The sequence below is a fragment of the Thamnophis elegans genome, chromosome 3 (genome assembly GCF_009769535.1).
Source record: "Thamnophis elegans isolate rThaEle1 chromosome 3, rThaEle1.pri, whole genome shotgun sequence".
NCBI lineage: Eukaryota > Metazoa > Chordata > Lepidosauria > Squamata > Colubridae > Thamnophis > Thamnophis elegans.
In genome coordinates, this window is record NC_045543.1 from 129,396,085 (window position 1) to 129,517,980 (window position 121,896).

General features: G+C 40.9%; 1 protein-coding gene across 1 annotated transcript; it reads left to right on the forward strand.

Moving 5' to 3' along the window:
* The first annotated feature begins 56,390 nt into the window (after nucleotides 1-56,390).
* Nucleotides 56,391-117,556, forward strand: RANBP3L (RAN binding protein 3 like). The gene is made up of 15 exons (XM_032213894.1): nucleotides 56,391-56,542; nucleotides 85,673-85,728; nucleotides 87,393-87,429; nucleotides 87,844-87,918; nucleotides 89,020-89,094; nucleotides 89,816-89,971; nucleotides 93,454-93,722; nucleotides 94,039-94,121; nucleotides 94,861-94,945; nucleotides 97,670-97,763; nucleotides 99,244-99,377; nucleotides 101,294-101,414; nucleotides 102,573-102,715; nucleotides 105,544-105,730; nucleotides 115,902-117,556. The coding sequence occupies exons 1-15, from the start codon at nucleotides 56,422-56,424 to the stop codon at nucleotides 115,943-115,945; spliced, it is 1,680 nt and encodes a 559-aa protein (XP_032069785.1). The 5' UTR covers nucleotides 56,391-56,421; the 3' UTR covers nucleotides 115,946-117,556.
* Nucleotides 117,557-121,896: the final 4,340 nt, after the last annotated feature.

The window sequence follows — 121,896 nt, forward strand, 5'->3', positions numbered from 1 at the left end:
CAGAGAGACAAAACAGCATTTGGAAGTGACTCAGACAGATGTTTAGTGGGTTTGCTGGAGTAAAAGAAGAAAGAATTGAGGCACAATCAGATTTGAAAATTATGTTATTGTAACACATTTCAATAAGTACTTTTAGCCTTCCTGTGGAGCTGATTTCCTGGCCTGGCCTACCTGGTGCGGTTGACAATTACATACTGTGTACATTCCTAAGTTACCAGGATTGCATTAATATATCTCCCAACCAGTGATGGGATTCAGCCAGTTCGCACCTATTCGGGAGAACCGGTTGTTAAATTTCTAAGCAGTTCGGAGAACCAGTTGATGGAAGAAATCTCCTTTTGTTTTTTTTCCACTTTACAGGGCTGATCCCTGTAAAGGAAGGCAGGAAGGAAACATTCTGGTGTTGTTTCTAGCCTAATCTTTATTGCCCTGATTACAGAAACTGCCTCCGGTTAACCCTTATTACATTGTAACAGTTGATGCGAAGCGCCCATTGACATAAGTGACGTTGAGTTGGCCACACCCACCCAGTCACATGACCACCGAGCCATGCCTACCCAAATGGTCATTAGGGCAGAGAACCGGTTGTTAAATTGTTTGAATCCCACCCCTGCTCCCAACCTAAACAACAAAAGCTTTCCTGGACAGCTCTCTATCAGGCCTGGGAGCCATGTTTTGCATTGGGCCTTCAGGCCTGCCACATTTTCTACTGTGGGAAAATGGGAGAGGGGATTATATGGAGTATGGGAGATATATAGTCTAAATAACATTCCTTTCTCAGAGAGTCAAGGACACTTTGCCCTGCAGCTGCGATGGTGTGACTGGGAGGCCTCTCCAGTTGGGACAGTGCCTGATTGGGCCATGTGATGAACTTTCATTTGGGAGGGGAAAACTTGGAAACTTTCAGATTCGGGTTTTCCCAGATGTGCCAATAGGACATCTCTAATAAAATGGAACTTTGAGGAAACTCAACCCTCGGAGTTTTCTTTACTTGGGGATGTTACCTGGAACTCTCTTTTCCCCATCTTCTTAAATAATAATGGGGAGAGGGGCACACTGTATGCATTTCTAGAATGATGTGATCTCAAATGTTGGGTACTAAGAAGGACCTCTCCCTGTACATTTCATGGGAAACTTCAGCTTTTTTCACCTGGGATGTGTGAACGGGATGGTTAGGTTGTATACATTAGCCACATTTTATAGAAATGCTCGTGACAGGCATTTTACTCACACTCAAAGCTTATATCTACTTTTCAAAACGAAAGCCATAACTGTGTAGGATTGACAACAATGGTTTTGTCTTCCAACCCTCAGTAGCCAGAAGATGTCAGCACTTACCTTCAGAGTCTACAAAATTTGTTAAAAGTCTTAATTGGTAGCACAGAATTGTTATACAATAAACAAACAGATTTTGCTTCATTAAAAATTTAATCATGTCCTTTGAGTAAAAGCACTGCATTCCTCTCTCTCCCCGCTCCCTCTCCCTCTCTCCCTTTCTCTCTTTCTCCTTTCAAATTCAGCTTGGCAATTCACCAGTCTGGCAAGTATTTAAACAGTTGTATGTGTGCACTACATTTTCATATCCATCAGTTTCTGCAGCTAAAGCACTAGAAATTTTGACAGTTTAAGATCATAAGCATAATAAAGTCGAGACAGGAGAGGATTACTAATAATTAAATTTAGCATTTGTATTTGTTTATGCGCATTTGACACAAGCGCATTCTGGGCTATTCTGTAATATAAATACAGCTTATAATAACACCTAAAAAGAAAGTCTATTTAGGTACAAATAGAGCATGAAATTGTAACATACCAAGTAGTAGGTGGGTGGGAAAAGGAAACCCCAAAAAAGGCCTCAGGTGAGAACTCAAGAGGGTCAAATGCTGTGGTTTTTACCAGTGCTGGGAATGGAGCCCATGATAAAAATAGCCTCTATAACCCAGAAATAAAGTATTTTTGTTTTTAAAAAAGATATTTAAGAAACAGGGAAGGATTAAGAGGGGGGAAAAAACGGCCAGTTTACATTCTCTTACTGTATTTGACTCTTTGATTTCTGGAAGGAAAAGAGAAGGGAAAAGTAAGACAGGTGAGAAACAAACATGTTTTGGAGATTATTATAACCACACCCATTTGCAGATCACAGCCGTTCAGCTGAATCTTGTTGGGCAACTCATTGTTGAAGGGAAACATTCTGTTCCAATTTCTACCTAGTAGAGAAGACCGCTGTGCATGTTAAAGACACAGCACAGAAAGGGGGAGGGAAGTGTGATGGGGAGAAAGAAATAAAAAAAAACTCTTTGAAAAAAAGTGAAACACCATTGTAAACATGCATAATATGAAATGATCCCAAAAGAAAGCTATGTTCACAGGTTGATAAACCAAATTATCATAAGGAATAGAAAACGACAAGAAACTGGGTGGCTTGCCCAAAATTTCAATTCGCCAGGTGGAACTTTACTCTCCACGAACCTTGTGTGTCCTCTTTCACCCAATTGAATCTTCTCCAGAAACTCTTCAACTTTCTAGACCAGGGGTGTCACACTCAAGGCCCACAGGCCAGATTCGGCCCACAGGGTTTTTAGATCTGGTCCACAGGGCCACCTTGAAAACAATGAAGGACCGGCCCATAATGCCACTGCCAGCGAAAACGGAGCTCGGGAGGGCTGCGTACATCTCTCCCAGACTCCATTTTCACCTGCAATGGTCTTCTGCAGCTCTCTGCCAGAGAAAACAGAGCTCAGGGGAGCACTCTCCCCCCAGCTCCATTTTCACTGGCGGAGGGCTACAGGAGGCCATCGTGGCGTAAAACACAGCTCAGGAACCCATTTTCACTGACAGACCACTCGGACCACCACAGGTGCCCTCCAACACGAGTGATGTCAAGCTGGCCATGCCCCCATGCCCTCCCGAGGTCAAACACAGTCCTGATGCAGCTCTCAATGAAATTGAATTTGACATCCCTATTCTAAACAGATTTGAGGGAAGACACATGGCTCCAGACAGTACAGGCCTCCTGTACTGATGTCCTCCTTTTCAGGGAAAAGAGAAAATGAATATTTCTCATGGTTGGTTGAGAACTCTGGGACTGTATGAACCAATAGATAAGAAAGCAACCGCATGGGAAAAGCTGGGTGTATTAATGGAGTATATTGACTTTCTATTTCAATTATAGGGATCAAATCTCAATGTATTGGCATCTAACTAGGAATCCATCTGTAAGCCCTCAGGAAGAAATTTCTGGGTTCAACTTCTTGATTGTTTGCCACAATACTATTGTGAAATACGACCCTGTGTCCAGCTCCATTTTGCATGGATCCCCTTCAATGGTCACGATATTGTGTGATATTTCTCCTGCTCATATGCATCTGTGTGTCCCATGGTTGTGTGATGGATTTCTCTGGGAGCTTGGTATTGGTCCTCTCTTTGTCTGCTCCGTTGTTGGCCGGCTCTTGGGTTCCCTGGTCTTCCTGATGGGGCTATAGGCTTTGGCTGAAAAGAAATGGGTTGGGGCGCTTTGAAGGCTTCGGCAATGTGGCCCTTTTTCTGGCATTGGCGGCATGTTGCATCCCGGAAATGGCAAGCCGCTCTTGTGTGGAAGCCCATGCAGCCCGGGGCAACGTGGCTGCCTGCTCTCCACCTCCCTAGGGTTCTGCTGCCTTATTGGGTACACGCGGTGGATGGTGTGGTCTGCATCGTCCCAGTCATCATCGTACTCAGGGACTTCGGTTGACCAGTCGGGCTTCCGGTATGTGTGGTGCACCCTGCTGGTCTTCCTCATGTTTGTCGCTGAGTTGTCTGATAATTCCGCAGCCCTGGTCTCCTTGACAATGTCCTTGAATGAGACCCCTCTCCATATCAACAGTTTATTTTGTAAAGAGAGGTCTTTCATCCCTAGGATGATCCGGTCCTTCATCATTTCTTCTGGATTTATAAACTGGTAGCAATCTCCCAGAGGCTGGCCACAAAATCATTGATGGTTTCTCCCTCTCGTTGGCGCCAGTGGTAAAATTCATTCTGGCTGACCATGGGGCGGCGGATGGTGCATAGAGGTCTTCCAGGGCGCTTTGCAGGGTGGCCCAGGTGTTGGTCTCCACATCTGCTGGGGCGATCAGCTTCTGTGCCATTTTGTAAATCTTGGTGCTGCAGTAGATCAGGAACAATGCTCGCTTCCTGTTGTCCGGCCTGTCTTGGTAATTGTTGGCCTCCAGGAACATTCTGAAATGGCCCATGTATGTGTGCCAGTCTTCCATCTGCAGGTCGAAGATCACTGGAGCAGGCGATACTTGCGATACCATTCGTGCAGGTGGTCAGAGGTCCTTGTTGCAAGTTAGCTGTGTGGTTCACGAGGAGGTTCTCAGGTCCCTTTGTCCTTCGTCTCTGGTGTTAGATCGGTGTGATTGCAGCAGGCGAGAGTCGCTAGTGATTTCAGCACTTTTTTATTTCCAGCAAAATGTGATTGCGCTCTACTGGATGGGCTGCCGGAGCTCGCCCTTTAAGGAGCTCCAGGCAGACCAGCCAGCCAATGACAGCAGTTTAAATTCCCTGCAGTTGGGACAGCCAATCCGTGGCGAGAATGACAACTTATGTAGAGTCTAACCAATCTGCGGTGAGCATGAAAACTTATGTAGATTCTAGCCAATCTGTGGCGAGCATGAAAACTGATGTAGATTTCTGACGTACGTCTATATGTAACATACATAATGAGTCTGGTTAATCTGGAGAGTCCTAACCATTGTTGAAACCATAGCTTATGTAGTGAATTATGGCTCTGTGTGTCATCAGAATGCAAACAAGTGATTAATATTTCCAGCCAATCTTTGCAGACAGAGCTACATGGAAGACTGGTTGCATAGCAGCATCACAGTTGTGTTTTGAACACTAGGATGTGGGGAATTTGATTTTGATTTGATTTTATTGACATTTGTAGGCCGCCCTTTTCCCTGAGGGGACTCAGGGCGGCTCACAGAAAATCAGGGAGGGGGAAATGTAAACAATAACATAGACACATATAATAAAAACAGTAGGCAACATGCATTCATCATTCGGGAGGGGCAACTATCTCTGTCCCCAGGCCTGACGGGCTAGCCAGTTCTTCAAGGCTGTGCGGAAGGCCTGGACGGTGGTGAGGGTACGGATCTCCACGGGGAGTTCGTTCCAAAGGGTCGGGGCTACTACTGAGTAGGCCCTCCTCCTTGTGGTTGCCAGCCGACACTGGCTGGCCGATGGAATACGGAGGAGGCCCAATCTGTGTGATCTAATTGGTCGCAGGGAAGGATTTCTGAATGAACAAAGACACATGGATAACATTTAACTTTTCAACTTTGTTTAAAGTCACAACCAGACCACTGTGAATCTTTGTTGTTTAAAAAAGATTGATGTGAAACTACTTTGATTTGGGGAAGAGGTTAAAAGAAAAAGAGTTAAGGACTGCCTTACTCTTTTCTTACAATTGTTAAAGAGATATTTTAGGTAGAATTGAAGGGGGAAAAGAAACACATTTCTCTCTTACATTCCAGGATTCTTTGCTTATGATAATTGGAATGCATTATAAATGGAGGTCACGAGAGGTGGGTTTCTGGTGGTTCAACCCGGATGGGGTGAACTGGGAGTGGCTGTTGACAGGCTCCGCCCACCTGCCCAGACATTTCTGTGCATGCGCAGAAGCGTCACGCGTGCACGAACCAGTAGTAAAAAACTGGAATCCCACTACTGGAGGACACCTGCTTTGTCGTGTGTTCTGTGGAGATGCAGGGAGAAATTGAGGATGCAGATAGCCCTTCTCAAGGTTGAAAGCTTGTAATTCAGCCCTCCTGTGATATTATAATCAAAGTATGGACCAATCCAGTAATTCAAAACCAATAAATGCTACACTAGATACAAGAAGAGTCTGGTAAGTCAAGTGTGATCCAGACAGAGGTTAATATATCTAGGGAACAGGTCACTTTCTCAAAGTACAGTATAACTTTCAATAATTTCTCAGGCTCATCTAAAAGACTCTGATAAATACGTTTAGTCTAGGGAATTTGGGAGCCTAACCCTGCAATCTGAGTCCCCTTCACCATTCAGCTCTTTATGTCCATAGTTGGCATCAACAGGACTGCTTAGGGCTCAAGGAAAGCCGATTTGAGTTTGTGGCCGAAGAAGTTAGAAGAACTAGCTCTGTTTCAACTTCTACCTCCACCTCCTGATCTGAGGTCAGGATTATAATGGGATTCCCCTCGATCCTCATTCTCATTCGTTTGCATTTTTATTTTCTAAGAAAGAACTTAGGGAAAACGTGATAGTTATGAAGTCTGAATCAGAGGAGAAATTCTTCTAATCCATATTCTGCTACCCAACAGCACAACATTAGTGCCAAAGGTCATTTTTGTAGTGGCAACTTAGAGCATATTCTAGAGTCATCCAACCATCCTAATGTCAATTTAACAGTAGGGCAAACAAGCTTTACATCCCTGTTGGGATGTAGGGATGAAGTACTGTACAAGTGGAATCAATTCAATAGCTCCCTTTCCATTGGGAAAGAAGAGCAACAAAGATAATGAAGGTACTAGAGAATAAAACAGATGAAAAATGGTTGCAGGAATTAAGTATATCTAATGAAAACAAGGACTAGGGGTGACATGATACCAGTATTCCAATATTTGAGGGGCTGCCACAGTGAAGAGGATGGGGGTCAACCTATTCTCCAAAGCGCTGGAAGGCAGGACAAGAATCAATGGATGAAAATTAATCAAGAAGAGATCCAACTTAGAATCAAGAACAAAACTTCCTGACAGTTGGAACAATTAATCAGTGGAATGACTTGCCTCCAGAGGTTGCGAGTGCTCCAACACTGGAGGTTTTAAGAAGAGATTTATCTGAAATGGTATGGAGCAGACATATCAAACACACAGCTCACGAGCCTGATCCGGGCTACAATAGGCCCAGAGTTTCCCATAGGGCCATCCCAGAGATGGCAAGGGACTACCCCGTGCCACCCCGGCCCCAGTCACCCAGGCTCCACCCACTCTGGCAAACAAAATCCTAATACAGCCTGCAATGGGATCTAATTTGATACCCCTGGTATAGAGTTTCCTGCTTGAGTGGGGGGTTAGATTAGAAGACCTCTAAGGTTCCTTCCAACTCAGTTATTCTGTTATTCTTTCCCATCACGTAGTAATCTATAGCATATTGCCTCTGAATATAAAGCTTTTTACAGTTTTTGATCAGTCTTACTAAGTCTTATATGTACTATTCATATAAAATCCCACTTTGTCCTATTTAAAAAAATACAGTAATTGTATTGTAACATCTGTGAATAATACAGCAGCATTCTTGTTTAGGAGGCAACCTTACTAAGGTTTTTGCTGCATTTATTCCAACCAGCCTTTCCTGGGGGGCAAGATTTAGATAAAGTATCCTTCAGTGGGTGTGAAAACCACAAAACAGCAACGACAGAAATGCAAAAAGTAGATAAACTGGTTCCGATTTTTGCAGCTGAGCCCATTTCAGTTTTTAAAAGTTGTGGAAAAGATTATCTTATGATTAGCCATCTGCAGGAAACAAATGAAGCCCATTGTAAGTCATTATCATTATTGAAGAGAATACATTTTGCGGTGCAACAAAGAATCACAGAAGCTTGGGATATTTAGGGTTAAAAGCTAGAGTTGGCTAGAGAGTAACAGTGGAAATTTCCACTGTATGCTTTATTGTAAATGGAACAAGCCATACTCATCAAGAAAAGGTGTATAGCATACCGTATGCATATGTGATTGCTTTGTAAATACCCTGGAATGGGGGTAACACATTATTTTCTCCAACTTTTTCATAACTTTTGTATTATGTCCTTTCCTGTATTTTTATGAGACTCAGCAAATAACCTTCAGGCTGTGCCCATCAAATCACCCCTTTCACTCTTGTTTATTCTGAGCATTGCCTTCCATCCTATAACCTTTTTGAAAGAATCGCCCTCTTGAACCATTGAGGAAGTTATCATCGGCCCCTCCCCCAACATAACCTCGCAATCACAACACAGGGAAATAATTCTTCTTTTTTTAAAAAGAAACACATGGAAATAATTCTTCAATTTATGCAAACCCATTTTTGGTTTTCTTTAAAATTGTCATCAGGACATATCGATGCAAATAATTTATTTCAAGTCTTTTCCCCATATCTCAACTGTGTGAAAAATTCTGATGCTTTACTCTGATCACTTTACTCCCAAACTTTGTGATACACGTATTTCATTATTATCTTATTTATTCAAGACACTTAAATGCAATGACCATTGAAAACAAAATTCAATTGCAAGAAAATGAAATGGCCAAAAAAAATGGTCTTCGAAATGAAAGGCACTAATTAAATTTTCGACTGCTCTGGAACCCTATAAAACACACGTGGACGTCGATAAACCAAGTTGCAACAGTTACGTTGACATAACAGCTGACATCACAGGGGGTAGACATTCAGCATGCAATGTTTCAAAAGAAGCGCTCACCCCTCCATCACTGGCCATTCTGGCCAATGGCGCGCCACTGTATGGGTAGAGTGATAGAGGCTGCTGTGCAACGCGCATGAAGATGAGCGATGCGTATTCACATATGTACGACGTTCTGTACTGAAGCTAGCTGGAGGAATATTTTAAAACACAGTTCAATCCACTAATAGTGAGCGATCTGATGTTTTTGTACAACAGATATACAGCGGTTCACTGTACGAAAAAATCTCAAAAGTGTCCCCAAAACTTCTCGCTCCATCGCCTCCATATTGCCCCCCCTTCTGTTCCTTCACCCCTGCGTCGTCCCTTTTTGTTCCATCGCCCCCCTGAAAATTGAAATCACCCCCTGGGGGGCGATGTCGCCCAGGTTAAGAACCACTGCTATAAACTGTGAAATATCTTTCTTATATAGATATTCTAATCCTGTAGTTTGCTGCTGAACATGAAGGACTGCCTCATCAATGGGAGAGACTCCAATGAACTTGGAATGGAGTCGATAGAGTTGAATGTGCAGGTCCTAGAAACCACTTTCTATCTGAGGATGGAATGATTACAAAATAGATCTGGGAGGGACTCACCCAGGGCTGGACTGCTGGGGGTTCACAGGGGTTCGGGAAAACCTCTAGCTAAGATTCTGTGCAGTTCAGAGAACCTCCAAATTCCATTTCCACTTTCCACTTCCCTGCCCACCCCTCCCCAGGAGTCCCCACGCAGCCCATTTTGGATGCAGGTAAGTGCAGTGCATGCGTGGAGGCTCGGGGAGGGTGAAAAACGGGCCTACCGGAAGTTCGGAAAGGCCAGAAGTGGCCCCGTTTCCAGCCTCCAGAGGGCCTCTGGAACCTGGGGAGGCCGTTTTTATCCTCCTGGAGGCTCAGAAAAAGCCTCTGGAGCCCAGGGAGGGCAAAAAAGCCCATCCGCCATGGTGCAGAAGGCCAACTAGCCCAACTAGGCCATGCCCACCATGGCCATGCCCACTCAGCAACCAAGCAGAGAACCCCTTGCTAAAAAAATTTGAAGCCCTCCCCTGGGCCCACCCACTTTGAAGTCGCAGAGAAGGTAAAAAATAGCATGTATCAAGTTATGGACCTACACTAAATTTGGAGCACCCTGGCTTTTCTGCACATGTCCTGAATAGGCAGTGACTCATTGCTCCCTACAAGTAGTCCTTGGTTTCTTTCCATTCGTTTAGCAACTGTTCAAAGTTACAAGGGTGCTGAGAAACGGCATTTATGCCTGGTTCTCACACTTATGACCGTTCCACCATTTCCATAGTCATGTGATCAAAATCCAGGCACTTGGCAATCATTATGTATGTATGATGTTTGCCGCATCCCAGGGTCCTTTGGTCATCATTTGCAGCCAGCTTACAACAAGTGAAATCAATCGGGGGACGCCGCATTCACTTCCCAACTGCATGATTCACTAAACAACTGCAGTGGTTTGCTTAACATCCATGGAGAAAAAGTTGTAAACTTTGAAGTGACTTACTCAATGTGCTTTGCTTAGCAATGGAAATTCTGACCCCATTGTGGTCATAATGTGAAGACTACCTGTATTATTATTTAGCCATTTTTCTTTCTTTCTGATGAATAACATGGACACAGAGAGCCGAGGTGGCACAGTGGTTAAATGCAGCACTGCAAGCTACTTCAGCTGACTGCAGTTCTGCAGTTCGGCTGTTCAAATCTCACCGGCTCAGGGTTGACTCAGCCTTCCATCCTTCCGAGGTGGGTAAAATGAGGACCCGGATTGTTGTTGGGGGCAATATGCTGACTCTGTAAACTGCTTAGAGAGGGCTGAAAGCCCTATGAAGCGGTATATAAGTCTAACTGCTATTGCTATTGCTACATGAATGAAGGCAAGAACTTACATTCTCTCTGACAGGAGTTCATCTAAGCATTGGGTATATCTTGACTATCGGTGTTTTGTTAAGTTATCCTTGAGAAATGCCCCTAAATTTCCATTACTGCTAAATACGGCAGTAAAATTAACTAATGTGGCTTATCAGGATGTCACACAATGTCTGTATCATCTGCCAATTTGAGGAGTGGGAGGGTCTTGCGGCTCAGACCCTGAATTGCTTAAGATTGGATTGTCACTTTGCCAGACCATCAAGATTTGCAGAAGATGCTCTAGTCTATCATGCTAAGTGTTGATGAAAATTCATCCATTCTTAGGTATCCTTTTGCAGCATTGTCCTAGAGCAGGGGTGTCAAACTCAATTTCATTAAGGGCCACAGCAGAGTTGTGTTTGACCTTATGGGGGAGTGTGGCCAGGGAAACATGGCCAGCTCGATGTCTCTCATGTCAGGGGCCCCTGTGGCAGCCCGTGTGCTCTGCCAGCGAAAACGGATTGCTGAACTCCATTTTTGGCTGCGACAGCCTCCTGCAATCATCTGCCAGGGAAAACGGAGCTCCATTTTCCCTAGCAGGGGCTAGTCCTTCACTGTTTCCAGATGTAAGCCAGATCTAAGCATCCCGCAGGCCGGATCCAGCCAGTGGACCTTGAGTTTGACACCCCCGTCCTAGAGAATATCATTTGAACCACTGTCCCTGTGCTTTTCATAGATAATCATGTTAACCCTGACTACAGATACTTACAGAAGAAGGAATACAGCTGTTGCCTCTCTGACTCTTTTGCTCCTCAGGGTAAGATAGGATTTACACTGAACAAATAAATAAATTGGTGCTTTATAACTATATACATGAGATCATGAAGCCAAATAAAAACAAGGGCAATGCTTTTATTGCCCAGTCAGTTTTGGAAAAGAAAAGATGTTCAGTAAGAATAGGGAATACAGTGGCCACCATAATGATAAACTCATGCGCCATGGTGGCACACTGGTTAGAATGCAGCACTGTGGGCTACCTCGCTGCTTACTGCCAGGAGTTCGATTCTGACCATCTCAAGGTTGACTCAGCTTTCTATCCTTCTGAGGTTGGTAAAATGAGAACTCAGATTGTTAGGGGAAATAGACTGATTCTGTAAACCACTTAGAGAGGGCAGTAAAGGATTGTGAAGTGATGTATAAGTCTCAGTGCTATTGATATCGCTATAAACAGTAATCAAGCATGATAAAAATGGAAAAGGGAACAGTTTTCAAAGAACTTTTCACTTTAGACTTACTTTTTATGCCTCTTCATGTGTAGATTAATACAAGTAAAGGTAAAGGTTCCCCTCGCACATATGTGCTAGTCGTTCCCGACCCTAGAGGGTGGTGGTCATCTCATTTCAAAGCCGAAGAGCCAGCGCTGTCTGAAGACATCTCCATGGTCATGTGGCTGGCATGACTAAACTCCGAAGGCACACGGAACACTGTTACCTTCCCACCAAAGGTGGTTCCTATTTTTCGTGCTTTTTTTACATGCTTTCAAACTGCTAGATTGGCAGAAGCTGGAACAAGTAATGGGAGCTCACTCCATTATGCGGTGCTAGGGATTTGAACTGCCAAACTGCTGACCTTTCTGATCGACAAGCTGAGCGTCTTAGCCACTGAGCCACCTTGTCCCTATGTAGATTAATATACATTATACATAATCTAGTTTATACCTTAAATATTCTATGCCATTGCCTTGCATGGCTTTTATTCGTATTACTTGTTATACAGAAGTAGCTTATCTACAAATACAAGAGCTCTGGATGAGTACCAGCATGGGGTTCTCTGAACAGCACATCTAAATGTTCTTTTCTGCATTGATTCCATTTACATGCCATCTTTTCTCCCAAGGGTTTTATTACAGCATACAAGTGTTTCCCATCCCTCACTGAATCTTTGCAATTCTGTGTGATAGGTTACGTGGCAAGCAGATAAACAACCTCTATCTAGTTAAAAATCAGAAAAAGAATGCAGCACCTTTTCAAGACTAACAACTTTTATTATACGCCAAAGCTCACAAAAGCTTATGCCATATAATAAAATTGTTAGCCTTAGACTTTTCCTGACTTTTGGCTACCATAAAACTAGTACGGCTCTCTTGCAATGCTTATCTAGTGAGTTGTCCTAAGTTCATTGAGTTAAGCGTCATTGAGTTAAGGGACTTGTTTCTCAGTAGAAACTGCATTGGATTGTGCTGTTAATATCTTTATGCAGATTTTTAAATTTATTTATTTTGTGGGTGCCTTTGCCGTAGCCTGTTTCCTGAGAGAGAGTGACCGGCCCAAGGTCAGCTACTGCCTAAAGCAGCATTAGAACTCACAATCTCTCCAGTTTCTCTGCCTTAACTACTACACCACACTGCCTCTTTTTGTATTTGTAGCACTTATATGGTAACTCTTCAGCCAAATGGGCATTTGATTTCTGTTCTGCTGGCAATGGGTCGGGCTTATCTGTTGCATTGACTTAATCCAGCCAGGGCTCCCCATTTTAGTCTAGTAGTAGAATGGGACACAATATTGGCTGACCCCCCCCCCCATACATGCAATTTATTCTCCTGCCATCTGGTAAAAGGTACAGAACAGAGGTGGGTTCCTACCAGTTCGCACCTATTCGGTAGAACCGGTTTGTCAAATCTACCGAACCGGTTAGAAGAGGTTCCACCAGTGGACCCGGAAAGCAGGCCACACCTACAGAAGAGGTTCCAAACATTTTTGAAACCCACCACTGGTCCTTGGATATGATTATTCTACACTATCATGCTCATATTTATAAAACTCAGTGCCTCTGTGAAAGGTAAGGATGACTACTGCGTTTGTGGTGCAATCAGAACATTGCATGTGTTGAAGTTGTTTTAACACAAACTAAAGACGCCTTTTAAAAAACAAGTTTACATCATATTCTTATGCATGCCAGTGCTGTGTGTGAGGTAATTTAAGGTGGTTCTGACAAGTGTCGTCGGCATCTTCATATCCGGTCACATGGGCGGCAAGCCACTCCCATCCGGTCACATGGGTGGCAAGCCACTCCCACAAATGAGGCCACACCCACAGAGTAGGTTCGAACAATTTTTGAAACCCACCACTGGTACAGAAGCATTCAGGCCCACATAAACAGGCTGTGTAACAGTTTCTTTCCACAAGCCATCAGACTCCTCAACGCTCTCTACGTTCTTAGATTCGGAGCTATATGTAGTTATGTAGTTATTTATGTTGTCTGATGTAGCACCTTGGTCCCGGGGAAACGTTTCATTTCACTCTGTACTTACTGTATATTGTTGAAATGACAATAAAACCTACTTGACTTGACTATTAGAAACACACATTCTCCTTCTACAGAGGCTGACTTTCTCTCAAATATGCCTAGGACTGCAGTATTGATACCTTTTTAGACCTAAAAGCATGTCCTGAGTTTTGTAAGTTCTCCACTGGCATTATCGCTGAGGAATAAGATAGGAATAGGAGTTTTCCACTTGACCCATTAAATTAAAGTTACTGGATACCTTTATGTGATATTAATTTTCCCTTAAGTATGGTAATTGCAGATGCAATTTACTTTAGCTGGATTCCTGTTGTAAAGTGGAAAGTTACAGGTATGCCGAACTCTGTAAACCACGCAAGTGAGGTCAGAGAAATTGAATGCATAACTCTTCTTATAAACTAGAACAAACAAAGCTTTAGCTTATAAATCTTTAGAAGTGATTTAAAGTTTTCAACAGGCCAGCAGCAGAGTGGTTTTTCCACTCCCTCTCTCGTGTGTTGTTCACTAAGAATTTTAAAAAAATAAATCGGATAAACAACTCAAACCACTCCAAAAATTTGGAACGTTTTCCAAATAAAAACTTTTAATACAGCCAGAGTTAACTCAAACCTACAGAAAAGAAGCAAACCTTTCTAAAAATAAGTCTTTGTTTCCACTGAAATTCCACCTGCAGATAGAGGATCCTCTCCTGTCTTAATTCTTTCAGTGAAACAATTTCAGCTTGTACTCTCCCCTACCTTGTAATCGACAGATCTTTTAAGAGACCAACAAGAAAAGAATCTTGTGTGAGCCTTTGAATAAGTCTTGGTTCCTGGTGTCAAGTCCCCGCAGTTTCCTTGGCAAGATTTTCAGAAGTAGTTTGGCATTGCAGTTTCTTGCAGCTGTTTGAGAATAACATCCTCAAAATCATCCAGCTGGATGTTGGCAAGACGGAAACTTACATCTCCCTAATCGTATGTATAGAAGCATAGTAGCAAGCAATATTTTAATCAGGGAAACTCTAAATCTATTAGGTGAATGTATCAAGTGATAGACAATTAACATTTCCCTCCCTCCCTCCCTTCCATAATGTTTTCTTTTACTCTACAGCAGGGGTGTCAAACTCAATTTCATTGAGGGCCGCATCAGGGTTGTGTTTGACCTCAGGGGCCGGGGTAGGCTTGGCTAGGGTGGGCATAGCCAGCTCGATGCCACTCGTGTCGGGGGCACCTGTGATGACTCTGCCAGCAAAAACAGGCTCCCAAGCTCTGTTTTTGGCTGTGGCGGCTTCCACGTGTGGCCCTCCTGAGCTCTGTTTTTGCTGGCAGAGGCACCATGGGCTGGTCCTTTGTTGTTTCCAAGGTGGCCCCACGGGCCTTGAGTTTGACACCCCTGCTCTACAGGAAGAACAAAAGGGATTAAGTTCCCAGTTCCTGGCTCTCAAGTGTTACAAATGTGGTTATGGCACAGTTCATTTCTTTCACAATAAAGATAACTCCCAATTGTCAAAGGAGAGCTGTGTTAATTCATCACATTTCCTTAATTTATTAAATCCTATATCAGTCTAGCCAGCGGATGTGTGCATATGATGAAGTGGGCTGCAGCTCATGAAAGCTTATCCCTTCAATAAGCTAAGTATAGAATTAATAAAAAGTGTTCATCAGAAGAAGTGCTTTAATAAAATATTTTGTTGGAACATAAAGGGCATCTTTTCATACAGCGCATTCCTCTCGGCTTTCTGGCAGAGAAAATATTTGGATGCAACTCCAAAACTCTTTAAAGCCCATTGTGCCTAAATATTATTGTCAAACTGTGTTTGAAGGACATGAATTTCTCCCCAAAATAAACCCCCCCATGTGAGTTCCAGTCTTCTGCATGGGAGAAACCCCAGCATCCAAAATACATCACATTATTCCAATCTCATCTTTTCGTGACATGGACCTATTACTTTTCTTTCTTTTCTTGTAAACATTTTATAGAATGTTGGTTAAGAAGAAGAAGGTTGCAAAAACAATTTTGTTTATAAAGAGCGGTCTGATATTAGAGATAGATGTTTGTCTTGTCTAGGTTTGTAAATGTACATTTCAGGTGCATTATTTGCATCTTCCTATTTCTACCCCTCCTCCCCACAAAAGGACCTCACAAGAACAGTCCTGGAGATATGCTACAGTAGTCGGAGGAGAGGCAAGGGTGTATCCACTCTACTTCTCAGCACATTTCTTATTCTTTGTCTGCTTTTCAACTCAGGAAGTTTCTTCCCCTGCTTGGGCCCCTTTGCCATACCCCATTTCTCCTCAGATGTACTCTCCCAAGATTTTACTCCCATGCCTTAGGCTTCCTGCAGGCTTCCTTCATTGTCCAATTAGCTGCTGTGAAACATTCCCATCCAAGATTTCCATCCTCCCTTCTAGAACGTGGAAATTAATCTTGGGCATGGAAGCAACTGCAGAGAAGCAAATACAGACCAGACAGAGAAGGGTGAGTCAGATGGTGGTGGCAGTGGTGGATCGGTGGCATTTGGTCTGATCTTCAAGATCAAAGGGAGCCTCAAATTTAGACACTGGATATTCTTTAGACCTCAAAATATTCAAATGATGTCTCACTTTGAGATACATGATCTTGTTTAAATATTTCTTCATTCTTATAGCTCAGGGCCTTCAAAACAGACATAATAACAGAGTAACAGAGTCGGAAGGGACCTTAGAAGTCTTCTAGTCCAGTGTTTCTCAACCTTGGCAACTTGAAGATGTCCGGACTTCAACTCCCAGAATTCCCCAGCCAGCATTCGCTGGCTGGGGAGTTCTGGGAGTTGAAGTCCGGACATCTTCAAGTTGCCAAGGTTGAAAAACACTGTTCTAGTCTAACCCCTTGAAGCAGGAAACCCTACACCATTTCTGATAAATGGTTGTCCACTCTCTTCCTTTTTTCTTTTTTTTTATAATTTTATTTTTTATTACATAGACAACATCACATAACAATAGAAAAAAAAACAATGGGAAAAGGAGAAGAAAAAAAAGGGGGGGGGAAACATCACATACAATATGTCATTTGATCACAGGTGCATCCCTACTACGTTTATACATCCCATATCTCTCTGTTGTATATTTAATAAACACCACAATAAGCTAGGGTTTAAAAAAAGGGGGGGAGGGGGAAGACAAAAAAGACAAAAAAGAAAAAGAAAAAGAAAAAACCATCATCACATGCAGCATGTCGTTTGGTTACAGTTGTTTTAACCTCTGCATCTTCAAATAATATTTACCGTCTCAGATATTTCATCTAATATAACTAAAGGCCTTATTTTCATTCTACAATATATACAATGTCTACTGCATATAGAGAAAACTTGTATAAGATGTTTTATAGGTGGCACCTACCCCCGACCAGAATCGCAAGAATGTTCAAGAATAAATCAGAAAAATGTTGGAAATGTCACCAGATACCTGGCTCATACTACCACATGTGGTGGACTTGCACTGAAGCTAAAAGATACTGGACTAAAATCCACATGTGGTTGGAGAAAATGACACACAAACAAATAGACTTTAAACCAGAGGTCTTTTTATTGGGGATCATACCAGAAACCTATAACAAAGACTTAAAATATCTGATTGTAAATGTGTTAACAGCAGCCAGAATTGTATTTGCAAAAAACTGGAAAAACGAAACAATACCAAAACAGGAAGAAGTTATCCGAAAAATAATGGACTGTGCTGAAATGAGTAAATTGACATTTGAAATTAGAGAGCAAGAGGATGAACAATTTTATAAGATATGGGATTTGTTTTATCAGTGGCTAGGGGAAAAAAAAACCTTTGGAAATGAAAAATGATATACTTATGCCTTAATTGAAAAAAGTAAATGATGATATAATTATGCTGTGAAATAATCTAATAATGACACAATGAAGTATTAACATAAGGTCTGGGGATATAATGTATAAGGTTAAGAACTTATTATAATGATATGTCGCTGCTGATAAAGCAATTCTAATAGGGGAACAAATGAAAACTGGTATATATAGGCAGCGATGCTTTGTTGAACAATGAAGGAATAAGATCTCTGTTTGAAGGTATGAAATGCAAGATTAACAATAAATAGAAGTATACTCTCTGGGGGAAAATAAGGTTGTCCACTCTCTTCCTAAAAACCTTCAAGGTTGGAGCATTTTGGAAGCAAGTAGTCCCACTGATTAATTGTTCTAACTGTCAGGAAATTTCTCCTTAGTTCTAAGCTGCTTCTCTCCTTGATTAGTTTAGTTTCTGGCTTTACAAGCCGTTGCTGGAGCCCCCCTTCTTCCAGCCATACAAAAACGTGAACCATTTCACGTTTGCATAAACCAGTTCAGGGCCATCCTGGGGGACTTGAAGCTGTGTGAGAAGATGGCGCAATTTGACGGTCAGGAAATTCACCCCTGATTCTCTTTTAAATGGCCATTCTGTCTTTTTAAGGTTGGAAAAGGACAACGGAAGGTGGGATGCGTTGCAAGCAGCTTACATCACCCCTGGACTTAATGTAGTTTTAATCCTTCCCATTAATTCCAAACAAAAAAGAGAGCAAGAACCTCATTAGGAGTGACATGACCAGTATTCAGAGAGTATTCCAGTATTTGAGGGGCTGCCCCAAAGAAGAGGGTGTCAAATTATTTCCCAAATCACCAGAGGACAGGACAAGAAACAATGGTTGGAAACTAATCAAGGAGAGAAGCAACCTAGAATTAAGGAGAAACTTCCTAACAGTGAGGATGATTAACCAGTGGAACAGCTTGCCGCAGAAATTGTGGGTGTTCCATCACTGGAGGTTTTCAAGAAGAGACTAGACCTGTGATGGCGAATCTATGGCACATGTGCCACAGGTGGCATGCGGAACCATATTTGCTGGCACGCGAGCCATCAGCTGATTTTTCACCAGCTGATTTTCGGCCTTCTGGAGGGCCAGAGGAGGCCATTTCCGCCCTCCCGGGGTTTCAGGAAAGCCTTTGGAGGCTGGGGAGGGTGAAAAACAGGTCCAACGGGCCAACCAGAAGTTCGTTCCCAAACTTCCGGTTGGCCGTTGGGCCATTTTTCGCCTTTCCCAGGCTTCAGGAAAGCCCCCGGAGCCTGGGGAGGTTGAAAAATGGGCCCAACGGGCCAACTGAAAGTTTGGAAATGATCCGTTTCTGCCTTCTGGAGGGCCTCTGGGAGGCCGGGGGAGGCCGTTTTTGCCATCCCCAGGCTTCAGGAAAGCCTCCAGAGCCTGGGGAGCGTGAAACCTCCCCCCCTGCATGGGGTGCGTGGAATGTGTGGGGAGGGGGAGGCTCACACACGCATGTGCAGCTGGGTGGGGCACATTCCATTGTGGGTGTGGGCACGTGTACGCATGCACAATTTGGGCACAGCTTTACAAAAAGGTTTACCATCATTGGACTAGACAGTCACTTGTCTGAAATAGTACAGGTCTGTGATAGCGAACCTATGGGACACATTCCACAGGTGGCTCATAGAGCCATATTTAGCAATAGCAATAGCAGTTAGACTTATATACCGCTTCATAGGGCTTTCAGCCCTCTCTAAGCGGTTTACAGAGTCAGCATATTGCCCCCACAGTCTTGGTCCTCATTTCACCCACCTTGGAAGGATGGAAGGCTGAGTCAACCTTGAGCCGGTGAGATTTGAACCACTGAACTGCAGATAACAGTCAGCTGAAGTGACCTGCAGTACTGCACCCTAACCACTGCGCCACCTCGGCTCGGCATGTTTACTGGCATGGCATCCCTCAGTTCCCATATTTGCTTGCACAGCAACCCTCAGCTGATTTTCGGCCTTCCAAAGGGCCGGGGGGGGGCTGTTTTTGCCCTCCCCAGGCTTCAGGAAAACCTCCGGAGCCCAGAGAGAGCAAAAAACCAGGCCCAATGGTTCAACCGGAACTTCATTTCCGAACTTCTGGTTGGCCGGTTGGACCTGTTTTTCGCCCTCCCCGTGTGTGTGTGTGGGGGGTGTCACATGTGGGGCACCCCTGCCCGGGCACAATTATGGTACGCCTTTAGAAAAAGATTAGCCATCACTGGTATAGGTTCTCTTGTTTGAGCAGGGGGACTAGACTAGAAGACCTCCAAGGTCCCTTCCAGCTTATTCTATTCTATTCTCATTTCCATCCCTTGCTTCTTGCTCTGCCTTCAAGTGTTTTGAAGACTAGGTTGATACCCCGTTCCCTTCTTTAGATATCTTGCCACTCCTAGTTCTTTTAATTAAACTAGACATACCCAATTCAGGACCTCAGAGAGAGCTTGTAACTATCATTTATCATTCTGCCCAAGGCAGAAAATTTGTGACATCCCTAAAGTTACAGTGGATGACATGATCAACAACAAACCAGAAGTTCTGTCTTTTATCATAGGAACAACATTCCTGAAAGCATGATAAAAGTTATTTTCTCCATTCTTGGCTTGGGATTTACCGTATTTTTCGGAGTATAAGATGCACATTTCCCCCTCAAATAAGAGGGTGAAAATCTGGGTGCGTCTTATACACTGAGTACAGCATTTTTGGCTCCCGAAACCCAGCCCTCTTTGCAAAAATGGCCGTGCCTAGCCTTTAGGAGACTTCCAGAGTGCTCCTGGGGGCTGGGGAGGGCAAAAATTAGTGAAAAATGGGGCATTTTTTGCTTATTTTTGTCCCGCAGCTTCCACTCTATAAGCCTTCTAAAGGCTATGCCTGCCCCTCCTTTTTTTTTTTTTTTTTTTACAAAAAATGGGCCTGTTTTTTGCAAAAAAAATGGGCCTGTTTTTTGCAAAAAAACCAGGCCATTTTTGGGAGGTCTGCAGAGTACAAAAACTTTTTTAAAAAATCTTGGTGCATCTTATACTCTGAAAAATATGGTAATTAGCCAGAATGGAACAGAGAGAGTAGTAATTTTTAAAAAAACTAATGTAAGGCTTTTAAAGAATGAAGAAATTAATAGACATATTATTATTATTAGATTTTTTTTAAATGTAAGAGTCGCATTCTTTGGAAATATTACTCACACAAACCTTACGCAAGTGGAGGTTTGAAGTCCTGCATTATCTCCTTGGATTCTATACTCTTGCTGTAATCAGGAGCCCCGGTTGACTGACCACAGTGACCTTTTCCATGTGATTATTCTCAAAATAGCGATGCAAAGAGAGAAACTTTCAATCCATTGCCAGACCCTTATATATGCACTATTACATCATAGGTATAGAACCTGAATTCATAATAGGAACATATTATTCTGTCCCGAGTCAGGATTAACAATGGTAAATGTGCATTACACAGATTGAGGTCAAATTCCCACAAAGGTTACTGATGGCCACAGAGCACACAGAAAAAAAAAGGCAGTAAATCAGTCCAGAAATCAAAAGCCAAAGCACCGGGAATCAAGGCTGCAAATGTCCAAGATAGCAAGGACAAAACCTGGGCCTAGGCAATGAAGGATTAGAATCTCAGGTTGGCCTAAAGGATAGCTGTAGTTCAAAGGAAAAGAGAACCCATGATGGCAATAAACATTCCTTCTGGGAATGACCAATTCCCAAACAGAACTTTATACTACAAGATATAACTACTTCTCCTTTAATCTGCTGCTCATTAAGCTTGATCCACCAGGTTTCCCACTGTGTACAGAGACTGAACAGTCAAAGTCATGAAGATAACCAAGTATGCTTTGTTCTGTATTTCTAAGGCAACGTCCATTTGACATATGCACATAGAGCCAGTATCAGTCGTGATATTCAGCAGGTTCTGACCAGTTCTGGAGAACGAGTAGCAGAAATTTTGAGTAGTTCGGAGAACTAGTAAATACCACCTCTGACTGCCCCCCACCCCCATCTATTCTCTGCCTCCCGAGTCCCAGCTGATCGGGAGGGATTTTGCAGTAACCTTCCCCTGGAGTGGGGAGGAAATGGAGATTTTACAGTATCCTTCCCCTGCCACGCCCAACAAGCCACACCCATCAAGACATGCCATGCCCACCAAGCCATGTCCATAGAACCGGTAGTAAATAAATTTGAATCCCACCATTGGCCAGAACCCTTAGGGTTTCTAGGTTTTAGGAATAGTTTTAGAGGTTCTACGCAAGTGTATATTCTGCTAAGATCATTCTACTTAAGGGTTTTTGTGTATTCCCTTCCTCAAAAATGCATAACATCAATCTTCTGCAATTAAGGTTCGAGGGAAACTTCAAAATATGTGCCCATATTCATGTGTGTAAAAAAAAACACATGCATGCCTATTCATTCAGGAGCAGCATGTAACTCTGGAGTATCAGCCTGCTCAGCCTATGGGAAATTCAGGTTGTCAGATTAGGTAGTTAAGAAAAAAATTGTGAGACTCTACAGAGGTCAGGGCAGCAATGGGTTTGTTTGAGAGCTAAGGTTCATGTGGTGTTGGTTTTTACTCTAATCACTTTTCTCTATCTGGTTTGAAAAATTACAGGAAAGAAAGAATAACCTGCCCTTTTCCAAATTTTCTTCTCCCCGTCATATAACTAGGCCACACTGATTTTGGCTGAAGATAGTAGCAACAGGAAAGGTCTGGAGAACTGTGTGCACCAGTAGCTTGAGATTGAAGACCCCATTAATCAGTTGCCTACGTAGGTCCTAGGACAGAGGGACACCTGTTTTGCTGGATTCAGTTTTTATCAAGAAACACACGGGGGAGGAAATGAATTGGCAAACAAACCAAGCGAGTTCACCTGCATGAAATTATGAAAAGAAAAGGAAAAGAAAATGATATTGAAATTAAAAAAGAAAGGTTCTGTATTAACGTACAATGAAGCCATTAAAAAGCATATTATTTACACATCTGTGAGTGAGATGGGCAGTATCTAAATTTGTCAAATAAATGGAATCATATAATCATGGAAGGGACTAGATGACCTTCAAAGTCCCTTCCAACTCTGTTAATCTGTTACCTTGAAGGCCTTCTAGTCCAATCCTCTGCCCAAGACAGGAGACCTTATTCCATCCCATACAAATGGCTGTCCAAATTTTTCTTGAAAACATCCGGTGATGGAGCATTCACAACTCTGGGAGACAAGTTGCTCCATAGATTAATTGTTCTCATAGTCAGAAAAGCTATCCTTAGTTGCAGGTTAGATCTCTTCTTTAACAAGTTTTCATCCATTGCTTCTTGTCCTGTCCTCAAGCTGCTTGAGAGAATAAGTCAACCCCTTCTCTCCTCCACTACTAGAAGACAGCTATCATGTCACCTCTAATTCTAGACTAGACATAGCTAGTTCCCTTAATTGTTTATTGTGCTGTTTAGCCTATCATAGAGCTGGGCATTTTACGGCCCATGGGTCACATCTGGCCCTTCAGCTATCCTTGTCTTACCTTCATTGGCAGCATTGGGTTGTTGTGGCAGTTGGTGGGATGGCAGCAGGCAATGTAGCAATGGTGGGATTCAGCCAGTCCGCACCTAGTCGAAAGAACCGGTTGTTAATTTTCTAAGCAGTTCGGAGAACCGGTTGTTGGAAGAAATCTGATTTCGTTTTTTTCCACTTTACAGGGCTAATCCTGTAAGGAAAGCAGGAAGGAAACATTCTGGTGTTGCTTCTAGACTAATCTTTATTGCCCTGCTTACAGAAACTGCCTCTCTGGTTAACCCTTATTACATTGTAACAACTGAGCAAAAGCGCCGATTGACCTGAGTGACATTGAGTTGGCCACAGCCACATGGTAACTTGCCCACCGAGCCCTATCTACCCAGCTGGTCATTAGGGCAGAGAACCAGTTGTTAAATTATTTTAATCCCAACACTGCAGTGTAGTGACAGAGTGTCAGAGGAGAGTAGGATGGCGGCAGTGGCAGGAGGTGGGGTGGCAGGAGGTGGCCCGGGAGCGGCAGCCCTCCACCACAGTTCCAGTTTCTCATGAGACATCTTGGGAAAATTGCCCACCCCATATCAAAATGAATGTTTTGCCTAGAATAATGTTTTTGTTCCAGAAATACCGCTTTTGACAACTGGTGTACTGTACCATGACAGAAAGATACATCTAAATTTGAATGGCAGGGGAAAAACATGAATTAAATATAAGCTGTTACAAGATGCAAAGAAAGAGGAGGATTGGGTTTGATTTGAAATTGTATTCTGCAGCTTATGTGTTTGGTTTGGTTGAAAAAGTGGATGCTGCTGGAAACCTGAAGACTTTTGGAGTTAGAAGGACACAAAATAAGATTTGGTGGCATGGATATTTGTGGGAAAACAACATCAAAGTTAATGCGATTTTCAACAATCATTATGTTGAACGTGCCTTAGTGAGAATATGGAATATATCAGAGGTGGGTTCCTACTGGCGTTGGTACCAATTTGCTTCACATGCACTTCACAGTTTACTGTAAATTGTTCTGTGCATGCGCGAAGACCATGAAAAATGAATAAAAACCATGCTGGAAACAGCAGTAGAGACCAGGGAACTGGTTTGAGGGTGTGGCCAGCTGGTCGCTGCCGGTTCTGCAACCCAGGCCAAATTACCACTACCGCTTCGCATGAACCAATATGAACCAGTAGAAACCCATCTCTGATATATATTAACACAAGTTGTGTTTGAAAACACCTTTGTGGCAGTCAGCACAACAAGCATTTTATAGGGGGAAATCTGTGAGTCCCTTGGACTATAAAGCAATCAAACAGGTCAGTCCTAGGGGAGATCAACTCTGACTGCTCTTTAGAAGGCCAGATCCTGAAGATGAAACTCAAGAACTTTAGCCACTTAATGAGGAGGAAGGATTCCCTAGAGAAGAGCCTAATACTGGGAAAGTTTGAGGGCAAAAGAAGAAGGGGACAACAGAGAATGAGGTGGCTGGATGAAGTCATTGAAGCAGTAGGCAGGAGCTTAAATGGACTCCTGGACTGGGTGGGTTCCGGCAGAGACTACTGCCAGTTTGCTCAAGGGCATGCCATGCGCGCATGCACAGTAAAACTAAAATTGCTCTGCACATACACAGAAGCAAAAAACAAGATGGCAGCACTTACAGCACCGCCAGGAGAACCAGTTTGGGGGCATGGCAGGCCTGGGTTGTTGCCAGTTCCAGTGACCCAGGCTGCCAAGTTACAACTGGTTCAGCCAAACCAGTCCGAACTAGTTCAAACCGGTCTGAACTGGTAGGAACCCACCACTGACTCTGGGGGACGGTAGAGGACAGGAAGGCCTGGAAGAACACTGTACATCGGGTTGCGATGGGTCAGACACAACTTCGCAACTGACAACAAGAGGGGAAATAATAGACAAATAGAAATGGCTAAGTTACCATGAGAGTTTAGAATTTTGTCAAAGAGAATGTAAAATAAAATCAAGAGAAGAATCAGTTGTAGAGGGATATAGTTATCAATGGTTCTCTTATTTACACTTATTAGAAAGATTTAAAGTAAGCAAAAGAATTTATAGTTTTGAACGTTGTAAGACTTAAGTTTGAAACAGAATTGTGTACAAATGATGAACATGTAAGGAAATTTGTATAAACTTTTATTGTAATGTGAAACAGAAGAACAAGTGAAAGAATCTGATACAGCAAGCTAAAATTTTTGGTTTTAACATACAAATGGATTAATGGGAAAATAGGTGGTTGAAAAGACTGAAATTTACACTAAATTATAATCTTAAAGAGAATTTTAATGCAATGATATACCATTGGTATGTGTTACCAGAGGAATTGTCTAGAGTCCATAAAGGCACTTGAAATTTATACTGAAAATGGGACATGTTATTGTGTTGGATGCACATATAAAAAGCTAGGAAAAATGGATATTAATACCCACAATGATTTATAGGATTTTAAAGATTAATATACAATTGAGACCAGACAAGATTAATATACAATTGGGACTGATAAATGGACAGTTGGGGGAAAAAGTCATGGAACTTGTTTTTATACATGATAGCTGCAGCGAAATTAGTTTATGCACAAAGTTGGAAAGATTTGTCATTACGCACAATGGTGGAATTGTTGGTGAAGATGATTGAACTTTCTGAGATAGCTAAATTGATTTCTTGGATCAAAGAAAATACAGTATCTATGTTTATTGTTAACTGGAAACCCAGCATGGACTTTGTGCATGAAACATTTAAAAGTGAACTTATGGTCCATGTTTTGATGATTAGCCGGCATAGATGGAATGTTATCTTGCAACCATAGAGTAAGAGGTAAATTTATATTTAAAAATTGCTGTAAAGAAGATCAGAAGCCACTTGTTTGTATCTTTTCCTTTTCTATTTTTCTTTCCTTTTTTTCTTTCTTGAACTTTGAGTTTTCTCTTTGATGTTTTTTTCTTTGCTGACTTTACATTGCAGTTTTTAGTTTTTAGTATTAGTTTTTCATCTTCCTTTTTAAACATGTTTTAATAAAATCATATATAAAACATTGCTATTTCTGCATGCTTTAATGAACAACTATTCCATCAATCTGTCAATTTTAATTTTTAATAGAGTAAATATTGATAAATATAACCCATAAAAAACAAATGCACTTCTGGACTCTTATTATTAAATTATAATTTTTAAAAGTGAGAAGGGGTCTTGTCAGGAAACCAACAACTGTGCTGTAGCTGCAGATGCTATTTTGCAGTCCCAGGAAAAGACATAGCTGCTTTAAAGAGATGCAGACAGGCGATCCATGTGAGCTGTCAAACACACTGATTTTTTTAAACCTTCAAATCTGAAATGCTGCACATTTAATTGTTTAAAATGTATAGTTTGGTGTCCTCTTTTGTGTGGACTTTGGGGGAATGTGCAACTTGAATATTTTTTTCATTTTTTATACTGTAATAAACCGAATTTACTGAAATGTTTTCTTTTCATTGTTAAGGAGATACCTCTATGATATTTTTTTTTGCTATCTACAGTTTTCAGTGATGGTTCCACCACAAAACCGCGTTCGACTAAAGGGTGCTCGACGAAACCGCGTAGCTGACGTCATCACAGCGCGACAACAGCGCAGAGAAAAAAGCACGCTGTAAATGCTAAACCTGAAATTAACCCCTAAACCTAAACCTAACCCCCCTAAACCTAATCCTAAACCTAACCCTAAACCTAATCCTTAACCTAACCCTAACCCTAACCCTTAACCTAACCCTTAACCTAACGCTAAACCTAATCCTAACCCTTAACGTAACCCTTAACCTAACCCTAAACCTAACCCTTACCTTAACTTGAATCGGCTTGCTTTCAAAGCGCTATTTAAAGCACCCTTCTTTCTCCGCGCTCGCTGTTGTCGCCCTGTTGATGACGTCAGCAACGTGGTTTCGTCGAGCGCGCTTTAGTCGAGCGCGGTTTTGTCGTGCCACGTTCAGTGATAACTAAGGCTGCCCTTTTTTCCTACTTTAGTAACTATATTGCTATTAAAACATTTTTAAAAACTACATAGCTTTAAAAAAACTACATTGCTATAAAACAAGCATGACTTAACAAAATATTTTAAAACAATCATTGGGATAAAATTGGGGTGCTTTACTGAAAAAGCTATAACTTGAGATTATACATATGGGCTATAAGAAAATAATAAATGAAGTTTTCTCCTTATGGCATGCTATAATTTTAACATTTGCGTTTAGGAATTCTGTTTGATGACTTATAAGGGTGAAATTACTTTCAATTAAGCAGAGTAGTTAACCTTAAAATTGGTTGAACAGAGTAAGAATAAGAATATTTAAGTACAAAATATATATTTATGCTAAAATATAGTAGAGATATTATTATTAAAGGGTCACTGGTCCTCATTGAGACAGTCTATTCATCCAAACATCGTGGTTGTATTGCTCTCATTATTAAAAAAAAAAAAACCAAACCCAAACTGTTCTCATCACTTCTGTATTTGGCTGAAAAACACCTTGTCGGATTATTCTGAACAAGTCTGGAAAAAGCTTCCATCTGTTGAAAGGCAGCCAAAATATCCATCCAGAGAGAAGCAAATCTACAGTTAAGCTTTTGCCAGAAGCCTCCTTAGTCCTTAGAGCTAATCAAGCGCCACTATTATCAGCTCTAGAATCAGTCCGCTGGAGATTCTGCTACGCTTTGAAAACAAATTTCCCTAAGCTATGACACTGTGGTGGAAAATCCCCAGAACTCTTAGATGGATTGAGAAGAGAAGTAATAATTTACCTGTTGCTGAGTGTTTGCACGGAAGACTTTCAACGCTGACTTCCCAGGTATGTGAGCTTTCTATAGGACAGAGCAGGGGAAAAGTCATTGCCTGTCAAAAGATACCCACGGGCAAATGTACCCCTTGCTCATGCTCAGGGGTTCAATAATTGCATTATTTGGTTAAAGGACAAGATGGAATTGTCTCTAGGATATCACTACATCCTAGCTTTTGAGGCTGTATAAGGTAAAGGTAAAGGTTCCCTTCGCACTTATGTGCTAGCCGTTCCTGACTCTAGGGGGTGGTGCTCATCTCCTCATCTCGTTTCAAAGCCAAAAAGCCAGCACTGTCCGAAGATGTCTCCATAGTCATGTGGCCGGCATGACTAAATCCCGAAGGCGCACGGAACACTGTTACCATCCCACCAAAGGTGGTCCCTATTTTTCTACTCGCATTTTTACATGCTTTCGACCTGCTGGGTTGGCAGAAGCTGGGACAAGTAATGGGAGCTCACTCCATTACGCAGCGCTAGGGATTTGAACTGCTGAACTGCCAACCTTTCTGATTGACAAGCTCAGCATCTTAGCCACTGAGCCACCTTTGGGGCTGCATACTGATTGCATATGCCTTCTCAGTAAATAAAAATGGGTACTCACAGTCTGATACTTGGTTGGCCTACTTGCTGAGCTGATAAACTGAGGATTCTTTCAAATACAGGTAATCCTCAATGTACAACAGTTCATTTAGTGACCGTTCAAAGTTACAACGGCACTGAAAAATATGGCTTACGGCCACTTTTCACAGTTTCAACCTTTGCAGCATCCCGGTGATTGCATGATCAAAATTCATTCATTCAATGCTTGGCAAGTGGTTCATATTTATGACCGTTACTGTCTCCCAAGGTCATATGATTCCCTTTTGCGACCTTCTGACATGAAAAGTCAAAGGGGAAGCCAGGTCCATGTAACAACCAGGTTACCAAGTTATCCACTGCGGGGATTCACTTAACAACTGTGGCAAGAAAGATGGTAAAATGGGACAAAACTCACTGAACAAATGTCTCAGTTAATAACAGAAAATTTGTGCCAGAGTTGTGATCGCAAGTTGAGGACTACCTGTAAAGTATATTCCATACCAGTTTGCTTTCCTAACATCTTGAAATTAGACAACCTCCTGTCTTGGCAACTGTTTTGCTAGCATCCATATAACAGACTCTCTTAACTGCAAATGTTCTTCTTAGTCTTAAAACAAAAATGGAGTTGGGGGAGAGCGTGCAGAGCTTGAGAGCCTGTTTTTGCTGGCAGAAGCACCACAGGTCGGTCCTTGGCTGTTTCCAAGATGGCCTCGTGGGCCAGATCTAAGTACTCCGCAGGCCGGATCTGGGCCCCGGGTTTTGAGTTTGACACCCCTACCCCAAAGAAACTTAAGATCAGATTTCAATGTTCTCCTGTTGGGGCCTCCCCATGGTCAAGTGACTACATTTTGACATCATAGCAACTGGTCTGCTTTTACAGCCATTCGCAGCATCCCATGGTCACATTACACACCATGGTTTTGCCACAGACTTGCTTTTACTTCTGATTTCCAGCAAAACCAGGCTCATATTAACGACCATTTTGTGACCACTCTGTTTCCTTTATGATTGCTGCAAGGCTCAATTATGGTCCTAAGTCAAAGATTATCTGTATTTTAATATCTGGAATGCACATGACAATGCAATTACTTTGATGCTCTTGTGTTTTCTGGCTACAATTAATGGTAACATTATTTCTTGCTTCACTGCTGCGTCTTACTTCCCCATGGGCTCTAGCCAATAGTTGGCATGCATGAATGCAGATGATGTCATCAAATGGCCGAGCCAATCAGGTTGGATATCCCTAAAGTAATTAAGGGCAGTCAAGAGGAAAGCAATATATTTGATAATTCACATGACATGAACCATCCCATGAGACATGAGATATTGCTTCTGTGTTTGCTATTGAATGGAACAATGTCACATTGAGCCATCATGTGGTATCTCTGTTTTTCAGTTCTGCTAAAAATATCTTTTTAAAAATATTAAGATGTTTAGATCATGCTTTAAAATCAAGATTTAAAATGGTGAATGTAAAATGCATTCATGCTACTGTTTTGATATCTGTTCAGAAAATCCAACTTTCACTTGGATTATGCACCTAGATGTAGTGGTTTGCTATAGAAAGAAGAACTTCATTGGTGCTCTTTAGAAGACGAGATTCTGAAGATGAAACTCAAATACTTTGATCACATAATGAGAAGGAAGGACTCACTGGAGAAGAGTCTTAACTGGGAAAGTTTGAGGGCAAAAGAAGAAGGGGACGACAGAGAATGAGGTGGCTGGATGGAGTCACCAAAGCAGTGGGCATGAGCTTAAATGGACTCCAGAGAATGTTAGAGGACAGGAAGACCTGGAGGAACATTGTCCATAGGGTCATGATGGGTCGGATATGACTTCACAACTAACATCAACAACAGCAACAGCTAGTGCACAAGATGCACAATGACTGCCACCTGTGAGTTATGTGTATTAAAGGTGATCCCATGCAAACCCTTCTAGTTTAGATTTCTATGGAGATTCCCAACCATCCACGTCATGGTTGTTCCAAAGGTGCTTTTTCAAAAGGCAACTCCCCTCCACACCTGAAGACATTTTACTTCTCATACAAAACACTTGGATGAATTCAAGAAGCACCTTAGATGAGGAGCAAAATGTCTTCAAAGAAAACAAAATCATGAAAGTCCAGTTGCCTTTTGAAAAAGCACCTTTGGGACTTCTATCTTGGATGAATCTTTGGAGAGAGGGAATGACTATTAATATAAATCATGTGGTGATTTTTCATGGAACAACCACTAAGTAGTGTTTTTCATGGAATGACCATTAATATAACCCATGAAATACCATATTTTGTGGAGTATAAAATGCACCTTTTTTCCTCAAAAAAGAGGCTGAAAATCTGGGTGCATCTTATACATCGAATACAGCAGGTTTTTTTTTGCTTCCTGAAGCCCCGCCCCTTCACCAAAATGGCTGTGCATACCCTTGTGGAGGCTTTCAGAGAGCTTCTGGGGCAGGGGAGGGCAGAAATGAGCAGAAATCGGGCTGTTTTTTACCCCCTCAGCCCCCAGCAGCACTCTATAAGCCTCCATAAGGCTATGCATGCAATTTTTTGACAAAAAATGGGCTTTTTTTGCTCATTTTCCCCCCAGCCCCCACCCCCAGGAGCACTCTGCAAGCCCCCCCCCCCCCCCCGGGCTATTCATGCCTTTTTAAAAACCGGGCCAGTTTTAGAAAAACGGACCGTTTGGGGGAGGTTTGCAGAGTGCAAAACCTTTTTTTTTCCTTTTGGAAAGCTCTTTAACTGATTGATGAGAATTACATAGATCAAGTGCTGTGCCAGCAGAAACAAAGTTTTAAGTGCTACAGATTGTCAGTGATTTCCTTCTCCAGCACATGGATAAATACACCTGGAAACATCTACCTACCTACCTACCTACCTACCTACCTACCTACCTACCTACTCTCTCTCTATCCCTACCTACCTACTGTATTTCTCCCTCCTCTCTCTTCCTCTCTCCCTCTATCTACCTACCTACTCTCTCTCTCCCTACCTATCTACTGTATTTCTTTCTCTCTCTCTTTCTATTTCTCTCTCTCTATCCCTTTACCTACCTACCTACCTAACTAACTAACTAACTAACTAACTAACTACTCTCTCTCTCTCTCTCCCTACCTACCTACTGTATTGCTCACTCTTTCTCTCCCTCTCTATCCCTCTATCTACCTACCTACTTTTTTAAAAATTTGCCTCTTCAAAACCTTGATGCATCTTATACTCTGGTATGTCTTATACTCCAAAAAATACAGTATCTATATCATCAAGTTACAGGCACTATAATTTTGGGATGATGTTGCTATCAGTCATGGCAATTTGAATGCAATTATTTTTGCAATTGTATTCCTTATGTTTTTTTCTCCCACTCTTCCTCCGCTGATCAAGGCAGCATCAAAGGTCCTCCTTTGGTTGATTCATGTTACAATCAGCCAGTGAACTTTATAGCTCAGTGGCTGAACAGTGATTTGAACACAGGTCTTCCTCAGCAAGGTTCCAACTCCTGTATTTTATACTTGGAAATGCCATGCTAGCAAAAAGAAACATGTAAGGAGGCCAATGTTTTATTAAAATAAAACAAAAGAAAAGAAAACAAAGTTCTCTTTCTCTATGGAGACATTTGAAATGTTATTCTAACTGGGAAAGGAATTCTAAATATGTCACATGTTCATTCACACCCCGGGGAGCAAAAAAATAGCTTAAAAATGCAAGGAGAAGTAAACAAACATGCCATCTTTATCAAAAGAAACTTTTGTTTTAAGGGCTTTGGGGATGGGCTAAAGTTACAGATCTAGCTAAATATCTGCAGTGAATTTGTGGGGGAAGGGAGGAGAAAATGATCAGGTTAATGAAAGAAAGATCTGAATAAATTGAAAATAAAATGGAATACTTTACCAAGCCAAAAAAAAAAAAAAAAACATTTTCCTCATGAAAAGTAATATGTATCTGATTTGTCCAGGATCCTGGATTAAACAGTCTGGCCTTCTTATGTTCTTAAAATTATTGTCTATAGCACTGCGGGATTTTTATTTTTTTCTACATATAAAAATGTTGGACATTCAGTCCATTTGCAAGACACTGGGTGATGAAGTGAACAATACTGCAGAGCGTCTTTAAAAGATAAAAGTAAAGGTTCCCCTTGCACATATGTGCTAGTCACTCACGACTCTAGGGGGCAGCACTCATCTCCATTTCAAAGCCGAAGAGCCAACGCTGTCAGAAGATGTCTCTGTGGTCATGTGGCCGGCATGACTAAACACCAAAGGCACACGGAACGCTATTACCTTCCCACCACAGGTGGTCCCTATTTTTCTACTTGTATTTTTACATGCTTTCAAACTGCTAGGTTGCCACAACCTGGGACAAGTAACGGGAACTCACTCCGTTATGCAGCACTAAGGATTTGAACCACTGAACTGTCGACCTTCTGATCGACAAGCTCAGCCACTGAGCCACCGCCTCTTTAAATGGAATCAAAGAGCAATTGTTTAATTAACATTTGAATATGAAGTAGGCCTGTGCAAAACATTTGGGATTTCATTTGTTAGGGCAGTAGAAGATTCTCAACACATACCCAGAAGACCTTGGGAGGGCTTGTCAAAGTAGCCACATTAAAGCCGTATCTGTAGAGCAGGAGTGTCAAAATCAAGTCCCACAGGCCAGATCCGGCCCGTGAAATGCTTCGATCTGGCCCACAGCGCTGCCCTGGAAACAGTGACACACCGGCCTGCGGTGCCTCTGCCAGCGAAAACGGAGCTTGGGTGGCTGCGACGGACTCCTGCAACCCTCTGGCAGCTCTTTTTTCACTGGCAAAGGGTAGCAGGAGGCCATCACAGGCACCAAAGCTCTATTTTTGCTTGCAGAGCACTCAGGCTACCACAGGCACGCCCAACACAAGTAAAGTGGAGCTGGCCATGCTGACCCAGCCCCCAAGATTAAACACAACCCTGATGCGGCCCTCAATGAAATCAAGTTTGACACTGCTACTGTAGAGTTTTAGACTGGCATGTAACATATAAGTTACCGGTAGCTGCCTTGTGTTATCAAAATAATAAAGATAGGAAATAAATAAATGACAAACAAACAAATAATAACATGAAACAATGAATAGGAATATAGGGGACTCGAGGATAAAAAAATCAAGAACAGTTGCTGGAACTGGATATGTCTAGTCTTATGAAAAGAAGGACTAGGGGTGACGTGATAGCAGTGTTCCAATATCTTCTCACAAAGAAGAGGGAGCCAAACTATTATCCAAAGCACCTGAGGGTAGAACAAGAAACAATGGGTGGAAACTAATCAAGGAGAGAAGCAACTTAGAAATAAGGGGAAATTTCCTGACAGTTAGAAGGATTAACCACTGGAACAACTTGCCTCCAGAAGTTGTGAATGCTCCAACACTGGAGGTTTTTAAGAAGAGGTTGGATAACCATTTGTCTGAAGTGGGGGTAGGATTTCCTGCCGAAGCAGGGGGGGTTGGATTAGAAGACCTCCAAGGTCCCTTCCAACTCTGTTATTCTATTCTATGTGACATAATATACAAGGGGATAGTCACACAGAAATGGCAGAAGATTGGCCATATCATACAACGAACTTGTCAACACTGGAAACAACTATTCTCCGTTTGAAGGTGTTAGTTGGAAAAATATTTTGGTGAAACAGGGGAGCTCCACTCCTACAGTGGAGCTATTGATACTGCTGCTGCTCATGATGATGTTGTTGAATGAAACAGCTCCTTGTTTGGAAAACACCAAATCTAAGCTAATTATAAGTCCCAATTAAAAACACAGAGACATCAATCAGCCCAAGCACAGGCTTTTCCAGATTAGATAAAAAATCAAAGCTTAGCTGCAGATCTGGTTATTAAAACATTCAGAAATAGAGATGAGCAACTTTTTTTGGTCAAAGATAAGCTTGTTATTTGCATCTTGCATTTTTGTACAATTGAAAACATGCCCCATGTCTTTTATGGAATTTATTCCTATGTAAAGGCATACATATTTCAGTATAAGAGTTCAATGTTATAATTACCAATCAGAATGGAGATGGAAGGAATCTTGAGGGTCTTTTAGTCCAGCCCCCCCCCTCAAGCAGGAGACCTTACACCATTTCAGAAAGGTGGCTATCCAGTTTTTTCTTTAAAACCTCCAGTGATGAAGCAGCTAAAACTTCTGAAGGCAAGCTGTTCCACTGGTTAATGAAATATAATGTATAATTTAATATAATATATATTTATTATTATAAACATTACTGTATAATGTTTGTGTACAGTTTGATTTAATATGGCCCTTCTTATTTAGATTGTGACTATATATTGTCCAAAGAAGAGACTTTGAGACTTTTAATTATTATATTTCTGGATTTGTATTCTACTTTTGCTTTAGTACTTGTTAAATCTTGTTAACCCAAGATTCCTGATTTTAGATAGCAAAAGATATATATTGCAGTTTCTCTATTGCATATATACCAAAATTAAAGCAGCTTATAAAGTTTTGACTGTCTATGTATTTTCTTTGATATAAATAATGTTGAATCAAGGTGAAGGTAAAGGTTCCCCTCGCACATATATGCTAGTCTTTCCTGACTCTCGGGGTCAAAGCTAAAGAGCCAGCGCTGCCCGAAGATGTCTCTGTGATCATGCGGCTGGCATGACTAAATGCCGAAGCCACATGGAATGTTGTTTCCTTCCAAAGGTGGTTCTTATCTTTTCTACTTGCATTTTTTACATGCTTTCCAGCTGCTAGGTTGGCAGAAGCTGGGACATGTAACGGGAGCTCACTCCATTACACGGCGCTAGCAATTCGAACCGCCGAACTGCCACCCTTTCTGATTGACAAGTTCAGCGGCTTGGCCACTGAGCCACCTAAAACTTCGAACCCTAAAACATTGAACAGTACAACTTAAAGTCTAATTAGGTATTTTGTGTTTTGAAAATAATAAAGGTTGAGTGTTTAATATTTAAAGTCTTTTTTTCAGAATCACTGCTGGGGGTTTTCAGGAAAAAAAATCCCTGCAGTTACACATCTTTAAGAAATGTGATTTCTGCAGGGTAATCCTGAGTGAAAATATAGGCATTTTTGTGCCTTAAGAATGAGGGTCCTTAGAGGAGATTCCCTGAAATTGTTTCCAACAGAAAAGTTCAGATTCTAACTGTGGTTCTTTCACCTCTGACAGAGCACACTGAATCTCTTGCAAGCATGCAGTACAGCTTCATGCACTTCTGTTTGTTCTGAGCTTTTACAGAGCAATCCAAACTGGCCAGTTCTCCTAATGCTGTCCCCTCTGGTTTCAGCAGGCATCTTCAAGCAACCAACCAGCTCCAGGCATGACCCAAGGTTCAGAAAGAGTCCCTCTCTATGTGACATAGTACACATAAGAAGAAGCAGGCTCTGTTGACAAAGACAAAGGCTGCTATAAAAACTCCCCGTTTATTCTCAAATCTGTAACTGGAGAAGCTAGTAACCTGCAGGCTTTTGCTACTTATCATCTTCCCTTCCTGTGGGTTGGTGATCTACTGTATTAAAAATAGGCGCCTAAAATGGGCGCCTCTCTAGAACAGCGGTGTCAACCTCGATTTTAATTGAGGGCCGCATCAGAGTTGTATTTGACCTTGTGAGGTGTGGCTGTTGTGGGCATGGCCATCTTGACATCACTTGTGTTGGGGGCGTTTGTGGTGACCTGAGCACTCTGCCAGCAAAAATGGGCTCCCGAGCTCTGTTTTCAGCTGAGATGGCCTCCTGCAATCCTCTGCCAGCGAAAATGGGCTCCCGAGCTCTGTTTTCAGCTGTGATGGCATCCTGCAACCCTCTGCCAGTGAAAATAGAGCTTGAGAGGGTCGGATGCGGCCCTCCCAAGCTCTATTTTCACTGGCAGATGGTTGCAGGAGGCTGTCACAGTCCAAAATGGAGCTTGGGAGCCTGTTTTCACTGGCAAAGGTACCGAGGGGCGGTCCTTTGCTGTTTCCAGGGCAACCCTGTGGGCCAGATCTAAGCATCCTGTGCGCCAGATCCTGCTCCCGGGCCTTGAGTTTGACAACCCTGCTCTAGATGAATAGCTTGAGTAAGTTTGCATTGATATTTTACTGACATTATTAATGTTGAATTGCAAGGATGAGCTTTTTGATTATTTTCCCAGCTGCAATTGAAGCAGATTGCTGTCAATAACCAAGGAACAGAAAATGTTAATACGAGGTCATGATCCTCTATTTTTTTTTCCTCTGATCAAGTTCAGAATAAAAGGAAAAATGAACAGAATAATTTACTAAACATGGCCCAATATAGATAGAAGCGCATATGACTTGGATTAAAACAATTCCTGTTAAGTTCTACTTTTCTTGATTTTTTCCCAATCTTCTACTTTGTAAATTATTAAATGTTCACAGATGTCTATCACTTTCTTAGCAAATTAAAATGGGGAAATGGTTTAGGAATCTTAACTGCAGTTGATCCCATTAACGAAGACAAGACAAAACAATTTGTTCAATTCGTGTGGTTTGTTGAAAGCCCATTCTCACCTTAACTATATTTTCTCCCTTCTATTCTTCCTTCAAAAATTAATATCCCCTGCAAATACAAATTTATACCTGTTGAAAGTAATAATCTACCTACTTGGCCAAACCAGTCTGAACCGTTAAGAACCCACCTCTGCATGGCATATATACAAAACAATATACATGTGGGCTAAATGCCACTGGGCATGCCCCCAAATAGTTAAAAAGTGCAAACTATACAGTATTAGTGCAAAACTCCTTGTTGGCAGAACCAGCAATGGTTCTTTTGTGTGTGTGTTTGTGTGTGTGTGAAAACAATCTTTGGATTAGTACTATCTCATGAGAGCCTTAATGTGTCTCTCTTTGGATTTTAAAAAAGTCCACCACTCTTTCAAAAGAATGAGGAGCCTGTGTAAGTCCTGAAAAATGCTTTGGAAAATGCCAATCAGACATTATGTGGGCAGATGCTCCTGAGAGAACTCGCATCTCTCTTGACTAGCCATGGATACAGTGGTGGTATTCAGCCGGTTTGGATTGGTTTAGGCGAATTCGTAGTGGCGACCTGTGGATTCCCTACCACCAATGGTGGGTTGCGGGTGGTATGCCCTGGTACGGGTGTACTAGAGCCTGCCTGAAGCACCGGATACCATTCCAGTACGGTACTCCGGAGGGCCCGCCTGCCCAAGCTCCTTACCGATCTTTTAAGTCTTCAGCGCTTACAGCACCTGTGTAACGCTCCGCTGAACAGCTGGAGCATCATGGAGGCACTAAAACACATACACGCTCTGCACGTGTGGATGCCGCTGGGCCCGTTCCTAACATACCACTGCCTACCGCCCAGAGCTATGCTGTCCTATTCAGCCACATTTTCTAAGCCACACACATGTATGCCAGCCGCACACATTTTTGCGCTCACATTTTCGGTGCACAGTGAACCGGTTTTAAAATTATATGAAACCCACCTCTGCATGAATAATCACACCAGTGGGGAATTTAGAGTGGGAAGTAGAAATTAGGTAGAGCCCATCCCCTAAGCACATGATGATGTTGATGATAGATCATATCTATAGCAACATTTGTTGGTGGATGAAACAAAGGCATGAGGCAATGTGTCACATAATCATGCTTAATTGGACTTGATAAAACTGGATTTAGGAGACAAGAGGTTAAGACCTCTGGTTCAAGCATATTTATCTTCCGCAACAGAGTTTCTTGACAGATAGGGGAAGTACCTAAAAAAAGAAATGAACAGCATTTAGCAGCTGACATAATCATAAATATATCCATGCTAAATATTTTTGCAATGAACTAGATTTTCCTCCAGTGCTAAGATGGCCAACAATAATCAATTTAACCCAGTACATTAAGTTTTGTGTTTTCTGTTAATGGCCATTTCCTTATGAGCAATTTATAATGTCTTACACTGTCACTCAACCATTATTGTAGCAATATAAATCTGTTTTGGCATTTGGTTTTTTTATATAGTACAGCTGCACTAGCTAATATATATTGAATAATATATAGAATTGCAATTCCTGCATATAGCAATAGCAATAGCACTTAGACTTATATACTGCTTCATGTTGCCTTACTGCCCTCTCTACGTGGTTTACAGAGTCAGAGTCAGCCTATTGCCCCCAACAATCTGGGTCCCCAATTTGCCAAACTTGGAAGGATGGAAGGCTGAGTCAACCTTGAACCTGGTGAGATTCGATCTGCCAAACTGCTGGCAGCTGGTGATCAGCAGAGGTACTCTGCAGTACTGCACTTTAACCACTGCACCACTGTGCCACCGTGGTTCCTATGGTCAACAATACACACAATCCTTTAGACCAGGGGTCTCCAACCTTGGGAACTTTAAGGTTGGAGGACTGGAGAATTCTGGGAGTTGAAGTATTCCAGCCTTAAAGTTCCCAAGGTTGGAAACTCCTGCTTTAGACTGAGAATGGCTGTAAACATTAAGACATATTGAATTAGTTTAGAGATTGGAAATAGGGAACTACAGAGGGAGGGAGGGAGGGAGGGAGGGATGACTAATTTTCTCTCACCACATTATTGATAGGTAGACTAAATCAGTAAATCAACTCTCCAGGAAAGCCTTCAACTACTTTTATTGCTATACTAATAGAATCTTACAAGTCTGATTGTGTTGTAGTTCTTCCTCCTTTTTATATTCCAATGAATTAAGGAGGCATCAATCTGAACTGCTTTCAAATGTTAACTTCTTGTTCTGGACTTAAAAAAACTTTCATCTCCTGAAATGATTCCTTCTTTCTTAATACAAATACGTCCTTAATTTATTTTAGGATTAGTAGCAAAGTTTGGATGATGCTATATTTGACATCCCATCTTACGTTGCTAATGTCATATCTTATGTTGTTGAATATATTTAGTGCAGTTGGAAGGGCCAGGTAAAGAAAGGGAAGGTGAAATGAATGTGTGATATACATGTTGTTGGGATAAAATTAGTCACAACTTTTTTGTTTACAGTATACAGAAGTTTTGGCCTAGCAAATCCATCAACTGATATTAATCTCTACATGCTCCGGGAATGGCAAGAACTTGTACCCTGTGCAGGCTCTCTCCTGTCCACCATGGGAATTTCTAGGGATGAGTAGTGGTGTATCCCTGAAAATGGATCTGTAATGGCTAAATACCATGTATGGTGGAATGTAGCCTGGATTCCCAGAAGGGAGGGGCTGCATTCCAGAGGCAACAGAGGAAGCAGAAAGTTTGATTGGCAGAGTTAAAATGGCTCCTCTCAAACTTTCCCCTATCTATAGTTACATAAAATGTTGCTTTAGTCTATCTATAGGTGAAGAACAATAATCATTAGTAACAATAATCATTAGTAACTCCATGTGTCAATCTTGGGCCTGACACTATGCCAGTGATTGTATAATAGTATTGTAAAATAAGCTTAAGAGACATAAAATAACTGCAAATCCACAACAAATATTACTTCATTCCTATGCAGGATGCTATTCCTTTCTTCATGCTTAGGGCAGCTGTCAATACGGACAGAATTATTTCCCAGAATGATTGATAACATACCATATAGAAAGGGTAAGTGAAGAAGTCTATTGGCAGACTGGACTATATGCAGAATCATGTTTAAAAGTCAGAGACAGGTATAACTTATTCCTTGTGCCCATTTCCCCCTAGCTGCTTCCCCTAATGATTTCTGTCAACCCTACAAATTAGACCAGACTAGGAAACTGGTACCATATACATCAGAGCTATAATAACAGAATCTTGAAGTCTAACATGTTCTCCACTCCTTCACTTTAACTTCATGTGAACTAGGGAGGGCCTTTCTGAGATGTTTTCTCGAATTATTTTCTTGGCTTAGGCTCAAGCCCTGCTTATCTTAGAGCAGTGTTTCTCAACCTTGGCGACTTTAAGTCCTGTGGACTTCAACTCCCAGAATCCCCCAGCCAGCACAGCTGGCTGGGGAATTCTGGAAATTGAAGTCCACAGGACTTAAAGTCGCCAAGGTTGAGAAACACTGTCTTAGAGTACCCTTGATATCAGCTCTTCCTCCTGTCCTTCAAGATCATTCCTGCTTCTACAGTTTCTTTCTAGTTTCTTGCCCAATGGGCGCAATGCCCATTCTACAGTATCTTGCACAATGTCTCTCATGAAGCACAGCAACCATTTATAGATTCCCCCCAAAGACTCAAAAGGCTATCTGCCCAATTAACAGGTCTCCTAATGTTATGCATAAGATCGACCCTTGTCTAAATTAGTGGGCTTATGTCAGGCTCAAAACCCAAAAGTGACGCATGATGGGTCTTCCAGGGTGAGTTGCTTATTGTTCCACACCTTACCAGACTGTAGCACTCTGTATCTACCATATACTCTGAGAACTATTAGGGAGGTACTTCACCCCCTTTCTCTTCCCAAAAATATTTTGACTGAGTTGCCTCTTATTCCTCTGGAATCCATCCTACTATATTTCGCCACAGTGTATGATACCATTGGTGTGTATGGGCCTGTAGAGATTCTCAGTCATCCAGGTCATGGTTGTCCCAATGGTGCTTTTTCAGGAGGCAACTGGACCTTCTGGTTTTTTCTTTTGAAGACGTTTCGTTTCTCATCCAAGAAGCTTCTTGGAAGCTTTGACAGGATTCCATTCTAAATCTCCACTATCCTGTCAGAGCTGAAGAAGCTTCTTGGATCAGAAGTTAAACATCTTCAAAAGAAAAAAATAAGAAAGTCCAGCTGCCTCCTGAAAAAGCTTTGGGACATTGGTGTGTATAATACATACCTTGTTGTGTATTTTTACATAGAGCCTAGTGATACTTCATCCTGTCTAACTTGTGTATCTCTATATTATCAAAATTATTGGATAAAGTTAACTGGGATTTTTAAACATCAGAACTAATTGTCCTGCAATGTTCAGGACAAGATGTGAAACTGCCACCAATGCAGGAACAATATATTCCTCTGCAAAAAGATCACTTCACATGAACCCAAATGTCTGTAGGATTTTGAAATCCTTGTACAAATTCACTTGTGTTTTGGAATCTAGAATGGAAAAAAGAAAAAAAAGTAGCAATTAACAGTCCTTTCCAGGATTCTTAAATTTAAAGAGTCTAATATTCTATAATATTATTATGGACAGGACTTATTATACTCAATTTCCTTAAATTTAGCAACATGTATCTTCTTAAATAAATTCTTAAATTCTTATACAACCATAAAAAGGTAAAGGTAAAAGTTCCCCTCGCACATATATGCTAGTCATTCCCGACTCTAGGGGGCAGTGCTCATCTCCGTTTCAAAGCCGAATAGCTAGCGTTGTCTGAAGACATCTCTCTGGTCATGTGGCTGGCATGACTAAATACCGAAGGTATTCTCGATAAGAAACTGTTATCTTCCCACCAAAGGTGGTTCCTATTTTTCTACTTTTACATGCTTTTGAACTGCTAGGTTGGCAGAAGCTGGGACAAGTAACGGGAGTTCACTCCATTACACAACACTAGGGATTTGAACCCCCAAACTGCTGACCTTTCTGATTGACAAGCTGAGAGTCTTAGCCACTGGGCCATCACATCCCTTTATTCAACCATAAGAGAACAGAGAATAACAATTTAACAAGGTCATAGCATGTTGTTATTCAGCTATGCGTTATCAGCAAATTATGAATTGTTTGCTCATAACATACCTACTTTGCAAAATAACATTTAGAAGAGTATTATCAGATTGGGAAGTGTTTGGAGTGCCTTAAAATATTGTTAGGGATGTAGATGTTACAGAAATGGAAACCATAGCAAATAGCCTTACAACAGGTGGTAATGGCTTATCTCTTTCAATATTAACTACTCTGACTTGGACACAGCTTTTCCAGGTTTTAGATGAGAGTTTTTCCCAGCCTATCTAAGAAATGTTGGTACCTTCTATATTAGTGTTTCTCAACCTTGGTCACCTGAAGATGCGTGGACTTGCTCTGCTGGCTGGAGGATTCTGGGAGTTGAAGTCCACGCATCTTCAGGTGGACCAAGGTTGAGAAGCATTGTTCTATATGCTGAAACTGGGATCTTCTGCACTCAGGTCAAGTGCTTTGTCTCACAGGAGTGATGTTCTATAGCTGAGGCTCTCAGATCTTGGACAATAGTGATATGCAATTCACCCTCTTCTTTGCAGACAGGAAACTGAGGAACATTGACTTTTCTCTACCTGCTTCCTAAAAATATTCATTAAAAATTATATTGCTCCCTTCAGCTTGGAATGAGAAGAAAAAGTGCCCCGCTTATGGTATCCTTCGGATCTGATGCTTCTTCCAGTCTATCCACTGGGCAAGAGACAAGATCTATCCAGGCTTTCCCAAGATCTGAATCTTTAGATAATGAAGAGAATCATAAGGAGGAACTGAATGTCTAATTTTTCATATCCAAGGTTATATTCTTTCTCTGGTCTCAAAGGCATCTTATGGCCCTTTGTGGGAGTCTGGAGTCACAAAACTTCAGTCTAAAAGAATTTATGGACTAAATATGCCTTCTGTTTACTGGGGGAGGGGTGGAATCTGCACTTGCAGAAACTATAAGAGTGGAGTGAATATACAATATATGAAATGCCTAAATCATTGTGTATACCGATAACTATATATTCTTCTTCTTGCATCCTGCCTTTCTATTAATTAGAAAATTGCCAGACCTGTTTCCAGTAAAATCACCCCATTTTTTCTCTAGAATGTTCTCACTAATAGCATTTGCAAATTGTTTTCTTTCTTTTTTTCTTTCTCCCTAGCATTTCCCCACAGGTACAGGATCCTCTTTCAGGATCCTTTCAGGATCACTGAATGTTGCCCATTGGTTGCAATAGGAACTGACCAACCAGTGTGTCATCCTGACCTGACATCATGGATTGGAGAGTCAGTAGACTGGCCCAAAGTCATCCAGCTGGTTTTCATGCTTAGGAGAGGCTAGAACTCCCAGTCTTCCTGGTTTATAGCCTGGTGCCTTAACTACCAGGCCAAATTGGCTCTCATTTGCAAATGTTTTCCAATGCTGGCTCAAAAAAAAAAGGGGGGGGGGGACATGACAATTTGTCTAACTGAAAAGGACAAATCAGAAGTAATGCCCAAACAGCCATGTTGCCACTGGGTATGAGGCATATGGGGAGGCAGGGAAGTTGTTTTGCTGGAGACCAGGACATACATACATGCATGCATGCATGCATACACACACACACACACACACACACACACACACACACACAGACACACACACACACACACACACACAGACACAGACACAGACACACACAATATATATATATATATATATATATATATATATATATATATATAGATATATAGATATAGATATAGATATAGATATAGATATAGATATAGATATAGATATAGATATAGATATAGATATAGATATAGATATAGATATAGATATAGATATAGATATAGATATAGATATAGATATAGATATAGATATAGATATAGATATAGATATAGATATAGATATAGATAGATAGATAGATAGATAGATAGATAGATAGATAGATATAGATATAGATATAGATATAGATATAGATATAGATATAGATATAGATATAGATATAGATATAGATATAGATATAGATATAGATATAGATATATACACACACACACACTTTTTTTTTTAGCATGCCACAATGCTTCAGCTACAAGTCTTTGAAGAGCAGATCACTTGAATGCATTTCTGGGCATGCTGTCTTAGAAATTTTCTTCTGCTACCTTTACTAAATTAAATGAAAGATGATGGGTAGATACAGTAGGTATGTACTGGTAGGTAGATAATGGATAGATGGATGGATGGATATGGAGACAGGCAGACAGACAGACAGACAGACAGATAGATCGATAGAGATAGATAGACAGACAGACAGACAGACAGACTATAGATTGAGAGAGGTAGGGATATAGAGATAGATAGATGACTATGATAGATAGATGATAGATAGATAGATAGATAGATAGATAGATAGATAGATAGATAGATAGATAGATAGATAGATAGATAGACAGACAGACAGACGATAGAACTAGAGATCGATAGATAGATGATGTTTGTGTTTGTGTGAGAGATGATGCAGTAGATAGAGAGAGAGAGATAGAAAGGTAGATAGATAGAGAGAGAGAGAATGAGAGAGCGAGAGAGAGAGAGAGATAGGCAGGCAGGCAGGCAGGCAGGCAGGCAAAGCAATATTAAGAAATAAAGGTTTACGGGCAGATAAGTTTCTGGATTTAAATACAGTCCTTGCCCAAATAATAGTTTATAAGTTGTTGATATTTTACTGCCAACAACTTATAAACTTATTATCAGCAGTTATAAGTATCTAGAAGTCACTGGTAATTCTATAATAAGATTTAAGTGAAAGCTACATATATAGAAAGTTCTCTTTCTCTCCCACATACAGGGATCTTTGTTTATGGAATCCAATAGTGGCTGTCATAAATTCTTGAACTCAGCAGGCTTTATAAGCTATCATATAGCAGCCAAATGTTTGCTAAGAAACATCAGGTCTCTTTGATGTGATTTGCTTTTGCTGTCTTCAATGCCCGGTGTTGCGAAAATGGCCCTCTTCCTTTTCTGCATGATGCTCTGAAATCTGCTGTATTTTTTTAAAGGTATTTATATAGCCCCTTATAAATACAGGATCTCAGACTCAGATTGGTTTTTCTATTCTTGGTGTCCTTCTTTGTCTTCCTTCATCCTTTCCAAAATATCTGATATTCTATTACTGTGATGGCGAACCTATGGCACGCGTGCCCGAAGTGGCACACAGAGCCATGTTGCCTGGCATGCACGGCGTCACCCATTCCTCTTCCGGGTTTGTGGCATGCCTGCGCACGAGACAATCAGCTGCCCTTTGTGCATGTGGCAGTGCTAGAAACCGGAAGAGCTGGTCTTCTGTTTTCTGGCAAGAGCATGCATGCCAGCCAGCTGATCGGCATGTGCACATACACAGCAGTAACTGGAAGACTTGCTGGAAGTAACCAGAAGACTTGTGTACACATGTGCGGGCCAAAAACATTTTTTCATTTTTATGTTCATTTTCTTGTGTGCGCTTGTCCCATGTGCGGCAGCTCTTCCTGGTCACAGACCAGAAGAGTACACATGCGCACGCATAGCACCCATAGTACTCCCTTTTTAGCACTGTGCCATGTACTCACACTTGCACACTCAGTGCCGAAAAGGTTCACCATCACCAGGGGTGGGTTCCTGCCAGTTCTAAACTCTTCTATAGAAGAGATTCCACAAATCTACCGTGCCGTTTAGCAATAGCAATAGCAATAGCAGTTAGACTTATATACTGCTTCATAGGGCTTTCAGCCCTCTCTAAGCGGTTTACAGAGTCAGCATATCGCCCCCACCGTCTGGGTCCTCATTTCACCCACCTCGGAAGGATGGAAGGCTGAATCAACCTTGAGCCGGTGAGATTAGAACCGCTGAACTGCAGATAACAGTCAGCTGAAGTGGCCTGCAGTACTGCACCCTAACCACTGCACCACCTCGGCTCTTCCGGTTCCAGCTCCCTCCCCCCACCCGTCCGCACATCATCAAGATGAAGAGCCAGAGGAGGAATTCTGGGAGTTGACATCCACAAGTCTTAAAGCTGTCAAGTTTGAACACCCCTGGGGGCTTTTTTTCTAAAGGGTTAGGGGCGCTTGCGTGCTTCAAATGCCAGAGTTTCTGAGCCAACATTTTGGTTGCTAAGCAAGAGCATTCTTAAGTGAGTTTCACCACATTTTACAAATTGGCTACGCCCCCCCAGTCACATGGCCAGCAAGCCACTCCCACCTGGTCACATGGCCAGCAAACCACTCCCACAAAGCTGGCCAAACCTACAGAAGAGGTTCTAAAAAATTTTGAAACCCACAACTGACCATCACTGTTCTATCAGAAGAGCTTCCTGGTTCAGCGATTGCCTTGAAAGTTTTATACACGGAAAGTACAGAAAAGATTTTGCTCTGATTTGAATGACATCGGCTGGAACTGTTATGTAGAAAATATCAGAAGGGAGTCATGAGTTAGTTTTAGTAGTTCCAGAAGTATATCTAAAATCCCCCATTGTGTGCTGGGAGATGGCGTGTCACCATTGGAAAGTAATCCTATAAACAGACTCATCCTCTTTGACACATTTCCAAATTTTGAATGGAGTACAGCTATGAACTATTTAAATGATGCTTCTGAACCTATTGAACTGGACAGAAGTATTTGGCTCATTATCAGCTAGCAGGTTTTTTTTTAACCCATGGATCAAATAGAATGGCTGCGTTCCACAACAGGCATCCTAGCCTAAATGGAGCTGGGTAATTTGTAGTTCAGTATTTTGTGGACAGGCCATAATTTAAACCTGTAATACACTATATTGACAAAAGTATTTGCTCACCCATCCAAATAATCAGAATCAGGTGTTCCAATCACTTCCATGGCCACAGGTGTATAAAATCAAGTGCCTAGGCATGCAGACTGTTTTTACAAACATTTGTGAAAGAATGGGTCGCTCTCAGGAGCTCAGTGAATTCCAGCATGGAACTGTGATAGGATGCCACCTGTGCAACAAATCCAGTCGTGAAATTTCCTCGCTCCTAAATATTCCACAATCAACTCTCAGCTATATTATAAGAACGTGGAAGTGTTTGGGAATGACAGCAACTCAGGCACAAAGTGATAGGCCATGTAAACTCGTCCAACATCAGTGTGTGACCTCACAAATGTGCTTCTGGAAGAATGGTCAAAAATTCCCATAAACACACTCCTAAACCTTGTGGACAACATTTCTAGAAGAGTTGAAGCTGTTAGAGCTGCAAAGGGTGGACGGACATCATATTGAACCCTATGGATTAGGAATGGGATGTCACTTACAGTAAATTCATATGCGAGTAAATGCAGGTGAGCGAATACTTTTGGCAATATAGTGTATGTTATATTTTTGGGCATTTATATTATGTGAAATTCAGATCGGTTTTTTTTCCAAACTTGATTTAGAGTTCAACATGTTAACCGGGCCAATATGTAAACTTACAGATTTATATATTATTTTAGAATGAACGGTTTATGTTGATCTCTGAAGTCACACAGGCCATTAATATGATTCAACTGCCTAATTTAATTATTGTAATGGGATATTGATTTTGATATTCATTGATACTGAGGTTGTAGGTGCTCCAACACTGGAAGTTTTTAGGAAGAGATTGGACAACCCTCCTTCTGAAATGGAAAAGGGTTTCCTGCTTGAGCAGGAAGTTAAACCAAAACGTCGGCTCAGTGGCTAAGACACTGAGCTTGTTGATCAGAAAGGTTGGTAGTTTGAATCCCTAGTATAGGTCTCCTGTGTGATCAGGGGGTTGGACTAGATGACCTTCAAGGTCCCTTCCAACTCTGTTACTGTTAACCTGAAAGCAGGACAAGAAGCAATGGAGGGAAACTAATCAAGGAGAAGCAACCCAAAACTAAGGAGAAATTTCCAGATAGTTAAAATAATTAATCAGTGGAACAACTTGCCTCCAGAAGTTGTTGGTGCTCCAACACTGGAGGTTTTTAGGAAGAGATTAGATAACTGTTTATCTGAAATAGTGTAGGAATTCCTGCTTGAGTAGGAAGTTGGACTAGAAGACTTCCAAGGTCCTTTCCAACGCTTTTATTCTGTTATTCTGATTTTATTTAAAAAAAAATACTATAGAAAAAATCATATGGTAGCCTTCTCCAAAGAAGAAATAATAGGTTATTAAACATGCCATTAACAATAAGTCTAGTTAGCTTATTCTATATTCCAAATCTTTTTTGCATACTCCAGCCAAATTACAGTAGCAGATTTCATATTTTAATGCTTGCATAGGGAAGGAGGGACCTCTTGTTGAAGGAAATTATAGAGTGTTGCAGGGATTAGTCATGACTTTTATCTGGTGGACTAAATTTCAACATTCAGGGAGATATTCCATTGGTGAGAGAATACAAGCGTGTTTTCATCTCATGGCATTTGAAAATTGCAGTGGCTTTTGCAAAGGAATCATGTTCTGTACAACATTTGCCTATTGTAGCCAATCACTTCACAACCATTACCTCTTTTTGTAGAAAGTTATATTCTGAGCTTGAGACCTGAGTGTTGCACAATGGAGTGAGCTCCCTTACTTTCTCTGGCTCCTGCCTACCTAACAGTTCGAAAGAATGCAAATGTGAGTAGATAAATAGGTACCACTTCGATAGGAAGGTAACAGCATTCTGTGTCCCTTGGGGTATACTCATGCTGGCCACATGACCACAGAAGTATCTTCAGACAACACAGACTCCCCCAGCTAAGAAACAGAGATGAGCACTGCCCCCTAGAGTCAGACATGACTGGATAGGGGAAACCTTTATTTTTTGAAAACTAAGAGATTCTGGAATAAAATGTTCATTTGAACCCCCTTATTTTGGCTTTCCTATTACTACACTCTGCAGCATGGTCAATTTTAACTGCCTCTGGAAATCTCAATTATTTATAAGATGCAAGAAGAAAACTCAAGTAGACCCAGTTTAGTCTAGTGGTTAAGGCACTAAAGCTGGAAAAATGGGGATTTTGAGTTCAAATGGCATCTTAGGCCAGAAAGCTGGGTGGGTGACTTTGGGCCAATCTCCCTCAGCTCATGATATCAAGTTTGAGCATAAAGCTGGTCGGTCAATTTTTGTCAACAGATTAACACTGTGTTGATCTGAAGAAAAAAAAGTCAACCCTGCACTTGCAGGAAAATGGTAGGAGGGAAAAAAAATTTAAGAAGAGAATTACTCTGTTACAATTATACAACATACTTTTGAAACAAGCTGAGAAAAAACAATGTGGAATTTGGTTACAATCAATTTGCCCTGATTTTTTCCTATATGGGAATCCTTTGTCATACTACACAAAATAAGATAAACATTAATAAAATGAAACAAAGATTCTAGATTACTTTTAATAATGCAACAAGTTGGATTCAAATGGGAAGGTAACTGATTTAGTAATGAAACCGCCATTTTGTTTTTGTTTTTGTTTTAAATGTTTTGCTCCAGCATGGTCCAGCTTTTCTTGATCACTCTATCCAAATTACATGCTGATTCCCTAGGAAACCCTTTGAGTTTCTGCTTGGTTGATTGGACAGTCAGTCTTCAGTTTCACAGTCGACTGAGCTCTATAATTTGGAATTCTTATTAAAATACATCCTAAGGTGCTTTAGTAGATACCATTATGGATGCCTTTTCTATTTCTATTAATGACCTGCTGAAAGAATGCGGATCAAAAGACGTGGTGGTTCAGTGGCTAAGACTCTGAGCTTGTCAATCAGAAAAGTCGACAGTTCAGCAGTTTGAATCCCTTAGTAGCTCCGTTACTTGTCCCAGCTTCTGCCAATCTAGTAATTCAAAAGCACGTAAAAAATGCAAGTAGAAAAATAGGGACCACCTTTGGTGGGAAGGTAACAGCGTTCCCTACGCCTTTGGCATTTAGTCATGCCGGCCACATGACCATGGAGACGTCTTCAGACAGCGCTGACTCTTCGGCTTTGAAATGGAGATGAGCACCACCCTCTAGAGTCAGGAACGACTAGCACATATGTGTGAGGGAAACTTTTACCTTTATCTAAAATAATGCAAATGACCAGCTGTTTGCAAGGAATATAAATCCTTCCACTCCCCACCATCCAGTCAGAACTGAAGAACCTTCTTGGATGAGAAGCGAAACTTCTTCAAAGAACAACCAGAAAGTTCAGTTGCCTCTTGAAAAAAGCACTTTTGGAGTTTTCTAGTTCTTCTTTTTCTTCTCTCACATCTGGCCAGGGTTTTAGAAAGATACCTCCTACGTTATGGATTGACTATTAATTCATTCCTTTCATATGGACTTCTTTTCACAAGAATCCTGAAAGAAACGTACTTTTTATTTTGCAAAAGTACTGAGCTAAACTGAGCAAATGTGGTAACAGGAGTACCTTCCATCATATATAAGTGAACCTCACTGGCTCGGATTAAAAAGTAATGAATATGGTGTTGAAAATCAGATACTTAATTGGCATCTCTGAAATCTTTGTGCTTAAGCAGCCCAGTTGACAGTAAGAAGTCTTTCTTATAGATCTCTAATCTCAAATGGATATTGATTAATTTTAACTTTTATGTTCTAGCTTCTTGCCCCAAGATTGCTATGACTTCTGTGTCACCTACGTTTTATCATGATGGTATTAATCATTATTTTGAAGATCTTTTCTGAAGACTGTTAATATTTCCCCCCCTTTGGGCCCAAGGATATGCCATGGGATATATACCATAATGCTAGCAGAGGATAATATTTCATGCATCTGACACAAGACACGGAGGATTGCCTCAATGAACTCATCTAAGTATGAACAAAGCTGTTCCAAGTATAGGATGCGTTTGAAGCTCCAAAAGGAACCTCCCCCTTGAACTTAACCACAGTTGACAGACACAGGACCACTGACAAGGCCAGCTTTCATAACCCCATTAGCTGCAAATTGGGCTAATTTTAAATATGACTCAGTGTTCTAAGAGGAATTTCAACCCAATCTAACCAAAACTTACTTCCTCTCCTAGCTTGCCTCTTACCTCAAGGAGAGTAGTTGATGGGTTCTTACACCAGCTATAACGTTTGAGGGGATGAGACAGAAATAGACCTAGAAGAATCTGCAAGGCTCCTATCTTAACTTACCTCACGTAAAGCAATAAGGAAACCACCATACAGGGTGGGCTGGTAGGGGTTTGCAGGGGTTCGGGAGAATGTCTTGTTAAGATTCTGTGCAGTTCGGAGAACCCCCCCCCCACATCCCACTCCTGGCTGGCACCGCCCACCCGCCCCGCCCCTCCCAGAAGTCCCAACGTGGCCCCTTTTGGATGCAGGTCAGAGGTGGGTTGCTGCTGGTTCGGCTCAGATCAGGCGAACTGGTAGCAGTGGTGGCAGGAGGATCCACCCGGACGCTTCTGCATACGCGCAAAAGCACTGTGCATGCGAGTGCAGGTGGGAGCACACCTGAACTGATAGTAAAAAAAATTAGCAACCTACCTTTAATGCAGGTAAGTGCAGGGTGCATACGGAGGCTCGGGGAGGGTGAAAAATGGACCTACTGAAAGTTCATGAAGGCTGGAAACGGGCCTATTTCTGACCTCCAGAGGGCCTCTGGAACCTGGGGAGGCCGTTTTCGCCCTCCCGGAGGCTCAAAGAAAACCCCCAGAGCCCAGGGAGAGCAAAAACACTCCCCCTGCTGTGATGCAGGAGGCCAACTAGGCCACGCCCACCATGGCCATATCCACCCAGCAACCGGACAGAAAATCCCTTGCTAAAATTTTTGAAGCCCACCTCTGCCATAGACGTCATCAAATAACCATCAGTAATTCAAGGTTACAAATTTTACGCTAGGATGGCTTTCTTCTGACGTCAGATATAAATGGAGGTCATTTCAACAGGCTAATACAATGTTGCCTAGGAGTACAAAAAACCCAAACCTGATTTATTAACTAAAATAAAACTTAGGTGAAGCATTGCTGTGTTAATACAAACTTTCCAGTAACATTCTTAGCTGAAATCTGTCTAACTTAAGTTTACAATTATACAAAGATTTTGAGACAGTTCAAAACCAACTTATTGCATTTCTCCTTATGTCAGTGATGGTGGAGAGCTGAGCTGATTTATTTCTGTCTGCAGTGTAGTTGAAACTACTGTGAAATGATGGTAGCTGGGGTTTATTTATTTAGTAAATTTATATGGCTGTCCTGCACACTTACTGAGTGTCTAACATCCAGTTTTTAAAAAAAACGGTAACAAGCAGGGGTGGGTTTTAGCAATAGCAATAGCAATTAGACTTATATACCGCTTCATAGGGCTTTCAGCCCTCTCTAAGCGGTTTACAGAGTCAGCAAATTGCCCCCACAGTCTGGGTCCTCATTTTACCCACCTCGGAAGGATGGAAAGCTGAGTCAACCCTGAGCCGGTGAGATTTGAACCGCCGAACTGCAGATAACAGTCAGCTTGAAGTGGCTGCAGTACAGCACTCTAACCACTGCACCACCTCGGTTTTGGCCAGCTTTACTGCTGGTTTGCTTGTGCGCACGCTTGATGCACTCTGCACACCCATGTGCAGTCAATTAAAATTGTTCTGGGTATACACAGAACTTAAAACAAGATGGTAGCGTCAACAGCACCAACTGGAGAACCGGTTCTGGGGCATGGTAGGCTTGGGTAACTTCCGGTTCCAGTGACCCACACTCCCATACCACTACTGGTTCAGCCGAACAGGTAAGAAACCACCTCTGGTAACAAGAATATAAAAACTCTTCATTCATCTATTTATACAAATGTGTATGTATGCCTTTAAGACAGTGTTAATTCCTTATGACTGCCTTCACCAATTCCCGCAGTGTTTTTGGCAAGATTTTTAGAAATGGTTTGCCACTGCCTACTTCCTAGGGCTGAAACAGAGTGACTAGCCCAAAGTCACCCAGCTGGCTTTTTACCCAAGACAGGGTTAGTACCTCATACAGCCAGTTTTCAAGGGGCTTATTTAGCTGTATGTCAGGCCTGGAAGCCATCTTTTGCATTGGGCCTTCAGACCTGCCACATTTAATACTATGGGAAATTGGGAGGGGGGATTATATGGAGTGGGACAGATGTAGTCAAAATAACATTCCTTTCTCACAGAGTCAAGGACGTTTTGCCCTGCACCTGGAGCGGTGTGATTGGGAGGCATCTCCAGTTGGGGTGGTGAAAGATTGAACCATGTGATGGACATGTGGGTGCTGGGCAGGGACTTTAACTTTTGTTTGGATGGGAAAAACCTGGACATTTTCAGATTCAGGTTTTCCCAGATGTGCCAATATGACATCTCTAATAAAATGGAACTTTGAGGAACCTCAAACCTCGGAGTCTTCTTTCGTTGGGGGTGTTACTTGGAACCCTGACACTGTATGTGTGTCTGTACACCAGTGGTGGGTTTCACCTCTTCTGTAGGTGTGGCCTGCTTTGTGGGAATGGCTTGCTGGCCATGTGACGGGTGGGAGTGGCTTGCTACCATGTGACCGAGTGGGAGTGGCTTGGCAGTCATGTGACTGGGTGGGTGTGGCCAACTTGTAAAATGTGGTGAAACTCACTTAACAACGCTCCTGCTTAGCAACCAAAATGTTGGCTCAGAAACTGGCATTTGAAGCATGCAAGTCTTAAAGCTTTCAAGTTATAAGACCCTTGCACCCCTAACCCTTTAGAAAAAAAACCCCAAGGGTGTTCAAACTTGACAGCTTTAAGACTTGTGGACTTCAACTCCCAGAATTCCTCCTCCAGTCATGTTGGCTCAGGAACTCTGCCATTGAAGTGTGCAAGTCTTAAAGCTGTCAAGTTACAAAATCCTTGCACCCCTAACCCTTTAGAAAAAAAACTCCAGGGGTGTTCAAACTTGACAGCTTTAAGACTTTAAGGTTGAGATAGGACTCTTAGAGGCGGGCGGGGTGATTGGTGAGCCAGCCAATCAGTGAGCAGCGGGTGGGGCAAGCGTGGTGCGGACGGGCAGGGGGAGGGAGCTGGAACCGGTTCTAAATGGCACGGTAGATTTGTGGAACCGCTTCTATAGAAGAGGTTAGAACTGGCAGGAACCCACCCCTGCTGTACACATACACCTAAATAAGCCCCTTGAAAACCAGTTCACCTAACATCCTGCCTGAGGTAAACATCAAGTCCTCAGTGCCATATGAAATGCCAGAAGTGTTGGGGCTATCAAGATGTCAGTTGCAATGGCAGAAAAAGCATCTCCTCAGACTCACCACATTATGTTATTTAACGGAGAGAAGATGGCGCACCCCTATCTTATCAGAACTTTTAGAGCAGGCCAAAATAATTCGATATAGGTGACCTACTAATCACCGGGCCCTGTGCTATAAAGGACTTCATAGCAGTGGTGGGATTCAGCCAGTGCGCACCTATTTGGGAGAACCCGTTGTTAACTTTCTAAGCAGTTCGGAGAACTGGTTGATGGAAGAAATCTCCTTTTGTTTTTTTCCACTTTACAGGGCTGAACCCTGTAAAGGAAGGCAGGAAGGAAACATTCTGGTGTTGTTTCTAGCCTAATCTTTATTGCCCTGCTTTCAGAAACTGCCTCCAGTTAACCCTTATTACATTGTAACAGTTGACAGGTAATTGGCCTCCCAAAGACCCATTAGATCACACAGGGTTGGCCTCCTCCGGGTTCCGTCTACCAGCCAATGCCATCTGGCTACTACCCGGGGGAGGGCCTTCTCTGTGGCAGCGCCGGCCCTTTGGAACGAACTCCCCGCCGAGATTCGGACCCTCACCTCTCTCCAGGCCTTCCGAAAAGCCATTAAAACCTGGCTGTGTCGGCAAGCCTGGGGTTGATGAGTTCCCTTCCCCTCTCGATTGTGTGTCTGTTGGTTATTTTAAATGCTTGTATTTGTAGTTCTTGTGTTCCCTTCCCCTCTTGGGTTTGTGAGCCGCCCTGAGTCCCGCTGGGAATAGGGCGGCATATAAATAAAACGAAACCTGAAACCGAAACTTTGATGCGAAGCACCCATTGACGTGAGTGACGTTGAGTTGGCCACGCCCACCCAGTCACATGATCACCGAGCCATGCCTACCCAACTGGTCATTAGGACAGAGAACTGGTTTTTAAATTATTTGAATCCCACCACTGCTTCATAGGTAATAGCCGGCACCTTGAATTGCATCTGGAAGTTTATTGGGAGCTAGTGCAGCTTCCAAAGTAGTAGTGCTCTCAAAGTGTGTCCTTCAGTATCTGTGTTTTCTGGTTTAGAGGCAGCTGCAGCTTCAGATTAGTCTTTGGGGTAGCTCTATTGTACAGCATGTCATAATCCAGGCAAGAGACATGAGCGACTACAAGCAGGGCCTCCCAATCCAGGAATGTGCCCAGTTGGCCAAAGATGGAGTTGTGTAAAGGATCTCCTAGCCATGTCTAACACCTGCTCTATGAGCAGGAGACAAAAGTCTAGGGGGCAGCCCAGGCTGCATATCAACTCCATGGGGTGGTGGGCTGGGGTTTCTACTCCATGCAGGATTAATTGCAGAAAATAAATCAAACCTTAAAACCCCCAGCCGCTTGATTTTAATAAGGTTGAGCCTTGTCCTGTTCTTCTTCATCCACACTTAGGGCATGTCAAATTGTTCAGATTTTAATTTGCAAACATATGGGGTGCTCAAAAGTTGTGACATGCCTTTGGGATTGTAAAGATATTTTTGGTTGCTTTAATATAATTTAGATATGCTTGGTAAGTAACTAGATAAGTATCGTAACTTTTTAACATTTTGTTTGTTCCCTACACCTTGAGAATAAAAAAGTCTCAATAGCATCACCGCACAAGAATTAAAGAGTTACTTTTTTTGTTAATGAGAACTTAATTCTTCAACCCTCAACAGTTACGGTTACATAAATGCACATTACTGTTCAGATCATCCCTTTCCAATTTAAGAAATTGTTTTGCTGCAGTAAGTCCAAGGAAGACACTAGAGAAACTGATGCTGTCATAAATTTGCTAAAAGTTTCAGAGGAGAAAAGCACAGTTGTTTCTAGACAAAAATCTTGCTTCCAACTCATCTGTAGGGAACATGAAACTTCGCTATCTCAGATTCCTGTTAATAAATCCCATGAAAGAAAAACGAAACATTATTCATTGGCTGCATTCCTTCTTTATGTTAATCTGGGTGACTTTACATATCCCCTCCCAGAGTCCTGCCTCTCTTAAGTTCCTCTCCAGTGTGAACTGTCAGGAAAGCAGCTTCCTTTCACAGACGCTCCTACAGGTTTTTCCTTCTGGTCTTAGAACGTGGGGTTTCCTGCAGTTTCAATTCAGAAGAAACTGCTTCGGGCTTCAGGAAAAAAAAATTGTGACAGAGCTAAATACGAACAGGAGTAAAGATACATTTGCCAGGGTGACTTCATAACTGCTGCTGTTGCTCGCGAAGAGTCTGCACGGAGAAAAAGAAAGCAATATTAATGTTGCAGAATTCTGTGGAAGGTTTTGACAGCTCTATGGATCTTGATTATGAGAACCCAGCAAACCACTGCTGTAAAAGTAAATGATGTGCTTTCAGATATAAGAGTTTTCTGCACAGAAGTTTTCTGCACAAAAAGTACCTTTTCTTTGACCATTAGCTTTGAACATCAAATGAAGGACACGCTTCATTTCAAAAAAAGAAGAACCACGTGGACCATGGACCAAACTGGAAACCCCGTAACTGACATCTACGTGTTCCACAGCTTTGGCTGCAACAGACACAAAGATGAAGGTAAATCCATTGTTTCCTGAAATTAATGTGATTAATTTGTTGCTTTAATTGCTATTAAAAGCAAACGTTTAAAAAAATATCCCAGGTGAATTCAGGGTTATTTTACTACTTGAAGCCAATTTCCAATCCATGTCAAGCTAATTAAATGCCCCTAAAAAGAAATCTATGTCTCAGTTTTTCCAAGGCCTAAGGCTTCTTCCTGGGTTCATTTTAACAATCCCTGTTATACTTTTGGGAGAAAAATAATTCCAAAGACTAAAACCAGTAGAGTTCTTAGGATTTCTTTGAAATCATAGAATGCTTCTTTACTTTGAAAGGGAAAAAACCAACTAAATGTGTCTTCAACCTTGTTTTCGTTGATCAGTTTTCCTTGGAAAAATACTTTCTGATCAAATTACAGAAATTGTGAGAAATAAAAGACAAAAATCTGCAGGACAGTTGAACATTTTGTCATAAACATATTTTATGTACACATAGAACATTGCAAATGCAAATTGCCAAGATAGGTGGCATTGCTTGCTAGTGTTTGGAAGATAGTGTCTTGGAAAAGACCTATGGATAATTGAAGATGTACTGTAACTATCTGGAAGATGCTAGGATAGAGAAACCTCTGTTACCTTGGCTATTTTGTCATAAATTCTGCAATGAAAAATTCACTTGGAGTAGAATTTGGTCCCATCCCTGGTCAAGAAATTCATCTGTAAATCAAATAGCAAGTATAGGCAATTACACTGGAATATTCATAATAAACTCTCCAAACACAAATCATGATGATGTCATGAACATAATTACATCACGTGTTTCTCCTGTAATGGACTGTGGGATGACATTGGAGAAAAGGGGAATGAGATGTTGGGTACTCAGACAAGAGAAGCAGGAGCCCCCAACAGCTTAAAAGTCAGAAGTAGAAAGGATCTGCCCCAGTGGTGGGATTCAGTCAGTTCGCACCTATTCGGGAGAACCGGTTGGTAACTTTCTAAGCAGTTCGGAGAACCGGTTGTTGGAAGAAATCTTTTGTTTTTTCCCACTTTACAGCGCTAATCCTGTAAGGAAGGCAGGAAGGAAACAATCTGGTGTTGTTTCTAGCCTAATCTTTATTGCACTGCTTACAGAAACTGCCTCTCCAGTTAACCCTTATTACCATTGTAACAACTAAGGTGAAGTGCCCATCGACCTGAGTGACATTGACTTGGCCACGCCCATATAATCACATGACCACCGAACCCCGCCTACCCAGCTGGTCATTAGGGCAGAGAACTGGTTGGTAAAGTATCCCACCACTGATCTGCCCCAATGGATCAGTTAAAAGTGATGGTGGAAACTTTGTACTTTCAGACTTGAAGAATTCTGTTAATGTAGCCTTACAATAAAGTAGAAATTAGTTTTATTATTTCCTGTCTGGTTTACTTGGAAAGGCTGACACGCCTCTCCCCCTAGTGCTTTTGTATCCATACTAAATATAATAATAGGAACACAGTGACAACAGATTCCATGTGCCCCTCCGGAATACCTTCCAGATGTTCTGAAATTCAATATCAGTTATTGGTACATCCATCTGAACGGATAATAGCATTGTCTGTTTGGACTCTTCCATTCCATACTGGAATTGCAATCTTGAGCATCTGTAAGGCACCAAGCTGTTTTTGATAAATCCATTTCCCTAAAGATTGTTCACACAACACACACACATACACACACACACCTCCAAAGGGCATCGGGAAACAACAATAGTGAGTGTAAAATATTGAAAAATATTGAGAAATCTAACCTTAGAAGTGTGCCATCTAGTGGCATTATTGAAAATCAAAGAAAAACAACATTATTGCTTATGTTTTAAGATGGTTTTCTTTTTGGGTGGAAATACTAAGGTTTATATTGTGAGTATATGTTTATAAAGTGAATTCCAGATATGGAGTTACTCAGAGTGGATTCATTGAAATCCTGGAGATTTAATTCAAGTCACAGCATCATTTAACCACTTCAATAATGTAGCTTATAGAAATCACAATTCTCTATATCTCATCACAATTCTTTATATCTCATAAATAATCAGTCAAATCCATTTAAATCAACCAGAGGATTATCCAAACCTCCTCAAATCACCTTTGTGAATTCAATCATATAACATAACACTCAGGAATCTTTTAATTGAAGATCTTATTTAAATATTCAAGTCTCCAATAATCTTAGGGTAGTTGTATATAATCCAATAAGTGTTTTCACAGTCCTTTAAGTGATTATTCTCAGACTGATTATTTATGAGATATAAAGAATTGTGATTTGTATAAACTCAGCTTTAAATCAATGGTTCCTGGACTTTTGGTTAAAAGTGGGATCTACTAAAATAATGTAGACTGCATTCAGGTTCACTTAATTTGTAATTTAATTGGAGGTTGGGGGTGGCACAAGGGGCAACATTATAACCTTGAATGTAAAAATGGGAGATGTCTACTTGTGCTAAAGCATATTTTAGCAGAAGAAATGTTGAACATACAATATGTCATTTTGTTTTACTGAGTTCTATATTTATTACTGTTTTAGATGCTGCTCTATTCCAAAATGCCTTTAAGCAACACCTGACAAAAATAAAATTTTAAAACCTCTGAATAGTGATAAAGAATATATATCACAATAGCCCCACCCTCTTTCCAAAGTTGAGCAGCTAGTTTTTGCTAGTTCACGCCGTAGTGTGGGTTCAATGTATTTTTAAATTATATTTACAAAGAATGATGTACAAATCCACCCCTTATAGACCATCGGTATCTATGAAAGAGGGCAATATGGCTTATTCAACAAACTATATTTGAAAAAACCCTGACTTAACATGACGCTAAAAGAAGCCAATGTTGGTAGATTCTGTGAGCGAAGCAGAGCTGAAATGAACAGACTGAAATAGTAGTATAGTCTTTATTGTCATTGTACAAAATAAATACAATGAAATTATTTCTATTTATTGCAACGAGAAGTTAGGAATTGTATGAGTTTCCTTGAGAATGGTAGCTTGGTTCTTGATGATTTCTCCAAAGGTTTGGTGAATGGTGACCACTGAGCCAGTGGTGGGATTCAGCCAGTTCGTATCTATTCAGGAGAAACGGTTCTTAACTTTCTAAGCAGTTCGGAGAACCGATTGTTGCAAGAAATCTCATTTTGGGCCCCCCCCCACCCACTTTACAGAGCTAATCCTGTAAAGAAGGCAGGAAGGAAACATTCTGGTGTTGTTTCTAGCCTAATCTTTATTACCTTGTTTACAGAAACTGCCTCTCCAGTTAAGCCTTGTTACATTGTAACAGCTAAGGTGAAGCGCCCATCGACCTGAGTGACATTGAGTTGGCCACGCCCACCCAGTCACATGACCACTGATCCCCGCCTGCCCAGCTGGTCATCAGGGCAGAGAACCACTGATTGTTGTTAAATTATTTGAATCCCACCACTGCACTAAGCCTATTGTGAGAACAATGTAGGCTCTGATTTGGAACATCTGATTTTACGCTGAGTTGGAGGATATTAGGTTTAACATTATTTTTCATTATTTAACCGTCTTAAATAATTTGCCCATGTCCATACGTTCAAGTAGGAAGAGCTGCTTTCTAAGCAAAAAAAGACATTCAGAAGCAATCATAGAAGACTGAAGCAAATGATTAATGTCAACATCTCCCATATGTTGCAACGTGCAGTTTTAATTCTGGGGAGGTCCGTGGAATGCTTCAAACTCAGTTTGAAAGATGTCCTTTCAAATTCAGGGATTACATACTGTAGATCTTACACTGAGGTTTTCAAAGGACTTTTATAACTTCAGAGATTTAGAACATGGGCCTCAGTGGTGGGTTTCAAAAAATTTTGGAACGTCTTCTGTAGGTGTGGCCTGCTTTCTGGGTCCACTGGTGGAACCTCTTCTAACCGGTTCGGTAGATTTGACGAACCAGTTCTACTGAATTGGTGTGAACTGGTAGGGACTCACCTCTGATGGGCCTTCACCACTAACAACTGATTCATCAGCCACAACTTGTTATATATACATGTATATGTGTGTGTGTGTGTGTGTGTGTGTGTGTGTGTGTGTGTGTGTGTATGTATGTATGTATATATATATTGCATTTGTGCTGATAAATAAATAAGGGGAGACTAGTATAGATCTATTTCAAGCTATTTAGCTCTCATCAGCTAGCCATACCCTTAGTGGGAATCGAACCTGGGCTGTATTACATATCAGGCAGTTATATTAGCCACTAAGCCACAGGATCTCTTCCTTTATCAGCTATATATATTTACTTTATATATATTTACTTATATGTTGCTGCTTCAGGTGACATTTTTAAACCAAAGAGGGGATTTCGTATTTTTTTAAAAATGGAACAAGAGAAAGAAACTTTGCTAAGAATATTACAGTACCATTTTAAGTCATTTGCCATATCATTCTAACTTTTTCACACACTGAGGAATTAGAATCTTTTGAACATTATTAAGGAGGTCCATGAAATTTAGTTGTTGCAGACAGTGGACATCCCTCAAATTGCTTAACTGGATTTTAGAGGCACAGTTGGCTAAAATTAGAAACACGATCCTTGGTATGTTGAGTCAAGAAGCATGCAAAAATTGCAGTGCACCACCTAAAATAAATTTTAAAACCAAAACAAATCCAACTGTCTGAAAAAAATTTAAAATATGATCTCCCTTTCATAACTGGCATAACTGAAACTATCTGAAATCAGTCCAAATTGTTGAAAACCTCATTACGATGCTTTCCCCTAGTCTCCTGCACAACGTTTGTCTTAATCTATGCCATATTTTAATACGTTCTTGAAATTCTGTTTGGTGTCATTGGGATGACTATAGAATTTTTGCACTTCCCAGTCTTCCATATTTGCTAAAGGCTGGCACCAGTAGCATTGTAACAGAATATGGAATTACAGAGTTGGAGGTCTTCTAGTCCAATGATCAAGCAGGAGATCCTATATCAGCGATGGCGAACCTTTTTTGGCTCGCATGCCATAAGTGGGGGGAGCGCAGGGGGAATCATGTGTGGGCGTGCTGCACCCATAATGCAATGCACAACCCCCAGTGCGCATGCGCGCACTACAGGCGTGACCCCCCATTTTTTGCATGCTTTTTTCACCCTCCCCAGGCTCCAGAGGCTTTATAGGAACCTGTGGAGGGCGAAAACAGCCTCCCCCGCCCCCCAGAAGCCCTCCAGAGCAGTCAAAATGACGCTCCAAGCAAACAGGAAATCACTTCCAGTTTGCTCGGAGGGTCGTTTTAAGCGCTCCGAAGGCTTCAGGAACCTTCAGGAGGCTTCCCTGAAGCCTTCGGAGCAGTCAAAACAACCCTCCGAGCAAACTGGAAGTCCATCCCCGAACTTCCGATTTGTCCATAGGGCTGTTTTTTTGCCCTCCGGAGGCTTCAGGGAAGCTCATGAAACCTCCAGAGGGCCTCCGGGGTGGGTGGGGGAGGCTCTTTTTGCCCTCCCCAGGTTCCCATAAAGCCTATGGAGCCTGGGGAGGATGAAAAATGGCTTTAAAAAGGGTGAACTCAGCGCCTTGCGTGCCCTGACAAATGGCTCCATGTGCCACCTGTGGTACGCATGCTATAGGTTCGCCATCACTGTCCTATACCATTTCAGACAAATTACTACAATGGCGATTCTGTGAGGGCACCAGGTTGCCAAAATGTGGCCATAAAGCATCTTCTCTTTTTAGAATATATATATATATATATATGTATGTATGTATGTATGTATGTATGTATGTATGTATGTATGTTATATTTATGCTGATAAATAAATAAAGGGAGACTAGTATAGATCTATTTCAAGCTATTTAGCTCTCATCAGCTAGCCATACCCAAGTTTGGGAATCGAACCTGTGCTCCATTGCCTCCCAGGCAGGGAGTTAACCATTTGAGCTACAGAGAACGACTCCTTATCAGCCAGCCAGGGTGGGAGGTATATACTTAAAGTCACAACCCCTGGTATGCCCAAGTATGGGAGGAAGGTCACACTTCCACTCTCTGTCATTAGGCTCGTCACAAGAGACCATCCAGACAGAAACCCAATATTTTTTACTGTTGCCTTTTTTGTTACATTTGTTATATTTATGCTGATAAATAAATAAAGGGAGACTAGTATAGATCTATTTCAAGCTATTTAGCTCTCATCAGCTAGCCATACCCAAGTTTGGGAATCGAACCTGTGCTCCATTGCCTCCCAGGCAGGGAGTTAACCATTTGAGCTACAGAGAACGACTCCTTATCAGCCAGCCAGGGTGGGAGGTATATACTTAAAGTCACAACCCCTGGTATGCCCAAGTATGGGAGGAAGGTCACACTTCCACTCTCTGTCATTAGGCTCGTCACAAGAGACGAGCTCAAATGGTTAACTCCCTGCCTGGGAGGCAATGGAGCACAGGTTCGATTCCCAAACTTGGGTATGGCTAGCTGATGAGAGCTAAATAGCTTGAAATAGATCTATACTAGTCTCCCTTTATTTATTTATCAGCATAAATATAACAAATGTAACAAAAAAGGCAACAGTAAAAAATATTGGGTTTCTGTCTGGATGGTCTCTTGTGACGAGCCTAATGACAGAGAGTGGAAGTGTGACCTTCCTCCCATACTTGGGCATACCAGGGGTTGTGACTTTAAGTATATATATATATATATATATGTATATATATATATATACATACATACATACATACATACATACATACATACATACACACACACACACACACACACACACACACACACTGGTCTTGTTGTATTCAGGTCTTCAACTTTTCAGTCGCCCCTAAATGCATCCCCACTGAAAACATCATATGCGGAGTTGTAGCTACCCTCACCAAAATCAGATGAAGCCAATAAAATCAGACTTGAAGTCACCAACGTCCTCTGCTCCAGCAATCCACCCAGAAGCAACTTACAGAAAGAAGAACAAAAAGCACTCACCAACTTGAGGAAAGACAACAACATAATCATTCTCCCAGCAGACAAAGGCAACACCACAGTGGTGATGAACATGTCTGACTACCAAGCCAAACTATCCAACCTACTCCAAGACCCCGCTTACAAACCTCTAAACACAGATCCCACCACCTACCTGGAAAAAAACCACCAAATCTAAAATAAAAGCCTCTCCCATCAGTGAAGAGATCCAGCAAAGAATCATCCCCAGAGAGAAATCATCCAGATGCCCCAAGCTCTATGGCCTCCCCAAGATACACAAAGAAGGAACACCACTCAGACCCATAGTCAGCTCCATAGGCTGACCTCTACAGAATCCTGCCAAATTCCTTGCCAAACAACTTCAACCCTACACAGAATCCATCACCTCACACGTACAAAACTCACTCCACTTCATAGAAACAATAAAGAAACAAAATCTGCAACCCAGCGACCTACCCAGCTTCGATGTCATATCCCTCTTCACCCAAGTGCCTATAAAAGAACAGCAATCCAGAACAAATACAATTTCACTAAACACATCCTGGACCTGACCAACCACTGCCTAACCAACACATTCTTCATCCATAATGGACAAAGATACAAACAGATAGAAGGAGCACCTATGGGATCACCCCTCTCACCCGTCATCGCAAACTTATACATGGAACATTTTGAAACTAATGCCTTAGATAAATCTGAACACAAACCCAAACTCTGGCTTAGATATGTTGGTGACACTTTCATGATTTGGCCACACGGGAAAGAAAAACTGGACAACTTCCTCACACATCTCAACAGCCTACATCCCAAAATACAATTCACCATGGAAATAGAAGCAAACAACCAACTTCCCTTCCTGAATGTCCTAATTACAAAAAACCCAATGGCTCCCTAGGACACATCATCTCCTGGAAAAAAAACACACACCAACCCGTTATTTAAACGCACAATCCCATCACCACCCTGCACAGATGAACTCTGTAGCCAAGACCCTCATCTCCAGAACCAAACGCCTAGCCAACAAAGACTACCTGAAAACTGAATTACACACTCTCACAAACGAATTAATCTCCAACAGATTCCAACGAAAAACAATTACCAACCTAATCCAAAGGGAGACTCTGGATATCTCTGGATTTACCACAGATAAAATCAGCAAAATTCTCCACAAGCACAATATCAAGACAGCCTTCAGCACTGGCCAAACAATAGCCAACATCTTAAGAAACCCCAAAGACAATATCCAGCTAGAAAACCAAGGAGTCTATGAAATACCATGAAAAATCTGCCCTGCCATATACATTGGACAAACTAATAGGAGAATAAATGCACGCATCGCAGAACACAAGAACGCAGTCAGAAAAAAAGAAAAAAAATTCCTCCCTTTTCTAGCACCTTAAAGCAACAGGACATGAAATTGATTTTGAAGGAACCAAATTAATCTCCAAAATAGAACACTTCAACAAGAGAATAATTATGGAAGCCATCAAAATAGAGAAACACCCCCACAACATGAATAAACGTGATGATACTCCCGCCTACCAGACATCTGGAAACCAGCTCTCGTCAACAAACAAACCCCACCCACCACCCATGTCGTTACAACACAAAAGAACAATGGACACACAGCCAGCACCTCAGCCACACAGGATGATACGAAACAGCCGACCAATCTACAAACATCAACTCCATCTACCAATCAGGATGCAACTACACAGCCAATCAACCCACTTACAGCAACAAAGCCAGCACTCCCCCCCCCCCCAAGATTTATAGAAAGACAACAGGTCTGACCATGCCTTACTCACACAAGTACAAAGCCGAAAACACCAGCCTGAAGATGGTGAGTGGGACCTCACTGAAACGTTGCCAAGACAATCTCAATCTTACATGGGAAAGGACCTGAATACAAGACCACACACACACACACACACACACACACACAATCTCCTTTTTTACATATCCTCCTTGAGTTCCCCAAGTTCTGATTTAACACAATATTCTTTAAATGAACATAGATGATGCAATCAACAGCATAGTCACACTTCAATGAGAAACAACACCATCTTTAGTGTGTGATGTTTCTTTGAAACACATTGTTCCAGTTTCAACAGGGTTAGGCAAGTCCTGTTTTTAGCTCTGTGGTCTCAGTGCTTCTTGGCAATAATATTGGTGTCAGGGGATCAAGCTAAACATCTCCAATTTCATAAACTATTAACAAATAGGGCACTGGTGGCATAGAAAACCATTACAGATACTGTAAAAGTGATTAGAGAACTTACAGAAGATTTCTGTGGACTGATAAGTCAATACATTGAATATGGAATTCAGGTGGCTGTAGTCCCAACAGTATCAATGAACAAGAAATTGTAGTTGACACATAGAAACATTTCAGATTTATAATAGGGATGGTTGAATCAGTTTTTTCCCCGATTTCTGTTATGGTTTATTTCATTTTCTTTCAATATTTATTTATTAAGACTGTAAAGAAAGTTTAATCTATTTGAGATACACACACACAAACACACTGACACATTTTTTCACTAATGTAATATATTTTTGTTTGTACATTCCCCTGTTTTTTTTAAAAAAAACATTCTCATTGCAAAATTTAGAAATTGCAAATATTACCATACTACTACTGTATATGCAACATTCAGAAAGTGTAAATCTAGTCATTTGCCAGTAAAATTTGAACCAAACCAACTGGATGTTTCTGTTGCAAGTTGGCCTTATCTACTGTATACAGATTACAATTTTCTCTCTGGAAGGATGAGTCAGTCTGTTGCCAGCCTATATCAGACACCCATTTATTAGTAAGTCCATTAAATTTATTTATTTTGAGGGGGGGGGAAATGCACCCAAAGTTGTATGTTTCATGAATATTTCAAGACAGGTTTCAAAATGATTTAAATTACAATTTATTTCATTTTCGTTCCAAACTTCAGTTATTTAAAGTATTTATTTCCAAAATATGCTAAGGCTACAGCCTTAAGATCTCTGGGAGGAGAACCTTGACTGCAAAAATGATAAGATTATCGGGTTTCCGCTTCTGAGTCGACAGGGACGACTCCAACCTGAGAACTTGTCTCTAATTTCTTCCCAGAAGTGCATAACTAGCGTCCAAGCTATTCTAATTCCAAACTATTCCAATGTATCATTTTTCTTCCATTTGTGTCAATGGACCAGGGATTATTTTCACCCCAGTGAAGCAAACATTGATTCTTTCTCATTCCAGCTACAAATGGCAGCTTGTTTGTCTTTCTTCTTTTTCTTCTTATGCCAAGTCCATCATCAGACGTTGGCGACAGTGGTGGGATTCAATTTTTTTTTACTACCGGTTCTATGAGTGTGGCTTGGAGGGTGTGGCATGGCTTGGTGGGTGTGGCAGGGGAAGGATATTGCAAAATCCCCATTCTCTCCCAATCAGCTGAGACTCAGGATGGAGAGAATAGATGGGGCGGAGCCAGTCAGAGGTGGTATTTACCGGTTCTCCGAACTATTCAAAAATTCCGCTACCGGTTCTCCAGAGCTGGTCAGAACGTGCTGAATACTACCATGGTTGGCAATCATGTTGGCAATCCTATTTTTGTCAACCACTGCATGAAAAGGTGCTGCTGAGTTTTGTCCAAAAAAGTCCCTTAGATTTTGAAGCCATGACGTTCTTCTTCTGCCTGGATTTCGTTTGCCTTCAATTTTTCCCTGGAGGCTTAAGTGTAGGAGGCCGTATTTTTCTGGGTGTCGCATCACATGTCCAAAATATTTTAACTTTTGCTTTTTAATGGCTTTGATGATTTCCCTTGGCTTCCCCAGGTGGCTTATCACCTCCTCATTTCTGATTTTGTCAACCCAGCTTATACGTAATAGCCGCCTGTAAAGCCACATTTCAAATGCTTCTAGTTTCTTCAGTTTCTTCTTTCTATCCGTAGAGCAGGATAGAAAAGATGTAACATCTGACAAGCCTTGTTTTCAATCTTAGACTTATGTCGTGACTGCAAAAGACAGTTTGTCTTTAGCCAGACTCAATGGGGCAATTGTTCCGTGCAAGAAAACATACGTAGCCATATCCTTATAAAGCTAAAAAAAAAATATGCCAGTGTTTAACTTTGTTAAAATAGCTAAAAGAAACTTGCTTGATGGGCCTCTTTGGGGCAGAGGGAACTGCAATCGGGGAAATAAATGTGGGAGAAGGGAGAAAAATTTAAATTGTGCCCTGCTTCAATTATGCATAACAGAAAAGGACAAATTGGTTTCTGCTGTAGTCTCAGAGTGCTCTGTACATACCTAAAAAGTGAGGAGGAAAATGGAGAGGCTCGGTCTGTAGTCATTATTTATGAAGCTGGCAGGCAAATTTATTGCCCGGTCTTCTCTTGCCAGAAAGGGCTGGATTACTCCTGTTCTGCCAGCTAGAAAGGAGCATACTTGGCAGGCTTCAGGAGTGACTTGTCCAGCAGCCTCTGAGTCACCACACGGACTGAGCTGCCTCAGACCAGCGCAACCTAGTTGTAACTAGTTCCTGCCACACCAGCTGGCCAGAGCATGTAACCTGCTGTAGTTTCTGAAGAAGACAGGCAGGTAGGGGGGAGAGGGGAAGCTGCTGTGCCAGGTTATTCCACCCTTCCTCTGTCTCGGTGCCTTGCGCTGCCTATGCTTCTCCATGCATCCTTCCCCCCCCCCCAAAAAAAAACCCTGCAGGATGCCATCAGAACAACAGAATAACAGAGTTGAAAGGGACCTTGGAGGTCTTCTAGTCCAACCCACTGCTCAAGCAGGAAACCCTATACCATTTCAGACAAATGGTTGTCCAATCTCTTCTTAAAAACCTCCAGTGTTGGAGCACCCACAACTTCTGGAGGCAAGTTGTTCCATTGATTAATTGTTCTAATTATCAGGAAATATATTCTTAGTTCTAGGTTGCTTCTATCCTTGATTAGTTTCCATCCATTACTTCTTGTCCTGCCTTCAGGTGCTTTGCAGAATAGGTTGACACCTCCCCCCCCTTCCTTGTGGCAACACCTGAGATATTGGAACACTACTATCATGTCTCCCATAGTCCTTCTTTTCATTAAACTAGACATAGTTCCTGCAACCGTTCTTCATATAGCTTCCAGTCTCCTAATCCTCTTTGTTGCTCTTCTCTGCACTCTTTCTAGAGTCTCAACATTTTTTTCACATCATGGCGACCAAAACTGGATGCAATATTCCAACTGTGGTCTTACCAAGGCATTATAAAGTAGTATTAATACTTGATATTATCTTAATTATATCCTTCTATTAATGCAACCAAGGACTGCATTGGCTATTTTGGCAGCTACTGCACCCTGAAGGCTCATATTCAAGTGATCGTCCACTAGGATTCCAAGACCCCTCTCACAGTTACTACTATTGAGCAAGGTACCACCTATTCTATACTTGTGTCTTTGATTTTTCTTGCCTAAATGTAAATTTTTACTTTTCTCTCCATCCATTATGTTGCCAGTTGGTGCTTTTAGATGAAACTTGCAGATACTGTGCTTCAAAAGCTTCGAACAATGTGGTCTTTCTTTGGAACTTCCTTATTTTTTCACCCCTATTGTGACAGAATAGCCACACGATAACTTTGGGCTGGATCTATAAGAATAGTCCATGGGTAATGATACGTGGGAATGACCAAACAACGGTGAGATAAGAGGCAGCTGAGCCCACAGAACCAATGAAGCTCTGTTAAGTGACTCAGAATGGAACCTCCCTAATTTCTTGGACAAAGGAGAAATGTACTTTCAAACTTGCAACATCCTCTTAAAGTAATGTAATCTTATAATAAATTAAAAGCTAATACTTCTGGGTATGTTTCTTGTCTGGAATACTTTGTAAGACTGACATAATGTGAGAATGAGCTCATTTGTAGAGGTCACCGAGTGCTACCTTTATTTTAATGAACATCATCAACAAGCTTATAACCCTAGAAGGACATGGCTCACTTCTGCATGCATCTACCCATCCCCGATTAGTCTGCTTTCCTTCTTAAATCTCTTGCATTAAGGTTACTTCAAGATTATCAGTTTTTCTATCACTGAATTCTCCTGAATATGTTTTAAAGCACAGTTGGGATTGATCCAGTCTACTTTTCATGCTCATAAATTTCAAAATGTTCAGAAATGCACAAGCATTTTTTAAATATTTGCAAGCACAATAGAGCCTACAAAGAATAAGCAGCCAATCAGCAATTGCCTACCTTGACCAGTAGCTGAGCACCAACAATTGTTTAGTATTCATTATTGTCCGCCTGTGCTTTTTACCATTATTAAGTGCTTGTCATTCTGCATTGTTGCTTGAAACAGAATTTCTTCCTAAGAAGAGAAGTTATGATTGGAATAGGGGAATCCAAGAAAGCTTACACTCATAAGGATCCAGTCACAGCTTCGGAGCAGAGGGCATAGCCAGCATGGCCTAGTGGTTAAGGCATCCAGCTAGAAGCCAGGGGACTGTGAATTCTAGTCTAAGGTGACCAGACGTCCCGCTTTTGGCGGGACAGTCATGATATTTCACAATTTGTCCCGCGTCCCGCGGCATTTTTAAAAAGTCCCGATTTTTTTAAAAATAATAATCAAGAAACACCCCCCCCTGTCAATGGTGTCCCTCTTTACCAATGTTAAAATCTGGTCACCTTAGTCTAGTCCCACCTTAACCATGAAAGCCAACTAGGTGACCTTGGGTCTGGCACTTTCCCTCAGCAGAAATGCAAAGAGGAAGGAGTATTAGATTTATTTGCTATCTTAAATTATTTATAAAAATAATGAATGAAGGAACAAATAAATGAACCAGTGAATGAATGAAATAGGTCAAACCTTTGCTGGAAGTGCAGCCTGTCTGGAAGAGCCCTTAATGTTGTCTATATTTCTCTCCTTGCAATTTTTTTCCTGAAATAAAATGCTTTTCTAGACTCCAAGGCGTGGATCATGTTTTCTACAGTAAAGAATAAGCTTCCTCAGGCTTGAGTTCAATTCACTCTGAAGAAGCTGAACTGCTTCTCCCTAAAATAAGAAATACTGTGGGGTTTTACTATGCCAATTGCCAATGGCTCCGAAGCTCAGCCTTTGGAGTTTCTTCTTCTGCCTCAGGAATAGCAATAACTATAACTTTTAGACTTATATACCACTTCACAGTGCTTTACAGCCCTCTCCAAGCGGTTTATGTCAGCATATTGCCCCTCAACTATCTGAGTCCTTATTTTACTGATCTCGGAAGGATGGAAGGCTGAGTCAACCTTGAGCTGGTCAGAATTGAACTGCCAAATGGCAGTCAGCAGAAGTAGCCTGCAGTACAGCATTCTAACCACTATACCACCACAGATCAATAACTCTTCAAACTTCTCACTCCTTTTTTCCCAACTTCTTACAGAAGCGCTAGCAGGAAATGAGAGGCAGAAAAAGAGGCACAGCTGCCTCATCAATCCATCTCATGCCAGTAGTTGCCAATGCGGTGGGTAGAAATAATGCAAGGGAAGAGCTGGGTTATTTAAATACGAATCAGAGAAGGACTGGAGGAATGCAATGCTCACTAATAATTAGAAATGAACTTGAATTATGAAACTGAATTTATGAACAATCTCACCAATTCTTTACTTTTGCATGCCAACAATATAAGGCAAGCTTACAGAAAACCATTGTAAGCTGTTCTACCGGTCAGAATAGTTGTTCCTTGAATTTAAAGTGTACAGAACCATTTGTTCCCTATGAATGGGTGCTTGAGTGCCAGAAAAGGGCCTTTCCATAAAAAAAACTTTTGGAACTAATGTAGAACTATATGCTCTAGTTCTGAAGAGTAGAGTGGAGTGGAGTGGAGTGGAATGGAATGGAATGGAATAGAATAAGAATAGAATGGAGTGGAGTGGAGTGGAGTGGAGTGGAATGGAATAGAATAAGAATAAGAATGGAGTGGAATGGAATGGAATGGAATGGAATAGAATAGAATTTCTGACGTCCCTATTTTTCTAATAGTGCTGCTAAAAGGCTGAAAGAGTTAACAGAGGAGAAACACTTGCTGTTCACACACATTAAGGCATTTCTTGTTTGGACTTCTGAATTAATTTTGTCCCAAACTCATATTTCCCAATCATTGATATCTAATTGAGAATATTGTGACATATTACATTAAGGGAACACCACTCAGGGGTGGGTTCTGGCAATCACTACTGCTGGTTTGCTGACGGCCGCGTCATGTGCACACACACAGTGCAATAAAAATTGCTCTGCGCATGGAGAGAAGCAAAAAACAAGATGATGGTGCCTACAGTACCACCCGGAGAACTGGTTCAGGGGCATGGCAGGCCTGAGTCGCTGTGAGTTCCAGTGACCCAGGCGGCCAAACCATTACCAGCTCAGCTGAACCGGTCTAAACTGGTGAGAACCCACCACTGACACCGCTGTCCAAAAGACATGTCTGTAGCCAAGTTATATGGATAAGGAAAAACGTGCAAGAAAGTATGTAAAAAACTATTTTAAATATTTTTGCTTTTCAAACTGATGCAGAGGGGCAGTACGTACACTTGGAATGACAGGAATCCATGGGAACTGAAATAAACAATTTCATCACCAGTAGTGATACTCTTTCCAAATTCTTCCTGGTCTAGTAATTTTTCCCCCTTCCCCTTTGCTTCAAAATGAGAAAGGAGGCTGACAGCAGAGAAAATTGTTGGAAAAAATGGATATTTGTAGGAAAGACATGTTCCCATGCATTGCTTAGTAAAAGGGAGGAACATGTTATGCACATTTCTCTGATGAAGGTGGTTTTCTTATGATTCCCCCCCCCCCCCGGTATCTGGAATCTTCCTACATGATAAAAGATGGATGGAATTCTGGCTACCCATATCTATATCAAAAGTATTATGGAAATATTGATCCACTTTTAATGGGAGACTTTGTTCGTCCTGAAGGTTCTCAAATGATGAGATGTTGCAAGCAATTTGGAGGAGTTGCAAATAATTTGGGAAGTCACAATTTTTAAAAACCCAATCAGATTTGCATAGGAAATGTGGGAACCCCCATCTAACATTCTGATTTTATCTGTACAAACTATGCAGCAAAATTTGAGGATTTCTCTGATATGGAGATTAACATGTATTGTATTTTCCAAGTATAAGACGCACATTTTTTCCTCAAAAAAGAGGCTGAAAATCTGGGTGCGTCTTATACATTGAATACAGCATTTTTTTTTTGCCTCCCAAAGCCCTCCCAAAAATAGCTGTGCATACTCTTACGAAGGCTTTCAGAGAGCTCCTGGGGGCTGGGGAGGGCAGAAATGAGCAAAAAATGGGCAGTTTTTGCCCTCCAACAGCACTCTATAAGCCTCCATAAGTCTATGCATGCAAGGGACCGTTTTCATGAAAAATGGGCTGTTTTTTACCCACTTTTGCCCTACACCCTTCCAGGAGCACTCTGCAAGCCCCTCCCAGGGCTATTCATGTCTTTCATTTGAAAAAATGGGCCCGTTTTTGCAAAAAACAGGCTGTTTTGGGGAGGTTTGTAGAGTGCAAAAAGTTTTTTTTTCCTTTCGGAAAGTTCTTTAGTTAGAGTGATTGATGAGAATTAGATTTATCAAGTGCTGTGCCAGTAGAAACAAGTCTTAGGTGCTGTAGGTTGATTTCCTTCTCCAGCACATGGATAAATACACTGGAAACATCTACCTACCTACTCTCTCTCTCGCTCCCTACCTGTACCTACTGTATTTCTCTCTTTCTCTATCCCTCTATCTACCTACCTACCTACTCTCTCTCTCTCCCTACCTACCTACTGCATTTCTTTCTCCCTCTCCCTCTCCCTCTCCCTCTCCCTACCTACCTACCTACTCTCTCTCTCCCTACCTACCTACTGTATTACTCTGTCTATCCCTCTATCTACCTACTTACCTACCTACTCTCTCTCTCCCTCCCTACCTACTGTATTTCTCTCTCTGTCTATCCCCCTACCTACCTACCTACCTACCTACCTACCTACCTACTTACCTACCTACCTACCTACCTACCTACCTACCTACCTACCTACTCTCTCTCTCTCCCTTCCTACCTACTGTATTTTTCTCTATGTCTATCCCACTACCTACCTACCTACTTACCTACTCTCTCTCTCTCCCGACCTACTTACTGTATTTCTTTCTCTCTCCTTCTCTATCCCTCTATCTACCTACCTACTTTTTAAAAAAAATGCCTCTTCAAAACCTTGGTGTGTCTTATACTCCGGTGTGTCTTATACTCCGAAAAATACAGTATTTATTTATTAAAAGTGGCACATTTATTTCATGGCCAACTTTAATGACAACAACAATAATCTGTATGTATGTATGTGTGTGTGTGTGTGTGTGTGTGTGCTTGTTTGTTTATTTATTTTTAGGGAGTTGTACAGGCAGTGCAAAATTTGAACATCACTTGACGAGGCAATTAGCCTAGTGAGCTACTGCCAGTATAGACCCATTTAGTCAATGGGTTGGTCCAGATTTATTGAACAACAACTCCTAACCACTTTGACCAAAGGAATAGGTGGAGCTCTTGCCTCACAATCAGGAAATTGTGAGTTCGATCCTAGGTAGAGGCAGATGTAGGTCTCCTGCTTGGGCAGGAGGTTGGACTAGATGACCTGCAAGGTCTCTTCCAACTCTGCTAATCTGTGAATCTGAATCAGTCTGTTGTTCTTTAATATAACACAGTGATGTCCCCTCATGTTCACTGCCATTCAGAATTCAACCAATCACGGACACAGCCTCAGTTCCTCCCAACTCAGAGCTTCAGCTATTTAAAAAAAATTGCTTCTAATTTTGGTATAGAAAAATGCTTGACTCTTGCCAACTTTCAGTGGCCTTGAAGCTTTGGTACACAGTGATTTATCAATATCTGATCACACTGAGTCGGAGGTATTGTTTTTCAAAATATTTTCTCTTGCCTCCTTCCTCCTCCTATCCTGCTTTTCTTTTTTTCATAGGCTCAAGATCATTCTTCTTCTCCACTTTTATTCCCACAACAATGATTCTGCAAGGGAAGTTAGGCTGAGACATACCCTATTTCCCTCAAAATAAAACGTCCCCGGATAATAAGCCCAATCAGGCTTTTGAGTGCATGTGCTAAAATAACCCCTCCCCTGAAAATAAGCCCTCCCAAAAATATTGCAACACAGCAGCAGCCATGAGCTGACCACGCTCGCCCCTCCTGCACCTCAAAAATAATAAGACCTCCCTGAAAATAAGGTCAAGCCTTATGGCCAAGCCTTATGAGGGAATCAAAAGAAAATAAGACCCTGTCTTATTTTGGGGGAAACATGGTAATAAGCACCAAACTATCCAGGTAGATGTTCTATCTGAGTGTGGATTTCAGCCTGCATTATTCTAATTCCAGCCCAACATCATAATCACTAACCCACTCTATCCCATTGCTGTTTAGACTTGTTCAAAAGCCAGCACAGAGCTTACTCATCCCTACTCATCTTCCTCACTGTGCTGAAACATAATTAGAATTAGAATGGCATTAGAATTACACTAATAGAAAAATTATATTCAATCGTACAACCAATGTTTAAACCTTGTAACTACATTTATAAATCAGTTCGAAAGAGGCAATGGAGCAAATTAGGATGAGGTTTGCTAAAATGGGGAAGGATCCTAGAAATCCTCTGTAAAAGACAGTTAAAGGATCTAAGTACATTTAGCTTGCAAAAAAAAAACGTGACTGAACGGAGATGTAAAATGGAGATATATCAACCTATTTCCCAAAGCACCAGAAGGCAAGAGCGGAAACAAGGGAAGGAAACTAATCAAGGAGAGAAGCAACTTGGAACTAAGGAGAAACATCCTAACAAGGTGGACAATTAACCAGTGAAACAGCTCGCTTTCAGAAGCTGTGAGTGCTTCATCACTGGAGGCTTTTAAAAAAAGATTGGACAGCCACTCATCTGGAATGCCATTGGTACAGGGTCTCCTGCAGGAGCAGTAGGTTGGACTAGAAGACCTCCACAGTCCCTTCCAACTCTGTTCTGTTATGTAAATATCTAAAGGGCTGTTCCTGAGAAGCAGGAATGCACTTAATCTCTATTGCTCTAAGAGGGCAGGATTTGAACCATGGGATTAAAATTACAAGGAAGAAAATTCAAATTGCAGTTCAGGAAAAATTCTCTGATTACATGAATAGTCAGCTAGGGGATCAGGTTGCCAATATGGCGCGACTGTTTCTCCTTCACTAGAGGCCTGGAAATAGTATTGGATTTTTATATTCCAGAGGTGCTCTTCCAGAGATCCTGTATTGAGTTGAAAATTGATAAAACATGCAGCTTCTGATACTAAAGATGCTTCCAGATACAACATTTGAGGGAAATGATGTGGTTTTTCCCTCAGAAATTGCTATCTTTCATCTGTAATCACGTAGAAAAGTGTCATACTTTTGATTGATACAATGACAGAAAGCCCAACAATTTCCTCCCTTATGTAATTCTTTTTTTAGGATTATTCCACCAGTTTTATACATTTTACCCAAATATTTGTATAGTATACGATATGTAATTATGATATTTTTAAAGTATTGGAAGGTATGTACATTCATGGATGAATGGATGGATGGATGGATGGAGGGAGGGAGGGAGGGAGGGGGAGAGAGAGAGATACAGATGCAGTAGCTCAATGGCTAAGACGCTGAGCTTGTCGATCAGAAAGGTTGGCACAGTGGTTGGATTCAAAATATTTTACAGCTGGTTCTGTGGGCATGGCTTATGGGCATGGCATGGTGGGCGTGGCAGGGGAAGGATACTGTAAAATCTCCATTCCCTCCCCACTCCGGGGGAAGATTATTGCAAAATCCCCATTTCCTTCCGATCAGCTGGGACTCGGAAGGCAGAGAATAGATGAAGGAGGGGCCAGTCAGAGGTAGTATTTACTGGTTCTCCCAATTATTGAAAATTTCCAGAACTGGTCAGAACCTGCTAAATTCCACCTCTGGGTTGGCAGTTCAGTGGTTCTAATCCCTAGTGCCATCTAACCGAGTGAGCTGCCGTTACTTGTCCCAGCTTCTGTCAACTTAGCAGTTTGAAAGCATGTAAAAATGCAAGTAGAAAAATAAGCGACTACCTTTGGTGGGAAGGTAACAGTGTTCTGTGCACCTTCGGTGTTTAGTCATGAGGGCCACATGACCAGAGAGATGTCTTCAGACAGTGCTGGCTCTTCGGCTTTGAAACAGAGATGAGCACCGCCCCCTAGAGTCAGGAATGACTAGCACATATGTGCGAGGGGTGTGTATGTGTACATATGTATGTATCTATTATATATACATACGTACATGCATACACACGCAAACACACACACACACACACACACACACATATATATATATATACACACACATACATTTTACACACACACACACACACATACACACACACATTCACATACAAAGGACATCCTGTAAAGTGCCAGTTTTAAACTTGGAAACAGTTTCAGGATATTCTAGCATTAATAAATCTACCAATTTATTAGTTTATAGATAGCCCAAACTATCTATAAATATCTTAAATGTAAGTGTGGTGAATCAGTTAATATGTTCATATGTTTTCCTTGAGGTGTACTCAGATGTGTTATTCAAGGCTTGAGGGATGATTCAAACTGGACTCAAATTATAGCTTTGTGAGCTATGTTAATCTGTTTTTCTTTAAATATGCAGTTCAGTTTTCTTTTTTTTTTTTAAATCTATTTTATTCATTTTCACATTCCATTTTACAATCACTTATATACAGGGTATTTGCTATAAAAGAAAAAAAGAATATAAAAAAAAATAAAAAAAATAAAAAAGAAAACACAACTCATCATTCACAACCCCACCTGACACTTCCATCCTCCATACACCCCATCTACCCTCTCCAACTTTCCTTTCCTCCCTCTAACGCTCCCCTCCTACTTCCCTTTCCCCTCAAACCTTCCTTCTCCCCTTACTCCCAACATGCCATCCTTGCATTCCCCTTACTCCTTCCTTACTCCTCCCTCCTCTTTCCCTCTACCTCCCTCCTTGGTGTATTCCTTTATTCAAGTGTTGTTTATTATAATCTGATAAAAAGTAAAATAAACCAAGGGAAAAAAAAATATAAAAAAAGAAAAGAGAAAAAAAGGAAAAAAAAAGAACAACCGTATATAAGTGCATTCTTGTTCTTATTGCGACTATGTTAACACCCACCCACCCACCCCCCATAAATCCCCATCCCTACTCCTCCCGACTTCCCAGGGCCCACACCTGGCACTGCCTTCTATCTAAAGTATCTTATGTTCGTATGGATTAAAAATAAAAGTAATATATTAAAGGGAAAAAAAACCAAAAAAAAAGAAAAAAAAGAAAAGAACAAAGAAAAAAGAAAAAGAAAAAAAAAAGAAACTCTTTGTGTTAAGCTCAGCCCCCCATCTTTATCTATGCTTAAATAGTATAAGTCATTCTATCTATATTTTATTCTCGTCTCTTGCTTCTTTGTTATTTACCCCGACCTCCTGTAGACTCTCCCATTCCTCTTCCTTAACCTTGTATTCAGATAAACATTTATCCAAATTTGTATAGACATCAATATACAATCTAACTCAAACATAATCCCTTCTAGTAAAATTTAAGCAGCGTGGATCATTCCACATATTCAAATATTACTTTACAGAAGAATAATCAAACTTTCCCTTTCTTAACCTTAATTTCAAACAATAATTCAAAATAATCTGACCAAACTTTCCCTTCTTAGTAAAATTTAAGCAGCGTGGATCAAGTATTACTTTACACAAAAATCAGTTTGCATTCTATCTTGAAATGATCCCGACCAGCTTTCCCTTCTAATAGGATTTAAACAACGTAAATCATTCAGTATATACATTCAGTATCACCCCACCAATATACGTAAATCATTCCGCATGCATTTTACCCTCATCCCTTGCTTCTCAAATATTTGCCACTATCAAATTTATGCAAACATTAGTTTAAAATCTAGCTCAAAATAATTTCACCAAGCTTTCCCTTCTAATAAAAATTAAATAGCATAAATCATTCCACATATTCAAATAATAGTTTCAGCAAGAATCAGTTTACCTTCTATTTTAAAATAATCTCTTCAAACTTTCCCTTCTAACAAGATTTAAACAGCGTAAATCATTCTGCATGCATTTTACATATATACATTCAATATCACCCCACCAATAAATTCCGCTTTTTCTGCCGGAGAGAGGTCGCAAACCCCCATTCAATCCACAACTTTAGTGAATATTTTAGAATGTCTAAATCCTCAAACTCCGCTTTTCTGCTTCTCCGAGGGAGGGGGAGCTACCCCCTCCATCTTGCAGCCATGTGGTCTGTTGCTTGCCTTCTCCTTCGGCTTGTCTCTCCTCTTTTCCAAGTGAATCAGGAAGTCCCGCCTTCAAAGTCTTGTAATAGAAATCTCGAGCCTCCGAAACAGAGTTGAGACGAAGTCTTTGATTCTCAAATGTGACCGTAATGCCGGCTGGGGCCTCCCATTTATATTGAATCTGATGATTTCTAAGCTCTTTAGTTAAAAAGGTATAGTCCCTTCTTGCCTTTAACATCTGGAAAGGTATTTCTTTGAAGACAATCAAGTTCTGGCCATCAACTCTCAAACTATTATTGTAAAATTTTTGCATGATCGCGTTTCTGGATTCTTTTGTGGAGAAATATATAATTATGTCCCTCGGGAGCTGTCGCTGTTCCACTACCAACGAATTCTGGCGATAAATTTTCCGAATCTGCCAATCAAAGTTAAGTCCCGGGCTTCCCACCGCATGGCTGAGGGCTTCAACAAAGGTCTGTTTCAGATTCTCTCACTCCTTTTCGCGGAATCCTCTGACTCTTATTGCGAATGCCTTCTTATTAAAGTTTATCATAACGAGCTGTTCTTGAGTGTCTCTAATTTTTTGTTGTAATATTTGAATATTAGTAGTCAAATTAGAATTAGCCTCTTCCAAACTTTCTAATTTATTCTCTATTTCAGCGGTATAATCTGACAGGGCAGACACGGCTGCAAACGTATTCGCCTTCATTTGGTCAATTTTAGACTTTAAATCACCATATAGCTCCAATACAAATTCCTTAATTTCTTGTTTAAAATCATTAAACATTTGAAAAAAAAAATCCTGTGTTAAGAATTCTCCAGTAGAGGGCGTAGGAGACAAGGGCTGCGATGCCAGTGTAAATTCTTTAAGTTCATTCACAGATTCTTTAGGCACATTTGTAGAGAGACGCTTCGATTTTGACCTGGGTGCCATTATAAATAAACAAATAAACAGCGCTTTCGCTCCCCTCTGTTTCCAAAAAAACAAAAAAAAAATATTTTGTTAAGGAGCAGTCTGCAGGAAGGTAGAACCGGCTACGTACATCCCCTATCAGTCACCAACGGAGAGAAATCGCCATTTTGAAGTCCGTTTAAACAAAGAAGCCTCTAAGACAAATGGTGCTGGTATTTACGATAGTAATAAAAGCATAAATCTCACAGGGGTGGGACCCGCCCGTATTAATCTTAGCTTCAAACAACTTTGCTTTGTCCTGGGGGGGGGGGGTCGCCTGTCTAGGGCTGCAAAAAAAAGGCAGCTGAGAAGAACTGGCTGGAGATAAAAGTTCCGCTCACGCTGGATCTAATCTCTGTCCACAGCCAAAAAAAAAGAGAAAGGCTGTGAATTACGAATAGACCCTAGCACACAGAGCTACTCCCTGCCCCTTTATGCCAAAAAGAGGTGATATCTATGATCTTATTTAGATATACAGACCAGATCTCTGAGAGGAGCTCGGTTGAACCCTCCTCGGCGACAGGCTCCTCCCCCCGGATCTGTCCAGTTCAGTTTTCAATAGCTCCCTGAAGGAATAGAATTCTACTCATTTTTTCTGCACTTCAGGGCTATAATTATTAATAAGTTGTGATAAATATTTTATTATGTTGTTATAAATTAACCCCTGTGTACAAGCAAACAGCATTTTTAAAATAGTGTATGATTTAACATATATTTTTATTGGATTTTCACACTAACATTACTTCTAGTAAATGTCAAAGAATAATCCTTTGATTTCAAGAGGACCAGTCAATGGTTCACGGGATATTTTAGTCTCCACTGAAAGAGGGAGCTGTCTTTACTGGTATAGAGGTGAAGCTGTTGGACTAAGACCAGGGAGAACCCAAATCAGTCAACCCACATCCATGAAATCTTGGTAGGGGCCTTTGGGCATGCCCCTGACTCAATCAATGGGGTTGTCTTGTGGAAAAATGGAATGCAGAAGACAATGACTCACTAGAGCAGGAGTGTCAAAGTCGTGGCCTGTGGATCGGACGCATCACGCGCTGGCCATGCTCACCTTTGCTTTAGCAAAGGGGAAAAAGTCACAATAGGTCACACGATGCCACAACATTGCAAGTTTGACACCCATGCACTAGAGTATGGGTGTCAAACTCATGGCGTCATGTTGTCATCTTGTGACGTATCACAATGTTTTTCCCTTCATGGAGCTGGGGTGGCCTGGGTGTGGCCCAGGGGCCGCTAGTTTGACACTCCTGCACTAGAGGAAAGGGAAGATATGAATTAAACAAAAAAAACCTTATATTGGACAAATTGGATAGATTTTGCCTAATCTGCGATAGCAATACTTCCTGACATATAGAAACTACATGTAATAATAAAAATTGATTGTATCTAATCACAGTCTGTCTGTGGAACACACTTGCAATCTGAATCCAGGAGCAGCAGTAACTATATTCTCAGGTTCTAAAGCATAGCGGAATTCTGTTTTCATATTTTCCCAAATTAGAAGTCTGTAGCTGACTCACATATGCATTTTTGTACACATCATCTGAATTATTTAGAAAATTCTACATGCTCAATAAGTTTAGTGGTTCAGTGGATAGAGTGTAGTATTGCAGGCTAATATCTGCTGACTGCCAAGGGATCGGACCTCACCACCTCAAGGTTGACTCAGCCTTCCATCCTTCTGAGGTTGATAAAATGAGGACCCAGATAGAGTTGACAGAAAGTTCTCCAGCTGGACAGATGTGAGGGGTGTGGGCTCTTAAGAGTCTCACATGAGCCCTGTCTGACAATCCAATTCTGAGATTCTTTTGAATCTGAACCCCCACTGGAGGTGGGCACGAAGAAGGGCAGCATCTCATCAGACCCTGGGGGAAGTAACAGATCTCTCATGGATTAGAGATTTGCCGATGAATCGGCATCAGGGCGGCAGTCATCATGGCTAACAAGATGCTGCCTTTTTGTCAAGCAAATGAAGCAGGTGGAGACCGGGAGAGATGATAGGCCTGGTAAGATAATTTATCTAACCCACAACTATAAATTAAATCTGGAAAAGGCAAAGAAATCTTGAGAATGTAAATAATACTGATGGTCAGATCGGGACTTTTTCCGCCAAAGAAAGGAAGGTGGAGGGTTGTAACACCAGCCCCCTCTCCCCGAAGTTCATTCTTTGAAACACTTTTGAACAGAAGAATAGAAAGCAGAGAAGTGACAAACCCACCCAATTATAAACTCTAAAATTGGCTTTGGATCTTAAACAGAAGTTGTTTGAATTCCTTCCAGCTAATATAACCAAGAAAAAAAAGCACATCCTCTTACTGATAATGGACAACTTAATCTTGACTGGATTTGGAAAAGCAGAGGCAGAGAAAAACTTTTGGCTGATTACAAACTTATTATAAGTGGTTTATTTTGAGCAGTGATTGAAGCAAAGAATAAATATTGGATCTGGGAATTATGAAGTTTTTTTTTTTCTCTTCTCCTCTCTCTTCTTTTTTTCCCCTTGCTGCAGAGGATTAAGGTAGCATTAGCTTCTCCACCGGTTTCAAAATAGATGGATCTTAAACAGAAGTCAATACTTTTACTTTGTTTGAATTTCTTCCAGCTAATATAACCAAGAAAAAAAAGCACGTCCTCTTACTGATAACGGACAACCTAACCTCGACTGTGCGGGAAGTTTTAATTAACCAACTGCCATAAATCAGAATTTGGAAAAACAGAGGCAGAGAAAAACTTTTGGCTGATTACAAACTTATTATAAATGATTTATTTTGAGCAGTGATTGAAGCAAAGAATAAGTATCGGACCTGGGAATTATGAAGGATTTTTTTTCTCTTCTCCTCTCTCTTCTTTTTTCTTGCTGCGGACTATATGTATATGTATGTATGTATGTATGTATGTATGTATGTATGTATGTATGTATGTATATATATATATATATATATATATATATATATATATATATATATGTGTGTGTGTGTGTGTGTGTGTGTGTGTGTGTGTGTGTGTGTGTGTGTGTGGTTTTTTTTTTATTATTTGTGCTGATAAATAAATAAAGGGAGACTAGTATAGATCTATTTCAAGCTATTTAACTCTCATCAGCTAGCCATACCCTTACTGGGATTTGAACAAAGGCAACAGTAAAAATATTGGGTTTCTGTCGTGATGGACTCTTGTGATGAGCTGATAGACAGATGATGGAAGCAGTTAGCTTCCTCCCATAATTGGGGCTTACCAGGGGTTGTGACACTAATATATATATATATGTGTGTGTGTGTGTGTGTGTGTGTGTGTGCCTAGTATGCCATATAGCCCAGGTTCAAATCCCAGTAAGGGTATGGCTAGCTGATGAGAGCTAAATAGCTTGAAATAGATCTATACTAGTCTCCCTTTATTTATTTATCAGCACAAATAAAACACACACACACACACACACACACACACACACACACACACACACACACACACACACACACATATATATATATATATATATATATATATATATATATATATATTGTATTTGTGCTGATAAATAAATAAAGGGAGACTAGTAGAGATCTATTTCAAGCTTTTTAGCTCTCATCAGCTAGCCATACCCGAGAGCTAAATAGCTTGAAATAGATCTCTACTAGTCTCCCTTTATTTATTTATCAGCACAAATACAACACAAATGTAACAAAGGCAACAGTAAAAATATTGGCTTTCTGTCTGGATGATCTCTTGTGATGAGCCGATAGACAGAGAAAGGAAGCAGTATGCCTCCTATTTGGGCCTACCAGGGGTTGTGACACTAAATATATACGTACGTACGTATGTGTATATGTGTATGTATGTATGTATGTATGTATGTATGTATGTAAAATCAAGCCTAATTAGAATTTTGAATTTAGAGAAGCAGATAGCTATAGAAGAACTCGAAGAAGGGGGCAAGACATTGAAAGGGTAGAAGCGGAAGGAAATAAAAAAGCAGATTAAAAAACTCCTTTGGTCCTGGCAATGGTGTAGGGAAAATTGTGAAAAGGGGAGGTGTCCCAACAAAAGGGAAAAGAAAGCTGACAAAAGCAACCTTGGAGGCTGTTAGTGGTATAAGGAAAATTGAAGCAGGAGGTTATCCCCCAACAAAGAGGAATATAAATTATTCTTTTGGTCACCTGGGGAAATTTGAAGCAAGTGTATCTGTCAAAATAAAGAAAAGGGAGAAAATAGGAACAGAGAAGTGGGACAAAAGACTCATCAGGAAAAAAACAGATAATTAGAAACTACTATATGGGGAAAATATAAAGTTAAATAAGGGCTTTATTCCTAAATATGATAATAAAATGGAGTCGCTAACTGGTTGAACAAGATAATGGAAAGATAACTAAATAAAAGTTAAAATATATGGAATATGGATAAATATGAAACTGATATGGGGAGCTTGTAAAGCAGAAGTTTGTGATTTACCTATTTGACATGAAAATTAAATTGAGTTGTGAATTGCATGAATATGACAATAGAAGGACAACTAAGCATGGGTCAAAATCTATGAAACATGGACATATATAGAACCTTTAAGATAATGAACAAGGTGAGATATTTACCGCATGTTACTTTATATAATATATTAAGGGAAGTGTAATGAACACTGAACAGCAAAGATTGTTATCTAGAGATAATTAAGGGTAATGTAATCCAAGGTATAGAAAAATGGAGAGGGAACATGAAATATACCTACAAGGGGAAACTATTGTAATAAAACGACAGAATCACAAATTGGGGGCATGAAAGGATGTACAACTATATAAAGATAATGATGAGAATAGCTGGGAAATGTAACCACGTCTACAGCTCGACCAAAATTAGGTTGGGAGGGGGGGTGTTAAAAGCACAATAACTATATATGTATACTTTTCTGTTATACCACTTTTTTTTTCTACTAAAAAGGAGGAGAAAAATTAAATATGTATATTGAAAAAGAATTATAAATACCATCAACATAAAAAGGAGCTTGCTCAGAAGCTGAAATACGCCAAGTAAATGAGATGAAGAGTGGGAAGTAGAGGAGAAAGGAAAGGGAAGAAGAGAGGGATAGGAGAGAAGGCAAGGGGGAGGGGAAGAAGAGGAGAGAAATGAGAAGTGGTAAGGGGAGGGAGGAGAAGGAGAGAGGAAGGGGAAGTAGAGAAGAGCCGAGGTGGCGCAGTGGTTAAATGCAGCACTGCAGGCTACTTCAGCTGACTGCAGTTCTGCAGTTCGGCTGTTCAAATCTCACCCGCTCAAGGTTGACTCAGCCTTCCATCCTTCCGAGGTGGGTAAAATGAGGACCCGGATTGTTGGGGGCAATATGCTGACTCTGTAAACCGCTTAGAGAGGGCTGAAAGCCCTATGAAGCGGTATATAAGTTTTAAAAAAAGAGAAGGACGACAGAGGGAAGAAAGGAGGTAGGAAGGAGGAAAAGAGAGAGGGAGAAGAAAGTGATGGACAAGGTACATATATGGTGTATGGAGAGCAGAAGAGCCAATAATTGGTTTTTGGGAGTTGTTGGTAAGATGAATTGATGTAAACATTTAATAATACAATATGATGTTGGCTATGTGTGATTACATGTTACATGATTACATGTTATGAAAATGGAAAATTAAAAAACTTTAATAAAAAAAATGAGGACCCAGATTGTTGGGGGCAATAGGCTGACTCTGTAAGCCACTTAGAGTGGGCTGTAAAGCACCGTAAAGCTGCCTTTAAGTCTAAGTGCTGGCGCTATTGCTATATTGGTGTCCCTAAATAGAAAAGGTGACCCCTGCAGATTTAAAAACAATGTGATTTTGATGGCCGTATAATTGCTTTTTTTCAAGAGAAAAAAAGAAAAAAAAATAGAAATCTGCAGTCAACAAACTGGTCCACATGATTTCACGTTGGGATTTTCTGTTCTACTTCCAGATAGTTCAGTGATTGCGCAGCCCATGTTTGTCTTCAAGAAGGAACGACCTTGCAAGGTAAGAGCTGAAACTCCTCCCATCCTTCTTGCATTTGTTTAAGATAATTTACTTGGTATACATGGATCCACAGGGTGGGCGAAATGGGTTTGCCAGTTTATTTGAATGCCTGTGTCAACTTCAAAGTGAAATTGTGCTGATTTCAACGGTTGAAAGGGGAGGGAAGGGGAGCCACCTGTGGAATGCTGGTTCCAGACAGCAGACAACCACAAGAATCCAAGTTCTGTGGGAACTAAGGTCGTTCAGCCATCTGGGTTACTAAGGCTAAAGGTTCTACTGTTGCTAAAACAATATTGGGACTGCTAATTGGACAATACGACACAAACTAATGAGGGGAGGAGAAATTGATTCTTTAACTGGGCGAAAACCACGGGGATTAATTAGAGTTGGTTTTGCTTCGATTCGTGCTGATATGATGTATCCAATAAAGTTTAGTAGAAAGAGACAACCAGCTAAATATGAGCCAGCAGTGTGCAGCGGCAACCAAAAACGCCAATGCAATCCTAAATTGCATTAGCAGAGGGATTCGATCAATATCACGTGAAGTAGTAATACCACTCTATAAAGCCTTAATAAGACCACACCTAGAATAGCAGGTTTGATTGCTTTTTCTCCTTTAATTGAATTCAGAATAATGTCTGAATTGAGCTACTTCCAGTTCACATCACACTCTCGGGTTTCTCATAGTGCAGCCAGAAAGATGTTTTCACTGAATGCCTGGTATGAATGGAAAACACATATTCATAATTATCATTATGTAAATTAACAATAAGATTAATGAAATTTGTTGTGGGTATGGTGAACTGTTGTTCTTTTTGGCTCAAGAAGAGAAGATATGGTTTCATCCAAAAATCGTGGCATTGTCTTCCACAGGAAGTACCGTCTAGATGTATAGGAATTCAACTTCCAGTCTAGCCTTACTAACTAAGAATTAAGGGAGTTGAAGCCTATATAGCAATAGCACTTTGACATATATTGCTTCACAGTGCTTTACAGCCCTTTCTAAGCGGTTTACAGAGTCAGCATATTGCCCCCAACAATCTGGATCCTCATTTCACTGACTTCAGAAGGATGGAAGACAAAGTCAAGCTTGAGCCTGGTGAGATTTGAACTGCCAAATTGCAGTCAGCCGGCAGTCAGCAGAAGTAGCCTGCAGTACTGCACTCTAACCACTGTGCCACTGTGGCTCATATATCTAAGGAACAGGGGAATCTGGCATAATCTCCAGTGTACTTTCAAAAACTTTGATTGATATGGACAGTCACATAGAATATAAACATTCAACAACCACACTGTGCAAAGGCTCAACAATGGCTTAGCTTCAAGACTACCAAGTGTTGTGCAAAGTCTTCATGGAAAAGCAGGAAGAAAAAACTATGGATTAGAGCCACTAAAAAGGCACTTGCAACTTTATGCTGAGAGCCACCAACTAATTCCTTTCTTTGGCTTCCCCCCTTTTTTGCAATAATTAGACTTACATAAACAAATTGTTTCTTGCCTAGGAAACTGGTTTAATTGTGCTGGGTCAAGATATCAGTGACAGGCTTGGCAAAAGGAGCTTGACAGTCTGAAGGTCCATCCTAGCTATTTTAATTTTAATTTTAAACTTGACATCTACAACTTTTCATTTACGGTTTAACCAACCTTTCTTTTTGTGTCTGCAGAGGCCTGCAGAAGATCCAGTGCACAAGACGGAAAACGGTAATTGTGCTTTTTGTTTAGAAATCTTTCTAGGCCAGTGATTACTAACCTTTTTCGGTTGGAGTGCCCAAAGCAAGCAAACAGCAAGCAAGCCCCAAAATGCAATGTGCGCACCCCCCGCGCACATGATCTGCCACCCATGCATGCTTGCGCGACCCATACACATGACCCACCCACTGTGCATGTGCGCACAATACCCTGCATGTGCCCCCCATTCATGCATGCACAACCCCCCCTTGCACACGCTCCACCCCCCACGCATGCATTGCAGAGACCTGAAGACCAGCTGGCGGGAGGTGTACACGCATGCACAACAGAGCTGAACTGGAACGATTGTTCGTATGCCATCAGAGAGGGCGGTTCTAAGCAAACTTCCAGTGCTGCTTATCATGTGTTGTGTTTTTCTGCCTTTAGTTCCCAGCGGATCCAGGAAACGTGCAAGAACCTCGTATTTTTCTTTTCAGTCCTCTGACTCAGAGTCCTATAGAGGTAAGGCTTCTCTCTTAACCATTCGTTTTATGTTCAATTTACATTAGCAACAGAGGTGGGTTCCTACCAGTTCGCACCTATTCGGTAGAACTGGTTCGTCAAATCTACCGAACCGGTTAGAAGAGGTTCCACCAGTGGACCCGGAAAGCAGGCCACACCTATAGAAGAGGTTCCAAAATTTTTTGAAACCCACCTCTGGCAAGGATCTTGTAACTTGACAGCTTTAAGACTTGCATCTTCAATGCCAGAGTTTCTGAATAGCTACTTGGACCAACCTAAGTCCTAATTCATAATTTCATATCTCATCTCTGGTCACATGGGCGGCAAGCCTCTCCCATCCGGTCACATGGGTGGCAAGCCACTCCCACAAAGGAGGCCACACCCACAGTGTAGGTTCCAACAATTTTTGAAACCCACCATGGGTTAGCAAGTACAGCTTTCCAAAATTTGGTTTGAAATGTTGCATCCTGGACTTAAGTGCTGAATATCATGCATTCATTTCTAACCATTTCCAATAAATGATAGCAGAATGACAGTAAGGGGAAATGATATGTATAACAAAACACTGAAACTCATCTTACTTGTTAGTGAAAATACGTACCACTATAACTACAATACAATACAATACAATAGCAGAGTTGGAAGGGACCTTGGTGGTCTTCTAGTCCAACCCCCTGCCTAGGCAGGAAACCCTATATCATTTCAGACAAATGGTTATCCAACATCTTCTTAAAAACCTCCAGTGTTGGAGCATTCACAACTTCTGGAGGCAAGCTGTTCCACTGATTAATTGTTCTAACTGTCAGGAAATTTCTTCTTAGTTCTAAGTTGCTTCTCTCCTTGATTAGTTTCCACCCATTCCTTCTTGTCCTACCCTCAGGTGCCTTGGAGAATAGTTTGACTCCCTCTTCTTTGTGGCAGCCCCTGAGATATTGGAACACTGCTATCATGTCTCCCCTAGTCCTTCTCTTCATTAAACTAGGCATACCCAGTTCCTGCAAGGAACTGCGTCAGCATTCAACTATAAATAGCTTTCTTAAGATTATGAAATATACAAGGCTACTGGGGGGGGGGAAAAACACTTAATATTTACCTTTCCAGAAACTGTAGGTTCCAAGAAACAAGCAAGAACATCATCCTTTATCATCATTCCATCGTTTCCACCTTCTCAGCCAGGTAAGCTGAAAGTTGATCTAGAAAGTGAATACATAAAATTGATATGGAAACATATATGTTCTTCCTTCCTTCCTTCTTTCTTTTTTCCATCCCTTTCTTCTCTCTCTCTCTTTCTCTCCCTCCCTCTCTCTCTCTGCATTTTTTAAATTAAGCTCATTCAAATTAGTTTTGTTCTTGTGCCACTTTATTGTTCTCACAAAAAATGGGATATCAGAACCAAGGTGGCGCAGTGGTTAAATGCAGCACTGCAGGCTACTTCAGCTGACTGTAGTTCTACAGTTCGGCTGTTCAAATCTCACCGGCTCAGGGTTGACTCAGCCTTCCATCCTTCCGAGGTGGGTAAAATGAGGACCCGGATTGTTGTTGGGGGCGATATGCTGACTCTGTAAACCACTTAGAGAGGGCTGAAAGCTCTATGAAGCGGTATATAAGTCTAACTGCTATTGCTATTGCTATATCAGTACTAGACTCCTGCTAAAATACAATAAATTAGTATATCAGAAATCCTCACCGGCTGGCTCCAGCTTCCTTGTCCTCTCTTATCCCCATCAGCTTGCTGGATCAAAAAATATCTTTTCCAAAGGGCTAGTCTGTAACATCAGGCTGGTCCCTTCAGTCAATTATCTCTGTAAGAGAGCTTTGATGAGTTTAAGTGAACTGGATGCCATTCTTGCCAAAAAAAAAAAAAAAAACAGTAAAAGTCTTGGAAAAGCTTGAGAAGATAAAGCTGAGTATATAATGTCACATCTGAAAAAAAAAAGAACACGAATTTTGTTGAACATTTTGGAAAATGTTTGCTTTGTAGTAAAGAAGAACAATGTATTCATGACTTCCGGCCTATCAGAAGATTATGTTGAGGTGAAAACAACAGAACAAGGTATGGATAATTATTTAAATAAAACAATCTTACCCCCCCCCCCCTTTGGTGAGTAAAAGCGGTTCCACCACAAAACCGCGGTCGACTAAAGCGCGTGTGACTAAAGCGCGGTGACAAAACCGCGCCATCAAAACCGCACGACAACAGCGCGCCGACAACAGCGTGCCGACAGAAGCACGCTGTAACATAACCCTAAACCTAACCCTAACCCTAACCCTAAACCTAACTAAAACTAACCCTAAACCTAACCCTAAACCTAACCCTAAACCTTACCTTAAGTTAAATCGCGCTTCTGTCGGCGCGCTGTTGTCGGCGCACTGTTGTCGGCGCACTTTTGACATCACGGTTTCAGCGCCGCGGTGTTGTCAGCGCGCTTTTGACGCTCGCGGTTATGTCGTGCCACGAGTAAAAGCTGGTAGAGAAGGAAATAGAAAAGGTAAAAGATTGAGGAAAATTGGCAAAGCATAGATATCAATATCAATCAGTGACTGACACAGCTCTGTCCCTTTTCATTAAGTAGTTTCGTTTACTTCATTGCCATTGCACCTTGTACAATGAAATTAAATGCGATCTTCAGTGTACAATGACCTAAAGTTCAGGTTGTGGTTGTGAAGGAACCATGTGCAGTCTTTAAGCACAACATCAGGTGGTAGCTGGTTTCCTCATCGACTTGACTTATTGGAAGCGGGCAGCGAAGATCGCAAGTGGTGAGGATGTGGCTGTGGGAAGCTGTGACCATTGTAACTGTGTGCCAGTTGCCAAGTGCCCCAATCATGATCCTGTGACTGTGGGGACACTGCAACAGCCACAACTTCAAGAACCGGCCATAAGTCTTCTGGTTGAGCACTTCTGTACCTTCAAATGGTTGCTGAACAAGAAGTCGTGAAGTGAGGACTACCTGTATAGTCAAAAGCCCTTCCCTGTCTTTCATGGTTGACAAAGCATAATGATACCCCTGATGGCAACAATTGGACCAACCACTTGGTGGTCTCCATAGTACCTTGGGGTCTCTGGCCTGCTGGCAAAACCATGTCCATGCTTTTTGAAAGAATGTCGGTGGGAGGCAACCTTATTATTTCTACAAGAATGATGTTCCACATATATCTTATTTATTTATTATTTATTAAATATATTTATATGCCGCCCAATCCCAAAGGACTCCAGCCGGCTTACAAAAAATATAAGAAAAAACACATAACGATAAAAGAAAACAATTTAAAAACAACAAACACCTTTCATACATTCATTCTAGTTGGGGCTGGACCTCAACAGTGAGGTCAACAGCTCCAGGCCTGCCGGAACAGCCAAGTTTTTACAGCTTTCCTGAAGGCCATGAGAGTGGGTATGGTCTGGATTTCCAGGGGGAGCTGGTTCCAGAGAGTCGGAGTAGCCACAGAGAAGGCTCTCCTTCGAGGGCCCGCCAGCTGACACTGTTTGGCTGACGGCATCTGAAGGAGGCCCAATCTGTGGGATCTTACTGGCCGCTAGGAGGTATGTGGCAGCAGGTGGTCTCGAAGATATCCTGGCCCTAAGCCATGTAGGGCTTTAAAGGTAATAACCAACACCTTGAATTGAGTCCGGAGACCAATTGGTAGCCAGTGCAGCTCACGGAGGACAGGTGTAATGTGGGTGTACCTCGGCACACCCAATATCGCCCGTGCGGCCGCATCTTCAATTCCACTCAGCTTAAAAAGAACGCCTGCCCGACATCCTCTCTTTCTCTTCCTATCCCTCCGTTTCCTCCTCCTCCTCCTCCCTACAGGGATAGTAGTGTTGTAGTGTTGTACTATTGTGCTGTACTGAACACTACCTCTTTTGGATGAGTTTGACCTTATAGGTTAGTCCTCGACCTACGACATTTAGTTACTGTTCAAAGTTACGGTGTAACCCAAAAAAGGGGATTTACAACCTAGATTTGAAGTTCCAAGATCCCCCTGGCCAGTCATGCATTTTAGATGCTTTGGTAATTGGCCTGCATTTATAGCCGTTGGCAGAGCCCCATAGTCACATGACTGTAATTTAAAGCATTTTTGCCAGAAGCTGGGGGTTTACCTTTGCCTCATAATCGGCCCCATAGCCAACAATGGATTCCCTTAACAATTGTGGCATTTAAAACCTGCACAAAAAAAGGGCATAGAATCATATATGGCCAAATGCTGGCCTGGTTTACTACCATCACGACTTATGACCAAAACTGCGGGCTCAATTACAGTCATAGACTGTTCTGACCCAGCCTTAGCAGAACCAAGAAACAGACCTCTTGTTCTGAAAAAAAAACCCTCTTTATTTAACTGCTGGTGAATTCACACACAAAAAAGTCCAGGCAATAATTCTTCTGAGGGTTAATTGCAATCACAGACCTTATCAGTCCTTGGATAATTCCAGTCGCAAAGCTGTAAATTAATTCTTGGCAAGAAGTCTCTGAGGCACGAACCACAAAAAGCAAAGAAAGACGAACTGTTGTCTCCTGCAACCACCCCTCCCCTTTTGCTTCTATTTATTCCCCAGCCAGGGATGGGCCATTCAGCGTCCACATGTGCCTTTCTTCCAGAGTCTGCCTCTGTTCCTCAGTTGTTCTCCTCTCCTGAAAGCTCTGCGCATTCGCAGATCTGGAACAAGCCCCAGCTGTTCTTCTTCCCCACTTATCTTCGACTCCGAAGGCAGCTGAGAAATGTTGGACGGCCCTGGCTCTATCTCTGCTTCCGATGCAGAGCATCCATTAGAGCCTTCCCCAGACTCCAGGACTGGCCCAAGTTCCTCCCTAACCTCCTCATTGTCCTAGACTGCCACCAGCTCCGCTGGCAGTTAGCGGGCTACAACATAGGCCTACTACACAACAGATGTATAAAAGGCTTGAGATGCAATGATGTTGCTTTTGTTAAGAGGAACATTTTGTTTCTATGCTGAAACATGCTGTCAGTCAGTCAGTCTTCCTACAGAGGAATAACCAGCTCTTGATCTGTCGTAAACCAGCAGAAGAAAGAGATATAAGGTTTAAACCTTGTGACTGTTCTGGGTATGATTTGAATCTTAGAGTTTTCTGTGGTTTTCTATGCCAACTATAGCTTTTCCGATATCTGCCATAAAACTAGCTTTTCAAGAACTATGGCCTTCTATGCGAACCTTATAGCCTGTGTGGCATTCTGATACATGATGCGTGAAAGTTCAGTGCTTAAACATCCATGTGGATGCATGTCATAAGGCTTGATTTAAACAGGTATATCATTTCTATTCTACATATTTACACCTTCAAAGAGGAAAGATTTAAAATGGCGCAGGGAAAATGAGAACTCTGAAATATTTGCTAAACCTGAGGGAAATCTAGCTGCTGTGGTCCTTGAGGGAGGAATAATAAAGAGATAGCCAAGCACTAAAGCAAACACAAAATTCTATTTTTCACTTGAAAGAGCAACTTTTTTAAGAAACCCAAGTATAAGAAGAATAGCGTGAATTAAAATGATTTTTCCGTTCTATTTTTCAAGATCTTCCAACGAGCAACAACAGACAAAGAGAGGTTTTACGCCCTGCCAAACTGCAGCCGCCACAAGCGACTACATACAAAACAGAAAAGAAAAGAATTGATGAAAATTGTCTAGAGGAGAATCATGAAACAGATAATCAGGTAAAATATAATGCACCATCAAGAGTACGTGTTCTTATTGTTGCAGCCATAAAGTTCCGTTCGTGTAAGAAAGTTTTGAAATATCCCAAAAGTGCTTTTGAACAAGCAACTGGACTTGGGTTTTTTCCTTGAAAAAGTTTTCTTCTCATCCAAGAACTAAAGCTTCTTGGATGAGAAGCAAAACTTTTTCTAGGGAAAATAAAACAAGAAAAACACCGTTTCAACGCTTTCTTTAGGCAAATATGTTAGGCAAATCCAATAAAATTGTTTTTTTGGGAAAAAATAGTTCCCATGAAGAGGGCGAGTTTGGGTACTTATAATACAGGTTCCTTACTTCTGGAAGCTAATGCTGTAGTGGGTAGAATAAAACAGACGGGGAGGTTATCACAATCTATGTGTTTTAGAGTGCATGTGAAAGAAATTTGATTGAATGAATTGTTTTTAGATGTCTGAAGATACCTATGCATGGATTGATATCTCCAAAAAACTTCCTCACCCATTACAGATCTCAAGCTCTGGCACAACACAGTAAGTTAATTGAAATCTATTTAAATGATGATGATTGAAAGAAAGAAATATTCATTCAATTGGTCAACCTTTTCAATTATTCTGAATTATGATTTGGGATTGCCGCTTGACAACCTGGAAAAGTGGAGCATACTTTCAGATTTTGAAGTAGAGACAAGGAAATTTCAGAAGGATGCCAACGTAAAGGACAAAGGTCAAGTCTTGGATAGTTGATAGAATTATTATAGAGAGAATTTCATGAGCTTTTTTCATGAGGCAGGGAGGGAAGAGGGAGGGAGGGAGGGAGGGAGGGAGGGAGGGAGGGAGGGAGGGAGGGAGGGAGGGAGGAAGGAAAGGAAGGAAGGAAGGAAGGAAGGAAGGAAGGAAGGAAGGAAGGAAGGAAGGAAGGAAGGAAGGAAGGAAGGAAAGCTCTTATCAAAGTTAGGTCATAACGGTAACATAATAGTTACGAGGTAAAGGATAGACTAAACTGGTCTTACTATAAGTAAGTATGGCAGCTCAGGGTTACAAAATAGAATGTGCAGGTTGAAATGGGGTAAAAAATAACCCTAGGAGAAACAGTGGCCAATGTTTCTGGCTGTCTATTTGTCTGTCTCTGCCTCTCATCTATCGTCATTGTTCATAATATATTTAAGCCATTTAGAGCCTTATTTGGTTTAGAGCAGTATACTGCTTGTAATTAAGTGCTTGTTATAATTAAGCAAGTAAACAAATACATATTCCTTTTTTTTAATTCAAGCAATCGATTAGTCAAAGACAGAACTGTCTCAGAAAGTGAGCATTCTAACTTCGTATTTGGAGAAAATATAGTAGAAAGAGTTTTGGTAAGTATTAATGAATGCTTTAATACCAATGAATTTATTAATGAATTTAATTAATTCATTTAATTAATGAATTTGAAGGGTATAGTCATTTGCATTTCCCATTGTTAAATCTGAATCTAGATGATCAGGAAATAATAGTTAAAGAGATATCTTTCTCACTTCAGTCATTTCAGACATACGTCTCATATTTGCAATACTCTTAGTGACAATAAATTATCAGTTTAAAACTGTTTATACGTTTGCCTCTCTCCTAAGCTACAAAAAAACATTTTATTCTAGTATACTATAGTATATCTAAACAGCCCTTGATCCAATAATAAAATTTATATTTATTCAAAAAATTCCGAATAATCATTTCAGCTGCACCAATCAGCAGTAATAGCCCAATCCCAACCATTAAATATTTCACCTATTTTCTGCACATCTGTTGCTATTAAATAAATCATATCTTCAGCATTGTTTGGAGTTGAAATGTTCTGTGGCTGTTTGCAAGATTCCCAAGAGTGAGAATTTTACCTGGGGAATCTTTAGTGATACCAATAGAGGAGAATATTTGTAGCTCACGGTTGAAATGAGGGGTCCTTGGTGCTCTCTAAACTTGGTTGTTTTCTCACAGACGTTTCATTACCCAAACTAGGTAACATCATCAGTGCACAATGCAGTGATGATCTTATCCTGTTTGTTAATGAAACATCAGAGAAATTAATCAATCTCCCAGAGAGCACTAAGAACCCCTCAATACTTAGTGAAGCAGTGTTTTTTTTTTAAAAAAAATAGTAATAATGTTTATTTGTAATGTTTATTTTAAGGATTGGCAAAGCCTAGCCAATTATATTCAGCTACAAGAAAAAGTCAAAGAGCATTCTATACAACTAAATAAGGGGAGAAAGGGCATAATAAGCTGTAGGTCCCCTTCAGATTAGCAATTTAAAAGAAAAAGGAAGGGGTGGAAAAGGGCACAGGACACTTCCTTAACTTTTCATCTACACTCTATTGCCCCCTTGTGGTCAGTAGTCCCATTAGGTGCTGAAAAGCCAGCGCAACTGAATTAGTGTTTCCAACAAACAGATCTGCAGGAAATGGGAATGACACCATTCATCCATTAGGTAATTCTGTAACTGGAAAGTATTCACATTACAAATTCAGGATCATCTAATACAACATGGTTAAAATGATTTTATTCTCAACATCTTAAAAATACATTATTGGATATGCACATTTCTAGATACTATGTAAACATGTGAATAACTGATAATAGCAAAAGTGTATCCAGAGGGCTGATAAATGTGTTACTTAATGGGTTCTTCCAATTAAGTGAGACTTTATGGATCTAGGAATAATGCATGTACCTTCCCCTTACCCAATTTGGCACTAAGATCCTGTGCTATAAGAAATTCGTGTTGCTTTTGACCCGAGGATTTTAGACCATAGTATTGAACAAATCAGGGAGATTAAGTAGGATCTTGGCAGAGGTAAGCGGCACATAATGTAACAACTGGTTCATCCAGCACAGAAAATGTGAGCATTCACACCTTCCGCGCATGCACGCGAATTCAAAAACACAGGGACTATATAAGACGGGATCGTGCTGAGGCAGGTGGGCAGGCCCTGTCACTGGTCCGAATCACCATTTCACCCGAACTGGTTGCAACCCACCTCTGGATCTTGATATATGTAGTCAAGAATATCCATCTAAACAGAGCTAATTATGACAACTTTTGTTTTTATCCCAGATAGTTAGCTTAAAAGTTAACAGGATTTTGGTAATTTTAGTCCTCAATCTGTATTGAAGCCATATGCGTTACCTATTTAATGTACAGACATTTATATTAGATATTTTATTCTAATAAGCAAAATAAATAATAAATTTAGAGTCAAAGGGCACCAGAATCTATTTACTGTGGATAATATATGGATCAAACTTAATTTTTGAAAGATAATTTCCGCTTGACTTATATAATATAGCAAGATATTTGTAAAAAAAAAAAAAATCACATTAACTTGCTTTCTCAAAGACAGGATAGAAATGTTCCCATCTCTCACTACTATATGAGAGCAGTGGTGGGATTCAAATTTTTTTACTACCGGTTCTGTGGGCATGGCTTTGTGGGCGTGGCAGGGGAAAGATACTGCAAAATCTCCATTCACTCCCTACTCCAGGGAAAGGATACTGCCAAAATCCCCATTCCCTGCCCACCCCACTAACCTGCTTTCCAGCTCCATTTTCCTGTTCAGGGCAACAAAAGAAGATCAGCTGGGAGGCAGCGGGGGGTGGGGCCAGCCTATTTGCTGGTTCTCCGAACTACGCAAAATTTCCACTACCGGTTCTCTAGAACCTGTCAGAACTGACTGAATACCACCTCTGTATTAGAGACCATGGGATTGCCACGTACTGCCTTAGTTCATGCAACAGACTGAACCTTAAGAACAGGTTAAATAAACCTCAGTCATGTATTCACACAACATGCTATTCCAAAACACATAAATTCTATTATAGACTAATAATGATGTCCTCCTGCACATTATTTAACACAATGTCTGAGTTCTCTCCCATTCTGAACCACAAATTACCCAATGCTATTTTAGCCTAGCCTAGCTTCGCCTATGCCACTGGGTACATTTACAATGCCTTTCACGTGTTTAAAGGTCCGCGCACAATATTTTTGTTATCTTTCCAGACCTAATTGTATTAATTCAAATCGGTTCTTTCTCCAATTTTTCTAGAAGCCTGAGAAATCCCCAGAACTGCAGTCCAAGGATATCAGTGAAAAGGAGCCCATCTGTGCCCCAGATTTCCATACCATTCCCCCATGGGCAAGTAGGTTCTGTTTCTTAGAAAACAATGGTATAAAATTGATGTTGCACTTTCATGACATTTTGTATGTGGTTATTGGATTAAGCCCTGAAAATTGGGCCTTCCTCAACCAGAACAAGTTGACAGTTCAATAATCCCCTGCAAAAACGCCTCTGGTGATGGGAGTTACATCTACAAGAGTCCAGAATGGGGATGGCTGATTTAAGGCAAAGTCAAACTCAAAAACCAACATGTCATATATCACATCAGACTACTTTGTCTTTCTAGCCTGATGTATTCCTCTCTAATTTATTTACTTTTCACATTTCTGAACCATCCATCCCACTCAAAGAGTATTTTGTAATTTATTTCCCAGCCAGAGAAGTTCACAGGTTAATATATATATATATATATATATATATATATATATATATATATATATATATATATATATATATATATATATATATATATATATATATATGTATATATATATATATATATATATGTGTGTGTGTGTGTGTGTGTGTGTTCGTGTGTGTTCTGGAGGCACAACCTGTACACAAAATGTAGGTGAAACTTCATAGACTCATAAGGCTGAAAGGGACCTTGGAGGTCTTCCAGTTCAACCCTATGCCCAAGGCAGGAATCCTCATAAACCTCTCAGACAGGGATATCCAACCTATGTATATACCAGAGGTGGTATTCAGCAGGTTCTGACCAGTTCTGGGGAACCAGTAGCAGAAATTTTGAGTAGTTTGGAGAACCAGTAAACACCACCTCTGACTGGCCATGCCCCCATCTATTCTTTGCCTCCAAAGTCCCAGCTAATCAGGAGGAAATGGGAATTTTGCAGTATCCTTCCCCTGGAGTGGGGAGGGAATGGAAATTTTACAGCATCCTTCCCCTGGAGTGGGGAGGGAATTGAGATTCTACAGTATCCTTCCCCTGGAGTGGGGAAGGAATGGAGATTTTACAATATCATTCCCCTGGAGTGGGGAGGGAATGGAGATTTTACAGTATCCTTCCCCTGGAGTGGAGAGGGAATGGAGATTTTACAGTATCCTTCCCTTGGAGTGGGGAGGGAATGGAGATTTTACAGCATCCTCCCCCTGGAGTGGGGAGGGAATGGAGATTTTACAGTATCCTTCCCCTGGAGTGGGGAGGGAATGGAGATTTTACAGTATCCTTCCCAAGCCACACCCACCAAGCCATGCCCACAAGTCAAGCCACGCCCACCAAGCCATGCTCACAGAAACGGTGGTAAAATATTTTGAATCACACCACTGATACATACATATATACACACACAACACAGTTAATCCATTCAATCTCACCAGCTTCATTGCCACAGAAAGGTCTAATTCCATGTTAATAATAGCTAATTTTGAACTGAAATCAATTGGGAGATAATGTATTTAATATCTATAATATTCATTCCTGTGTAAGACCTTCCTTCTGTAGCAATTTCATCATTTCTCTTCCTTACTTTCTTGTGAAATAGCACCTCATTTTGCTAAGGGTTCGACGCTAGCAGAATCAGCTGCAGCTTACCTATCTAGTAAAACAGCCCAAAGATATTTTTTGGAGGAAATAGAAATTACAACAGGTGAAGAAGAGGAACACAACGTATTGCAGGTATATTTCAAACAGTTGTTAATGTCCTGATTTAACACAGTGACTTTATGTTTTTTGTAACAGTAGGTCAATGGGAATTAGGCATGCTGCTGATTTTTTTTTTTATTGAAGCCAGTTACTGAATGAGGAATATTATCTCATATTAGTGTCAGTAATTTATTTTAGTTCATTTGGTAACCACAGTAATCCTCAACTTACAAATACTGTAGTTGCTTATTGGTTATTCAGAGTTGTTCACTGTTGCAACAGACTCAAAAAAAGTTATTTACATCCTGTCTTCAAACCCATCCCCAGAGTATTCCGGACATTCGGCAATTGGTTTGCATTTATGATTGATTGCAGCATCTCTCAGTCACATGATCATATTTTGCAATTTATTTTACCATTTTCTGGCAAAAACTAGCAAACAACACCCATTGGTTAAGCTAGACTCAGATTTATGATTATGCAATGTGCTTACTGAATTGCTTGATGACTGTTTTAAGAACTGTTGTAAAATTGAGTCTAGTAACATGGTGATTCAACTTACAAACGCGATGTCTTATCCGGGGCTCAGTTGTAAGTTGAGGTCTACCAATAGTTAATATGCAACGTATCTGTCATCTGTCCCAAAGGTGCTTTTTCAAGAGGCAACTGGACTTTCTTTGAAGATGTTTCTCTTTTCACCTAAGAAGCTTCTTCAGCTTTGACTGGATAGTGGGGAATGGAAAGATGTATGTTCCTTGCAGACAGGTAGCTGGTCATTTGCATTCTCCACCATCCAGTCAGAGTGGAAGAAGTTTCTTGGATGAGAAGTGAATCATCTTCAAAGAAAAACCAGAAAGTCCAGTTACATCTTTAAAAAGCACCTTTGGGACAATTATGATCTTGATGACTGAGAATCTGTAGACGTATCTGTTATCCGTTCTTTTTCTTAAACCTAGCTTCTTCAAAAGTTATTTAATTGTAACGATCAATTGTCACACTCCTCTGAATTCCAGAACAGTTTCTCAGGAGTTACCAAACTAGCCACAAAGGAAATGAAAATGCAGCCATGAGCACTAAAAAGCATGAAAGCCACTCCATCTCATGTAGGGTCCTAAATTACACAATTATATCTTCACATGTTTCTGTCTTGTACATGTGCTGTTGTTTCAGAAAAATGAGGTGGAAATAAAAGCAATTACTTCAATGTTGGGGAAGATAATGTTCAGATAATGTAACAGTATTTTCATTATCCATGTAATTCCCTTTGTAGTTGTCTAAATCATAAAACTAATCCAGTTGTCTACAAGTGCAGCAGTTAGAACTGCCCAGGTTGGAAGCTTTTGTCAAAGAGCAAATATTATGTTGACCAGTTGTTTGAGACAGCAGGAAAGGGGCTGATCCCTCAACCTTTTGACAGTAGAAAGACAGAGTCACTGATTTTTACTAGACAGATTCTGGTTACATGCATAAGCCCTTAGCTGAATCTGCATATGAGCTTCGATCTGGATATAATTTATCATTCAGCTAGGGATCTGCATAATGAAATCTGCTTTTTCACACACTGGATTAGGATAATTAGTCATGCTTGCTAAGTAAACACACTCTTAGAAAAGAAATCCTTTTTGAAAAGATGAAAATTACTTTGCAGTAGGATTTTTCTAGTATTGTCATAAGAACAAGGAGATAAGAATTTCGCAAGTTCGCTAATAATCATTTTCCTCCAAGAAGAGATTATTTATTTCAACTTCTGATAAGAAATTCTGTTTTTCCCTTCTTTTTAAACATCTAAGTAATTAACGTACAGTATTCAGTTAAGCTCATTTAGTTGTCATTTTCATTCTTTTAATTGATAGCAACTATAGAAATAGCTTAGAAGCCATTTGACCATTGGTATGAAACATTTTCTGTCATAGAAATAATGATAATGATGATCATTTCTTCTGTCTTAGATCAACTGCAGGCTTTTTTTATTTAATAAAGCCCTGTTATGCTGGACTGAAAGGGGGAGTGGTTGTTTGAGACTCAATGATACCTCCAGCAATCAGCATGAAATGCTTCAGTCAAGACTGGGTAAAAATTTATTTTGCAGTTCTGTATATAAATGCAAGGTCTATCGCTTCTCAGCCCTTTGGCTAAAATCAAGTGTAATGTAAGGTCTTCTTGATTCCTAGGAATCATAGGGACACAACTATATAATTCTTTCTTTAGGATTTGCTTTGACTTCTCAGTCTAGCTTACAGTTTGGTATTCCCTGGTGGTCTCTCATGTACAGATAAACTAATTTATTAAAAGGATGTGCACATACAATCCACCTGCAATCCATTTGCAAAAACGTATCACCAAAAGATTAAATATTTTAATCTTTATTTAAACATTTTAGCGGGCTTTCACATGAAAAAGATTTGACAATTAATCACAATGGAGTTTTAATTACTCCATTTGTATAGGATTAAAACCATAGTTCTGAAGAAGAGTACAAAGACTAAAAAGTCAAGATTGTTCCACATCAAACGGTAGCCTTTTGGAAGTCCTAAGCTGAGTATTAGAGAACCCTTCCTAGAGAGGTTTTTAACAAGAAATTGGACAACCATTTGTCTAAAATGGTATATAGGGTTTTCTGCTTAAGCAGAGGGTTGGACTAGAAGACTTCCAAAGTCCCTTCCAATTCTGTTATTCTGTTCTGTTGTTCTATTATTATTAGTTTTTCATCTCTTAATCCTTCTCCCCATAGTTAAACCCATTTGGCTTGGATCTGGATTGTTATATTTTGCAGGTTTATTCTATAATTAAAATGGTTTGCCAAGTTTGTAGAGCATCACTGGCCAAGTCAAGAAAAAGGAGGGCAAATGAGCCAATCAACCAAACAGGTTAATTTGCCCTCCTTTCAACTTGACAAATAACTGTAAACCACTTAGACTTAGAGAGTGTTGTAAAGCACTATGAAGCAGCACATAAGTGCAATTGCTATTGCTATGCTGCTGTGACTGGTCAATGCAGTTATGTACATATACTCTGTACATAAGAAAGAGTAGTAGAAACACCTGCAACCACTTTGGAGGCTGCTAAATCCAGATTCATACAGAAAATCCTATTTTTCTCTCTTTGGAAAAAACGGAAGCCCTTCAATGTCATGAGAATAAGTAATGGAAATTCCCAAAATTGCTAGGAAAATCTGGTGTATTTCAATTTCCTTGCCTACATTTTTGAAATTGTCTCTTGTGCTTGCAGTCATGCGAAATCAAGGAAGCATGAGGCTTATTCTTAACACCAGGTTGTGGAGTCAGATGGTGATAGAAAGAGCAAACCGGAAGAGTGTGTGCATCACAGCAACAGATCTGGAGGATGGGTCCGTCAAAGTTTTCCTAATACAAGTAAGAATAAGAATCCTGTGATTCCTAGATTCTGGGATAAAACCTGAATTGTTGGGAAATACCCAATTCAAAGATCTGAGATATTCATTGGATAGGTGATGGTGATGATAATGCGACATTGTGTGATCCTAGAAAAGGATAAGAAATTTAAGTTTTCCATTTTAATTGATTTACACTTTGATTTTCAAGGAATTTTTTAAAAAACTATTAATTGAACCAGAAGATATTTCCTGGTATTTATCAATATTCTGTAGCATTCCTTTGCACACTATTCCAAGAAGTTTCAGTTTCAGTTCAGTTTATTAAATTTATATGCCGCCCTTTTCCCCCGAAGGGGACTCAGGGCGGCTCACAACTCGAACCGGGGAGGGGGATACAGACAAAAGTTTTAAAAACAACAACATAACAATATATAATTTAAAACTCACAACAGTCATACCATTCGAGACGGGGGCAACAGCTCTTTAGCCCCAGGCCTGTCGGAACAACCAGGTTTTGAGGGCTTTGCGGAAGGCCTGGAGGGTGGTGAGGGTTCGAATCTCCACGGGGAGTTCGTTCCAGAGGGTCAGAGCAGCCACAGAGAAGGCTCTCCTCCGGGTAGTCGCCAGTCGACACTGGCCGGCGGATAGGATTTGGAGGAGGCCTAATCTGTGGGATCTAATCGGTCTAGTGGAGGTAATTGGCAGCAGGCGGTCTCTCAAGTACCCAGGTCCAATACCATGAAGGTTCCTAACCTTCCTTTGGGGGGGGGGGGCAGTGAAGTACTTGCAAGGAGTTACTAATGCCTTCACTTAAGAAGCACTAAGACACATAAATAAGAATACATATAAAACTTCAATGACATTTTTATTGAGCCAAGGTGGCGCAGTGGTTAAATGCAGCACTGCAGGCTAGTGCTAGATCAGCAGGTCAGCGGTTCAAATCTCACCGGCTCAGGGTTGACTCAGCCTTCCATCCTTCCGAGGTGGGTAAAATGAGGACCCAGATTGTTGGGGGCAATATGCTGACTCTCTGTAAACCGCTTAGAGAGGCCTGAAAGGCCTATGAAGCGGTATATAAGTCTACTGCTATTGCTATTGCTATTATTTTGTTTTTTATTTTTCTACAAACATATTGTTGTGTTAACAGTGTGGACTGAAATATCTTATATTGTAGTACAAATATAACAATATTCTTCATATTTAATACCATTGATAATCTTATAAAACATTAGTAATAATACACATATTTTGTTGAATTATAATCTTTCATTCTTTGATTGTTCGATATTTCAGTATATTATTTTATGCCAATCTCCATATTCTAAATATCACTCCTTTTACTACAAATAAAATATTAATAATCACATTTGTTGCGTTTAACAGACTTATATAGTTCTGATAACAATACACAGACTTATATTAAATTATAATCTTCCATTGTTTATCCCCTTTCTAATTTTTAATTGTGCCACTATTATATTTTTTTAAAAAATATAATCTTTCTAATCACATTTTAACACAAATAAAATATTCATCATACCTATATTTGACAAGTTATATATACGTGTTTTTATTAAAGTCTAATCTTTCATTATTATTTTGTTCAACATTCCTATATTTTTATGCCAATCAAATTCTACATATTCGTACATACCCAGTGATATTTTTAGATGTTTTACTTGTTGCTCAATTTCTATATCATAAAACCGGTTTGTGGAAAACCTGAATAGTGGTAATTAGTATACAAAATACATAAATAAATAACAGACCCTTTTCTTTAAAATAATCGGTTGGGCTAAGAACTGGTTAACATACCTAAGAATGTTCTACTGTGTTGCTCTAAGTCAGTTTTTCTCAAAAAGTATTCCCTCCAAGGGCCTGCAAAATCAAATTTGTTTGCCAGCCTCTGTTGAAAAGGAGCACAATATTAGAATCCCATCAAACAATTGTGAGGAAGAGTAGTAGCAGGAAATGCATCAATTTTAATTTTTAATAGTCATCCATACAAACTAAAGGTCTTTTGGGGGAGGTCTCCTCTATAATTTTTAAAGTGGGAAGGAATCTTGAGAGAAAAAGGTTTTAAGAAACACTGCTCTAAGTCATCCCGAAAAAGCTGGATTTTGAGTACAGGTGTATGTTAAAAATAAAGTAAAATGGAGCAAATAGCATAAAATAGATACTTTGTTTGACAGGTCAAAGTCAAGGACAGCTGATGGACATGCGTATGTCTCAATTTTATGGCATATTTCTCTGTGAAAATTATGGTATTGAACATACACTTCCCTTTGAACTTGTAAAGCATTACACGTTTTCTGCTTAAAAATCTCTGAATCACTGTCACTTTCTCTTCTTGTTAGATGGTTCTTAACTTTTTTTTTATTTTCTTGTTGCTTGTTCTGACAGTGGTGGGATTCAAATAATTTAACAACCGGTTTTTTGCCCTAATGACCAGTTAGGTAGGCATGGCTCGATGGTCATGTGACTGGGTGGGTGTGGCCAACTCAACGTCATTCACGTCAATGGGCGCTTCACATCAACTGTTACAATGTAATAAGGGTTAACTGGAGGCAGGGCAATAAAGCAGGGCAATAAAGATTAGGCTAGAAACAACACCAGAATGTTTCCTTCCTGCCTTCCTTTACAGGGATCAGCCCTGTAAAGTGGGGGAAAAAACAAAAGGAGATTTCTTCCATCAACCGGTTCTCCAAATGGCTTAGAAAGTTAACAACCGGTTCTCCCGAATAGGTGCGAACTGGCTGAATCCCACCACTGCTTGTTCACCTTTTCATTGGTGCTCTGGAATACAACACCTCATGGATCCTTGCTTTCTGTCTATCTATCACATAGGCCAGCACAAAGGACATTGAATCCCTCTATGCAGCTATCCATCACCGTCTTGTTGCTCAGAGAAACTTTACAAAGCAGGAATGTGGTGTAAATCAAGTGGAATACAAGCTAGATGTTCAGCCAATATCTTGTGACAGCGATGATGAAGAGAATGAAAAAAAATCTCCAGGGAGCAACAATAGATCAGGTATAAAAAAAAAAGCTTTCATGACGTTGACATAAACTCTGGTACATGCAAATTATAATTCAATATTTACTTTCCCATAATAGAACGGGCCAAGTTCAATGCAGGAAGAATTGGGGAAAATATTTCTGCTGCTGCAAAGTTTGCAAATCTGGTTGGATAATATAACGTTTAAGGAGGAGAAAGTGCATGTTTCAAAGGTTAAATACTCACACATCTAAAACATGAGGCAGAGTAAAATTGGAAAAGGGATTGTTTTGTGATTGTCTGCATATACACATACCTATAGAGAGACAGATAAACATACACACACACACACATACATACAGGTTTACCACAAGAAAAAGACAGGTGGGAAGGGAATTAATGTTCCAGATTTAGTAACTGGACAGAATAGGAACTTCTTAACATTGAGCAAACCAGTTGGACAGGTTTGCTCTGGTATCTCCAAGCTGATAGGCAAACACTTGTGTTATTTTGATATGAACATTCAGCACGGTAATTTGCAAATAATCTCACTATAGTTTTGAGAGAGGTTCTTCTGACTCTTTCTCCACCTCCAGAAACAGTTCCTTCCAAACTCCAGGGTTTTCCACAGGGGTCATCACTTCATCTCTCGTACCTTCTGCAGCACTTGTCCACAACTATGTGAGCATTCTCGCTGCTCCCCCACTACCCTGTAATCTGTTCCCTCCAGCTAGACCATAGGGAATGTAAGGGAGCAAAGCAATAGTAGCTAGCTAGGTCGTTGCAACCATTTTGGAGTCTTATGCATAAGAAGAAAAACGGGAAAGTACTCTTCCTCCAACCAGTTGCTGAGCAAGGCAAGGGGATGGCAACCACGTTGTGTAAGAAAGGAGTGGGTAACTAGGGCAACTTTACGACCTGTGGACTCCAACTCCCAGAATTCTTGAGTCAGCCATGCTAGGACAGTTAGGAACATAGTGGGAACATACCAACATAAAGGGATGTGGTGGCTCAGTGACTAAGACTCTGAGCTTGTCGATCAGAAAGGTCAGCAATTTGGCGGTTTGAATCCCTAGTGCCGTGTAACGGAGTGAGCTCCCATTACTTGTCCCAGGTTCTGCCAACCTAGCAGTTCAAAAGCATGTAAAAATGCAAGTACAAAAATAGGGACCGCCTTTGGTGGGAAGATAACAACGTTCTGTGCACCTTCGGTGTTTAGTCATGCCAGCCACATGACCACGGAGACATCTTTGGATAGTGTTGGCTCTTCAACTTTGAAACAGAGATGAGCACTGCCCCCTACAGTTGGGAACAACTTACCAACATAGAACATTGAGTAATAGGGCTAGAAGAGACCTTAGGAATTTCTTAGGAGGAAATCTAAAGAAACAGAAGATAAGATGAAGGGGAAGTTTCCTTTCAGAGAAAAGAACTTTTCACAATATTTTTCTGGAGCCATAGCTCACACAAGAATTCCACTTTTGAAAACCTAGGCTAGCCCCTCAGTATTGCTTAGACATGAGCATGTACCCATGCAAATGAAGAAGTCCCATTAAGCCTTAAAGTATCTGTTGGTGTTCTCCTATCTCTAGAAATTGGATTCATGAGCACCTATGATAGTCACTTGCTTTAACACCTGGCTTTTGGCCCCCACTATGCACAGCTGCTGTACCTGTAAACAGATATAAATATTACAAAATGGCATAGCATCTCCAAGGATCCCTTTGTAAAAGAAACCTGACTTGGATATGTGCTAAATCCTGGAATTTCTTGTCATTCAATAATTAAGTTGTGTATAACAACATTACTTTAAATTTTTTAAATGCTTTTGGCAAAATAATGTAGATTACATTACCAGTAATATTTAGATTATTAATCCCTGTTAAATCAGGACTTTTATAAGAGATTCCATAACTTCAGTATCTGCTTTTTGCTTTCATACACCATACTCCAAAATTTGCTTTTTTAAAAATCTGGTTAATAACTTTTTAATTATCCTGAATTAAAGGTCATTTCTATTAGAATCCATTATGCACTTGTGGTTATATTGATCTGTTCTAGGCATTGAGTATTGCCTGCTATAAATAGTTTCTTATGGATAGCAAAATTGCTGAGATATAAGCAATTGGCCGCTCACTTGATACTATTCAACAAAAATGGAGGAGAAAAGATTATGATAGGAAATTGCATGGCTGCAAAAGACAGATGGAAGCCCAGACTATTGTACCAAGTCATCCATCATGTAGACAGAAATGAAAACAAAACATAAGAAGGGTGAATATTATTTTATTTTTATTATTTTATTATGTAGGCTGCTGAGGGTTTGCACAGGTTCGGGCGATCTCTAGCTAGGATTCCGCCCAGTTTCGCAAACCCCCTAATGCCACCCCTGGCTGGCCCCTCCCACCCCACCACGCCCCTCCCAGGAGTCTCCACGTGGCCTGTTTATCATGCCAGATAAGCGCATGGCCTGCGCGGAGGCTCGGGGAGGGGGGAAAACAGGCCTACTGGAAGTCCAGAAATGGGCCTGTTTCCAGCCTCCAGAAGGCCTCCGGAGCCCGGGGAAGCAGTTTTCACCCTCTTGGAGACTTGAGGGAAGCCTCCTGAGCCTGGGGAGGGCAAAAAATGGGCCTATCGGAAGTTCCCAAAGTCCAGAAACGGACCTGTTAACGCCCTCCGGAGGGCCACTCCGAGCCCAGGGGGAAGCAATTTTCTCCCTCCCAGAGGCTCAAAGAAAGCCTCCAGAGCCTGGGGAGGGTGAAAAACATCCCCCCCCCCCTGCCATGGTGCAGGAGGCTGGGTAGGCCACACCCACCATGGCCACACCTACCCAGCAACAGGGCAATGAACCCATTGCTGCAATTTTTGAAGCCCAGCCCTGGATATATTATTGAATCATTGTAGTTGGTGGAATTGGGCTGTGGCTTCCTGTTATCGTCACTAAATCCTTTCTAGCTATAGTTCCTTAACTTCTTATGAACCTTCCCAAATGGGGTGAAGCCTAACATTCAGAACACTTATAAGGGGAATTTATACTGTGGTTTCAATTAAACTTTGCTCCAAAATCCAGCCCTCTGCGGTGTAATACCTTGTTACAAGTGCTTACAGTGAAGGTGTCTTATAGACAATGTGACCATCAATCAACCTGCCACACTAAACCCATTGTGCAATTTCATGGCTTAAATCATGATTGTGCAATGTCTTTTATAAGTGTATAAAGAATAGGGAAACACAGAGGAAATAACTTAGGTTGTGGTGCTTGAAGGAAATACTTGAAAAAAACTTGAAGAAAGAGAAGAAAGTGGGATAGGAAGGAGGGAGGGAAGAAGGTAGGGAAACAAGGAGGGAAAGAGGAAGGGAAGGAAGGAGAGAAGGAGAGTAGATAGGAAGGAGGGAAGGAGGGAAGAAAGGAGGGAATTTAAGAGAAAAGAAAGGAAGGAGGGAAGGAGGAAAGGAGGGAAGGTATGAGAGAAGGAGGGGGGATGGAGAGAGGAAAGGGAGGGGGAAGGAAAGGAGGAAAGGAGAAAAGAAAGGAGGGAAGGAAGGAGGGAAGGAGAGAAGGAGGGAGGGAAGGAAGGGGAGTGGGAAAGAAGAAACAAGGGAAGGAAAGAGGGAGGGAGGGAAGAAGATACCTAACCTTTGATGTCGATAATGATTTTGATATTATGGGAATGTCTCGAAACGTAGTCAAATGTAAAGCAAAACAGTGGATGTTGTATTGTCTTTTACCAGCTATTGGTTGTGTATTTTTCTTTTACTAATAAAAATACAAAAAAAAAACCCTCATATGTTAAAATATTTCCCTGTAATATTGATCCCAGTTTTTCTAGCAGATTGAGCAATTCCAGAGAGTAATGCAATTAAACCTCCTCCTTCCTTGCCACAAGATACATTAGTACTGTGTCTTCCCTGATCTGATACTCTGGATTTAGTGGACCCAAACAGAAAGCTTAAACAATTAGAAGAGCATCAAAAGAGCAGTGTTGAAGAACACTGCAAAAGGATATGCATAGAATAGTAGTATTATTAATAGCATTAATTAATAATAACAATTACATGAGCTGCAGTGGCGCAGTGGTTAGAGTACCGTACTGCTGGCTATTTCAGCTGCCTGCTGGCTGCCTGCAATTTGGCAGTTCAAATCTCATCAGGCTCAAGGTTATCTCAGCCTTCCATCCTTCCAAGGTGAATAAAATGAAGACCCAGATTTTGGGGGCAATAGGCTGACTCTGTAAACCACTTAGAGAGGACTGTAAAGCACTGTAAAGCGGTATATAAGTCTAAGTGCTATTGGTATTGGCATTGATGAAATCACCAGCAGTCAATTGAAAATGGTAGCTTTACTTGGAAAGAGCTGACATCCTCTAACAATATGTTTAATGCCATTAAACAACAGCCTATCCCAAGTCCTTGGAAAGAACTTGATAAGTGTTTAAGAAACCCAAATCCCATCTAAACACCTGGCTGACTATGTGACTAATAACCACAACAAGAGTAAAATCAATATAACTATGATCCAGATGGGAAGATGATGATGATCTATCATTTCCTATTTCTCTGACTCTCAAGTGGACATGTAGAACGATGTCATTTGACTGTCACTCCCTTCAGTTTCCTCAAATTTCCTGCCCGCTCTGTGTCCTTCTCTGAAACTGTTCCAGACGTTTGAATCTTTAAGGTATGTTGCAGTGGTGAAATTTAATTTTTTTACTACCGGTTCTATGGGTGTGGCTTGGTGGGCATGGCAGGGGAAGGATACTGCAAAATCTCTATTCCCACCCCACTCTGGGGCCAGCCAGAGGTGGCATTTGCCGGTTTTCTGAACTACTCAAAATTTCCATTACTAGTTCTCCAGAACCTGTCAGAACCTGCTGGATTTCAACCCTGGTATGTTGGCACCCAGAACTTGAGGTAGGATTTGACCAAAGCAGAATAGAATGTATCAAGTACTGCATTATGGTGATATAATCTAACTACATTTGCCTTGTTTGCAGCTACAATGCTGCTGACAAAATTCACCTTATAATCAACTACAATTCCAGGATTTTTTTTTTAACAAGTACTGTTGCCAATCCACATACCCCTCCTTCTACATGTGCATTTGATTTCTGTCTGTCAAATTTCTTTCTATTGTTCACGACCCATTTTGCAAACCTACCACAAATTTTGAATTTCATTTCTGTCTTCTGGAGTATTAGCTATCCCACCAATTTTATGACATCTGCACGTTTGATATCCATTCTCATCCTCATCCAAATAATGACTACAAATCTTACCTCATTTGTATTTAATTTGCACCTTCGTTTTACAACTGTTATAAAAGCTGAAGTCACTGCAAATGTCCTCCCATATAAGTGTGCATTGTGTTACAACCTTCACTATCTTGGCATGTTGTAATTTTTTCCTCCCTTTGTGCCGAGTGTAATGCAACTGAACTTTGTGTCCGTTTGTTTTAGTTTGTGAAATGCTGCACAAATGAGATAAAAGGAATTGTGTTCCAGTGCTAAAGTTTAACTTCCTTTTCATTCTCTGTGCATGCACTTCTGATTCATTTGGGCCTGATCGGGTTGGAGACAATCTTCTAGAATGTTCTTTGGCATCAGCCTCATTGAAAGATCTGGGAGCTGCTCAAGAACAGGAATTAAAAAGCTTTCATTTAATAAAGACCTTTGTCCTCTCTTTTTGAATTTTCTAACAGCATTCTAGAAATATGTATGTATGTATGTATGTATGTATGTATGTATGTATGTATGTATGTATTTAGAGTCACAACCCCTGGTATGCCCAAATATGGGAGGAAGCTAACTGCTTCCATTCTCTGTCTATCGGCTCGTCACAAGAGACCATCCAGACAGAAACCCAATATTTTTACTGTTGCCTTTGTTACATTTGTGTTGTATTTGTGCTTATAAATAAATAAAGGGAGACTAGTATAGATCTATTTCAAGCTATTTAGCTCTCATCAGCTAGCCATACCCACAGGTATGGCTTCAGTCACAGGTTCTAATCAGCACAGGTTCTAATCCTAGTAAGGGTATGGCTAGCTGAAATCATAATCCTTTCATATTGGGGAGGAGAACATCTTGCAAATAACCAATTGTTTTAAACAATATTTATTAAACTACTAAATAAATGAGAGTTTATTTATTAAACTGTCTTATTCATTGTAATGGTCTTAGGCTTCAGTCCTAATAGACTGGAATAGGGACCCACTCATTCATTTGAAAAGAAGTCCAATCATGCTGGTGGAAAGCTGGTTGGCTGGCTGGAATGTGTCCCACTTGTATATATCTAAATATCAATTTCTGCTCCTTCTCCCCCCCCTCCCGAAAAATAGTGTGTGAGGGGTTGAGATATTCTGAACCAATATTCTTGAATTTAAATCTGAGAGGTTTTACGAAATCAAATAGAACAAGGTGGCTACTTTTTGGAGTTGGCGTTACACTTAGCAGCATTGAAAAAGAAGGCCATTCTGAGATTATTTGGGGCAGAAACTAGGGTTCTGGTCTACGTTGTTTAACTATCTAATTTCAAGCATTTAAGTCCACATGCAGTTCCACCTGCTATTAGTGTCATTTTCAAAGGAAAACAAGAGGCAATTTGCAGATTTTGGAACACTTCTAAATATTTATGTCCAGGGGTGGGCTTCAAAAAATGCAGCAACGGGTTTGCATCCCCGTTGTTGGGTGGGCATGGTTATGGTGGGCATGGCCTAGTTGACCTCCTACACCATGCAGGGGGGGAATGTTCATCCTCCCCAGCCTCCAGAGACTTCATTGGAGCCTCTGGGAGGGCAAAAACTGCTTCCCCTAGGCTCCGGAGGTCCTCCAGAGGCTGGAAACAGGCCCGTTTCCGGACTTCCTGAACCTCCAATAGGCTTGTTTTCTGAGCCTTCCCAAGCCTCCATGCAGGCTCTGCAGGTACCTGGCATCATGAATGGGCCGCGTGGAGACTCATAGGAGGGGTGGGGTGGGAGGGGCCAGCCAGGGGTGGAATTTGTGGGTTTGTTGAACTGGGCAGAATCCTAGCTAGAAGATCGCCCAAACCAGTGCAAACCCCCAGAGTCCACCCCTGTTTATGTCCTATGGACTTATTTTTAGGAGTAAGTTGTATTCACAGTGATATAATTTACTTCAAACTAAACATGAAGATAATTGTTCAGGCACTGTTGTGTCAGTAAGCACGGAGAATTAGGCTTTAGATTTTCAAACTGTAGAGACATATTGATCTTTCCCAGATTCATGCCCTTCAGAAACATTGGACTAAAGCCTGCATTATTCCCAGACGATTGTAGAAAAATATCAGAGCTATAATGCAACTATGATTCTGTGGGGATATCCAATTGGGGAATTTACTCTTTTCTTTAATCAATGTCTACTTCAATCAGTGTTCATACCGAACCATTCCTCTGAAACTTCTGTGTGACTTTGCAAAGGAACATTATAAAAAGGCTCAAATCTGTTTATCGAGTTGAATGCAATATCCAATCTGTGCGCTGATTTGCAAGTTAAACAATCCACTGACAAGCAAAAGGCCCTTGACCCAGATTTGGGAAAAAGAGATAAGGGTTACTGGGCAATGATTGCTAAGCTTACAGCCCTTGGGAATCTTCCACGCTGTGGTGCAACTTCTTTTCAGTTGATGGGCTTCATAAGTATGTGCGCATGGGTATTCGTGCACACATAAGCACCCACATTTGCAATTGGTGATCAAGATAAAAAATGGAATAGTAGAAAATCTGTGGATTACTTGAAGGCTATCAGCTAAACTCTTCTTTCATTTGTCTCCAGGATATTGCTGATATTATGTTAGCCCCATCTCTTATGAAGGAGCCTTGGCAGAACCGCTGATAACTTCTGCTTCATTTTATTTATTTTGACTTGGTTCACTTCATTCCAGGGGTGAAATCTAGCAGGTTCTGACAGGTACTGTAGAACTGGTAGTGGAAATTTTGAGTAGTTCGGAGAACTGGTAGCGGAAATTTTGAATAGTTCGGAGAACTGACAAATGCCACCTCTGTCTGGCCCCAGAGTGGGGTGGGAATGGAGATTTTGCAGTATCCTTCCCCTGCCATGTCCACCCAGCCACCAGGCCCACCAAGCCATGACCACAGAACCAGAGGTAAAAACAATTGAATTTCACCAATGCTTCATTCTATTTATTTCACAGAACATAAAATAACAGGGTTGTAAGTAACTTTCATTAAAAAGCAAAGGTTTCATTGAAACAAAGTAAACTATGCTTGACTATATGGAGATGTCCATCTTGACAGCAATGTGGAAAATAGTTCATATGTTTTTCTTTCATTGCTAGAAGTTCCCACAGAAAAATCAGACAGGCATTTAGTTGCAAAACACTTTTCCTAAAAATGTATAAACAATCATCCTTCACTTCATTTAATGCTAGTGGTATTCAGAAGTCACTTTCCTCAAGATAAATATTCAATTGTACCATGAACTTGAAAAGGATTGTGGTTGTTTCTCTGTAATTATTATTTATAGCATTATGAGAACAAGCATAGTTTCACCCTTGGCTGGCATGGTCTCTCCTCTTGTGACTTAAAATCAGAAAGCTCTATTTCCCTGTTGGATTAAACACATTTTTAGTATGTGGTCTGAAGCTTAAACTGAGATCTTACCTATTGTTAGTACAAAACTATTCCAAAAAATGTAGCATGGTGTTGCCTTGTTTCATAGTTATAATTAACTATTATTTGCCTAGGTTGGTACCTTTAACCAGGACATGGTGAATTGATTAAAGCATTCTTAGGTGGATTTTGATAATATACTGCACGGAAAACAAATTACAAATGCGATGCCTTTAGATCATGGGTGTCAAAATCGTGGCGTCACATTGCCGTCACATGACATTTCACATTTTCCCCCTTCATGGAGTGGGCGTGGTCTGGGGTGGGCATGGCCTGCCTGTGACACATCCGGCCTGCGGGCCGCCAGTTTGACACCCTTGCTTCAGATAAATAGCATTAGACAGATGATAGGAAGGTAGGCAGATAGGCAGATAGGCAGACAGACAGATACAGTAGCAGTGATGGGTTTCAAATTTTTTTAGAACCTCTTCTGTAGGTGTGGCCTGTTTTGTGGAAGTGGCTTGCCAGCCATGTGACCAAGTGGGAGTGGCTTGGAAGTCATGTGACTGGGTGGGCGTAGTCAACTTGTAAAATGTGGTGAAACTCACAACAACACTCTTGCTTAGCAACCAAAATGTTGGCTCAGAAACTCTAGCATTTGAAGTACGCAATTCTTAAAGCTGTCAAGTTGTAAGACCCTTGCCCCCCTAACACTTTAGGAAAAACCCCAGGGGTGTTCAAACTTGATAGCTTTAAGACTTGTGGACTTCAACTCCCAGAATTCCTCCTTTCACTCTTCATCTTGTGTAGATGGGCGGGGGGGGGAGGGAGCTGGAACTGGTTCTAAACAGCACTGTAGATTTGTGGAACCTCTTCCATAGAAGAGGTTAGAACTGGCAGGAACCCACCCCTGTACAGTAGATAGATAGATTAGATAGATGGATGGATGGATGGATGGATGGATGGATGGATGGATGGATGGATGGATGGATGGATGGATGGATGGATGGATAGATAGATAGATAGATAGATAGATAGATAGATAGATAGATAGATAAGCATATGAACAAACATTACATTTTGGCTTGGTGTCTTTGTCTGGTACTTGATTCCCATCAATAAAGAACAGAAATGGAATCTCCCAAATTTTTCACAGCTGACCCAGAGATATGGTACATTTGACCTCATTTTGCAATGCTTCTGGGCGCCTCAGGAATTATTTCATTTTTATTTTTTTAATCACCAGAATTGAAGCAGAGGTTCTATTTCTCATGTGCCAGGTTTAAGTGGCTAGCCACCAAGTAAGATACCTCTGGAAGATGGATGGTGCAGCACAGTGGTGGGTTTCTGCCGGCATTACTGCTGGTTTGGCATGCAAACAATTTTCAGTTCAAGTCCTATCTTAGCCATGAAAGCCATCTGAGTGGTTTTGAGCCAATTACTGTCCTCAGCCCAACTCACCTGATAAGGTTGTTGTTGTGGGGAAAATAGATAGAGGAAGGTGTACTGAATATATTTGCCAAATTGAGTTACTTGTAAAACTAATGAAAGTGGAATACAAATAAATAAATGTTGATGTGCTTAACGCAATTAAGTAACACTTTACAAACACTCTTCCAGAGCATTCTCCATGGATTCGCAGACAACCTGTGGTCTGTTCCTGACAATTCACTACATCCCATTAAAGGAACATTAGGGACAACACACCATGTTGGAATGAAGACACTGGAATGAAGACACCACACAGGGTATATGATAAAGGAACAAAGCAGAGAATATGGAAAGGAAGCACTTTAAAGGTTCCAGACATCAGTACCTGTACGGTAACAGGAATCCAACACTGGCCTCAGTTCTTTTCGAATTATTCAGATGTAGTAGTTTTCAGATTTGGGGATGAACAGCTTTAAGGACGCTTTTAAAGAAAACAATAATTCTGATCCATGATGGTATTCATCCTTAACTAATGATTGCTCCATCTACTTAGAGCAGTAATTATTTACAAAGCATGTGTATATGTATGTGTGTGTACAAAAGAAGAGACAGACATTGCAATCTCCGGAACTTAAAATATATTATCCACTTGGCTTTTGTCAGCCTTTGTAACATTGTCAGAGTGAAAAAAACTACCATTGAAGAGATATTTGCCTTTATACATCATTGAGCAATTTGGCCATCCACCCTCCTCCCACCTGTTATTAGCTCTGTTGTTTTTTTACTTCAGACATGTTAATCGATGGAGGCTTAGCTCCTGTTGCTTCCTTCCCTATTGAGCACAGCTTGAGCTACTTGATAGAGGAGGAAGGAGCTAAGCCTCCATCGATTAACATGTCTGATGTAAAAATGACACCCAGAACTCATATTTTTAGGTTAGTTCGCAATGTGTGTGTACAGTATAAAATGTTAATCTATTTTAGGTCTAGATTAGGTCTAAATCTTTGAAGATTTGAATTAATCTTCAAAGCTTAATATTGTAAGCTGATATTTGCACCTCCCCAGTTCTACACAATATATGGCAGTCTTGAACATAAACAACAATTTTCCAGGCAGATAGATAATTCAAGCTTTCCCAGACCTGCTGTTCACATGCGAGTTTGATTCATAAATGCAAACAATTCCCCCCCCCCCCCAAAGCAGATTTTTATGTCATCCCAGGAAAATTACACCAAGGGTCATCACTTCATTGCTATTCTTTCCGCTAGAACTTTGCACTGATCTGGGATTAGCACATTTCTTTCAATCGTCACCACATTGTCTGGTTGCAAAGTTAGCATTTCTTCTGGAATGATGGTTAGACAGTTTCTCATTGGCAGTGGCTGGTTTTTTATGTCTGGGAGATTAGCTAGCTGGAGGGAATGCTGGATAGTTGGGGAAGAGCTCTCAGGAAGGAAAAGCATGAGACGGTTTCAAAGGGATTTGGGGACTAAAGCCAGCAGCTGCATAGAAGTAGGGATATACGCAAAGACTGGGTTGGTGGGGGTTTTATATATTTTTTTTTTTGGTGCCTTCAAATCATTGTCGACACCTGACAACTGTCTGGATTAATCCCTGTAGTTTCCTTGGCAAGAATTCAGAACTGGTTTGTCTCTTTCTGAAAGTCTATGGAGATTCTTAGTCATCCAGATCCTGGTTGTCCCAAGGGTGCTTTTTCAATAGGCAACTGGACTTTTTGTTTTTTCTTTGAAGACGGTTTGCTTCTCATACAAGACGTTTCTTTATCTCTGGCTGGATGGTGGGGAATGGAAGGATTTACATTCCTTGCAGGCAACTGGTCATTTGCATTCCTCACTATCCAGTCAGAGCTGAAGAAGCTTCTTGGCTGAGAAGCGAAACATCTTCAAAGAAAAAACAGAAAGTCCATTTGCTGCTCAAAAAAACACCTTTGGGTCTCCTGAATTTGAAAATGACTGGCCCAAAGTCACCCACCTGACTTTGTGCCTGGCAGAAGTAGAACTCATAGTCCAGTAGGCCTCAGAAAATTATACTTGATCATTATATATGGGCCACAGTTCCTAGGTTTGTTTGAAAACCATGGTTAAAACATCATGGCACCATGTTATCACAAAGCTCATAAAAGAGTGAGGCAGAATTTATGTTTGCAGATGCTATGCTGATTCAGAATGCCCTGTTTATTTTTGGAATGGGTGTCTGTTTTGTGTCTTTCAAGATTAAGCCAAATAATTCATTCATTTTCTTTGTAATCACATCTTTAACTTCCTTGTTATCCAATAGTCTGTCTGCCTCCTTTTCTGATTTCCAGTTCATAATATTTTTAAAGAATTGAGTTCTTCATCTTAATTATTATGGTACTGTAATGATCCTCGAATGTTAGTACATTTTCCCTCTTTTAGTTTGCCAAGTTCCAGGCTTTTAATCCTTTCATTTGGACAATCATCCATTAATTTAGGATTGTGCCTCCAGTAGATGCTAGGTTTACTGTATATTGAAGATTAATTTATCTTGTATGCCTTAAAAGATGTGACAGAAATGTTTCTGAGTTCTTGCTAACAATTTTGTGACATATCTTACTGCCAAAGATGATAGTTTTATTATTAACTACTAAAAGCTAGTCCGTTTGCTAAGAGTGTATCTCTCAAAACAGTACACTTAGCAGTCCAAAGAGTATTCCCAAAGTTAACAATGAATTCACCAACTGTGGATGGAAAAGAAATCATTGTAAAAGAGAAAAACATGCTGTTATTTCCCATATAAATAAGTATGATTGAATAATTTTGGTTTCTGTGGGCTGTATGATGTAATTCTTTGAATATTTATTTGGAACTAAATCCTACTATATTCAGCAGTTCTTAGCCAACTAAGTGGATACAGGATTAAGCCTAATAATATTCTATTAAGCCTATTAATATAGAGCTTCAAATCTATCCTACATCATTTTTTTCCTTTTCTTTCATAGACCGTTTCTACACCTCTTTTATCACTCTTAGTCCCAGAAGGGGGCAATGGCAATACTTCCGTATTACTTACAAGAAAAATGTATAGATCTTCTCCTGCTGAGCTTGTCTTGAGGCTTTACCTTGAGAAAAATCCTATTAAAATTGTGTCTTTTCTTGAAAGGAACATGCTTGTGCTATTTAGCTTCCAGCTTGGGTTCCTTTGTCCAAGGTGTAATGTCTGAATACTAGATATGTCTTACCTCTCCTTCCTCTTCCTGCTAAGAAATATACGTGCTAGGACAGAGGTGTCAAGTTCAAGGCTGGGGGGCCAGATCTGGCCTGCGGGGTGCTCAAATCAGGCCAGCAAGACCGCCCTGGAAACAGCAAAGGACTGGCCCGTGGTGCCTTTCCCAGCAAAAATAGAGCTCAGGAGGGCTGTGGGCGGCCCTTCTGAGCTCTGTTTTTGCTGGCAGAGGGTTGCAGGAGGCCGTCGCAGCCGAAACGGAGCTTGGGAGCCCATTTTCACTGGCAGAGCACTCGGACCACCACAGGTGCCCCCAACATGAGTGATGTTGAGCTGGCCACACCCACCCTGGCCCCCCAAAGTCAAACACAACCCTGATGCGTCCCTCAATGAAATCGCGTTTGACATCCCTGTGCTAGGCAAATGAGGACTATAGTGAATTCTATGAGGCCAATATTTCTCCAGATCTAAAGAATGCTGCCACAAAATTGTACAAACCTGCTCAAAGATCCATAATGGCACTCTTGAGCAGAATTTGGCTCCTGCTGAATGCATCCATGCAGCTTTCTTAGCAATGTTATGGGAGTGATTTGCTATTAACCCCTTCTGGGATATTTTTTTTCCCAATTTCCCAGTCTAGCCAACAGCCCAAGAATCTTCTGTTGGTACCCCATCCAAATATGAACCAGGGCTGATCTGGCAGAAAGAGCTGCCATCTGCTTTAGTTAAATTAGTCCAGAAAATTCATAAATTTGCATTGCCAAGAGCAGCATTTTGGATTCATTCAGAAGAGATACTTCAGGATACCTAGGACAACTTCTCAGCGAAGTAGCTTCTTTATCGTATCTGAAGGTCCCTCCTGTTAAGGTAACAAGAAGTTATAGCAGATTACAGAAAAGAATGGCTTAAAAAGTGGGATCTCATAACTAGATATAATTCCACCCAAACTATTGAAGCTCTGTTACTCAGTGGCCTCTGTGGGATTTTGATGCTTTTCACTGGAATGTTAAAAGGCAGCATTATAGCATCATGCTATAATGCATGCATGCCCAACGTCACAGTGCAGGCAGAAAAAGGACAGAGCTTGTATCACAATTTCATAATGATGCTTTGGTCAGTCTGACTCACTTGGACCCCATGACACTGTTGTTCCCATTTGCATTTAAAGATATTATATATGTAAATCAGGGGTGGGCTTCAAAAATTTTAGCAAGGGGCTCTCTGCTCGGTTGTTGGGGGGCATAGCCATGGTGGGCATGGCTTAGTTGGCCTCCTGCACCACAGGGGAGTTGCCCTCCCCGTGCTCTGGAGGCTTTCCTAGAGCCTCCAGGAGGGCAAAAATGACCTCCCTAGAAACAGACCCATTTCCAGCCTTCCCAAACTTCCAGTAGGCACATTTTTCGCCGTCTCCAAGCCTCCACGTGTGCCCTGCACCTACCTGCATCCAAAACAGGCCACGTGGGGACTACTGGGAGCGGTTGGATGGGCGGGACCAGCTAGGAGTAGGATTTGGGAGTAGGATTTGAACTGCACAGGATCTTAGCTAGAGGTTCCCCCGAACGCCTGCAAATCCCCAGCAGCTGATGTAAATTAATGAAATATTTGACAGGCAACTCTGTGACAGTGATCATGATGTTTGGCAACAATGAAATAACCTAAGTTTCTGAAAGGACTCAACTCTGTTGATAATCTCCAACTAATAAAGAATAGCACCATCAGATTGTAAAAATGAATTCAAAGCCTATCGATGGAATTTGTCAGATTTTGCAACTATGCCCTTTCTACCAAGAGAATGGAGGTATTTTCTACTTCTAAGATAAAAACTTTTCTGTTTTTTTAAATATAAAATAGGTGCATTGAGTTGGAGCCACCTTCTTTACCAACCCACCCAACATAAAAGAAAGTTTAAAAAGGGCTCCTTCCAGGGAAGTTACTGTTATACCTCTTGCTATTCTTGGAAACTTTGAACAAGTTTTTCTCTTGGGTTTTTTTTTAAGTTCCTGGATAAAAAAGACCTATGTACTATATCTTAAATCAACTTTTTCCAACCTACCCTCTTCTAAATCCATTTTTTCAAACTTGGTACATGTGTGGAATTTAACTCCCAGAATTTTTCCAAAAGCTTGAAAAGAGTGCTCTAAACATATTGGATTTCAATTCTCATAATTTTGCTAGTTACAAATACACCCATAATAATCAAGTAAGTTCCAGATCAAAGTTTGAACACATTACCAAATGGGTAAGTTATTAAATACTGCTTATCTGTTTGTAAATTGCAACAGTCAATTATTTAGCAACTGGTACGACTGAGAATGAGTCCCACAGATTCTTTTTCTTTGATCTATTGCTCCACTCTAATCTAGTCCAATTCAAGGTCTTTTAGCCAAGCGAAATGTCTTAAAATAAATTTTCTAAAAACCTAGTGAAGTTACAAATTTCAGCTGTTTCGGTTATAATGATGCACTGTCACAGGTATAAGTCTCATTATATATGCTAACTATAATTCCTAATAAGGTGATGAGTCCTCTTTTTTTTTAACATTCACATAATAGCATTTATTCCCATGGGAGGAAATGTATTGATTACATACACAATCAATATCCTGTGTAATCTTACTTTGAATCACAGATTGCAGAATCCAAAATATTACAGATAATGGTCCATATGATGATCCTGTATTGTTTTTAAAATGAAAGCATTTTTGTCTAAATTTGGCTCACAATTCCAAGAGAGAAAAATTTAAAAATCCCACATTTTGCACTTTAAGATGAGTAGTGTTGTTATTAAAAGGTTGGACCTGGGGGACCCGGATCTAAATTATGGTATTTACTCAGTAACATTGGGCCAATAAATCTAAGTCATGTCATCCCATCCTGCAGTGTTACTGTGGAAATAAAATTAAGAGAGATCCTTTGCAAGTCCCTTGAGCTCTCTGAGAAAAAGCAGGATATATAATGATGATGTAAATATTTAACACAAA

Coding starts and splice junctions, on each gene's coding strand:
- RANBP3L (XM_032213894.1), top strand. CDS start 56,422: ATGAAGGACACGCTTCATTTCAAAAAAAGAAGAACCACGTGGACCATG. Junction 93,723..94,038: donor CTGGACTTGGGTTTTTTCCT/TGAAAAAGTTTT, acceptor AATTGTTTTTAG/ATGTCTGAAGATACCTATGC. Junction 99,378..101,293: donor AGGAACACAACGTATTGCAG/GTATATTTCAAA, acceptor CTTCTGTCTTAG/ATCAACTGCAGGCTTTTTTT.